General features: G+C 41.3%; 2 protein-coding genes, 1 long non-coding RNA gene and 2 pseudogenes across 8 annotated transcripts; 4 read left to right on the top strand and 1 right to left on the bottom strand.

Annotated features, from left to right (window-relative positions):
- Positions 1-6,208: 6,208 nt before the first annotated feature.
- Positions 6,209-7,415, bottom strand: LOC118661663 (annotated as a pseudogene).
- A 2,243-nt stretch (positions 7,416-9,658) lies between these two features.
- LOC118662162 lies at positions 9,659-10,556 on the top strand. The gene is made up of 2 exons (XM_036320774.1): positions 9,659-10,294; positions 10,407-10,556. Exons 1-2 carry the CDS (start codon positions 9,733-9,735, stop codon positions 10,532-10,534), a joined length of 690 nt encoding a protein of 229 aa, XP_036176667.1. The 5' UTR covers positions 9,659-9,732; the 3' UTR covers positions 10,535-10,556.
- On the top strand, positions 10,415-60,961 carry SP3 (Sp3 transcription factor). 3 transcript variants are annotated; one of them, XM_036320771.1, is made up of 7 exons: positions 10,415-10,558; positions 11,158-11,312; positions 11,782-11,907; positions 20,870-22,229; positions 50,396-50,588; positions 56,091-56,287; positions 59,232-60,961. In XM_036320771.1, exons 1-7 carry the CDS (start codon positions 10,552-10,554, stop codon positions 59,546-59,548), a joined length of 2,355 nt encoding a protein of 784 aa, XP_036176664.1. In that variant the 5' UTR covers positions 10,415-10,551; the 3' UTR covers positions 59,549-60,961. The 3 variants fall into 3 exon arrangements, with proteins under 3 accessions (XP_036176664.1, XP_036176666.1, XP_036176665.1); XM_036320773.1 differs by lacking the exons at positions 56,091-56,287; positions 59,232-60,961 and adding an exon at positions 54,148-54,781; XM_036320772.1 differs by lacking the exons at positions 10,415-10,558; positions 11,158-11,312; positions 11,782-11,907 and adding an exon at positions 18,261-18,314.
- A 19,232-nt stretch (positions 60,962-80,193) lies between these two features.
- On the top strand, positions 80,194-130,912 carry LOC118661715. Of its 4 annotated transcripts, none has more exons than XR_004969443.1 (7): positions 80,194-84,071; positions 84,332-84,437; positions 88,470-88,590; positions 88,685-88,748; positions 89,338-89,457; positions 103,935-106,941; positions 130,638-130,912. It is a non-coding gene; the product is annotated as an uncharacterized LOC118661715 (long non-coding RNA). The 4 variants fall into 4 exon arrangements; XR_004969442.1 differs by lacking the exon at positions 130,638-130,912 and adding an exon at positions 118,680-119,753; XR_004969445.1 differs by lacking the exon at positions 130,638-130,912 and having other exon boundaries at positions 82,364-84,071; positions 106,664-112,082.
- On the top strand, positions 89,467-92,197 carry LOC118661714 (annotated as a pseudogene).
- Positions 130,913-144,179: the final 13,267 nt, after the last annotated feature.

A 144,179-nucleotide genomic window follows, 5' to 3' on the forward strand; every position in this document is an offset into this window, starting at 1 on the left:
ACATATTACACATACTTTATATATCAAATGGCTTATAATAAAAATATTTAAATATTTCTTTATAAGGTTTTGATAATTTGTTCAGCTGATGAATACTAGATTTCTGGCCCTTTTATAATTAACAGGTCACATTATCAGTAGTTTCTCCATTAAAATAAGAAGTCTGAAACTTCAATCCTAACAGAATCCAAATTCGTTGCTTAATGAAATCAATGAGTTAATTCAATAGATATTTGTTGATTATATTCTATTTGCTCAAATAGAACTCTTGTTAAATAATATGTCTCCCTTGATAAAGCATAGGAATCTAACATTCTCCTTTAATACTTGAAAGTCAACTAAGTTAATGTGATGGCTTAAAAAAAAAAAAAAAAAAGTCCTAGTGGGACAAATGAAGAGCTGTTTTGTTTGCAAACCATACTGCTCTCCTTCCTTGAGAATCGCTGTCTATGAACGCCAGAAGGGTGAGGGGCGCTTGTGCTCAAAATGCTAATGGTTAAAACAGTGGTGACAATGCTGTCATGAATTATAAGGGTAACTGAAAGCTAAAGGCAAGGGAGTTATTAATTGCTGGAAGCAATGGCTTTATAGAAAGAGGTTAAGACTTGAATTGAAGCTTAAAGGCTTGTTAGAATTTGCATGAGCACTGGGGTGGGGGTGGGGGGGTGAGGGGTAGGGAAGGACAGTGCTGGCGGCAGGGTGAGTTAACTGCTCAGAGGTAAGAATGATTAAATATAGGGCAGCGAGGAGTTGACAGAGAGAGAGAGAGAGAGAGAGAGAGAGAGAGAGAGAGAGAGAGAGAGAGAGACTCTTGCGTATAGTAAATCATGGGCATCACTAACGTTTTTTGGACAATAGGGGAAGATTCATTTGGTGGCAGATGCAGAATGGAAAGGAGCAGGGAAGTCTGGAGTACCCTAGTGCCGCAGAAGTCCAGCCAGGGCTCGCGTGCTTTGATCTCTTTCTGGAGCTGACTGATCCTCAGTGGTTTCTGAATTCCGGGAGCACCTTTTAACGCATCTAGAGTACTTTAGACTTTATCTTCTATAATATCTGATTTTGTTTATGTTTCTAGTTTGCTTCTTAATTGGCTTATCTGCTTCTAGTGGGTAGGGGCCATGCAGTATCTTGCTGAATGGGGTTCAATACATTTCGTGGTTTCAATGAAACGGGTAGCTGAGAGAGATTCTGCAGGAAAACTTGTTAGCACCTGGTAACTGGCTGCCAATGGGAGAAGAAGGAGAGAAATGTGTGAAAGGTAACTTCACCTCTGGGCCTCTGAGAAAACAATGAGGACATTGTTGTCAGAGACAAGAATGTCCTAAGGGAGCGGGGAGCTGGTCTGTAGGAGAAGTTATGTGTTTAACTTTGAACATTCTGGGTTTGAAGTAAAAGTGAGACATTCAAGAGGAATTCACAGTGCTTGAGGATATGGAACTGGAACTGGGGTGACAACTAAAGATAAGATTTGGGACTGATTGTAGAGGCAGGGCTGGAGTTGCGGGAATGGTTGAGCTTCCAGGGGATGAACTTGTAAAGAAAAGCTCAGGGAATCAAAAACTGAATCTGGAGTAATGTTCATATTTAGGGGCTGGAAGGAGCAAAAGAAACCTTAAAGCTGCACTGTCCACTGGCTACTTGTGGCCATTTATATTTAAACTAGAGGCCGAGTGCATGAGATTCGTGTGGGGCGGGGGGAGGGTCCCTCAGCCAGGCCTGCACCCTCTCGCAATTTAAGACATCCCTCTTGCAATCCGGACCACTGGTGCCTAACCGCTGGCCTGCCTGCCTGATCGCCCCTAACCACCTCTGCCTCGGTCCCTGCCGCCCTGGCTTCGTTTGGAAGGACGTCCGGAATGATGTCTGGAAGGTCGTTAGGCTGTCCAGTCTAATTAGCACATTACGCTTTTATTATTATAGATTATTTAAAATTAAATAATTGAAAATTCAGTTCCTTGGCCACACTAGCCACATTCCAAGTGCTCAAGAGTCACACTGGGTTAGTGGCTACTGTAATGACAGTGCAAATAAAGCATTTCTATCATTACAGATTGTTTCATTGGACAGCATTGCTAAGATACAGAGAAATACTCATTTTAGAAAAAACCCAGAGAGCAGATGACCTTTCAAGGGAAGGCAGAGTTTTAAAGAGGAAATGTATACAGTGTCAAATGCTGAGAAAAGCTGAAAGGGAATAAAAATCAGGGTGAGGGATCCATGGATTTGGCAATAAGGAAATCATTGGAGACCATCAAGATAACAATTTTGAGTAGCTTGGTAAGACAGAAACTGGGTGTAGCCTTAAATTAGGAAGGCAGTAGGCAGCAAGTTATTGAGACCTTGGACAAGGAAAGGAAAGAAATAAAGAAGACTATAAAGAAAAATTTGGAGGGTTTTTGAAGATGGAGAGACTTGCTCCTGTTTGAAGAGAAATGGACAGAGGCCTGTGAAGATGGTAAGGGCTCTCTCTGCCCAGGAAAGACTCGGTTTCTCTCTGTACTTGCACACTCAAATAATCAAATCACTTATCTTCTGGTCAACAACTGTGTGTATTTATTACATTAAACAATCCTCTGACGCCAACTGGGTGTCCTACCATTCAGTTCAGTTCTGACACGGTCTACCTGGAATGAGTGTCAGCTCTCACTGGTTAAGGGCTCAGTCCTAGAAGTCTGTCTCCACTTCAGACACCAATCGCAAGTCCTAGGTTGTCACCAGTACTTTTGACCGACCAGCTATAAGTTGGGGTTCCCACATTCCCTCCTTGGGTTGGATAATTTGCTAGAATGGCTCACAGAACTCAGGGAAACACACTTAGCAATATACCATAAAGGATATAGATCAGGGATGGGGAACGTCAGGCCGGTGGACTGTGTAAGGCCTGGGAAATCATTTGGTCTGGCTTGGCCAAGCCATTAGGGGTGAGTTAATTAAATGTTTGACCAAATATAGCAGGCTAATTTTTAAACTGATAATTTTGTATGGCCCTCGAATTATGTTATTAACAGCCAAATGGCCCTTGGCACAAAAAGGTTCCCCATCCCTGAGATAAATGAACAGCCAGATGAAGAGGTACATGGGGTGAGGTATGGGGAAGGAGTGCAGAGCACCCTCTCCAGCAAGCCACCTTCCTAGCACTTTCATGTGTTCAGTAAACTGGAAGCTTTCCAAACTATGTACTTTGGGGAATTTTATGGAGACACTATCATGTAAGCATGACTGATTAACTCTCTCTGGCGGATGGGAGTGGTGGTGGTGGGGGGGGGGGGGTGGCGCGGAGGGGAGGACAGGGACTGAAAGTTCCAAGTTTCTAATCATGTCTTGGTCTTCTAATGACCAGCCCCAACCAGGAGCCCACCCAAAGTTGCCTCATTAGGAAAAAAGATGCTCCTATCATCCAGGAAATTCCAAGGGATTTAGGAGCTCTGTGTCAAGATTCTGGGTCAAAGACTAAGCATTTGAACAAAAACTCACTTGGTGCTCCTATCACTTAGGCAGCTTTGTGCTAGGAACCAGGAGTCTAGTCCTGACACATCAAGGTTTCTGGTTTGATTCCAGGTTAGGGCACATATAGGAATCAACCAATGAATGCATAAGTAAGTGGAATAAAACATCAATGTTTCCCCTCTCTCTCACTCCCCCTTCTTCTCGCTCTAAAATCAATCAATAAATATAATTTTTAAAAAATAAATAATGCAATTATATACACATAATAGATATATATGTATAATATATAGTATAATAATATCTAGTGTTATGGTGTAATCCACAATGATTTATAAATTGTTATATTCATTAAATAACTTTTAAAGTAAGTAAAAAGAGAGATGATTCATCATAGATAAATCTCAAAAATAATGAGTGAAAAAAGCTATTATAGCAGGATAAACAGTATAATACCATTTATATAAAGTTTTAAAACACACAAATTTATATTCTATACTATATGTGGATATGTGCATGTGAAATAAAACTATAAAATATTGCATGGGAATGATAAATGCTAAATTTTAAATGGTAATTGCCCTTGGTACGGAGAGGAGACTGCGATTTGAATGGGTATCCATTTGTATTTGCAAGGTTTCCTTAAACTAGGTCAAGTATATTATTATGATATTGTTCTCTATTACTACTCTGTTTGCCTGAAATAGTGCATAATCATTATTTTAAACAAACAAAAAGAATAAATTAATAAATGAGTCCATGGCAGAGGTAGTCAGATAAACATGCTCAGGCAACTGATTGACTGAAGGAGTGGAGGGGAGCAAGAGAAGGATGCTCTAACCAACCGAGCTACCCGGCCAGGGGCATTTATTTTTTACTCCACTTCTTGGGTTGAAATGGAGTGATGAGATGGTGCAGCATTTCAGCCATTGTAGAGGTAAATGGAAAAATTCTGTTCCTTCAAGGCAGGTAAAAATAGTTTTCAATTCAACTTTCTCCCTGCCGCCTCATTCCTTATCTCCCCCACCCCCACTTCCTCTTACATTCCGTAAGCCTTGGTTCTTTTTGGGACTAGTTAATGGATATGTCTAATTTATAGGATTAAAGGATAGAAAACAAATTTATTAAAAGAGAGATTGAATCATGAAGTATGAATACACTTCATAGTGAAGGTTGCTGCTCATCATTTAAAATATATATTTTTATTGATTTCAGAGAGGAAGGGAGTGGGAGAGAGAGATAGAAATGTCAGAGGTTGGAGCCCACAGCTGGGCATGAACTGTGGGAATCGAACTGTGACCTCCTGGTTCATAAGTCAATGCTGAACCAGTTGGCCATGCCAGCCAGGCTCTTGCTCATCATTTAAGGACAAGACACCTCAGTGGCATCTAAGGTTGTTTATTAATAACCTTAGATCATTTATTAGTATTATTAAGTAAAGTTCCTTGATACATTTGCTAATTTACAAGATAATTTCTAGAATTCTATATTATTCTAAGAAAGGTAATCAGTAAGACACTTTCTAGCATTCTATATCCTCCTAAGATAGGTTATTAACATAGAAATATGTAAACCATCTTTTCTTAGAAAGTTGCACCAACTCAGAAATCTGTCAGTGGACTAAACTTCCTGGACTGACATGAAGATGACTTCGGAAGTGTTATGGATGACTAGGAAATTTAGAATACCCAGGGATGTCAATAGCCTGGATGAAGAGAAGAGGATTTCTTGAATTATAAAAACATCAGTCGCCAAAACCGGTTTGGCTCAGTGGATAGAGCGTCGGCCTGCGGACTGAAAGGTCCCAGGTTCGATTCCGGTCAAGGGCATGTACCTGGGTTGCGGGCATATCCCCAGTAGGAGATGTGCAGGAGGCAGCTGATCGATGTTTCTCTCTCATCGATGTTTCTAACTCTCTATCTCTCTCCCTTCCTCTCTGTAAAAAATCAATAAAATATATATATATATAAAAAATAAAAACATCAGTCCTTTTTGTACCATGATGATATTGTTGGTGTGGAGCTTGAGTGAAAATGAGGGTCTAACTCATTTGGGAAATAACATCTTGAAAGAGGTAACTATTATAATGTCAAATGAATTTTATCATACAGTATTTATTGGTTAATTGTAATTTTCTACTCACCCTTTACTTTCCCACAAGATAAATGTGTTGACAATCTTTCTGCTTGATATTAAACATCCTCAATGTGTTTGGTATTGGTTAGAGCATTCAAAATATCCCTAACACAAGAAGCCCACATTCTAAAGACTTGCTTTAAAAATGACCTTTCTTATAAATATATACCTATTTTATCTACTATATTTTTTATATTTTTAATTTTTTTACATGGTGGATAGGTGAATTTTTTAAGCGGATCATTTTAGACTTGATATGTTGACTGGTAAGACTGATCCATTTGGGTTTGAATCTGCCACTTATTTGAAAATGAAACTCAGCAAGTCCCATAATCTTACTGAGCCTCAGGCTCCTCACCTATAAAGTGATAAACCTATGATACTTAACTCCTAGGGCTGAACAGAGTAAATACGTGAAAGAGGTGGCATGCAGTAAAAGCTCAAAATTTTACCTCTTCCTTTTGGTAGATTAAAAAAAAATAAGACAAGCCCGGCTGGTGTGGCTCAGTGGTTGAACATCGACCTAAGAACCAGAAAGTCAGGGCTCAGTCCCCCGTGAAGGGGCATGCAAGGAGGCAGCCAATCAATGACTCTCTCTCTCTCTCATTATTGATGTTTCTATCTCTCTCCCTCTCCCTTGCTCTCTGAAATCAATAAAAATGTATTTAAAAGAAAAAAAATAAGACAAGAGATATGGTTTTTAAGGTATATTTTTGAGAAAGTAGGAAAGATACAAAATATAAAGGGGGTTAAGTACACCTAATCATATCAGCTAGAATGCTTCTGAAATATGGTAGTGATTATGTAATCAGAACAAACTTGAAGATTCCTGAAATCCAGTGTTAACAGCTTAGAGACCCGGGGGGGCAGGTCAAAAAGAAGGGTCACAATCACAGAAACAAAAGTTAAAAAAAAAAACACATTGATTTAGGTAAAACTATACAAAACAGCTACCTTTTTTAGATAAAAAATGGTTGAATATTGGCAATTTCATGTGGTCCACGTAATAGACGCTCAGGAGGCAAAAAAAAGTAGTCCTTTAGGGGTGGTGCAGTTAACCAGGGCTTTGGCTGTATGTATGTATGTATGTATGTATTTGACGAAATGTCAGATGGCAGAATTTATGATTTTAGTAACACAAATACAACATTTACACCTTCTGTCTAATCATTTCTTTGCTGCGCAGCCTGGCATTGGAATAGGTGACTCTGATGGCCAGCTGGGCTGCAATTTCCACAATGGCTTTGGGGTTGAGGAGACGTTGTGAGCAATCTCAGCACAGTAAGACTTGTTGCACATCAGCAGCACTTCAAGCACTTTGACATTATGAACCAGAAACTTCCGGAAGCCACTGGCAGCAAGTGCTTTGTTTTCTTGTTGCTCCCATAACCAATGTTGGGCATCAAGATCTGGCCCTTCAATCTTCTACGCACCCTATTGTCAATGCCTCTGGGTTTCCGCCAGTTCCGCTTAATTTTGACATATGGGTTTGACTGGTGCCGGATGAACTTCTTGGTCCTCTTTTTGAAAGTCTTGGGTTTCATGAGGGGTCTGAGGGCAGCCATGGTGCTGAGTAGGAGATGGCTGACACCTCTGTCGCTTTGGCTGTTTTTAATACAGAATGGCTAGTCTCTTGTAGATGTGAACCAAGCATTACTTAGTGGTCTCTTCTCTGTGTAGAGAAAAAGGAGGTTGAAAATGGGTGAAAGAGTTCATGCAGGTCTATAGAAGTCTTCAAGGCCCTTCGATATTCATTCGTTTCCAAAGGATTTAAGAAAATATACAAAAACACATACAGGATTTTAAAAAATTGTCTTTATTGTCGAAAGTATTACATATGTTCCCTTCCCCTCCCCCCACGCACCCCTCCTAGCCCACCCTGCCCCAGGCCCCAGACCTTCACCGTGGCCTACACCATGGCCTACATGGGTTATGCATATGGTTGATCTCTCCCCACCCACCCTCCCCTGCCTTTCCTCTGAGATTCCGCAGTCTTTTCTATGCTTCTATGTCTCTGGACCTATTAAAAAAATATTTTCATTGATTTCAGAGAGGAAGGGAGAGGGAGAGAGATAGAAACATCAATGATGAGAGAGAATCGATTTGTGGCCGGCAACCCGGGAATCCAATCGTGACCTCCAGGTTCAGAGGTCTACGCTCAATTACTGAGCCACACCGGCCAGGCTCTCTGGATCTATTTTGTTCATCAGTTCATTTTGTTCATTCGATTCCACACATGAGTGAGAGCATATGATACTTGTCTTTCTCTTACTGGTTTATTTCACTTAACATAATACTCTCCAAGTGAGGAAATTGAGGATGAGGGAAAAGAAAGTGACACCCAGATCTCCTACTGTGATTTAACAGTGGCCAGCACAGAGCTTCCTAAAATCATCTTTGGAAAGGAAAAAGTATAGTTTCCAGCACAGTACTTTTCTGCTAAGGAACTGCAATTCTGGATTCCTATGTAATGTAGCAGTAGGTATTATTGAGAGGGTAACCTCTGCTGAGAAAACAGGTAGCTTTTAATTAACATAAACTGTATTTCAAGGTTTGACTGAGTACTGGAATAGTTAAGAAAAGCTGTTTTGTTTTGTTTTTTTCAGAGACCATTTCCAACCTTCTTAATATTCCACGGCATTCACCCTTTTAAGTGTGATCTGAGAGGGTCCTCTGAATTTGATTGTGATGCTTTCGGCACATGTATCTTTTAAAACCATTGCATTAACAGCAGAATTGTTCTCTCTGGTAAGTTATTTTTTCTTTTCAGAAAGATTGGATGAAAAGTTTTTGCATTTTGTCAGAATGGTCTACGGACCAAAAAGTTTCAAAATGATTTCATTTATCAAGTGGTATCAATGAAGAAATAAATTGAATTTTTGTGGCCAAATACTTTACTCTCTGTAGGTGGCTGGACTAAGACTTTGTGAAAGGGGTATGGGGGTGGTATGCTTAGACCCATATGTCCCCATTCCTGGAAAAATAGCTGAAAAAAAAAAACCTCTTCTAGGGAGAGCTCTCTTCTATCCAACAACTCTATGGGCTGAGACAATGCTGTGACTTCCCTCCTCTCCGACTCTACTTGTCCTCCTCTTCAGCCCCCGTTTCTTTTTTTATTCCCTCCCCCCCAAATCAGCTTATTTCCTTTAAAACTGAAGTGTAAAATAGTACAGTGTTTATACTACTTAGCTTTTAAAGTGATTCTTGTACTTAAATATGAGACTAAAATGTGTTTTGGAAGAGATCAACCCCATTGGATTCATATCAAGTCTTGTTGTGCCTGCTTGTGATTTTTAGGTCACTTCCCTGGAAGTCTATCTTTTGTACAAGTTAAGCGCCAAGTTACCATACAACTTCTCTTATCCTATGAGAATAGGTCAGAAGTATCAGTGCTTTAGAGCTGGGACTCAAACTCGTAAACGGACTACGAATTCTTTTTAGTTGTCACACACAAATGTAGTTTCAGTGCTGGACTTACAACCCCATCCCTGGCACAATGTTGTCACACAAAATATAATAATCGCAGTAACTGGATTCTTGTGTGAGTCAGATTTCTAGAAAAAGGCTGTCGTGGACAGCATTTCCATCTCTTTAACTTAACCTTTCTTGGCGATTAGATCTAAAGGTAACAGGCAGAGATGGATGTCTCTTAGTTGGCAAAACACACACAAAAAACAGCATTTTCCTCCCCATGATGACAGCAAGGTATCAAGGATGCCAAAGAGAAAAGGAGTGTTAACTTAATCTAATAAGTGAGACGAGATCTTAAAGTATAACTAAAATGTTCCAGGGGAAAAAAAAATACTCGCTGAGATTCACTACTTAAAAAACGCTGGCAAGTGTTAATGGTTTTCTTTCTACGTTTGACTTGTTACCAAGACGATTAAGAAACAAGGGAATATGACTATGTGACTGGATTTTTTAAATAAAGTATTCTGCACCTCTGAATATATATATATATATATGTATTTACATATATATATTTACATATACACACATGCCACGTTTTAAATGAAATATACTTAAAAGTGGCTGTTTTGGTGCCACTGCAAGGAGGGCTCTGCTCTGCGAATTATTTCTTTGTTTTTAAGTGCCTGCCTCCAGGGTACACAAGTGGGAGATGAACTGGAAGGAAACCTGGGACTCAGGGGGATGGGGCCGAGATGGCTGGGACCGAATCTACGAGCTGAATGTCAGAGACAATCCTCCTCCAGCCTCGGAAGGGGTGTCTCCCCCAATACCAGCTCCCTCCCCCCGGGCTCGCGGGGCGGGTCTGCTTCGCTCAGTGCAGCGGCGGCCGCAGCAGCAGCCCCGGGGCTGAGCGGCGGCGGCCTCCCGGCTGTGCAGGGAAGCGGCGACTCCGAGCGCGCGAGGCCCAGGGGAGATCCGGCCGAGGCTGCCGCCGGGATGGAGGAAGCGTCGAGTGGAGCTGAGCCACCGGGGAACGATTTCCTCCCCAGCTCAGCTCCGCTCCAGCTTGGCCAGGCCTGTGGCGAGCGCCTGCGAGGCGGAAGAGGCCTGCGCCTCGGGCCTGGCAGCGGCAGCCGGCAAGCAAGTCGGGCACAGCGGGGTAATAGGCGAGCTGTAGCCGCTCTCGGGAACCTACGCCGCCTAGGCCGCTCATTGTCTCTCCCCTCCACCCGGGGGGCAAACAGGAAGCGCGCAGCCGGGCCGAGCGACGGACAGGCGTCCAGACCAATGAGCACCGCCGACAGTGAGCGTGGCGGCGAATGAACGCGGAGAAGAGGGGCGGGACTTCCGGGCGGGCTGTCACCCTCTTCCCCCCTTTTGGGCTGGAGGCTCCACCTTTTGTGTTTCCCGCACAGTCAATCAAAATAGGAAAAAAAATTCCCCGGACCGCTCCGGCCGTGTCCGCCGCCGCTTCCCGCATCCTCTCCCGCCGCCGCCGCCTTCGCTCCTCACCATGTGTAAGGCGGCGGGGAGCCCCGCCTGAGGTGCCCTAAACACACTATGACCGGTACGTAGAGCCGAGAGAGCAACCCTTGCTGCTGCCGCCGCCGCCGCTGCCGCCGACCACAGCCCGCTCCGGGCCGCCGCTGCCGGCTCCCGGCCCCGTGTGTGCGACCGAGTGTCTGTGAGAGGCAGAAAGCCGCAGTCCCCTCCCCGCCAGCCACGGTCCACCCCTCCAGCCCCAGCAGCGCCGTGTCCCCTCCGGGCCCCGGGCGGGCGGCCCGGTCCGCCGGGAGCGCATCCCCTTGCGTGCGGGCGCGGGCGGCGGGCGGGCGGGCGTGTGAGTGACTGACGGTGCGAGAGGAGCGAGCGCGAGTGCGAGCGAGCGGCGCGGAGGGAAAGGGGAGGAGAGGAGAGGAGAGGGGGCAGGGGCAGCGCGGGGAGGAGGAGGAGGGATAGAGGAGGAGGAGGAGGGTTACAGCGCGGCGGGCGGGGGCAGCCGCGGGAGGGGAGGAGGGAGCCGCCGCCGCCGCCGCCGCCGCGGGGCGGGTGGGGGAGGGGAAGGGGAGTCGGCCCGGGCTTTCGGAATAATTTCGACTCGGCCCGCGGGCCCCCTCCCTCTCCTCCACCCGCCTTCCTCCCCACCCCCCCGCGCTGTGCCTGCAGCTCCTGAAAAGCCCGTGAAACAAGAGGAAATGGCTGCCTTAGACGTGGACAGCGGCGGCGGCGGCAGCGGCGGCGGCCACGGCGAGTATCTGCAGCAGCAGCAGCAGCAGCAGCACGGAAACGGCGCGGTGGCGGCGGCGGCGGCGGCGGCCCAGGTGAGGCGCGGCTGAGCCCCGGTCGGCTCCCCCCTCGCGCCGCTTTCTCCTCCCCTCGCTCTCCCCTCCCTCCGCGCCTCTCTCCTCCCCTCCCCCCGCCCCGGGAGCTGCCGCCCGAGGCGCCAACGCTCCGACCCCGCCCGCTCTCCCCCGCCCGCCGCCTTTTTGTGTGTGTTTGTGTGTGTGAGTGTGTGCGCGCCCTCCCGGCGGTGGCTTCGGGCGGAAGGTGCAGGCCCGGCGCGCTGCCCGCCGCCCGCCTTCCCGCGGACGCTCGAGCGGCTGTGCGTGCGAGCGGGAGGACACGAGTCGGCGTGCGGGAGGAGGAGGAGGAGGGGAGCCGAGCGCGGGCTGGCGCTCGCCCGGGCGCAGCCTGCGAGGACCGAGTCGCACTTCCTGTGCGAGCGGCGGCCCGGCCCTAACCGCCACCCCTCCCCCTGTCTCCCTCTCTGAACCCGCCCATCGGGGGTAGGACACTCAGCCGTCACCGCTCGCTCTGCTGGCCGCTACCTGCAGCAAGATTGGGCCGCCATCGCCGGGCGACGACGAGGAGGAGGCGGCCGCCGCAGCCGGGGCCCCCGCCGCCGTTGCCGGAGCGGTAAGTCTCGCGCGCGCGCGGCCCGCCCCCGCCGAGGCCCAGCGCCCGCCATCCCGGGCCTGCGGCGCTCCCGCCGCCCCGAGGCCTCCCGGGCGCCCGCGCCGTCCCCGAGGCGATGCGGACCGATGGCGCGGCCGGGGCGCCCCTTCCTGCTCCTCCACAGACTTGTGTGGGCCTGAAGCCAGCCCCGGCTTTCCTTAAATTGTCACTGCGGAACCCCGATTCAGATTCACGACAAAATGAAGTCTGCGAGGGCGGGGGTGGAAGGCTCCAAAATGGATGTTTGAGTAATTCATATCACTGCTGGAAACTCCTTCCCAGCACCTCGGCGTTTTCAAGCACAGCCTATCGGCCATGGATAGTATCAGCCAGAGCCACAGTGTCTCCAGTTCTGAGTACGTTGAACCTGGAGCTTTGTCGGTTGGAAGTTACGAGATCTTACTGATTTAAACCGTAAATCGTTAAAAAAAAAGGGAAGGAAGGAAGGTTTAACTTTTTGAATTATGTTTTTGTATGCAGGAATGGATACTTTGAAGTGCTTTTTTCAGTGACCATTCTAAATTGTCGGATTTTAGTTTTTGCAGGCTCTTATTTGGCAGTAATTTTTCGTAAGTGGAATAAGTGAAACATTTAATTAGCGGCTGGTGAAGTCGCTGAAGTTACTTAGATAATACTTTGGCTTTTGAAATTGAGAACCTGAATACCAGTGTTAGAAACAGAAGTACATGTAAGAAGTTGTACTTGCATGCATGCTAATGCACACCACACTTAAACAGTTGTATTTGGCTCGTGAGGCCGTCTTATTGTCATTGCTGGTCTGATGGGACGGGGTAGATGCTTTTTTGTGGTGTGTTGTGTCTGGAGCAGGGGGAGGAGCTGACCTGTTATCTGAGGGTTTAATTCTTATGATCTAGGAAAACAGCTTTTAGCACTGTTGCTTGTGACTTATATTTGCTGGAATCATTGCTGTTGCATTAGTGTAACACGTAGATGTATTTACTTAATAAAATAATTGAAATATTTCCCTTTGAGGTGGATTATAGGACTTGATTTGTGTGTAGTGATATTTGGAAGTAGTCACAGTAGACAAAAAAGTTTGGTATTTGATATAGTCTGCTGGAAATTCTTAATATTTCTAGGTAGTAAAAGTGAAGCTAAAGTTAAGCTATGTTAAAGGTTGTATTTGTAATTTTAGTACTTCAAGTTATATTGTAGAGAGAGATGAATGGTTTTAGTGTCTTAAAAGTATGATTTTTAAGTTTTGTGCTTTTGTAAGCAGATTAAAATGTAAAGGCATAAAATTATGTTTGTGTGAGCCATTGTTACTTTTAAACAACTTATGGATTGATAAACCTTTTTAAAGAACTACATCCCTCTAGCTCTACAATGACAAGACAAATTGGAACCACTGCATAAGTAAAATTGCAAGCCAGATTGCTTCTCCTTACCTTTTTAATATTTTCAATTAGAACAAAAAACTTTTTGTAGCTGTAACTTACCAAGTTTAGGTATCAGCTCACCAGTGGGGGAGGGGAGAAATAAAGGAGGAAGTGAAGGTGAAAATATGTATATGTGAATCTTACATGAATCTCAGTCCCAGGAATGGAATATTATCTCCAACTTTAGCCTACTCTGGCCATATATCACTTGTAGAAAAGTTGTTTCCATGCCTCTTCAACTCATACTCTGAACTACTAAATCTCTACGGATATTTCCCTATAGATGAATATGAACTAGAATCAGTTGCAGCATTTTTTTTCTTTGTACGTTTGGTACCTGTGCAGAAAATTTTTCACTGAGTAAAATTGGTAAGACTGGCTTGAATATGTTTGCCTTAGGAAATGGGAAAATTATTTTTCTTGTTCAAATGAATTTCATACATGTACATCTTGGAAAATGAGAATTTAAGTGATTTTATGGGCAATTTTTTTCCACCTAAAAATGTGCTTAGATCATCTGCTTTAATTACTCAAACTACTGGGAATCTTGAGATGTCTATAGAGAGCTTTATTTTGTAGCTGTGTTTCTTTAAAATTCTTGTTTTGGAAGAATTTTAAATTTACAGAAAAGTTGCAAAGATAGAACTTGAGGGTTTACCGTATTCCCTTCACCCAGCTTCCCCTAATGTTAATATAGCCATGGTATGTTTGCCAAAACTAGGACATTAACAATGATACAGTATTATTAACGACAAATTTTATTCTGATTTTACCAGTTTTTTCAGTAATGCCCATTTTCTGTTCCAGGATCCAGTCCAGGGCACCACATTGCATATAGTATTGTTATATTTAAAATCAAATGAAATACATGCATTTCAATTTTATGCCAGTTTAATTTGGTATTTTAGGATTAAAAGGTTATTAGAAAGCCAGTCACCTGAACTAGAGATTTGCTTTAACTATTTCAAATTTAGAATTTGTTTTAATATGATATGGGTTCCTCCTGGATCCTGGCCAAGAATGGATACCTTCAGTACTGTACTGAATAGATCTAATCACAAAGCAATCTCACCTGTATTGCCCTACACCAGGGACTCCCAAGTTGGTTTGATGGCAAGGCTCTTTTCTACTTTATTATTAAAAGTTGTGTAGTTAATTAAAAAAAAATCTTTATTGTTGAAAGTATTACATAGGTCCTCCTTTTTTGTGTAGTTAATTTTTGAAATAAATCAGGGAACGGAGTAAAGTAGACCTTTGTGAAATATTAACTTACCTGTTTTGCGTTTGTGTGTACTTACGGATTATTAATTTATTTCAAATTCTTGTTTTGTACTGTAGTGTAATAAGCTGAACAAGTACATACTGTAAAAGTTGTTGCCTGATCTTCACTTTAGGTTGTAAATTTAGTGTTCATTAATTTAGTATATACATGTTGGTGAGCTAAAAAATGAACAATAGCTTATTTTTTAAAAAGGTTATTTTTACCATTACTTGAAAAGATCTACATTGTCATTGTAATGAATTCATTGGGTATTTGTTTTTATTTGAAGTCTGTTTGAGTTCTTTAGTGTTCCTTGAAGATTTCAAGAAACTTGAGTATGTACTTACCTAAGACTGGTTTTTCGTTTGTTTCTACCTTAGCTTCATACTTTCTTGTTTCTGGTTACACTCTTTGCTTGCCAGTTTGGCTTTCATATAAAGCCATTTGTGGGAACTGAGAAGTTAATAATCCTTTTCAAATGGTATGCAGTAAGTGGTATGAATTTTTTCTTTTTCCCTATCTACAGGTATTTGAGAAGATAAACCTTTTTTTCTTTTCTCTCACCCCCAAGTCCCCACCTCCATCCCATTTTTATGCTTGGTTGTACTGAAGAATGCCCTTGTAATGAACTGCTGTAGTAGCGTTTCAGGGCTACTCTGGGTTGTGGTCCTTTCACTGTGTAATTATGTGTTTATATGCAGAAGGAACCTTAGAGTACCTTCAGTTACAATTTTTTACAGTAATGCCAACTTCCACCTAAATATGGGAAGTATTTAGATAGCATTTTGTTTGTTGTCAAGTGAGAATGTTAAAGTTACTGAGAGAAACACTGGTGGATTTTTCTTTTAGTGTGAAGTTTATGTAAAGGGTTGTCTTGATCCTAAACCAAATACTAGTTCTTGCCTGGGTTATGTGATTTTATGCTCTCTCTTCCTTTGTTTTATATAGTATTTCCAGGTAGCCTAACAGCAGAGTTTTTACAGCTCTTTTTGCTCTTAGATGATTTTCTAATTTAGCCCTTTCCCTTTTGGTATCTAGAGTACTGTCTTTTCGTGGTATGCTGCTGATGAAATTTCTTACAAATGAATGGTCTTAGTAGGCTTTGTAGTTTGAAATATCTGGGACTTATTCATTATGGAGTTATGGAAATAAATAGGTTTCAAATTGATGTAGTTTTTCACAGAAGACTCTAATATCTCAGGGTCAGTTTTATCCATTTTTTCTATCACTTTCTTTGCAATGGTTTTAAAGTAAGATACCTTTAACTATTCATTCAACAAATACCTACTGATCTTTGATCCAGGAATTGTGCTAGTCATCTAATGGGTGTTTTTCAAATCTGTCCTTAAAATTTTAGTAATCATAATGATGCCTTAGGATTGTATAAGGCCTTATAGTTTGTAAAGGTTAGCAGTTTTGATTCTTACAACCCTCTAGGACAGTGGTTCTCAACCTTCTGGCCCTTAAATACAGTTCCTCATGTTATGACCCAACCATAAAATTATTTTCGTTGCTATTTCATAACTGTCATGTTGCTACTGTTATGAATCGTAATGTGAATATCTGATATGCAGGATGGTCTTAGGCAACCTCTGTGAAAGGGTCGTTCGACCGCCAAAGGGGTCGCGACCCACAGGTTGAGAACCGCTGCTCTAGGGTAATACTTTCCCCATTTTTAACAGAAGTTCTGCTCTAAATCACACACAATTCTACAGTTCTAGCTAGGACCAGAACTCAGACCAGAACTTTTCGCTAGCGCAATATATTCCTCTTTCCCCAGCACAATCTTAGCTTAAATCATGGAAGTCTAGTAGTTTTCTGATTAAGTATTTTTCCTCATTCCGTTAAAAAAAAAAAAAAGAACACAGCCCTGACTGAGTGGCTTACTTGTTTGGAGCATGAGCATCGTCCCGTGTATCAAAAGGTTACAGGTCCGATTCCCTGTCAGAGGACACACCTAGGTTGCAGGTGTGATCCCAGGTTGGGGCCCGGATTTGGGCTTGTAGGGGGCAAACTGATCGTTTCTTTCTCACATTGATGTTTCTCCCTTCCTCTCTCTAAAAATCAGTTTAAAAAAGATTCTGTAGTGAGGGTTTAAAAAATTAGCATTTAGTAAATCTTTTAAAACTGTAAGTTATTTCATTAAAGAAAAACATCTTTTATTGCTTTCTTCTTCTTTTTGTTAATCCTCACCCAAGAATATTTAGAGAGTGGAAGGGAGGAGGAAAGACACAAAGAGAAACATAAATGTGAGTGAAACACATTGATTGGCTGCCTCCCGCATGCCCCGACCAGGGTCAGGATTGAGCCTGCAACCGAAGTACAGGCCCTTGCTCAGAATTGAACCCGGGACTCTTCAGTCCAGGGCTGACGCTCTATCCACTGAGCCAAACCAGCTAGGGCTTATTGCTGTATTTTTTTTTTCTTTATTATCTCTTGCTGTTCCTAGCTACCCCCCCCCCCGCGTGGGGTAAATAAACAAATAAATAAACAACATTAATAAATGCATAAATACATAAATAAATAAATTTTAATCCTCGCTTGAGGACATTTTTTTCCATTGATTTCAGAGAGAGAGGAAGGGAGGAGGAGAGTGAGGGAAGGCAGGAGAGGGAGGAAGGGGGAGAGAGAGAGAGAGAGAGAGAGAGACAGACAGACATTGATGTGATAGAGAAACATCAGTTGACTGCCTCATGCATGCCCCCCAACTGGGATCAAAACCTCAACCTGCTTATGTGCCCTCTCCTGGAATCCTCTACCCTTCAGTGTAAGGGAGGATGCTCTAAACACTGAGACACATGCCAGGGCATAAATATTTTTATATGTTTTTCACTTTATTAAAAAACGTTCAAATCATTTTGTCCTAGATTTGGGGATTTCCCTTTTTTTGGTAGTTTCTTTTTTGGAGGAGGGGATTTCCCTTCAATTAATGACCTGCGTTGTTGGAAAAAAGTGGTACTACAGTTTATTTAGCTTCTGGAGAGGGAGGGGTGTGCTTGGATAGTATTTACTCAGAATTGTCATTTGAGTAGTTGTATTTATTTTCAAAGAATTTCTTGTCTAGAAAGCTGTTCACTGATGGTTGAATATCTGCCCTATTATTTTTCTGTGAAAAGAATACATTATATGTCATAAGTTAACTTTTAAAAAGATGATAAAGGGTCTAAATGCTAGCATTATAAAGTTAATTTGTATCTGAGACACTAGATTCTTTTATATAAGTTAAATAATTGTAAATTTAATGCTAGTCAGAAAAAAATTCAACAGTTGATTCTTTAAAGGTGATCAATAACCTTAAGATAAGAATTGGTTTTTAGACATACTGTACTGCAGGTTTCAGTATAAAGTACAGATTAACATATCTCTAGTTTATTTAAAATGCCAAGAGAGACTGAAATGAAATGTGAATTGTTACTTTAACATAAGGAAAGATGACTTAACCTTCTAATTTCTGTACCAGATAGAAGTTGAATGATGTGTGACATTAATGTTTGGTGCTTCATTTTAATAAGTTTAATAGATTTAAAAGATTGTATTATTCATTCATTCATTCATTCATTCATTTATTTTTTATTTTTTGTTTGTTAATCCTCATCCGAGGATATTTTTCCATTGATTTTTAGGGAGAGTGAAAGGGAGAGGGAAAGACAGAAACATTGATGTGTCTTACATCGATTGGTTGCCTCCTGCACGAGCCCACAACCAAGGTACGTGCTCTTCACCAGAATTGAACCCGGGACCCCTTGGTCCTCAGGCCAACACTCTATCCACTGAGCCAAACTGACTAGGGCAAAAGATTGTACTTAAGTGATCATTGTTTTAGTTCAGGCTTAGATGTTTGTACTGGTCCCACAGTTTCTCTGCTTGTACTCTCTTCCGCCTTTCAGTCTCCTTCACTTAGTTTATCTTTATAAAACAGATCTGATTGTACCTTTTATAGCTTTCATTCACTGTGCGCAGGATAAAGTCCAAACTTCTTAGCAGAATCTACAAAGCCATTTACTACAGGCCCTGATAAAAATGTCTAGTTCTGTTCTCCTTTTCTCTGAATCTGAGCCTTTTCTGGATCCTCTCTTGAACACCAACCTACATGTTTCTTTTTGTCTGTGACTTTATTGTTTTTATACCTTTATTAATTCCTCTGTCTCTATTTTCTAACTACCCAAAATGAATTATTAAATTTTATTCTAAGGTTACTTTAAATATAACTTATATGGGATATTTGTTTTTTAGTCTTTTATGTTCCCAAATAGTGTTTTGATCATATGGCTAGTATATTCTTTTCACATATAGTAGCATGTTATGTGTATGGCTGCTTGGATAGATTGTGAACCATTTGATGGAAAAGATGTGTATTTCATGGGATTACTCATATGTTTATTTCATTTTAACAGATATGCGCAAATATCTTGAATTGTGTCATTAATACTGTGGTTTTATTCATTGAAATATATACTTTTAACTGTGCTTCTATATGAAAATTAGGTAATGAGTTTCTTTAATAAACTTAAGATCTTCTGGTTCTGTGATATTTGTATTAAAAATGTGGAATGGGTTATGTTGAGAGAACAGTATTTGTCTAACCTTTTTTTATGGTCACAGACCTTTTTTGAAAATATGTTTAAACCCTAGACACAGTATCCTCCCCTCCCTCATTATACTTTTCACTTTCTCAAAAGTTGGTAGCTATTAGAGGATTCAAAGATGCTTTGAAACTCAGGCATGGATCCTAGGTTTAGAATGCTGGGCTAGATATGCGTATGCTCTCATTGTCTACTGATATGTGGTGTTTTAGGAAATCACATAGATCTAGAAGGAAGTGGGATAGGAATTGTTTTATTTTGATGGTAATTAATATAGGGTTTTATTCCTCATGTCTTTATCCCTGGTCTTAGTGGGAGACAGTGTGGTATAGTATTTAAGGGCCTAGGTTCTGGAGTTTGACTTGGCCTAGTTTTATATCTTGTCTTGGCATTTGATAGCTCTGTGATTTGTCCCTCAATTTTCTCCTCTGTGAAATGTGAATAATGGTAACACCTACCTCAGGATTGTTGAAAGGAATAAATAATAAAATCTCATAAACCCCAATTAGAGTACTTGGCATTTAAAAAAAAAAACACAGCTCAAATGCTAGACATTACTGTTACTATGCCCTAAAAAATCTGTCCTTTGACATTGACATGTAGGATTTTATTGCGTTTTGCTTTTCTACACTGGTGTTTTTCAAATCTTATTTTTAAAGTATTGGGATGATACCTGAGTTTCCAACAGGTCACAGATTGCAAAATGTAAACGCTGGGCACTTTACTGTAAACTTAAAAAGAATACTAGGTAAAGCCACAGTTTATATCCTCTGGCTCTTGGATCTTAGAAAAACTTTTCAGATGGGGTGACTTTGCCATGTAGTCATGGGGCAATAACCTTTCCTCGTTAAATTTTTAAAGGTGTCATTTTTTTAAAAGTAATTCATGGGAAAAATAAAGAATTGCTAATAGAATATCCCTAGCCATGAGTTTGCTCTGGAGTGCATTAATACATGCCATAAAAGCGTTGCTTTAATTATTTCATTAAAGGTTTAGATCAATAATATACAAATCTAATTCACATGGTTTGATAACACTGCACTAATGTTTCTTTTTTTCTCATATATAATGCACCTGATATTTTAGTGCATTGTATATTTTTTGAATTTTTTTTCAGTGTTTGAGGTATGTTTGGTTCGAGCTGTTTATACTTTTTTTCTAGCCACTTCTATTATTTTTAATTGTATAGCATTAGAGATCATAGATGAGGGAATAAAAGATCAGTTAATGGTCATAAAGCAAAGACTGCTTACTGAAATTTTTTCCTGCTCAAATAGCATGGGTTATTTTTACAATAAAAAAATTGGAAATGATAATTATTGTAGTTTATTTTCTGAAATTTTTAAGAGAGAGAGAAGGGCGGGGGGGAGAGGAAGAGAGAGAGCCTGAACTCAGACTATCAAGATCGATTTGTTGTTCCACTTAATTTGTGCATTCATTGGTTGATTCTTGTACGTGCTTTGATGGGGGATCGAACCTGCAACTGTGGTGTATCAGATGATGCTCTAACCAGGGCTGTAGGTTATATAGTACTGCTTCTATATTTGAACTCCACTGTGTTATTAAGATAACTTTTATTTTTAGGTAGGAGGATTTATATCAGTTTTTAGAGTTTTGAGGACTGGTTTAACTCTACTACAAATATATATCTCAAAACAGTTTTTGTTTTCTTCATCCAGACAGGTGATTTGGCTGCTGTACAGTTAGGAGGAGCACCAAACCGATGGGAGGTTTTGTCAGCCACACCTACAACTATAAAAGATGAAGCGGGTAATCTAGTACAGATTCCCAGTGCTGCTACTTCGAGTGGGCAGTATGTTCTTCCCCTTCAGAATTTGCAGAATCAACAAATATTTTCAGTTGCACCAGGATCAGAGTCATCGAATGGTACAGTGTCCAATGTTCAATATCAAGTAATACCACAGATTCAGTCAACAGATGGTCAACAGGTTCAGATTGGCTTCACAGGAACTTCAGATAATGGAGGTATAAATCAAGAAAGTGGTCAAATTCAGATCATTCCTGGCTCTAATCAAACCTTGCTTGCCTCTGGAACACCTCCTGCTAATATTCAGAATCTCATACCACAGACTGGTCAAGTCCAGGTTCAGGGAGTTACAATTGGTGGTTCATCTTTTCCTGGCCAAACCCAAGTAGTTGCTAATGTGCCTCTTGGTCTGCCAGGAAATATTACCTTTGTACCAATCAACAGTGTTGATCTAGATTCTTTGGGACTCTCGGGCAGTTCTCAGACAATGACTGCAGGCATTAATGCCGATGGACATTTGATAAATACAGGACAAGCTATGGATAGTTCAGACAATTCAGAAAGGACTGGTGAGCGGGTTTCTCCTGATATTAATGAAACTAATACTGATACAGATTTATTTGTGCCAACGTCCTCTTCATCACAGTTGCCTGTTACTATAGATAGTACAGGTATATTGCAACAAAACACAAATAGCTTGACTACGTCTAGTGGGCAAGTCCATTCTTCAGATCTTCAGGGAAATTACATCCAGTCGCCTGTTTCTGAAGAGACACAGGCTCAGAATATTCAGGTTTCTACAGCACAGCCTGTTGTACAACATCTACAACTTCAAGAGTCTCAGCATCCAACCAGTCAAGCCCAAATTGTGCAAGGTATTACACCACAGACAATCCATGGTGTGCAAGCAAGTGGTCAAAATATATCACAACAGGCTTTGCAAAATCTTCAGTTGCAGCTGAATCCTGGAACCTTTTTAATTCAGGCACAGACAGTGTCCCCTTCTGGACAAATAACTTGGCAAACCTTTCAAGTACAAGGGGTCCAGAACTTGCAGAATTTGCAAATACAGAATACTGCTGCCCAACAAATAACTTTGACACCTGTTCAGACACTTACGCTTGGTCAAGTTGCAGCAGGTGGAGCCCTGACTTCAACTCCAGTTAGTCTAAGCACTGGTCAGTTGCCAAATCTACAGACAGTTACAGTAAACTCTATAGATTCTACTGGTATACAGCTACACCCAGGAGAGAATGCTGACAGTCCTGCAGGTAAGTCTTAAGTCATATTGTAACCATAGATAGGTTCAGTGATTTGTTAATATGTAGGGAAATATTTTGCTTTAGATGTTTATCAGTATCTATCTTTAGAGGTGTTACCCTAAATTTGTATGAAAAGTAGACATCAAAGTGTCTTCCAAATTGTTCATTGAAATTTTGTAGTTTTTGAAGTCAAGGATTTATTTCTCCATTATGCCAGTATATTTGTAGTTTTTCTTTACTCAATTCTGTATTTGTTTTCACATCTGATTGGTGGTGTCAGACATTACAAAATTTTTATTTGGCAGGTAAAGTGTCTTGGTCATCCTTGGTGTGATGTAAGTTCAGTGTTTTCTGCACTATATCTAATTGGGGAATCTGGCATAGTAAAAACATGGTACTGTTGTCTCAGCCAGTAGCTAGCTAGCTGTGTGATTTTGGGCAAGTTACTTTTTCTCTTGCAAAACTCAGTTTCCTCATCATGTAAAATTGGGTTGTTGGACTAAGTAACTATATCTAAGTTAGCTTCCCAGACCTAAAATTCTTTGATTCTTTGACAGTTTATTCTTATAAGTGTGTAGTGGGCTTTGAACTTAGTTGTGCTAGACATGTTGTTATTTTATAGTATGGGGTAGAAATTTCAGAAGTCTACTCTTTTTTTGTGCAAGAATTAAATAGAATAGTTTTAAAAGAAATGCTATGAACATTATGTGTTATAATGTTGTTTATTTAGATGACATCTTACTCTGTTGTACTAAATCCTTTTATTCTTCTACTTTAATTTGTTCTTTTTAGGAGATTTTAAATTTTTTTTAATACTTAAATTCTTACCTAAGGATATGTTTTTCATTGACCTAGAGAGACAGGAAAGAAAAGAGGGGGCAGGGAAATGGGGAGAGAAAGAGAAAAACATCAATGTGAGAGAGAAACTTTGATATTTTACTTTTCATATTTGAGAACCTGCAACCTGAGTATGTGCCTTGACTGGGAATTTAACCATCAATCTTTTGGTGCACAGGAGGAGCTCACTCAATTGAGTCACTCTGGCAGGGTGGGATTTTGTGGAGATTTTAACCCTCCATTAAGTCAGTGATTCTAAATTCTTAAATTGGGATGCTTAAATTTAATTTTTATCTATTTATTTATTTATTTATTTATTTATTTAAATTTAATTTATTGAAATAATTTCCATCACAATAAAGACTACCTTTTTTTCTTTTGAAAAATTTGCAGTATATGCTTAGAAAATTGGAATTGTCTTAAAGCCTCAGGTCTGTTCTTGGACAGCCTTTAATTGCACTTGAGTCTTCTGAAGCTGTGGTTTAGAGCAATAGTTCTCAAAGTGTAGTCTGTGGACCCCTGGGGGATCTCTATGATTCTCTTAGAGGTCCTTGAGGTCAAACTACTTTTCATAATAATACTGAAGTTATTTGCGTTTTTCATTGTGTTGACATTTTCGCTGATGGTGGCTAAAACTGCTTGTGTCTTAGCACAAATCAAAGCAGTGGCACAAAACTATACTAGTTATATTCTTTATGACATTGCACTTGCAGTTAAACATGCATTTCACTGAAGAATTATCTTGTTAAGCTAGTCTAAATAGTTATTTTTACTAAATCTTGAACCTTGAGTGTGAATGTTTTTAAAAAATAGTAGCTTTATTGAAATGTAAGTCACAACCCATAAAATTCACCCTTTAAAGTATACAATTCAGTGATTTTTAATATAGTCACAGACTTGTGCAACCATCACCACTATCTAATTTTAGAGCATTTTCATCACCCCCCCCCCACCCCACTCCCATATCTGTTAGCAGTCACTCCTCATCCCCCCCCCCCCCCCCACCGTGTCCCCTCAACACACACCACACCTTAGCCCTTGGCAATCACTAATCTACTTTCTGTCTTTCTGGATTTGCCTTTCATATCAGTAGAATTCCATTTCATATTAATGAAATCATATAATAAATGGCTTTTTGCATCTGGCTTCTTTCATTTAGCATAATATTTTCAAGATTCTTTTTGTGGTTGAATAATATTCCATTGTACGAATATCCCATATTTTATTCATTTATCTGTTGATGGACAAGGTTTCTATGTTTTGGCTATCTCTCTATATAAAAGCCTAAGCCACTGATCGACTGATCGCTATGACTTGCACTGACCACCAGGGGGAAGACTCTCAATGCAGGAGCTGCCTCCTAGTGATCAGTGCGCTCCCACAGTGGGAGTGCTGCTCAGCTGACTGATGGGCGCCAGATGCCGGGCTCACGGCTGGCAAATGCAGCTGTGGCGGCACAAGCCCCTCCTGCCTTCGAGGCAGTGCTACCAAATGGCTGCAGGCGCAGTGGGGCCCGAGATGAGTGGGAGCGGTGTGGCTCCCGGCCAGGGCTCAGGCTCCTGCTCGGCCACCTGCGGCTTTGTGCACTACTACATCCCTTGGGATGTTGGACTGCTGGTTTCGGCCTAGGCCTGTGGGGATCAGGCTGAAACCAGCAGTCCAACATCCCCCGAGGGGTCCCAGATTGCGAGAGGGTGCAGGCCAGGCTGAGGGACCCCACTGGTGCACAAATCTGTGCACTGGGCCTCTAGTTATGAATAATGCTGCTATGAATATTATGTGTACATATTTTGTGTGTGGACATGCATTCATTTTTTGGATACATATTTAGCAGTGGAATTGCTAGATTGTATGGTAATTCTATATTTAACATTTTGAGGATCTTCCAAAATGGTTTCCTAAAGTGATTGCACCTTGTACACTCTCACCAGCAATGTATGAGGGTTCCAGTTTCTCTGCATCCTTACCAACATTTATCGTTGTCCATTTTTTTAAAAATTATTAATTGAAGCTTTATTGTTCAGATTATTACATTTGTTCCTCTTTTCCCCCCCATAACTCCCCTCCACCCAGTTCCCACCCCACCCTCCTCCCTCACTCCCCACCCACTGTCCTCATCCATAGGTGCACGATTTTTGTCCAGTCTCTTCCCGCATCCCCCTCACCCCTTGCCCCCCCAAGAATAGCCAGTCCACTCCCTTTCTATGCCACTGATTCTATTATAATCACCAGTTCATTCTGTTCATCAGATTATTCACTTGATTTTCAGGTTCACTTGTTGATAGATGTGTATTTGTTGTTCATAATCTGTATCTTTACCTTTTTCTTCCTCTTCCTCTTTCTTAAAGGATACCTTGCAGCATTTCATATAATACTGGTTTGGTGGTGATGAACTCCTTTAGCTTTTCCTTATCTGTGAAGCTCTTTATCTGACCTTCAATTCTGAATGATAGCTTTGCTGGATAAAGTAATCTTGGTTGTAGGTTCTTGGCATTCATCACTTTGAATATTTCTTGCCACTCCCTTCTGGCATGCATAGTTTCTGTTGAGAAATCAGCTGACAGTCCTATGGATACTCCCTTGTAGGTAACTGAGTTTCTTTCTCTTGCTGCTTTTAAGATTCTCTCCTTGTCTTTTGCTCTTGGCATTTTAATTATGGTGTGTCTTGGTGTGGTCCTCTTTGGATTCCTTTTGTTTGGGGTTCTCTGCGCTTCCTGGACTTGTAAGTCTATTTCTTTCACCAGGTAGGGGAAGTTTTCTGTCATTATTTCTTCAAATAGATTTTCAGTATCTTGCCCTCTCTCTTCTTCTGGCACCCCTATAATTCTGATGTTGGTACGCTTGAAGCTGTCCCAGAGGCTCCTTACACTATCTTAGTATTTTCGGATTCTTTTTTCATTTTGCTTTTCCGGTTGGGTGTTTTTTGCTTCTTCGTATTTCAAATCGTTGACTTGATTCTTGCAATCCTCTAGTCTGCTGTTGGGAGTCTGTATAATATTCTTTATTTCAGTCAGTGTATGCTTAATTTCTAGTTGGTCCTTTATCACAACCTCGAGGGTCTCATTAGATTTCTTGTAGATCTCATTAAGTTTATCAGCAGTTTCTAGAAAATTCTTGAAAAACCTTAAAAGTTTGGTTTTGAACTGTATATCCAGTAGTTTGCTTTCCTCCATTTCTGTCATTTGTGTCCTTTTTCTTTGTCTCTTCATTTTTTATGCTTCCCTGTGTTGATAAAGTGGTTTTCTGTGCTAAGTGTCCTCTAGGGCCCAGTGGTTCAGCCTCCCCAGTTACCTGAGGAGGACACTCTTGATGCACCCCGTTGTGGTCTTTGTGCACAGTCTTGTTGTAGTTAAGCCTTGATTGTTGTAGGTATCACTGAGAGTAATTGACCTCCAGGCCAATTGGGTGTGAGAGTCAGCTGTGTCTGCAGTGGGAGAACTTCTGTGCTGGAGACACCCCTCTGGGGCAAGACTTGCTTCAATGGGGCTTTGGTGCTCCCTGAGTCTGCCCCCTGAGTGTGTCTTTTATGGTTCCACGGAGCTGCAAACTGGATGGTCCCACTCTGACCTCTGGGTTTCCTGGCTCCTGGATCTCTAGGGAGGTGCTAATCTAGCCTTTGCCTGAGGCTACCCAGCAAAAGCCTCCCTGCAGGGCTTGGGTGGGGCGGGTCCCACAGGATCAACAGGGCGGGGCTAGCAGTTATGGCGTCTCCGCTTCTCAGTGTCCTGGAAATCCCTGTCAGCCCCTCCGAGAGAAAGCTGCCCTCGAGTTCCGACCTATGCCAGACAGTCCCGCTTCTCCTGTTTGAGTCTGGGTCCCCAGAGACACGCCTGGAATTGGAGCCCAGAGCCTGAGACTCCCTCCCGATTGAAAACAACCACCCCTCAGCCAGCCGCCCACTCCGCACGCACCTCCGCACCTTTGTATTTTGCTTCCGCACTGTGCCTCCTCTGAGTCTCGGTATGCTTTTCTCCTTCCTTCTAGTTGTGGAATTTCCACTCAGCCAGCCTTCCTGTGGTTCTGGATGATGTCCGTTCCGTCTTTTAGTTATATTTTTGAAGTGGTTGTTCAAGGCAGCAAACTCCGGTGTTTACTTATGCCGCCATCTTGGTTTCTCCTTTTTTTATTATAGTTATCTTAATTAGTATGAAGTGGTACCTTGGGTTTTTGATTTGCAGTTCCTGCTACATGTCTTTGTATTTTTTTTTGTGTTAAAGAATATGCTTTTAATAAAGCACTTTAAAATGATTGTATTAGAAAAATGTTTTTTTTTTTTATTTGTGTAGTTCTGTGAGTTGCAAGCTGAACTATATACTAATTTCATGAAACACTTTTCACTTGAAAGGATGACTGACAAGCTGGTTATGTATTTAAGTGAGATCTTGTCTTAAAAAATGAATGAAGTGAGCATTACTTAAAGGAAAAAATCCTAACAGTATTTGTTGTCAATGGTAAAATTTGGGTTTTATGGTGACAATTAGAATTTGGGAAAACTTGAATCTACTTCTATGATCTTGATAGCTTGTGAATAATTACTTTTCTGATGAGATATGGATGGTGATATTTTTAATAAATAGGATTTTTTTAATACTATACTATAATAAAACTAGAGGCCTGGTGCACAGATTCGTGCATTGGTGGGGGACGTGGCCTGCGGGTATCGGTCAGCTGTGGGAGCACTGCTTATACTGGTTAGCTGAGCGGCTGTGACCCACCCTCTGAGCGACTGCTGAATGAAATAAGTCTGAGCTGATATTTTGGGGTAATGTCTTGGGTAAAGGCATGTTCTGTGTTTTGGAGGAACCTGACAGAGAGCTTTGCACCCCAAAGCCACTAGGTGAACATCCTTGATGTGTGATGCCAGGTCGGTGACACCATTGGGGATGTTCAAGGCAGCTGTGCTCTAGGATCCTCAGTCATCAGGACAGCCTCCTGGAGGGTCCACAGTCACATCCCCTCTTACCATCTGCCTATGTCAGCTCCCTGCGCTCTTTCTAGAACACACCTTAGAGAGCTGGTGGGGTCAGGCCAGAGTCTGGATTGTCTCAGGTATTTGATCGGTGCAGAGATTCAGCCTCACCTTGGGCCTGCTAGCAACTGCTCCCAATGCGGGAGCAGCCGCTAATCCTGGTCAGCCAAGTGGTGCTCCTACTGTGCGAGCGCACCGACCACCAGGGGGTAGCTCCTGCATTGAGCATCTGCCCCCTGGTGGTCAGTGTGCATCATAGCGACTGGTTGGTTGGTCGTTCTGGTTGTTCCAGTGTTCAGTTGCTGAGCCTATATATATATATATATTACAGTATATATAATACATATATATACTAGAGACCCGGTGCACAAAAATTTGTGCACTCGGGGGGGAGGGGGGTCCCTCAGCCCGGCCTGTGCCCTCTCGCAGTCTGGGACCCCTCGGGTGATAACGACCTGCTGGCTTAGGCCTGCTCCCGGGTGGCAGAGGGCAGGCCCAATCCCTAGGTGCAGCCCTTGGTCGTGCTTGGAGCAGCGCCGATTGGGGACTTGGGGAGCCGCACCCTGTCATACACAGAGCAGGGCGATCGGGAGGTTGTGATGCCACCCTCAGTCACGCTCAGGGTAGGGCCGATTGGGGGTTTGGAGCACCATCCCGTCACACTCAAGGCAGGGTCGATGGGGAGGTTGCGGCGCCACCCCCTGTCACGCACAGAGTAGGGCCAATCGGGGTTGGGGCACTGCCCCCTGTCACTCACAGAGCAGGGCCCATCAGGGGGATTGGGGCTCTGTACCCTGTCACGCACAGAGCAGGGCCAATCGGGGTTGGGGCACTGCCCCCTGTCACGCACAGAGCAGGGCCCATCAGGGGGTTGGGGCGCCACCCTCTATCACCCACAGAGCAGGGCCCATCAGGGGGTTGGGGCGCCGCCACTCTCACACTCAGGGCAGGGCCAATGGGGAGGTTATGGCTCTACCCCAGCCTTGGGCAAACTACGGCCCGCGGGCCGGATTCGGCCCGTTTGAAACGAATAAAACTAAAAAAAAAAAAGACCGTACCCTTTTATGTAATGATGTTTACTTTGAATTTATATTAGTTCACACAAACACTCCATCCATGCTTTTGTTCCGGCCCTCTGGTCCAGTTTAAGAACCTATTGTGGCCCTCGAGTCAAAAAGTTTGCCCACCCCTGCTCTACCCTGTCACACACAGAGCAGGGCCTGTGGGGGGGGGGGGGGGGTTGGGGCGCCGCACCCTGTCACACATAGAGCCGCAGGGCGATCAGGGGGTTGGGGAGCTCCCCCCTATCAGGCACAGAGCAGGGCTGATCAGGGGGTTGGGGCGCCTTCCCCTGTCACGAACAGAGCAGGGCGGATAGGGAGGTTGTGGTCCCGCCCCCTGTCCCACACAGAGCCGCAGGGCGATCAGGGGGTTTGGGCGCTGCCCCCGTCACGCTGATCCCGGTGCCGGGAGGCCTCGCAGCTCTGCTGATCCCGGTGCTGGGAGGCATATTACCCTTTTACTATATAGGGTAGAGGCCTGGTGCATGGGTGGTGCCGGCTGGTTTGCCCTGAAGGGTGTCGTGGATCAGGGTGGGGTCTCCAGTGGGGTGCCTGGCCAGCCTGGGTGAGGGGATGATGGCTGTTTGCAGCTGGTCACACACCCTTCAGGGTGGGGTTCCCCACTGGGGTGCCTGGCCAGTCTGGGTGAGGGGCTGAGGGCTGTTTTCAGGCTGGGGGTGACTGAAGCTCCCAACCGCTCCTTTTTTTCTTTTATTCTGGGCCAGCTTTAGCTTTGAGGCTTGCCTCCAGCTCTTAGGCCTCCGCGGCTGAAAGTAGGTTTCTGGCCTTTGCTTACAATGTTGCGATCCTGCTGGCTGAAGCTCGGCGGACTAAAGCAGGTTTCTGGGGTTTTGTTTTGCTTCTATATTTGTTACATAGTTGCTTAGAGTTGCAGCTCAGAGGCCTGCAGTGGCAGGCGGGGAACGTTGGAGTCCTCCGTCACTGAAGCAAGCAAGCCTCATGTTAGTTTCAAGCTGCCTGGCTGCCGGCCGCCATCTTGGCTGGCAGTTAATTTGCATATTGCCCTGATTAGCCAATGGGAAGGGTAGTGGTCGTATGCTAATTACCATGTTTCTCTTTTATTAGATAGGATATGCACTAATGTTTGGAAGATGTTTATGATTACTCAGTGAACCAGTAGTTTTCAAATGACCAGCTCATTTTTCAAAATCATGCATGGGTAAGAGATCCATTTAAAATTAGGGGTAGAACAGTAACAAAGCATATGGAAAGTTTACCAACATGGTTTCAGATTCTACATTGCAACAGACCTTTAAGAAATTGCTAGTTGTCAAGTTTGGTGTAGTATCAAAGGATACACATAATTGGCCAAAGGCTATCAAATTACCCCTTCCTTTTCCAGCCACATGTTTTTGTGAGACTAGATATTCTTCATGTGCTTCAGCACAAACCACATATTGCAACAGATTGATTGTAGAAGCATACATGAGACTCAAGTTATCTTTTAACCTCGACATTAAAGAAATTTGCAACCCTAGCTGATTTGGCTCAGTGGATAGAGCATTGGCCTGCAGACCACAGGATCCCAGGTTCGATTCCAGTGAAGGGCATGTACCTTGGTTGCAGGCTCCTCCCAGGCCCAGGCAACCAATTGATGTGTTTCTTTCACATAGATGTTTCTTTGTCTTTCCCTCTCTCTTCCACGCTCCCTAAAAATCAATGGAAAAATGCCCTCTGGTGAAGATTAACCAAAAAATAAAAGTAAATAAAAAAAGATTTGCAAAAATATCAAACATGACCTCTCTTCTCATCAAACTTTTTATTTTTTGGGAAACAGTTGTTTTTCATAAAATGTTAATTTGTGTTAATATCTAATAGATTTATTTTTAATTTAAATTTCTCATAATTTCTAATATAGCCAACAAATATTAAAATATGCAACTAGCCCTAGCTGGTTTGGCTTTTGGACTGAAGGGTCCCGGGTTTGATTTCAGTCAAGAGCACATGCCTGGGTTCCTGGCTCGATCCCCAGTAGGGGGTGTGCAGGAGGCAGCCTATAAATGATTCTCTCTCATCATTGATGTTTTTCTCTCTCCCTCTCCCTCTTTCTTCCTCTCTGAAATCAATAAAAATATATTTTAATATATACACAACTTACATGAACAAAAGCTTTTCAGGACCTCAGTAATATTTAAGAGTTTAGAAGAGGTCTTGAGACTAAAAAGTTGGAGAACTGGTAGAATGATAGACTTCTGAAGACATAGCAGATGGTTTTTAGAAATAAATTTTTAAAGCTTCTACAAAGTTAAGGTTATAGAATTCTATATATGTTAGAAAAACATCTGTAGAGAATTTGTGATTTTGTGGATTTATGTGGTCATGAATTTAAGAGTGGTATAAAGCACTGAGTGTTTCAGTACAGCAATTTATTTTAAATACTGTCAAAATAGCAATTCTTTATGAATTAGATAAAAAGAAAGGAATTTAAAAAGTAGTAACTTAGATTATTGAATGTGGCAAGGAAGTTTGTCTGGAAGGCCATTAAATTTGAATTTTGTCCCAATTTTAAGGGATCAGGAAAGAATTGAGAAAAGTTAAAATGCTGCCATGTACACAGCAGCATATTCCTATATAATAAACAGGCAGTATGCAAATTGACCATCACTCCAACACACAAATGGCCGCCCCCATGTGGTCAAAGATGGCTGCCCCATGTGGACACAAGATGGCCACCACAAGCTGGCCAGCAGGGGAGGGCAGTTAGGGGCAATCAGGCCGGAAAGGGAGGGCAGTTAGGGGCAATCAGGCCAGCAGGGGAGCAGTTAGGCAGCGATCAGGTTGGCAGGGGAGTGTTTAGGGGGTGATCAGGCTGGCAGGCAGAAGTGGTTAGGGGCAATCAGGCAGGCAGGCAGGCGAGCGGTTGGGAGCCAGCAGTTCTGGATTGTGAGAGGGATCCCAGATTGGAGAGGGTGCAGGCTGGGCTGAGGGACCACCCCCCCCCCCCCCCCCCCGCACAAATTTCGTGCTCCGGGCCTCTAGTCTATAATAAAAGCGTAATATGTAAATCAACTGAATGACTGAACAGCAGAACGGCTTTCTGGATGACCATGCTATGACACACACAGGTGCCAGGCCAGCCAAGGCGGGTGCAATGCAATTGGTCAGGGGTCCCCACGATTGCCCCGCAGGGGGAGGCCCAGGCCACCTCTGCAGGGGGCTCAGTGGGAGCGGGCTCCACGATCGATCGCCCCAAAGAGGGAGGCCCAGGCCACCAGCCAGCGACGCTGTGGCGGGTGTGCAGGAGCGGCCAGAGATTGCACCCCAGAGGAAGGCCCAGGCCAGCCAAGTGATCACACCCCATGCCTGTCACCCTCAGAGGGAGGCAACCAGTGGCGGGGGGAGGAGGGCAGCGCCGTACAGATGGCAAGCAGTGGCAGTGGCAGGGCCACGGCCAGCTGCCGGCAGCTTGTGGAAGGAAAGCCCCGATAGGCCCTGATCTCTGGCCAGGCCTAGGGATGCTACCCGAGGGGTTCCGGATTGCGAGAGGGCTCAGGCAGGGTTGAGGGACACCCCTCCTACCCTCTCACCCCCTGGTGCAGGAATTTTGTGCACAGGGCCTCTAGTTTAGGCATAAAAAACAGGAAATTTTAATTTTGGGACTATTTGGTAATAGGAAAACCAGCCCTTGGATTGTACTGTCTTTTTTATTGGTACGAAGGAAGATAAATTATTTTAGGATGTGTGTTTTTTTCCCAACCTGAAAATCAGGGTAAAATTTTAATCTGTTAAGACATAGTATTGCCCAGATGAAATGCTGAAAACATTGACATGATTGCTTTGCATTTTTATTTTTGTTAAATATGGAGTTAATGTAACAATTTTCCACATACACAAGAATGCACATTTTTGGGCTTTGGGATTTCTTTGACTTCTAAGCTCCCTTTTAACAAAAATGACTCTCTATTCTAGTCTGTTTTAAGCAGTGAATCTGACTCTGGGCCCCTTCTCATCAAAAGGAGTTATATTGAGAGCCTCTTATGGCTTAGAAATCAAATGCTCATCTTTCTTGGAACATAGAGCTCATCAGACCCAAAACTACAATCTCATTCACTGCTTTTATTTCTGTTCATTTCTTGCCCATTGAGAATGCATGTTGTTTTAGAGAACTTCTGTTTTTAAAGTTTTATTTTTACTTTGTCTGCTATTATATATTTGAAACTGTGTAGGAGGAGACAAAGTGAATTTACATATCTTCCAACGTCTTTTCTAGTTAGAAAATTTCCCCTTAATTCAAGCCAAGACTTTGTGTCACATTTTAGACCTCTACCAGATTTTGTTTTATCTAAATACAGTTATCCTTTAACAATGGCCATATTTAAAATGCAGTTAGGTGATTGAGGTAGGAAGAGAGGTTTATAGAAATCAATACTTCTTTAAAGCAAAAACCTAATATTTACAATTTCCATTATCCGTGGAAAACTGCATAGTTGTAGACTAATTGGTAGCTGGGTTTTTTTAAAATTAGTAGTGAGAGAATGGAATTACCACAAAAATGGATTTTTAAAACTTTATACTTAATTAAGAGTTGAAGGGCACTTCAGTCATTCTCCCTCTTGCCCATTCTCTGGTGAATAGGTATAACTCACATAAACAAAAACTCCTTTAAGTCCTCTCTAATTCTTAACATATAAAGCGATTCTGGTATCAAATTAAGTTTTAGAACTAAAGCATATGGACAGTACCATTATTTACAATACCCTAAATTTATAGTAATCCCTTAATAGTAATCCTTAATATCCTTGCAATGTTTTATTTCCCACAATTGATTTAAAAACATCTTTAGAATTGATTTGTTGAAATTAAGATTCAGACAAGGACTGTGTATTTAAATTGGTTGATGTGCCTCCCAGTCTCAGATTTTCAGCAACTGGTTTTAGTAACTTTTCATTGTTATTGGGGTTCATTTACTTCATTAAGGTTGGCAAAATGAGGATTTTTCTAATTTTTCTCAATCCTTTTGTATTAATAGCTGTGATTCCTCAATAAAGAACTTTTTCTTATTAACTATTTGTATTTAGTATTCTAAAATACAGTTTGTACAAGAAAGGCAGGATAAACTATTAAATTCGTCCTCTTATTTATTTTCGGAATGAGTTGGTATCTAAGCCAGTGATGGCGAACCTATGACACGCGTGTCAGAGGTGACACGTGAACTCATTTTTTTGGTTGATTTTTCTTTGTTTAATGGCATTTAAATATATAAAATAAATATCAAAAATATAAATCTTTGTTTTACTATGGTTGCAAATATCAAAAAATTTCTATATGTGACACGGCACCATAGTTAAGTTAGGGTTTTTCAAAATGCTGACACTCCGAGCTCAAAAGGTTCACCATCACTCGTCTAAGGCTGTCATTAGAGATTCTCTTTTCTTTATGGAGTATCATCGTGAACTCAATTTTTTCTATTGTGTTTTAATTCATGGCAATCATTCTTGGTAGTTAATGTTTATATTGTTAAAGAAGAAATGAAACGCTAAGCATGCAAACAAAGAAAAAGAGGTGTGGGATGGGGCTAGAACAGCCGTGGGCAAACTACAGCCCGGGCGGATCCGGCCCGTTTGAAATGAATAAAACTAAAAAAAAAAAGATGGTACCCTTTTAGGTAATGATGTTTACTTTGAATTTATATTAGTTCACACAAACACTCCATCCATGCTTTTGTTCCGGCCCTCCGGTCCAGTTTAAGAACCCATTGTGGCCCTCGAGTCAAAAAGTTTGCCCACCCCTGGGCTAGAAGGATCTATGGGTAAAGGGTGTTGTAATTTTTAGGAAGATAATTTTATAGAGGATAGTTTTAGCCTTTTTACAGAAATTTATAATGTGAGCATAAGTAACTATTCTATATAATAAAAGGCTAACATGCAAAGTGACCGAATGGCAAAATGACCAGTCGCTATGATGCGCACTGACCACCAGGGGGCAGACGCTCAATGCAGGAGCTGCCCCCTGGTGGTCAGTGCTCTCCCACAGGGAGCCTGTCATATTGAGATCTGGAGGAAAGAGTATTCCAAGAAGAGAGAATGAGGCAAGGTGCTGGAGCTTAGTGGTGTTAGAAAATGAGATTGGAAGTAGGCGGGGGCCATAATATAAGCCATGGTAAGGAATTTGGATTTTTGTTTGTTAATCCTCACTGATGATATTTTACCATTAAAATTTTTTTTTTTTTTTTTTTTTTTTTTTTTTTTTTGAGAGAATGGAAGGTTGGGAAAGACAGAGAGAAACATTGATGTGAGAGAGACACATCGATTGGTTGCCTTCCATATGCGCACTGACGGGCCAGGGATTGAGCCTGCAACTGAGGTACGTGCCCTTGACCAGAATCGAACCTGGGACTCTTGAGTGTGCGGGCCGATGTTCTATCCACTCAGCCAAACTGGCTAGGGTGGGTTTTATTTTTTAATAGGAAAATATTGGAGGATTTTGATTGGGGAAATGACATCATTTTATTACTTTTTGATCAATGAAACAAGTATGTAGTATTTTTTTATTTTTATTTATAATAGTACTGATGTTCTCCATTTCCCCCCTCTTTTGCTCAGTTCCATCCAGTCCCTGCCTGCCCCTGGCCTTCACCACACTGTTATTTTGTGTCCATGAGCTATGCATGTATGTTCTTTGGCTAATCTCTTCTCCTTTTATCCAGTTCCCCATCCCCCTTACCCCCCATCTGTCAATCTATTCCATGTATTCATGCTTTTGGTTCTGTTTTGTTCACCAGTTTATTTTGTTCATTCATTAGATTTCACATATGAATGAGATCATATGGTATTTGTCTTTCTCTGACTGGTTTATTTCACTTTGCATAATAATCTCCAGGTCCATCTATGCTGTCGCTAAGGGGAAGAGTACCACACACTATTTTTTTCTCCACTCCTCTGCTGATGGGCACTTGGACTATTTGCAGATATTGGCTATTGTAAATAACACTGCTATGAACATAAAGGTGCATATATTCTTTCTGTTTGGTGTTTCAGGATTCTTAGGATATATTCCCAGAAGTGAGATTGCTGGGTCAAATAGCAGTTTCATTTTTAATTTTTTGAGAAAACTCCATATTGTTTTTTTCCATGGTGGCTGCACCATTCTGCATTCCTACCAACAGTACACTAGAGTTTCCCTTTTCTCCACATCCCCACCAGCACTTTTTGTTTGTTGATTATATTTTTAAAAGATCCCTGTGGCAGATAGGGATGAAGGGGGTGGGGTTTTAATGACCATGAATTGGAAAGGCTAATGCAGTAATACTCGCAAAAGAAGATAGTGAGATTGGCTAGGCTAGTGATATGGAAAGTCTGGGGAAGGATAGGGTAAATAAAGGGAGAATTAAGACTTCTGTTTTGGCTTTGTTAAATTTGAGATGCCTGTTAGTTATCCAAGTGGATGGTTCAAGAACACAGTTGGATATCAGAATGTGGAGGTCAAGATAAAATTGGGATAGAGATAAAATTTTTGGAGTTATTATTGTAGATAGATGTGACCAGATGAAATAATCTGGGTAATAGTTTTGCAACATTTGGCTGCATGGTAGAATCTCACAAGGATCTTTTAAAAAATGCCAACAGTTCATCTTCCTCCCAATTCTAATTTAATGGCTCTGCATGAGGCTTGGGAAAGATGTATTTTAAAAGTCTCCAAGTGATTTTGAAGTGAAACTGGTTTGAAAATTAATAACTTAGTAGGGGAAGAATATAGATAGAAATTAGAAAGTATCATAGATAGTATCATTCTGAGCTTCAAGTTATTTTTCTAGGTTTTCCAAATGCAGTGTCCAGCACAGAATCAAAAGTGATTAGGTATTTGAGGCAATGAGATACCAGGAGCGAGAACCAGGTGAGACACCAGGAATAAGAACCAGAGAAACAACAGACGACAGAAATAATAAGACATTGTAACTCCAGACACTAGAATGTTTACTATGGTCTAGGTCAGCAATTTGCAGTTGATGGCTGCACACTGGTATGCTGTAAGAATTTTTAAAACATGCAATACCTGACTATTTTGTCAGGGGTGCTGACCTCTTTCCCCTTAGAATGTAAAATTAAAAATATGACAGCAGCCAACACAATAATAGTCCAATGTGAAGGAATCAACATTATACCTAATTTTTTGGTCACATTGGCAAAAAATACATTTTTTGGTGTGCCACAGAATTTTAGTAATAGTTTATGTGTGCCATGAGATGAAAAAGGTTAAAAATTGCTGGGTTAGGTGATAAGCCAAGCTTGAACAAATTTTAACAGAATTGGAAACAAATTTTTTGTTTCCACTGAAACTAAAATTGCATAGCAGATTTGTTAAAGAAGCGAATAGAAATTCAGGACCAGAAACTTAACTAACTTGAGAGAAATCCTTAGGGCTAAATACTAAAACAACTTCAACATTTAGAGGGCGAGAGATGGAGAAAGCTGGCAAAGGAAACAAAGAGTTCCCAGGAGAGAGAGATATCTGGAAGCCAAGTGAATAAACTACTTAAGAAAGTAGGAGAGCATTCTTAACTTTTCAGATATTGTGGGGGGTACATAAGATGATAGAGAATGAGATTCTGGTTGTTGATAACAAGTGGCTTCAGTGGATTGCTGGGGAGTAAAGCCTGAGTAGAAAAAGAGGTTAAGGGAAGAAAGGAAGTATCGACAGTAATTATAGACAAACTAGAGGCCCGGTGCACAAAAATTTGTGTACTGGGGGGGAGAGGGGGGTCCCTCAGCCCCACTTGTGTCCTCTCACAGTCTGGGACCCCTTGGGAGATAATGACCTGCTGGCTTAGGCCCACTCCCGGGTGGCAGAGGGCAGGCCCAATCCCTAGGTGCCTGCCCCGCAGCTCCTGGTCGGGCTCAAGAGCAGGGCCAACTGGGGAGTTGGGGCACCGCCCCCTGTCATGCACAGAGCAGGGCGGATCAGGAGGTTGCGATGCCACCCTCAGTCACGCTCAGGGTAGGGCCGATTGGGGGGTTGGGGTGCCGCCCCCTGTCACCCACAGAGCAGGGCCCATCAGGGGGGTTGAGGCTCCGTACCCTGTCACACACAGAGCAGGGCCCATCAGGGGGTTGGGGAGCTCCCCCCTGTATGCACAGAGCAGGGCCGATCAGGAGGTTGTGATGCCACCCTCAGTCACACTCAGGGTAGGGCCGATCAGGGGGTTGGGGCACTCCCCCCTGTCACACTCAGGGCAGGGCCGATGGGGAGGTTGCGGCTCCACCCCGTCACACACAGAGCAGGGCCCATGGGGGGGTTGGGGTGCCGTACCCTGTCACACACAGAGCAGGGCCAGTCGGGGTTGGGGAGCTCCCCCCTATCAGGCACAGAGCAGGGCCGATCAGGGGGTTGGGGCGCCTTCCCCTGTCATGAACAGAGCAGGGCAGATAGGGAGGTTGTGGCCCCGCCCCCTGTCACACACAGATCTGCAGGGCCATCAGGGGTTTTGAGCGCTGAGGCCTCGCTGCTCCACTGATCCCAGTGCTGGGAGGCATATTACCCTTTTACTATATAGGATAGAGGCCTGGTGCATGGATGGGGGCCGGCTGGTTTGCCCTGAAGGGTGTCCTGGATCAGGGTGGGGGTCCCCAGTGGGGTGCCTGGCCAGTCTGGGTGAGGGGCTGAGGGCCGTTTTCAGGCTAGCGGGTGACTAAAGCTCCCAGCCTCTCCTTTTTTCCTTTTTTTTTTTTATTCTTGGATATATTTACCTTCTATAGCTGTCACTGGAGCTGAGAGCTGGCTTTAGCTGCGAGACCTCGGCTGCTGAAAGCAGGTTTCTGGGCTTTGTTTACTTTCTGTATTTGAAACTTTGTTGCGACTCCAGCTCTGAGATCCCAGCTGGCTGAAAGCAGGTTTCTGGGGTTTTGTTTAGCTTCTATATTTGTAACAGTGTTTCTTAGAGAGCAGCTCAGAGCCCAGCAGCAGCAGGCGGGGAAGGTTGGCTTCCTCCATCACTGGAGCAAGCAAGCCTCCTGTTCGTGTCAGTAGCCTGGCTGCCGGCCGCCATCTTGGTTGGCAGTTAATTTGCATATCGCCCTGATTAGCCAATGGGAAGGGTAGCGAAGTTATGGCTAATTACCATGTTTCTCTTTTATTATATAGGATATTTTAAGTTTTTTTTCCTCCTGTTAAGAGGAACATTGAAATAGAAGATGGTAGCTGGAGGTGGACTTGAGGTCACAGGAGGGCTTTTCTGGAAATGTCAGTAAAGAGTGAGAAATTGATGAGGCAGGAAGAGGAAGTTTTTAAGAAGGCAAGCAAGATGAAATATAGGACACAGGTATAGTGGTTGACCACATAATATTGCAGATAAACATGTTTTAATGGGAAAGGCATAGATAGGATAGAACTTTGTAGATGCAGATATGATGGTAGGAGGATAAGGTAATTATTGTCAGATTTCTTTTACTTTCCTTTTGTAATAAGAAACAAGCTGAGATGAATGAGGAGGACAGGTGTTAGAAATTTAAGAAGAAAGAAGTTCTGAACTGGTTATCTTGAGAGAACTGGAAAGTGAAATTACTGGTGAGATGTAGAGTTGCAGGGGTTACTGGGTGTCACCGTGAGTAATTAGCACAATTGTGTTATTTCTCCAGTTACTTTTAGCTGCTCAGATGCAGGTGTAGGGTTAACTTCTCTGTTTCCTGTTAGAAAGGTACAGGCCTTTTTTATTTTTGTTGTTGTTAATCCTCACCTGAGGATATTTTTCCATTGATTCTTAGAGATAGTGAAAGGGAGAGGGAGAGACCAAGAGAAACATCGATGTCAGAGAGACACGTGGATTGGTTGCCTCCTGCACGTTCCCCCACCAGGGTTGGGATCAAGCTTGCTATCCAGGTATGTGCTCTTGACCAGAATTGAACCAGGGACTCTTCAGTCCGCTGAGCCAAACCAGCTAGGGCTCTGCCATATTTTTGAGATCTGTTCTCCTCTTCTTTCTCCTTTTGTTAATCTGGCTTTTACTGTTTTCCTAGGCCATTGCAATAACATTTAATCTGTTTTTCATGCCTCCTCTTTCTGGTGCATTTAAAGTTCTTTAAAAAATTTATAGTAGTCCCCCTTTTATCTGGGGGATATGTTTCAAGATCCCCAAGGGATGCCTGAAACCACAGATAACACCAAACCCTCCATATACTATGTTTTTTCCTGTACATATATACCTATGATAAAGTTTAATTTATTAACTAGATACATTAAGAGATTAACAACAAAATAGAACAATGACAACAATATACTGTAATAAGTTATACGAATGTGGTCTCAAAATATCTTATTGTACTGTATTCACCTTCTTGCGATTGAAAAAAATATCAATGTGATGAGATGAAGTGAGGTGAATGATGTGGGCAGCATCTCTCACTTATACCCAATTAGATGAAAGCAGCATCCCTTAACCTCCAGTCATGATAAAAAATGGCTTCAGATATAGCCAAATGTCCCATGGGTGGCAAAATTCCCTTTTCCCTTTGAGAACCATTTGGTTAGACAGACTTGTAGAAGATTCTGATATAATGTGGTAAATGGTATGTATGTCTATGAATGTTGAATTTTAGTAACAGAGAGGAGTAGAGGATTAATTTTCCCACTGATGTCTTTGAAGACTTAGCTCAGATACTGTCTTGTCCCATAGCCTTTCCTGACCTCCTGCTTGTTTTAAATTGCTGCTTCTTTAATAGCATCCATATTCTTTTGTGTTTTACATAACATGCTTGTCTCCTTTTGGAATTCAGCAATTTCTTATTCATCTTTCTGTGTTTTTTTTGTTTGTTTGTTTTTTAGAAATGAAGAAATATCAGTAATAGATACAGAATAGGCATAGATTTTTGGGTAACATGTAATGTGAATTTTGCCTATTTGCTTTTGAAATAATTAACATTGTTCAGATTCATGGTACCTGTTTATTTCATATGACTACCAATTGTGTAATTGTATTAAATTTGTACCTTTTAAAGCCTACTGGCATTTAGAATTGTTTCAGAAACCATCCTATATGGCGGGTGCAGGGCGGGGTGGGGGTGCGGGGAGGAAACCAAGAGAAGTAAAAGGAATTTTAAATTTGGTCTTGCCTACATGTAAGGGAATTTAGAAAACTTAAATGACCCCCCCCCCCCCAAAGTCTTTTAACACTGTAACTTTCATGTATTTACTCTAGAATAACATGATGATGTTAAGTTCTTTATCTTGGAGTAGTACATACTGAAATATTTGTGGATGAAATGTTATGTCTGGTATTTGTTTCAGAATAACAGAGGTAGTGTGGGATGTAGCTGAACAATTGTCACAACTGGGTAATGGATACCCTGGGCTTTGTTATAATCTACTTTTGTATATATTTAAGGTTTTGTTATAATAAGGTTTTATCCTCTCCTGTTTTTGATTAGTGGACATTTTGGATTATAATTTTTAAAAAGGAAACAATCTGCAAGAAAGATTAGACTTTAATTTTGATATCAAAATCCCCTGCGATGTTTGGGTTAGTGAGCCCCTAGCTCATAGTTTTCATTCTTTCTTTGGCTTCTGTCTATTGACATTTCAGTGAACAGACTTAAAGGAATTTGAAATCTTAAGAACTGTTAGTGAAATTTTGCCCATTTAAAATATACTGGAACTTAAAATGTTTTATGGACCAATTCAGCCAGAATCTTTCCTTAGGTCAGTGATGCTAACAGTGTTGAAAACGGAAGATTTAATCAGATTCTCATTGCTCTCAGGAGCAGGAAAGTAAATTCTACTTTATTCTCCAGCACTTTCTACACCCAAGTGCCTCAAAAATTTCATTTAAAGTGGTTATTATTTCCATAAGCCAAATGCTATATTTTCTAACAATCAAATGTTAACATTTATGCTTTGGTGTTTGACTTAATTAAAAATATTTATTATAAAAAAAAAAGTGTCGAGCATTTTATGGTTCTATGAAAACCTTGAAGATGGGTTTTGATTGTTTAGACTATTTTCCTGCTTTATCACCTATAATATGAAGAAGGTAGTCAATCAATTTCAGAGAATATCCAGTAGCATTAAATTAAGTATTTTTGTTTTTTACTGAATATTAAGGGGAAAGCCAGAAAATTTTTTTAGAAATGCCCTTGGTGCTTAAATTTTGGCAGCCTACTTGGGAGAAAGGGTTAGTAAAAGCTGAAGAACTTGAGAGAACGGAGTAGTTGAACAAGTTTCTTGGGATGGAACTGTATTTAGTGAAATAGATAATTAGCCTTTAAAAAATATTGTGTGGTCTATAAGAGATGTACATGTTCATATTCCCTTGAGACTTGCATGTTGGGGGTATTTAAAGCAGACACATGGAGCAGTAATCAACAATATAAACCATTGTGAAATTGACAATATAAGTCAATGTAATGTTACTAATTGCATGATACAAATAATTGTGTGGAAGTTCAGAGAAGTGGAAAATCAAAGAGGGCTCCCGTTATCAAGGAAAACTATACATAGAGAAGGGAGAACTTCATTAGATGAATTTAGATTTGGATAGGTAGAGAGATGAGGGGAAGATGTTTACTAATAAGGCAAAAAGCAATATAAGTGAGAATAGAGCCAGCCTATCCAGGAGACAGCTTCATAGCCTAACATTCCACTCAAAAATGGTTAAGATATTTATAGGCATTATTAAATAAGTTATAAAAATTATTTGAGAGATTGCTAAGGCAAGGAAGCAGCATCCTTTTTCAATTTTAGATTATACATCTCCAGAGATTAGTATTTCATTGGGTTAATTGTGAGGACCACTTTGGGAAATGATGTAATAGTATCAGTACATGGCTAATAGGACACATTTTGTAGGAGAGTGGAGAGCACTGAATACTACTACTAGTGAGGATTTTAATATTTTTAACTTAAGGAGCCCTTAAAAGTTTTTGAGTAGATGAATTACATGAATAAATCAGTGTAAAGAGTAGTAGATAACTTGTTGTTTTAGTAAATAGGTTTCTGTGAAGAGGGACCACATCTGGACCTGATCAGTTATTTCCACATCATCCATAGACCCTTGTCTTTGGGCTTGCTGCTGTAACTAGATGGGATTTTCTGGTTATCTTCTGCAGGGAGGGGGCAGGTGTATCCTTCTGGGACAGGTATATTCTTCTAAGACAGCGGTTCTCAACCTGTGGGCCGCCTAAGACCATCAGAAAACACGTATATAATTACATATTGTTTTTGTGATTAATCACTATGCTTTAATTATGTCTAATTTGTAACAATGAAAATACATCCTGCATATCAGATATTTACATTCATAACAGTATCAAAATTACAGTTATGAAGTAGCAATGAAAATAATTTTATGGTTGGTCACCACAACATGAGGAACTGTATTAAAGGGTCGCGGCATTAGGAAGGTTGAGAACCACTGTTCTAGGAAGAAGAGTAAACTAAGTATTTCTTTCTTTGCTTGTTTATACTCATTATTTAAAAAAAAGGTTTTTTTGAATTTATTAGGGTCACATTGGTTGATAAAATTACAGGTTTCATGTATACAGTTCTATAATACTTCATCTATATATTGTATGTTTACCACCCCAAGTCAAGTCTCCTTCCATCATCACTTAATCTCTCCCTTTACCCTCTCTTACCTCCCCTTATCTCCCCTTCCCTCTGGCATTCATCATCCTGTTGTCTGTGTCCATGAGTCTTTCTTTTTCTTTTTTTTTTTTTTAAACAAAATGTTTATATTGATTTAGAGAGAGAGAGAGAGAGAGAGAGAGAGAGAGAGAGAGAGAGAGAGAGAGAGGGAGGTTGCCTCTTCCTGCCCTGACTGGGGCACGGGAACTAACTGCACCCCAGGTAAGGTATGTGCCCTCGACCAGGAATTGAACCTGAGGCCCTTTAGTGTTCAGGCGGACACTAACCACTGGGCCAGGATTTCCTTTTTAAAGGTCACACAGTATTTCATTGTATTATATACAGCATTTTCTTTGTCCTCCCCAGATTTTCAAAGTTATATTAATTTGACCAAACTTTAATTAAATTCACATATTCATAGGGGAGGCTAATTTAAGCCTGCTATTCCTGGAAACTATCCCTAGTAGGGAACTGATGATCTATAGCAACACTTGTAATATGGTTTCACATAATTCTTTGTCTTGTGTCCTGGCTCTATCCATTTTCAACTATGTGACTTAAGGCAAAGTACTTAACCTCTTTGTTTTCTCATTTAGAAAGTGGGGAAAAATATTACTATAATAACCTCAGGGTGGTTGGGAGCATGAAGTTAATATATATTAAGTGCTTACAATGGTGTCTGACAAGTGGTAAATCTTATATGTATGTGATCACCATCATCTGACAGAGTAGAACACTGTTGACTTAAAAAGGACTTATCTATTACTTCAGATTAAGTAAAGCTAATATTTCACTATTTACAGTGTATTAATTGAAACTCACATTGACTTTTTCTCATATATTTGTGGTTTGACTATAAAATGAGGCCTTCTATAAGTCATGTTAGAAAATCAGTTATTTCCAGTTATGTTTATTGTATGAATCCTATAAACATTTTTATTTCTAGATTTAATAGGAAGAATAATCCTATTACTGTATAATCCCCAATTGGGTAGAACAGCTTTGGAAAGCTGCTGTAAAAAAATAGAAGGGGGAGCCCTTGCTGGTTGGCTCGGTTGACTGAGTATCATCCCATGCACCAAGAGGTTGCTGGTTTGATTTCTTGGTCAGAGCACATGCTCGGGTTGCTGGCTCAAACCCCAGTAGGGGGCATGCAGGGTGCAGTCGAATAACGTTTCTCTCATATTGATGTTTCTCTCTCTCCCGCTCCCTAAAATCAATAAAAATATATACTTAAAAAAAATAGAAGCGGGGGTTGGGGGGGGGGTTGGAAAAGATTAGTAGAAATAAATATTAATTTTAAATGGGGGTAGGGAGCAGTCACGGAAGAGTAATGATCCAAATCTAAGGAGATAGGTTTGTGGGGAAGAGATTGTTTAATGTTAAAGCAGAGATAGTGATAGATAGATAGATTGATTATTTTGAAAAAGGAATAAAATTTGGTTTTAAAAATCTTCCCTTAAAGCAGTGGTTCTCAACCTTCCTAATGCCGCGACCCTTTAATACAGTTCCTTATGTTGTGGTGACCCCCAACCATAAAATTATTTTCGTTGCTACTTCATAACTGTAATTTTGCTACTGTTATGAATCGTAATGTAAATATCTGATATGCAGGATGTATTTTCATTGTTACAAATTGGACATAATTAAAGCATAGTGATTAATCACAAAAACAATATGTAATTATATATGTGTTTTCCGATGGTCTTAGGCGACCCCTGTGAAAGGGTCGTCCGACCCCCCCCCCCCAAAGGGCTCGCGACCCACAGGTTGAGAACCACTGCCCTAAAGTGTTAGCTTTTTTTTTTTTTTTTTTAATATAGTTTATTGATTTTTTTTTACAGAGAGGAAGGGAGAGGGAGAGAGAGCTAGAAAACATCGATGAGAGAGAAACATTAATCAGCTGCCTCCCGCACAACCCCCACTGGGGATGTGCCTGCAACCAAGGTACGTGCCCTTGACCGGAATCGAACCTGGGACCCTTCAGCCCACAGGCCGACGCTCTATCCACTGAGCCAAACCGGTCAGGGCAAGTGTTAGCTTATTTTGATTAGACTAGAGAAGCTATATTTTTAGGAATCCATGTCTATAATTTAAAACTATCCCCTTGAAAGAAAAGTTGGAAATAAAAACTTTTGGGAGCTGTGAAATGTTCATAGGAATCTGAATAGTTATGAATGTGAAAACCTAATTAAAATAATATCTGAGATCTTATAGGATTACCCTGCAATTTTGTTTAGGTGATTTTTATGGCAGCAAAACATTAAAAGAGACAAAAAATAAACTTTTAGAATCAAATGAAAGTATATTTTATCAGTGCTTAAAATTGGAGGCAGGCAGAGACTATGAAAGCCTTTGGTAAGAACAAAATCCTAGTGAAAGCTATTTTTAAAAAAATAATTTTTTATTGTTGAAAGTATTACATATGTCCCTTTTCTAATGAAAGCTGTTGATAACGGAAATGTCTCATTTTATCAACTGCTGTAATTCATATTTATCTAGTGTTATTTAAATTATATGCTCTAGGCTTAATAAACCAGTTAAGAATTTTATCTTAAATATTCTATTAGCTTTATTGGTAAATAATTAGGAAGTAATTTTAGTAGAAAGCATTTAATATTTTCTTATAATATTTTTAATAGAAATCTAGGCATGCCCAGAATTATCAATGCTTATTATAAATGATGACTATACAGATTACCATTGGTGCCTTCACTAAGTCCATGCCAGCTGTCTTTATGTTACATATATATATATATATACCCATTAATTCCTACACTTTTTGTGTGCTTTTAGTATGCTGCTGCATATTGCTGTTTATATATGCTTGGATTAAATGGATTTTCTATTTTTGGGTTTTAACCTTCAGGGTGGATTTGTTTCTCTTTTCTTCAATTCTTGCCCAGGTGTGCAGGAATTTTTTTATTTAATTTGTATATCCCTTTTGCAAACTTGTTTTCTTGGGGCAGGGGAGTAATGCCTTGAAAAAACAACTATAATCATAGGATAAAGATATTGTCAGTCATATACCAGGCCAGCTGAAAAGGAAATTTAAACATTTTGAGGTAGAGTTCACAGAATAAAAAAACAGTGCTGTTGGTTTTTTAAATTCTTAAATGTGTATACAAATCTCTTTGAGAATTACTATTTCCATTGCTTACATTTTTTGCATTTATGTGGCTTTTTCTTATGTACCAAAAGTCAAGTTTAAATAAGCATAACAATTTTTTATATTGCTAGTCTGTATTACACAGCTATAGCTACTGAATATAAAGATTAATTTACACTATTTCAGGTATTCTTTTGTGCCAAATCTACATTTGTGGTCTAGTTTAGGAACTTCAATGCCATTTTTATAACACTTGTTTTCCTAACAAAACTCTTGGAAAGAGTTGTATGTACTTGTTTCCAATTCATCTCCTTCCAGTCTCTTGAATCTATTCTAGACAGGGTTGTGTCCTCACTTCTCTACTGTTAAACAGCTCTTGTCAAGATCACCAGTGATTACCACATTGTAACATCCAAAGTCATGTCTCAGCCCTTATTTTACTTAACTTAATCTTCTCTACTTGTTAACTTTGAAGTGCCCCAGCAGTTCTTCCTGTCTATATTCCATTCCAGGTGACTCTCAGTAACCCAACTATGTATGCTGATGATGCCCAAATTTATATCTGCAGGCCATGCTTCTATCTGAGCTGCAGACTCACTCATCAACTGCCTGATCATCATTTGGATATTTCATAGGCACCTCAAAACTTTCATATCCAAAAACGGGCCCCTGCTTGGGACTCTTTTCCCACAATCTTTCCTTCAGCCTATCCTATTTCTGTTAATGACAACTTCATCTGTCTTGTTGCTTAGGACAAAAACCTTAGAATTGTTGTAACTTCTTGTTCTGTCACCTCACATAAAATCCTATTATGAAATCTGTTAGCAAATATCTTTGACTCTACCTACAGAATATTTCCTGACTGACCATTCCTTATCACTTCTGCATCAACCCTAGTTTTTAGGCCACTGTCATCTTTTGCTTTGATTATATAGTAGCCACCTAATTTATTTAGTCACTGTACCTCTGCCCTTGCCTCCTAGCAGTAGTCTCTGTAATACAGCACCTGGAGTGATCCTGGATTTATTTGTGTCATGATTTATTGTGTCATGATTTATTTTCTTTAAAAAAAATATATATATTTTTTTATTGATTTCAGGGAGGAAGGGAGAGAGAGAGAGAGAAACATCAGTGATAAGAGAGAATCATTGATTGGCTGCCTCCTGCACACCCCCATACTGGGGATGGAGCCTGCAACCCAGGCATGTGCCCTTGACTGGGATCAAACCTTTGACCATTCAGTCTGCAGGCTGACGCTCTATCTACTGAGCCAAACCTGCTAGGGCTCATGATTTATTTTCCCTTCATTACTAGTGGATATGAGTTGTTTACAGTTTAGGGTAAATTTTTTTACTTTAATGTCATGTTTATACATTTCTCTTGGAATGAAATTGCTTGGGTTATAAGGTGTACATAAGTTCAGCTTTAGAAGATATGGTCACAAGATTTTCCAAAGTTGATACATCAGTTTACACACCCACTCACCATGTGGGAGAGTTTCAATTGTTCCATTACTTTGCCAACAATTGGCCTGGTCTGTTTTAAAGTTTCTAGCTGTTATGGTGGAAGTATCAGACATCTCATTGTGTTTTTAATTTTTCTGATATCTAATAATATTGAGTATCTTTTAATACTTTTAGGAGTCATTTTGATGGATTATTGTTTCCTGTTCTCCCGAGTCTTATAAATAGTAGATTTCTAAGAATAACTAGGGGCTATTAATACAGCACAGAAAAAATTTTTCCCTGTCATTTATATTAAGATATTGAGGAAGAAGTAAACTTGATTGCCTAGTACTGAAGGCTTATGTTTAAGGTGTCTGTATTAAATTGTCATGCAGTTGGCAAAGGGAAGTTATTTAAAACTTACTAGATTAATTAATTATATGATTAAGATTCTAAAATATCCAGATGTGTATGAACAAATGAAATGGTTAAAAATTGGGTGTAACACTGTGTCTTTAGTGAGCACTTTGTGGACCTGTGCATATGAATTGACTCTTTAAGTTATAAAATTTTTCTCTTTATATATTACTTGCAGATAGCATGGAAAAGCAGAGGGCAAAGTCTTTCCAGGAACTTCTATATTGGGAGTTCCTCCTTAGGGGAGGTTTGTTCATTCAGTCAGATTGTATTTTCTGAGCACTTTTGAATGAAGCATTCATTATCTAAAGGGATATATGAGCCAGTAAATATAATTAATTCTACCAGAAGCATGCATGTATAAAGGAGATAACATTTGAACTAGTCTTAAAGGGTAAGTAGAGGTTAGTTAGATGAAAAAGGAAAGAGCTAGAAAACAGTCCAGGCAAAAGGCATGACATTGAGAAAGAACATGTGTTATGAAAAGGATGAGAATTTCAGTGTTTCAGTACTCAAGTTGGAAGAGTGGTTGGGGCCAGATTGAATACCAAGTTAATGAGTTTGGATTTTACACTGTAGGAAATAGGGAATTAGTGTAAGTATTGAATCAGGAAAGTGATGCCATTGAGTTTATATTAGGAAGAAAATTTGAGAGGCTGTTAGAACAAGGAATGGCAAAAGAGAGATGAGAGGCTGGGAATGGACTGACAGGACTCACCTGAAGGTCCCCTCTTTTTCCATATTTCCCCCTGATTCTTGATTGTGGTTATTCTGATAAAATATACTAGTTTTAAACTGTTTGAGCCATTTTTATTGATTGTTGGTTATACATTTTAGTTTTCATTAGTATAAATTTAGGAGTTTTGGGGTATATTTGATATTTTAAGTTATTTTTGCCCAATTATTAGTGACACAGATCTAAAATGATAAATTTTCATTAAGATTTTTAGCTTGCATAAATCAAGATAAAAATTTGTAGATTTGTTTTACTGGAAATGGTTATATTCAGTGTTGTAAATTATGTGTTATTTCTTTAAAAAAGAATCAGTTTTCTAAGATTAAAAACAACAACTCTTAGTTTCTAGTAGAAAATGATGCATCATTATCGACATAAATAAAGATGTTTAGCTCTTCTGAGAAAATGATAAAACTTCCTGCCATATTCACTCTTCTTCACCATTGCTCCTTTTGTTTACCAGTCTGGTTTAAAATAGAACTCCTTTAAAACAGAAACTGTCTTTCATACTTCTATACCTCCTTCCACAGTGATGTGGCCATTTTAGATATTTTAGTAATGATTGGCTCTAAAGCTTAAGTGTGTAACAGTTTCAAGTGAATGCCATCCTTTTTTTTCTTTGTTTGCATTCACATAGTACCTATAGACTACACATATTTGATACAGGTTGTGAAAGAGAGGTTTAAGGTTTAGAATTTGTTCCAATCTGAATTGACCATTGGATTTTTTTGCCTAATTGAACAATTATAATGAAGTTTCAGATTGTTTATGACTGAGCTTGCTCAAAAAAAAAAAAAAATCACTTGCTTTTCTTAATGACTCTTTTAAAAAAGTGAGCTCATTTCTGGCTTTATTCCCCTGTTGGCTTCATCTTTGATATTTGGAATGAAGAGATTGTTTTGAAAGGATAAGCCACAAGGAACGATTTTACATAGTACAGTACTCACTTTACCTTAGTGTGGCTTAGATCTGATGCTTTCATTTTTGGGCCATTGGGCTGCTTCTCATCTGTATTTGTTTTCTTCTTTAGATATTAGGATCAAGGAAGAAGAACCTGATCCTGAAGAGTGGCAGCTCAGTGGTGATTCTACATTGAATACCAATGATCTAACACATTTAAGAGTACAGGTGGTAGATGAAGAAGGGGACCAACAACATCAAGAAGGAAAAAGACTTCGGAGGGTAGCTTGCACCTGTCCCAACTGTAAAGAAGGTGGTGGGAGGTATGCACACATTAAACATTTTTTTTGAAAGACTGCTTATATCATCACCCTAATTTTTGAAATAGTGCATGCCATATCATTAATTATGGGATATTACTCATTACACGATTATTTTGTGTGTATGTACGTATGAGTGTTGCAGAAAAAGTTGAGAACAAAATGTATAAAATTAAAACTTTCAGATGTAAGCTTTGTTTTTAAAACTTAAATTACTTGGTTGGCTATGTAGGGTTTTTTTTGGTATTTAAAACAGCAGTGTAATAGATGCCATTTGACAGCCTCATGTCAGAAATCAGCCTATTTGCAAAATGGCAGTGAGATTTGCCCAAATACAGATAAAAAGTTGATTCTGAGCTTGAGAATAGTTGTATAAACATACATTCAGAAATAGTTGTAACCATAAGCATTTTCATTTTCAACAGATAAATAATAAGCCTTAATGATGGAAGTGTTTAAAAAGTAGAACTGTAATATTTCAATTTAGTGTTTTTAAAAACAAACATTAAGACAGAGTAACATGACAGGAATAAACTCAAAACAGACCAGTAATTATATTAAATATGGATGGATTAAGCGTAGTAATTAAGGGATGGAGACTCCGATCATATTTAAAGAACATAAAATCCAGCTAAGAGAATGGAAAAAGATTGATTAGGCAAATGTTAACAAAGAGAACTTGGATAGCAGTGTTAATGTCAGGCAAGGTAGGATTAAGGTAAAAATCATCAAATGGATAGATAGAGGTATATTTCTTAATAACAAAGTTTCCACCAAGATTTAGTAGTCATGGTATCTTTCCCTTACATCTTTGAAATATATAGCAAAAGCTGAGAACTAAAGATATACAAACCAAATTCCCAGTCATAGTGAAAGGCCTTAACATACCTCACTCAAAAATGTACTGCTTAAACCAGTCGTGGGCAAACTACGGCCCGCGGGCCGGATCCGGCCCGTTTGAAATGAATAAAACTAAAAAAAAAAAAGACCGTACCCTTTTATGTAATGATGTTTACTTTGAATTTATATTAGTTCACACAAACACTCCATCCATGCTTTTGTTCCGGCCCTCCGGTCCAGTTTAAGAACCTATTGTGGCCCTCGAGTCAGAAAGTTTGCCCACCCCTGGTTTAAACAGACAAAAATGCTATTGATATAGTTAATGAGTTTGATATAATAGAGACTTTATCTGCCTTTGAGTTGATCTTATTAGTTGATTTGCACATTGGTCAGCCAGTTAGCAATAGTAGTAATGATAATAACATCTAACATTGAGAGATTAGATAGTTTTATAAGTGAGGCATAGAGAGGTGAGTGACTTGTATGAAGCACATATAACAGATATCTGGTTCCAGATTCTTGGTCCAGAACTTTACCACTATACTGCCTCCTAAGTGGATTTACTTCTGCATCTGATGCTTAGATATTTGTATTTACTGGTAATTATTCAATTGTTTGAAATTGTATTTATTTTTAGTTTGGTCAGTTTAAGTAAATGGAACTCCTTAGTTAGGCAATAACTTCTGAAATTGACTCATTTTTAGAGGAACTTTCAAGATAATTGTTTATGAAAGTCAAATTGAGGATCAAGGTCTGGCCTATTTTACTTATTCTTTAAAATGAAAATCTTTAAAAAATGTTTATTAAACTAATGCATGCTCATAAAAATTCAGAAGTATAGAAGAGTATTAAAAGAATACCCAAATCCTACCTCACCTCAAGATAACTGTTGTGACATTTTTATATATATCCTTCCAGACTTTACAAATATTTTAAAGTATAGTTATTTTATTCTCACTACTTTACATGTCTGTTCTTACTTTGAAAATTTTTGTGACCACATTTACAAGTCTATATAGTTTGCATCAGTTTTTTTTATGGCTGTATAGTAGTCTATTGTATGGAAGCATAAAAATTTACCTTCTTTTTTGGGGGGAGTTTATTGTCATTTTAATTCTCATGCATACATCTTTGCACATTTGTCTAATTGTTTCATCAGTGTAAATTGGTAGAAGTGGAATTCTTGGATCAAAGGGAATTGTGTGCTAGAAAGGCTTTATCAATTTATTATTTCCACCAGTGGTGTATGAGAGTTATCTGCTTTTCCACACCCTTGCCAATAATGGATTTTATAATATTTTTTTCAAACCTTTTAAAGTCTGACAGAGGAAAAGTAATACCTCAGTATTGTTTTATTTAGTATATTTGTTCTTTGTGAGATTGAACATTTTTTGGTATGCTTATTTTACCTTTTTAAAATTTATTTTGTGCATTGTTCTTTATGTCTTCTGTGAACCTGTTAATTTGTGTGTTTAACTGTCATACACAGACATTTTTTCTGGTTTTACATTGCCTTTCAACCTTATGTCTGTGGTTTGCAAAATGCATTGTTATACAAGTGAAAAATGAGTTTCATTACTTAGTTTGCAAACATTTTTTAAGCCCAAATTTTTTTAGTTAACAATTTTTATGTGATGTCTTGTTATCCTGCTTTTTAAAAACTTTTCAATCCGAGGATTATAAAAGTACTTATATTTTTTCTAGAAGTTTTGTAAGTTCATTTTAAAATAACTTATTCTAAGCAATCAAAATTGATGTTCGTAAGACATTTTTTATATTGTTTCTTAGAACTCATTTGAACAGAATTCAGCATATATATATATATATATATATATATATATATGGCACAATTGTATCATTGACAATTGCTGTCTCTAGTGAAAGCATAACATATATATATAGTAAGTCCCAAATATTGCAAAATGTTTTGCATAGGTGAGACAGGCGGTACTTCAAAAAATTTAGGTTATTAGCCATTTTTCTCTGTCATATTCTTTAAATAAAATATGTGTAATTTAGAGAACTAAATTTCATTTGTTTACCCTTTTGAGCAAGATGTAAAATATAATTAAATATAAAAAACAGTATTTATTTGGCCATTTAGCCAATATTTTTTAAGCAGAACCAGTCTTCAGAAATTTTTTACTCTAGTGGAAGAGACAAATAAATTTAATAAAGGGAAATACATTCTAAAGGCATTGTTATGTCAATTTTGTGTAGATTAAACATCAATCCATATTTCAGAAAATTAAGTTATTTTGCAGAAATCTGTTTTCTATGTCAGCTCAGTTTGTGTCCCATTTCTTCCATCCCAAGCAAAAGAAAGACTTGATTATTTAGCTTTTCTTAATCCCTCTACCTTTAGTTTATTTATTCTGTCACTCTTGGCATGATTAAATTATTTGGAGCATGCTTAGGCACTCAGAAATAGTAGAAATTTAAAATTCTTTGGTTTTTCAGATGATATAATAAGTATTAGAGGAATGATTATGAAGAAAACGTGTGGCTAAATCTTTTGTTACCTGAAGTTTGTTGAGAAATTTACTTCAATTCTTTTCCTTCTTTTACATCATCACATGCCATTTAAATTCATACCTAGCATATTTAGTTCTTATCTGGAATAGAATTTCCTTTTTAAATGGAAACTTGGACTGCATTTTGAGCCTTTCCCTTAAATTACATATTTATGTGTGCCCATCTCTATTTTTATTTTCTTTCTTAGATGCTTGTCCTTTCTCCAAATAATGAATATTTCTTATTTTCTTATAATGAGGAATACCTTTAATATCTTTAATAATGAGGAATATCTTTATCTTTCCCTGGCTTCTTGGTTCTTTGAGAACCCAAATTTGTTGCTGTATTTTGTTACAATCTTGTGCTTTGTTAGTGTTCTCAAGCTAAATTTTTGCTAAGTTAGTAAAAATAGCACTTTGGAGTTTATAAAAGCACATGATTCACCTGAGTTGGTAGTCTTAGGAGAGTACAACAGTGAACCCAATTGGGTTCTCTGTGAAATTGCTATGGTGAACACGATATGTAAAATTGGTTTGCACACCAGGAGCCACAAACATTGCTCTTTTTCTTAGGGCTATTTAAGAATAAGCTAAATTTAAAAAGCTAAATTGAAGGAAACATATTGGCTTTGGTTAAGACTTTGGCATTACAGGTGAGCCAGTAAAACCTGTTTCACTCAACTCAGCTCTTTAAAGAGAGTTGTAGAAATTGGGGGTGGACTGGAGCAGGAACTAGAATTGTGTTAGATTATGACATCCTTGCCCTTGAGACAACAGCATGATTCCTCCTTGTCTTTACTTATGCTATTCCTCTGCCTGGAATGCCTTCCCTCCTTTCTATCTAAATCCTACCCACCTCCTCCACGAAGCCTTCTCTAACTACTGGAGCCCACATTGATGTCTCCCTGTTCAGAACACCTATGGCATCTAACAGCCAGCACTGCACCGTTTAGCACTGTTTGTCCTATGGCAATTTCACATGCTACTGAGTGTGAGTACATTAAAATATAAATGTGGGGAAATACGCATTTTTCTAGTAAAATTTGAAAAATGATAGGTGTATTATATACAGGAGGATTTTCAGGCTTATGGAAGTTTTGCAGGCTATAACTTAGACTGAGATTGGGGGAGGAGGGGAAGTTGGGGGGTTCTTAAATGTACCTTTGTTAATCTCAGAGAAACATTGCAAATTTTATATAATATGGTTTTGACAATTGTGAGTCTGAAATGTTACATGTTTTTTATAAACTCATGTTTATTCAGTAACTAGTCTAATTTTTTTAAAAGCTGTAGTATCATTTTATAGTGTTTAAGATTATTTGAATATCAGTTATGGAATCCAAAAATTTTTCTTCTTGCTTAGTCTGTTACCTCTGTTCACCCATCTAAGCATATATCTCCCAAACCCTGTTCTTGGTACCAATACTGAAATATAACAAATGTAAAATTTTGCGATGTGGAGAAATTGTATTTTATTATATCTTTGATGTATAATTTGGGGTATCTTTGCATGGTTAATATGAAGGAAATTTTAACTGTAAAGATAATTTTTATTTATATTTATTTCATGTAGTGCTAAAGGAACTAAGACAAAAAGCTTCGTCCAAATTTTTTTTAAAACTTTGTCCAGTGTATATTCAGGGTGTGGCCATATAAATATATGAGTAAATATGCTTAACGTGCCTATCTACCTTTTAATTGTACCTGTGATTAGTTATGTATTCATGCTTGGTTTATTTCCTTTTTAAATTAGCCAATAGCATGACTTTGAGTAGACGACTTAGTTTCCCATACACCTAAATTGGGATTGGGCCTATGCATAGAATTTGTGAATGGTTCTGACAGAATAATAAATAGCTTTGTTACACTTTTTTAAATACGTAAAATGTCCTTTTAAATTATATAATACTTTAACGTATTTACATTTGGACAGCAATTAAATTAATTCTTGAGTAAAATCAACATGTAAAACTTAACATATTTGAAACAAAAGTTTTTATTTAAATTGATTTTAATTGGTCTTGGTTTCTGATTGACCTCTTGGTGATAATGTCTTCTATTTGAAATGTAACATGGTGATATATAATATAAGTGGTAATATTCATTTGAATATTTACATGTAAGTATATATTATTCTGTGTGTGTTTTTTAGAGGTACCAATCTTGGGAAAAAGAAGCAACACATTTGTCATATACCAGGATGTGGTAAAGTCTATGGGAAGACCTCACATCTGAGAGCTCATCTGCGTTGGCATTCTGGGGAGCGCCCTTTTGTTTGTAACTGGATGTTCTGTGGTAAAAGATTTACTCGAAGTGATGAATTACAGAGGCACAGAAGAACACATACAGGTTACTAATATTTACTTTTAACAGACAAAATGAATTATAGGGCTACATACTATCTTGAAAGTTTTTTGTTTTGTTTATTAGCACACCTGAGCTGAATTTAAAAAATATGACCAATCACATCAAATTTTTATCTTCATCAACACCAGTTTAAAAACACTAATTCCAAACAAGCCAATATGACTTCTAACATTTTGTTTTATGCAGACATTAGTTAGCTTTTTCTTTTTTAGTTAGTGTCTTTTTTTTTACATTATTGAATATCTTAAGCCACATTTATGCTATTATTGTTTATGTTAAACCTTTTAAATTAGTTGTCTGCTTTTGCTGTTGATCTTATTCTTTCATCTTCCTCAACACTTTAATAAAAAAATAACTCCTTTTCCCCTGATGAAGTTAGACATTTCACCTTTTCTCTTGTTTTAATGTCTGATGTAAGCAAAAGACATTTATTTCATTGAGAAATAATCAAGGCATTGTTGATGTTAAGATTCTTTCATTTAATTGTTTTTATATAGTGTGTGGTTGTTACATAAAATGGGCCTACGAATGACCCAAACTTAATCCTAATTTATAACTTAGAGAGAGATAGTTTTCTCCTGCTACCATGTAATGATCAAGGTGTTCATCAGTCTATGTTCAACACTGAAGAATTGAGAAATAAGTACTTTCAGTCCTAGAGAGCTTAGAAGGAAGAAGCATGGTGAAATGGAGGACATTTTGGATTCTGAAGTCTCCTAGATCTGGATTCAAATCCATGAACTCTGTTAGATTAAGCAAATAAGCTGTCTCTGACCTGCTTTCACACCTCTTGTATTGCTTTAAATATTACATAACATAACCTGTGAAGTATTTAGTAGTATCCATATTAAGATGCTCTACTTGTTTTATAGTTTCTGTCTCACTGCTCAGGTAGGTAGGTAGACAGATGAGTTGTTTATAACTACAACAAACAATGTAAGAAAGTAGATAAAGTATGCTTAGAGGCAGAGATCATGATTGCTTGGGATAGTAAGGGATTGTTGGGCAATGGGCTTGCCTTACTGTGACCCTATAACAGACTTTTCCTCAGTGGAATTTGGCCAGTAGGATATAAGAAACAATGAAATAGGGAGTGGGGGAGAAGGTCTATGACCAAATGTGTGGAAAACATTGGGGGGGGCATGTAGTGTGTGTAGCATTTCCCAAATATCTGATCTTTGTGCCATTTGCCATGGAGCATCTCTCAGAACTAATGTTCCAAGAGAAACTTTGGGAAATATCTTCTCAGAAGAATAGTATGTGAATAAAAGAGGTGAGGGATCATTTGACATGAGTGAAGATGAGATTGTAGATTTTAGAATTGAGCCATAATCTTAGTTATCTCAAGTTAGCCTTGCATTCCCATACCACTTACTACAGTGGTGAAGTTTTGTATTGTAATAAAATTTAGTATTTAAGGAAGATTTGTCTGGCATTGATTTGTCAGGTTAGAGAGGTAAAGACAAGGGTGTCATTGCAATATAATTCAGACAGCAGGTCTGTTGAGAACCTACCTCGAGTAGAGGTGCTGGAACAGGAGATAGATAAGGCATGTTAAAATAAATTAAGAAAATGCTAGATTTGTTGATGAATTTTTCTGGATTCCTTTCAGGCTGGCCTTTTGCCTTCTAGTCAGTCCTCTTACATAGTTAAGTCTTCATCATAGAATTTAGTCTTTTGTATTAAAAATATTTTATTCATCAGGGTCTTATTAACTTTAACATGATATATTGGGCTTGCTCTTAATTATTCCAGCTGAAGTCAACTCAGCCATTTCTTGGGATTTCAATCTTAGTGGACCTCAAGCTTGCATTTTTACTTTTATCTTGAAGTACTCTGTACTTGAATTCAGGTTTAAGAGTTGGAGGTTTAATATCATTGGTACAACATGTTACTACCTTAAATATAGCTTAAAGCTGTAAACTTTTTTTTAAAGGGATATAATGAGTTCTCAATGGCATCAGTAGAAACTGAGACTTTTAAGTGAAATGATGTCTATCAAAAACAATTTTACCATAGGCCGGCTGACATAAGCAAGAGCTAAGTTCCTATGGCATATTTCTGATCACAAAAACATCACTACATCGGGGACAGGCTAAAAGGGATCAGTGGGGGAAAAGGGGACATCTAATACTTTCAACAATAAAGATTTTTTAAAAACCATGCAAAACACACACCAAAAAACATCACTACACTTCTAATATTAAACATTGAAATACATATAAGATATGTGTGTGTGTGTATATATATATATATAAACAGAGGACTTTCCAACCTGCTTATGCCAGGTTCAGGGTTGCAGGTGGCTGGAGCTTCTCTCAGCAGCTCTGTGCAAAAGGCAGGAACCAGCCATGGGCAAGACCCCCTTCCATTGCAGGGTGCACTCACACCTACATCCCCACTCACTCAGACTGGGACAGTGCAGACAGACACACCAATTCACCTCACGTGCATATCTTTGAGATGTGGGAGGAAACCAGAGTACCTAGAGGAAATCCACGCAGACATGGTGAGAACAGTGGCTCTATTAGAAGTCGTTTTTTCTTCTCGTTATTAAAAAACAATTTGAACAAAATTTTATGTAAGGACCTCCTGTATGTTACAGATTATCATTTTTTAGCTGATACCTTGTAACATGTTTTAAAACAAACTATTAGCACAGTTGAGGTATTAAAATATTGTCTGAATGACAGTGTGTAATAAGTTTGGAAGATTGCTTTTCATCAAAAAGTAAAGATGACATTTATTTTGAGGGGAAATATTCTATCAGAGAAAATTGCAGAGGCAGTTCATGAAACTAATACAATGTTAATTGAACTCTGCTCCCTGTCCTTAGCTGTCAGTGTTGGGTTATTTTCTTTCTCAGGGAATTATCAGTCCATTGTTGAATTTTGAAAATTAAGTTACTTAATTTTATTTCTAACAGGTGAGAAGAAATTTGTTTGTCCAGAATGTTCAAAACGCTTTATGAGAAGTGATCACCTTGCCAAACATATTAAAACACATCAGAATAAAAAAGGTATTCACTCTAGCAGTACAGTGCTGGCATCTGTGGAAACTGCACGAGATGATACTTTGATTACTGCAGGAGGAACAACACTTATCCTTGCAAATATTCAACAAGGTTCTGTTTCAGGGATAGGAACTGTTAATACTTCCACCACCAGCAATCAAGATATCCTTACCAACACTGAAATACCTTTACAGCTTGTCACAGTTTCTGGAAATGAGACAATGGAGTAAATATTACACAAATACTTATTCATTGTGGTTATTTTTATACAGTAGTGAGAAGAATATTGTTCCTAAGTTCTTAGATATCTTTTTATTGATGTGCAAAAATTTTTGGATTGACAGTAACTTGGTTATACATGACACTGAAATGCCTTACTTTGTATGATATTCCATAGTATATTAAAAATGGTAAAATTGCATGGGTTTTGTAGGTACTTTTGGAATCTAGAAGAAATGAAATTTTACCAAGTTATATAAAGAAAATTGAATTTAACAATGCGAATGGTAGTCTAACCAAATGCATCAATCCTGTGTGGTTTAGTGTAAAAATGAGAACATGTTGGTATTTATCTATTGTAAGATAAAAAAGTTGGTGGGTGAAAGAAATCATGTTATGATAAAAAAAAATTTTGTAATTTTCTTGATGACTGGAATTTTTATTATGCATAACTGACAAATCAAGTTTCCAAGCAAATGTTACATAGTGTAGGCTTTACTTAGCTTATCAATTTGTCATTTTGAAGCTAATTATTTTAATTAGGTTAACTATGTACAATATTTTAAGCATTACTCTTGTAAGATTTTGAAAACTACATTTTAACATGGAACTCTAGGGATAGTCACCTTTTAAATCCTGTTGAAAAGCCATGTTTAAGATTTAATTTGCCAAAATAATGTCTTGTTAATATTCTTTCAATAACGAAGTTGGGCAATATAACCAATGTTTAAAAAAGTTAAAAATGTATAGGTTGAGGCATTTGGGTGGTAAGAAAATGTTCTAGTGAGATATCCCTTTTCTTGCATATTGGAGGACCAAAAAAATAAGGTGTATTGCGTCTTAGCAGTGACTTTTTTATCCAATCTTGTTTCCAAAAACCATGTCTGCCAGGGCCTTAAAAGCCATCATGTAAATTACCAGTAAAGTATAACATATGCAAACATAACAAAATCACTTCCATAGTGACGATACTCCAACCATATGGATATTAGTCATAGAAAACTAGTGGTTTTATGATATTTTTTTAAGTATTTTTTTTTTGTCTAGGTAGTCAGTCTGCACTTAAATATCAACCATTTTCTTTTTTTGCTTTTTCCCTTAAAATTTATATGTATTCAGTACATTTAATTGAGAAACGTATGTTTTTTATTACGCTGTATTTTCTTTTTATTTTTTAATTATTGTTTATATTTTCAATTATTAAAAATGTACAAAATAAAGTTTCATTGCTGGTCTTGTAAGAGCTATACAATTTTCCTAAATGTATACCTGTAACTGCAGCAGTTCACCTATTTCAAAAATTTGGAATTCTATTCATTTGTTATTCTTAAGACCACCTCAAATTTAAAGGCTACCTTATTGTACGTTTAAAGTGTATTATAACAGTGTGGTAGTTAATAAAACACTATTTTTTTTTCTTTTGAGTTTGTTGTATTCCTATGCATTTAAAATATTGCAGTGGTATGGGGCAAGAAAATCTGTTTGGTTTTTCTTCAACTTAGCCTTTTATTTGCCTTAGTGTTGATTTCAGACTCTGAAATGATTTTAAATAGGTATATTTGCTTAAAAAGAAGAATAGAGGTACTAGCTGACTACGAATTTTTTACTGAAGAGTGAGCTTATTATTAAAACTTTGGAAAAAAATATTTTATCTTTGCCCAAATTGAGTAATATCAATGCCATTTTGCAAGCCTTGTTTTTTATTTGTTTATTCTTCCTGTTAAAGCAATGTGCAGAATATTTTGATTTATCAGAAACTTGAATTTATGTGAAGATTCTTGAAAAAGATAACATAACACAAGTTTTGGTAATGATAGCAAGAGTTATTGAAAAGGTTATATTTTGAATTTGTGTATGTAATTATGATAAAGGCAGGGTAGGAGGAAAAGAAAATTTAATATTAACATGACTATATTTTAGATATTTTTAAATTAAAAATCCAATTCTCCACATGTCTACAGTGGGGTAAAGATTTCCATGGTCTGTTTTCCAGGCTTAATGTGACACTGTCAATAATATCTTTGAATGCATAGGACAACTCTAGATATACATATAAACATAAATAAAGTTTTTCTGAATGAAACTTAAGCTTGTTATGTGAAATAAGGTCTTGGAATTATAGAAATTAATGGAATGTATAATTATTTCGAAGTTATAAGGATTAGAATTTGAATCTTCAAACTCCTTTAGGTAATTAATTTTTTTATTTAGGAAGTATGAAAAGGATTATGTTAGGAGATTGTTCACTAAGCAAAATTCTCATTAAGTCAGGAGATTAAAAAACTTTAGGGATGGTATAGATGTTTTTAAGTATTGAAATTTTATAGTATATATGTAAAATTTCAATACTTTTTGATCCATGAGTTTTCAAGCATATTTTATCAGTTCTTAGAGCATGAATGCAATGAAGAAAGTAAGTAGTCTTGAAAATTATTTAAATAAGGGTTTGGAGTGCTCACTAGAAATATAACAATGAACTTTGGATTTTTACCTAACAAAGAAGTCAAAGTATTCATCCTCAGAATATGTTGTTTTTAAATATTTCTATATTCATGTTTAAAAAATGTTGAATATACTCTGGAAACAATATTTGAAGAATTATCCTGAAGTTGGTTTTTTTCTAGTTATAAAATTTATTGTGTAGATACAGAAGTCGGCAAAAATAGGCTTATAGTTCATATGGTAAATAATAGAAGAATAAACTCGTGGACTCAGAACTGTGAGCCTACTTTTGCTCATCCCTGTATATTCTTTAATAGTTTTTTATAATTGCTTTATTTTTGTAAATGCTAGAGTTAAGATACATTCAGTATATTTACATAGAAATAATTCCTATTTATCAGAATCTAATGGAGTAGGTGTCTGTACTCTATGCCTTAATTTAAAGAAAATATCACTTAAGAAAACTTTATTTTTTGTGGATTGAGAGTCAAGGACTTTAAAAAGCAATCCAGTTAACCAAAAAGCATGTAAAGTTTAATGGAGTAAACCTGTTGCAAAAAATCAGGTTCTCTGTAAGTAACTTTGGGCAGAATAGCGAAAATGCTTAAGATTTTTCAAATAGTGAAATTGCTTAAAGATTAAACATCTACATATAAAACTGAAGGCATGTCATACATTTCATGGAAAATAGTTCTTAGGCAGTATTCTTCAGAAAATGCTGGGAGTATTTTAAAATGTCCACATAGCTTCATCCTTGACCTACTAGATCTACATCTCTGGGTATGGGGAATATATATGTATTATGTAACAGCTTCTCTAGTGAATGATAAACAGTCCTGGATTAGAATCATCTAAATGGAGCAAGTATCCCCTTAGTGTCTTAATTGTAATTTAGATCCTCATATTGACTGCTCATGATCCCAAAATGTTTTATTAAAATTTATATTGTATTTAATATTGTTTGAAATTTGGGGTTATTAAGTAGTAACATTTGGTTTTAAAATACATAAGTTGACATGTTCATGCTACCTATGAGTAGATAATTTGGTTTTTGGTTTTAATGCTATTGGTAAAAATTGTTTTCAATGTAAAAGAATTGTTTCACTAAGTAGTATGTTTAAAACTTTTTGCCATCAATGAGTAGTAATTCTTTTTTTTTTAATCCTCCAAGGATATATTTGCTTGTTTTTAATAGATGTTTTTAGAGAGAGGAAGGCGGGGAGAGAGAGAAACATTGATTGGTTGCCTCTCATACGTGCTCTGGTGCCCCAATTGGAAATGGAACCCAAAATCTGGGTATGTGCCCTGACTGAGAATCGAACGCATGGCTCTTAAGTGCACACCATGACACTCCAACCAACTGAGCCACACCAGCCAGGGCCAGTAATTCTTTTGTTGTCTGATAATGAGCATGGAACAAATTGGTTGATACCTTGGGAACAAGATTTGATATTCTAGTAAAATCACCTCCTTTATTTCGTGTTGGAGACAAAGGTATATTGATTTGGCCCAGTTCCTTGTTCAGGTAGACTTGCATATCAAATGTATTGTGGTAAATTTATACTAGTGGCAGATAGAAAATGCTCTAGAAACCTGGTGGATTCTGCATGGAGGAGTTTTGGAAACTCAGGCAGAGACATTAGCAAAGGTACAGTGTGGTACTTAAAAAGGGAAGAATAGAGGTACCCGGGAATTTGTGAGAGATGGAGTGTCAGTGTTTTGGAGGAGGGGCTATCGAATTGATAAAGGGGTTCAGAATTTAAACTTTACCAGTGATTCCCAATCTTTTGGGGATCACAGTAATTGAGGGCACAAGACAAGAGGTGCTGGAGACAGCAAGCATACAATATTAAGTTTGGTCACAAAGAGAAGAAAGATGGACGATGCGTGGCTGAGTCAGGATTGAGAAAATTGTTGAAAATGTCTTTGTAAAAGGGACATTTATATTGATGAATGTTAAAAGAGAATAGAAGAACTTAAATGACCACTAAGCTACCCAGATACAAATGCATAACAAAATTGGAGTTGAAGTTTAAGAAAATGCGTGGATATGCTGTCATGTAACATGATTCATGCCATGTCATTATATATTTAAAACAGGTTTTTAGTGTTAAAAATGATGTGCTGAAATGGACGGGGGTGGGTGGGTGTCTCTATTTCCTTCAGCCTTTCCTCCCCACCTCCCAGCCTTTAACTTCCTTGCTTCTCTTCTAAGTCCATATTAAACTACATAGTAGACATGTGATATGTGGTAGTTTCTTGCCTTGAAGTTTTCATCATTATAAAAGGGATAACTAACAATAGTTCCCATCAAGATGGTTTTGAGGATTAAAATGTAAGCATTTAGCAGTGTCTGGCTTATAGTAAAGGCTCAATAAGTGGTTTGTATTTTTTTCCCACACCTGTTAATTCTTGAGATTTCATTTTTCTGTAGTAAAAAGACCATTATTTTGGATTTTCCATTGTTTGACTATGGTTCATGCATTGATTTTCTTTTTCAGAATAAGGGGTAATTTTTGTTGTTTATTCTAGTATTTTTATTGATTTCAGAGAGGGAGAGAGAAACATCATGATGAGAGAGAATCATTGATTGGCTGCCTCCTGCACGCCCCCTACTGGGTATCTAGCCCGCAATCCGGGCATGTGCCCTTGACTCGGGACCCTTTAGTCTGCAGTTCGATGCTCTATCCACTGAGCAAAACCAGTTAAGGTGGTAATTTTGTTTTTAATGCAAAAATGTGGAAGGTGAACTTTAGAATCTAAATTGATAGTGGACAATGTGTCTAAAGTGACTGCTTCTTACAAAGGATGGAATACGAAGAAAAAAATGAAGCAGAAAAGTAGCGTCTTGAAGAAATCACACCCTGATGTAGAATTCTTTCCTATTTTAACATTTCTAGGAGTCAACCAAAGAATCTTTAGGTTCATTTCAATTGAAAGAAAATTTAGCATGTAAGGGTTCCAACCTTAAATTGGAAAAGGCCATCAAAGAAATGCATCTTATTTCTACAAAAGAAAGAAAAAAGTCTAATCCTCCAATTACTAGACGACAGGGAAATACTAACTTCTGGCCCGTTTTTTGAATATTACTTCCTCCCATCTTCAGGGATGAGCTGTTTAGATGATCCGACAGGAGTGGACATCTGGTCAAATCTGAGCCAAGTAAATGATTTCTGGGAATTTGGAATCGGAAAGCTAATGTCTTGGGAGGTTGCATTTGGAACATGTATGTGAAGCAGAAAGACAATAAGGCAAAGATGAGAGAGATAAAGCCCCAGAAGAAAAAGATGAAGAAAACAGTGCCAGAATTCCTGAGAACTAGTTTTTGTTCCAGTGTTTTGTGCCTTTTTGCATTTCCTCTTCCGGATTTCCTGAAGATACCCGTAAAACCTTACAGAGACTGCTTCACTTCCACCTTCAGTTTTTTTTCTTAAGTTTGGGAAGCTGTTATTTGCTACTAAATAATGCCAACTAAAACATCTGAGATACAGTTCTTTCTCTACAGTGGTTTGAAATCATTGATGACTTGGTCCTGTAGAAAATACCAACAAAACTGTGGTTGGTGCCTGATGAGTCAGGCTTAGATGAGTCAGGAATTTAGTTTTGCTATGTGAGTGAGTCAGGATGGACCTTGAAGAACCAGTGAAATGTTTCCAAGAGAACTGATTAAAAGGCTTAGAAGTCCATCTACAGTCTGAGCACACTCTTATCAAAGGGCAGTGTCTGTGTTTGGTCTTAAGGAATGACTCTCTGCCAACATTAGCTTTATAGTTAATATCTAACACCACATAATCTTCCCTTTATATTTTCACTAGGTATTTGGGCTCAGGTTTGGTTTGGGCCTTACTTTTAATTGTGTAAAACCACTTAGTTTTCCTCACACCCTGATCCTTTACAAATTCTTAGCTAATTGGATCTTTCTCATTTTTACTCTTGGTAACTTTCTGTGGCTTTTTCATCTTGAGTCATTTAATAACTTTCACTGTAATATAATGTAGTGCATACATTTTAGACTTAGCACACCTGAGTTTATGCCCTGGCTCTGCTGCTTCAGGCTCTGTAACTGTGACTACCTTTCCACTCAGCCTCAGTTTTCTAGTCTACAACGGGGATAACAGTTGCATCTTCTTAGGGTGATAGAGGAGATTAAATAAGTTCATGCCTGTAAAACACATCCCACAATACCTGGCACATAGTTAAGTATTAGTAAATAAGCCTTGGAGAAATCAATATTCCTCCTACACTTGGAAATAATAACCCCCATTCCGTATTAATGTGTTCATTCACTTTGATCCACCTAGTTGTCAGCAAACATTTATTTACAAAATTGCTGGCATTCATATTGTGCCTTTTTTTATTATGAAGCTTTTCAAACATACAGAAAAAATATACAAAATAGAATACCTGTGCAACTACATCCAACATTTGCATCCAACGTCTTACCACTTTATAAGCATTCGCTTGTTTTCTTTTAAAAAGAAATGATTATAGCTATCGTTGAAATCTATATAGCCCTCTCTCATTCCATTTTTCCCCCTTCACTCACAGAGGTTATTGCTGCTCTGAATTTGATGTTTATCCAAATGATACCATGAATGGATTTATATGCTTGTATGTGTGCATAATAGAATTGTTTTCATGTTTTTGAAACTGTAAATGGTACCATACTGTACACAACCTTTTAGGACTTGTTTTTTCCCCCTCATTTTTGAGATGTATCCATGTTAACACATGTTTCTCTAAATTATTCATTTTAAATGCTGTAGCTCACTGAATTAGTATATCACAATTTATTTTCTTTGCATATTTAAGTTATTTTCAATTTTTGACTACCATAAACAGTGACATGTTTCCTTGTGCATGGTGTGTTTCTCTGAGGTATGTATCTAGAACTTCAGTCACTGGCCAATAGAATAGTTTTCAGATTTACCAGATATTTATTGCCAAATGGATCTCCACAATGTACATACCGAGTTACACTCCTACAAGCAGTGTATAGGAGTCACATTTTCCTACACCTTCCCCAGTCCTTGGCCTTGGCAGATAATTTTTTTCCAATGAAAAACAATATAATTTTATTTTGGAATTTGACAAAATGATTTAAAATTCATCTGGGAGGAAAAACAAGCCAGTGTAACTAAGAAGTTAAAGAGGAATCAGAAAAACTAAGCCATGTACATATAAAGAGATTGATACCAGTAGGCTTAACGAAACTTTCACTAACTAGCAGAAACATGTTTTTCCTACTGGTTCTACTTGTTTAACTCATTTAGCTCCTTGCCCTAGTATGGTGCTCCCCTGGACTCTCACTGCAAGGATCTCTTCACACAGTACACAGCCCTCTGGGATCAGATGTAAAGAAGGTTCAAGCCAGCTCGCTGCCTTCCACAGTGCTCTCTTCATCCAAGGGCTGGGAGTATAGGCTACTGCACTGTCTCTACCCTCTTGTCTCTACTCTTTTCTCTCTCCATCCCCACCCACCCAACACAAGTAGTCATTAAGCAACCAGTCAGCTGCATAAACTTGACTTCAAACAGGAAACTTTCTTGCAGAGACCCCCAATATTGCCATTGCCATGTATATAAATATTGTGTGTGTGTGTGTGTGTGTGTGTGTGTGTGTGTGTGTGTGTGTGTGTTTCCACATGATGGATGTGAAATGCTAACTCCTGATTTCGATTCTCATTTCCCTGCATGCTAGTCAGGTTGAGCATATTTTCATTAAGTGTGTAATCCATTTATGTTTCCTCTGAAGGGAATTGCTTATTTGAATTCTTTGTCCTCTTGCTTCTTGGGGGTTATTTGCACTTTAGCATTGATTTTAAAACACTTTTAATAAATTCCAGGTACATGATTTAGATATATATGGATCAATGATATCTTTTCCCAATCTGATGCTTACCCTTTAACTTTGCTTATATGTGTGTTATTGTTTTACAGATGTTTTATTTCTTTGAGCTGGAACTTTGTGTCTCTCTGAAGAAATTCTTTGCCTAGTATCATAAAAATACTTTTCTCTACAAGTTTATATTTTTTGCCTTTCAATTTATCTTGTTAATCCACTTTGAAATAATTTTTTCTTGTGGTGTTAAGTATATGCTTTCCATAGGGATAGCCATTTGTCTTAGCAAAGTTTATTGGATGGCCCAACTTTCCCCACTTGTAGTGCTATCTCTGCCATTTATTGAGTTTCCATTTTTGTGTCAATCTATCCCTTTATTCCTTTCTGCCTTCCCTGTGCTGACACCATAAGATCAATACTGTGTCTTTCATGTTTTGACATTTGGTAGGGCAAATCTCCACCCACCCCTTAACCTGCCCTTCAAAATAGTTTTGACTGTTCTTGAGCTCTGGCTCTTTCTGTCAGTTTTAGGATTCAATTGTCAAGTGCCATTGAAAAGTCAAGTGCCATTGAAATAAAAGTTAGGACTTTTATTTGAATTACATTGAGTTTGTAGATTAATTTGGAGGAAGAATGTTATCTTCCTATCCATGAACATTCTTTATCTCCATTTATTCAAATATACTTTAATATCCTTTTATAACATTATTATTTTCTCTTTGAAAGGTCTTACATATGATTTGTAAGTTCTATAAACTTTTCTATGGAGACAGTCAGATTGTTTGAAAATAGGAAAAGGTCTGTCTCTTCATTTTCAGTTCTGATAAACTCTTTTAAAAAAATATTGCATTGGCAGCTTACTGTTAAATAGGAGTGGTAGTAACAGACCTCTGTCCTCTTTCTGACTACCATTTACTTTTCTTTCCCACAAAAACCTTGTTTGATCCTTCTGATGTTATGGGTAGCAGAATAAGCATTATCTTCATTTATAGTTCAGGCTTAGGCAAATTATCACACAAAGTCATAACAAATGCTAGAGAATGCGGACTCAATTCCAGATCTCTGACTTCATATCCTGGGTGATTATCCCACGTACCACATCTGTCTCCATAGAATTAATAGGATTGATGGCATTTTTTTCTTCCTTTAACAAACATTTGGGATAAAATGGTCAATTTATGGTTTCTATCCTGAAGGACATAATCAGAGAGGCAGGACATTCTCACTACTACTTACCTTCTTGACATTTAGAAAAAAAAGTATCTGTACTCTTTGTAAAAATATATTTTTTTTTGTTGATTTCAGAGAGGAAGGGAGAAAGAGATAGAAACATCAATGATGAGAGAGAATAATTGATCGGCTGCCTCCTGCACAGCCCCTACTGGGGATCAAGCCCACAACCGGGCAGGTACCCTGACTGGCTGAGCCACGCCAACTGCGCTCCTGTACTCTTTCTATTAGAAGAACATATTCCCTTTCAATGCAAAGTTTGGAGAAGAGTATTTCCCCCCGCCCCTTAAACATGATCATCTAAGAGCTACATGATACCTCTGCTAAGTGTCCAGAGATGCAATATCTGGAGCATCGTACTCCAAGCATGCCAGAGCCTGGGCAAAGGCCTTCTCCTTGGCACAAGATTATGCACATGAGGGCACCTCATGACATTCAAAGGAACATAGGGGCTTACTTGCTCAGGCTCTAGTGTTAGGCTCAAGGATAACTTGATAGGCCAAATTCAGGGCATAAAAAAACCGAACTAAGAAAAGTTGCTCATAGAGTGTCTTTCTGGCCAAAGTCTCAAATCTACTCTAATACTGGAGACAGTGAGTCAACCCTGAAATGGAAACCAGAGACTACAAGGCAGTAACATAGGCATTCAATCAACTTTCTAGTCGTAGTTGGTGAAGAAGGGAAACGTACTACTTTGCCCTGTAAAGTCATATTTGCCTGATGGTGCACAGCAGGAGGGGGAACCACCCAGTCAGGGGCTTTGTATCATCTGGTCTCCTATCTGCGGGCTGGTTCCCTTTTCAATTGGCAAAGGATAAAAGGTCAGCTTTTTGAGATATTCTGTGTCCCAGACTTTAAACTTAGGACACAGGCAGGAGAGGTTTGGAGGAAGGCAGTGAGCAGTAAGAGCAGCTGGTTTGGAGGAATGTGCTGGAGAATCGGACTGGCTCAGCGTTTAGCATTGAGTGCTGGGCATCCTCCTAATCTGTACATAGAGAACCACTGAAGTTCACAGGATGCAACTTCTTGCTTCTTGAGCCAACATTATTTGAAGGTGGCTTTTTGGACTCCGACCCAGTGTGATCATACCCTCTCTGTTCTCGAGGCTTTGCCCTAAAACTCGAGAGCTGCTGGGAGCACCCTGCAAACTTAAAATTCCTGTTCGGCTTTGCTGTGCAAGGTCAGAGAAGTGGTCCCTTTGCAAACCGTCATAAAATGAACAGGATCACAGTGTGGCTTCTATCAAGTTGCTAGACAGACAGGCCTCCAGCTGCAGAGGGCCGAGGCCACGCTTGTCACTGCGGTCTAAGAATTAGCAGCACTAGGTTGCTAACTCCTTTGTTTTTGGCAAAGTTTCTTGTGCTGTACTGTCCCTCTTGTGAGGTGGGCAGGCAGTGAGGCTGGGTGAAGCCAGGATTTGGCTTGTCTCACTGTCACCTCCTCCTCTCCTTCACAAGGAGCTTCTTGAAAGAGTTGGCCGTTCTCTTTCCACTTCCTCTCCTTCTTCCTTCAGTTTACTCTCATCTGGTGTCTGCCCCATCGCTGCACTGAAAGTGCGCTTGGAAAGGTAAGCGATGCCCTCCATGTCGCTAAACCTTGTAGCATTAAATGTCTGCGTCCTGCTTGACCTTACGGCACGTTCGGGTCAGCTGGCTGCTCTCCGCGCTTGAAGCCGTCTTCGTGGCAGCCACGACCCTCCTGACTTTCCTTCTGCCTCTTTCCACACCTCCCCTCTCTCCTTTGCTGGCTTTTCTTCTCATACCTGACACTTAAATGTCAAATTTTCTTAAGACTTGATCCTGAGCGGATTTCTCACTTTTTTTCTTTTTCTTTTCTTTTTCTTTTTTTTTTACTGGATGATCTCATTCATTCTGGGAATTTCCTTTTATTCCAGATATGAAAAGCTTTCCAATTTTTTTTTTTTTTTTTTTAATCTCCACTCCTCACTTGAGTTGCAGCCAACATATTGAACTACCCATTTGGCCCCTCTATTGGAGGTTTCACAGGTGCCTCAGATTGTATGTGGTGAAAGCCCAGTTTCTGAATGTCTGCCCCTCTCCCAGTATTTACCTTAATGAATAGCATCATTATATGATCTAAATGTTCATGCCACAAAAGTGAAAATTAACCTTGACAGCCCTGTCCCTCTCACCCCCTATTGGTCCTGTTGATATTCCAAGTGTCTCCAAGGCCATGGATCTCTCTACACTCTGTGGGCAGCCTGGTCAGCAATACCCTCTAATTTGGGCTGCTCACAACCGCTCGTCCTGACCCTTCACTAGTCCAGTCTCTGCATAGCGGCGCAGAGTGATCTTTTAGAAATATTAATCTTAAAACATGACTAGCACTTCAGATGGCATCCTGAGTCTTGTCAGTGGTCTGTTGTCCTCGGCTGACTTTATCAGCCCCTCGGATAAGTGGTCCTTCCCGTTCCGTGGCAGCCATGCTGCCTTCTCTCACGCCTTGCCTCTGGGTTTCGTGTATCTGTCAGGGCTGCATTATGACTTCTGTGTGCTCTGGCACTTTTGCCTTGGGTCCCTTCCTAAATTTTTTAAAAATTATATTTTATGCCCAGCCAGAGTGGCTCAGTGATTGAGCATCGACCTATGAACCAGGAGGTCACAGTTCAATTCCCAGTCAGGGCATATGCCTGGGTTGTGGGCTCACTCCCCAGTGGGGGGCATGCAGGAGGCAGCCAATCAATGATTCTCATCGTTGATGTTTCTATCTGTCTTTCCCTCTCCCTCTTGAAGTCAATAAAAAAATATTTTTTAAAAATTATATTTTATGACTATTGTACAGAGATTAATATAATCCAGGTTGGGTTCATTGTTTTTTTTCTATCAAGATAAAATTTACATAACATAAAGTTGACCACTTTAACATGTGTAATGCAGTGGCATTAATACAGTCATAATGTTGTGCAACCACCTCTATCTAGTTACAAAACATTACCCAAAAAGGAAACCCTGTACCAATGAAGCAATTATTCTCCATTACCCTCTCCTCCCAGCCTCTGAGAACCACCAATATACTTTCTGTCTCTCTAAGTTTACTTATTCTGGACATTTCATCTAAGTGGTTTCTTTCACTTAGCATACAGTCTTGGAGGTTTATCTACACTGTAGCATGTATCAGTGCTTCATTCCCTTTAAAAAAACACAAACACAACTTTTTTTTTTAATCCTCACCTGAGGATATGTTTATTGATTGGTTTTTTTATTTTTAGTTAATCCTCACCTGAGGATATTTTTTCCATTGATTTTTAGAAAGAGTGGAAGGGAGGGGAAGAGACAGAGAGAGAGACATATTCATGTGAGAGACACACATTGATTGATTGCCTCCTGTACTTGCCTGCCCTGGCCAGTGATCTAGCCTCCAATTGAGGTACATGCCCTTGACTGGAATTGAACCCATGACCCTTCAGTCCATGGGCCAGTGCTCTATTCACTGAGCCAAACTAGCCAGGGCTGTTTATTGATTTTTTTTAATTTTTATTTTAAAAAGAGAGTGAGGAAGGGGGCAGGAAGAGAGAGAGAGCGAGAGAGAGAGAGACATCGATTGGTTGACTTCCATGCACACCCTGATCAGGAACAAACCTTCAACCCAGGTATGTACCTGGATTGGGAATCAAACCCACACCTTTTGGTGTATGGGACGATGCTCCAGCCAAGTGAGCCACCCGGCCAGGGCAGTACTTCATTCCTTTTTAAGGCTGAATAATATTGCATTATATGGATATACCACGTTTTGTTTATACATTTATCAGTTAATGGGCATATTGTCAAGAGTGCTGCTATAAATGTTTGTGTACAAGTATTTATTTGAATGCCTGTTTCAAGTATCTTGGGTATATATCTAGGAGTGTAATTGCTGGATTAATTATTCTGCTGATTTTAAGAGAAATTAAAAACATTTTCATGGACCCCTAATCCTGTTGTGAACCTAGGCACTGTAGGCACACAGTGATGATTAAGTGGACCCTGCATTCTAGTCCTTCTGTCTGGGGTGCTTCTGTTTCATTTTCACTGCTCCAGGAGGGGAGCAGCCCACCCAACAAAACCTACTATTGGGAAGACCTACTGTGCCTTGTAGAGCAGGTGGGGCCCACTGAGTAGGATTTATTCTCAATTCCCACACAAGAGAGATATGTGAATTGATGGCAATAGTGAGTCTGAGGTCAAAGAGAAGGACTGCTTTACGCATCTGCATAATCAGCTCGCTGTGTGGCTCCCCCAGCTCATGTCCCAGCCCTTGGCACCAGGGACCTCTTGGTTCTCATGCTTTCACCCCCACCTCAGCTACCGCCTATTGGAGAATCTGACCTTAACAAAAGAAAAATAATGTATCCCTCTCATCTTGACTATTGCGTTGGTGATCTGCGATAGTAAGATATGACCTAGTTATGCTGACATAATTATTTCTTCAAGACCCTGGGGTTGTCTTCCTATATTAACTGGAAAGTCTTGAGTAAAATGTAATCTGCCATCGTTTCATGTTCTTTGCATCAGTGTAGTTCTTTATGCTGACATTTGTAACAAGAGAAGACTATATAGTCAGTAAGAAAAGTCCCTACCCAACCTTCTTAGTCAAACCCACAATATTTTCCATTCCCCCTTTTAATTACACTTGCTCTGTGGTTTGGGTAAGTAGACCACATTGCTTGCTGTCTAAATTATTTTCCAACTACCAAATTGCTACATCCCTGAACACATCCCCAAATCATATCCTACATGCTTTCAGACAAGCTGCCTTTTAGGACATTGAATTGTATCCTGTATTATGATATATAATTACAGCATCAATGTCTATACACCTTTTTTACAAATACATGCTATTTTTCCTGTTTCAAGATGATTGAAACAGTTCTTGGGCATTAAAGGGTGCTGTCAACAGAGTAAATATTGAGCAGACGATTGGGTGGGGAAACCCAGAGGAAGCCAAGTTTCCATAGATGAACACTCTAACTTCTCACTAGCCGTGATGCTTCTTAATATGTCTTTGACAGTTAGTAATTGGTGGATTTCCTGACCTCCCTTTGAATTATTTTGTGAAATCAAATGGGTCATTATGAAGCCTAGATACTCAGTAATCTTATTTTATTTTATCATCTCAAAATTAGCCCCATTTGGAGATGTGCAAATGGTATTTGTCTGTACTTAACAAATGTTTCTCCATGCTGGAAAACTGCCTCTACTTTTGTCAAGAACTCAAGCTGATACTAAATACCATGGTAATCCAAATGGCTAATGGATCTGCGAAACCTGAGAATATAGCATTTAAAAAAAAATGCAAGGGGGAGAAAGAATAAAAAGGGCTTTCTGAATCCTAGATACTATGAATTTCCCCAAGACTCCATATTTTATGAGATAAAGTAGTCATAAAAGGGTTTTCTTAACCAGTTGGATAATCTTTCTCTCCTCTTTAGTTTCATTTTACATCTTTCACTATGATTTATAGGTCTGGTTTTAATTTCAAATTTTGAACATGGAACTTGGGAACCTTGATTCTCAATTATAAGCTCTATTTATCAAAATTATTCTAATGGGTAACCCCAAAATGTGCAGGAAGACATAAGAAGGTGCATAGTGAAACTCAAAAATAAAATCTGGGCAAAGTCAGGTGGCAGCAGGCCTAGTCCTCTGCTCATCAATATTGGAAACTCGGGTGAAGAAGGCGCAAGTGGAGGGGTACCATGCCTAATTAAGATATTAAAGAGGAGCCTGTCCCGCCTTGGCCAGAGTTAATTAGCTAACCCCATTATCTGATGTTTCATTACCTTCTAAAGTTTCTTATGCAAAGTCTCGCAAGAGGTGTTTTATGAACAAGTTGTAACTATTTTTATGGATTTCAGTGATTTAGATCAGGTTCATGACCCACAGCCACATTTGCTATTATGAGCAATATAGACTTGATTTTTTTGAGATTTTGTGCAATGAATGTCAATTTTTTCCTCCTTTGAGTAGTTCTGAAAACATGGTTTTTTTTAGTTATTTTTATGTAATCCTTTACAACAAAAATGAAAATGAAAGGAGGTCTTGAGACGTAAACTGACCTTTGCCCCTATTTGAGATTCTGGGAATGGGGAGTTCCTTTTCAGTGTTGAATGGAGAGGGGTACCCACAGAACATCATCCTATGTAATAAAGAGATAATATGCAAATTGACCACCACACCCTCACACAAGATGGCCACCCCCATGTGGGCATAAGATGGCCACCCCCATGTTGTCACAAGATGGCTGGCAGGGGAGGGCAGTTGTGGGCAATCAGGCCAACAGGGGAGGGCAGTTGTGGATGACTGGGCCAGCAGGGGAGGGCAGTTGGGGGTGACTGGGCCAGCAGGGGAGGGCAGTTGAGGGCGATCAAGCCGGCAGGGGAGGGCAGTTAGGCATCGATCAGGCTGGCAGGGGAGTGGTCAGGGGGTGATCAGGCTGGCAGGCAGAAGCGGTTAGGGGCAATCAGGCAGGCAGGCAGGCAAGCGGTTGGGAGCCAGCAGTTCTGGATTGTGAGAGGGTAAACTGGCAGTTGGACATCCCCCGAGGTGTCCCAGATTGGAGAGGGTACAGGCTGAGCTGAGGGACACCCTCCCCCCCCCCAGTGCACGAATTTCATGCACTGGGCCTCTAGTGGGAGAATAGAAGAGGGTCATTTCAGGCATAGATGGGGCTCATGGAAGGCTTCCTGCAGGAGTGACAAAAGCTGAAGATGAGAAAGAATTGATAGATAAGAAAGGCCTGAGACAGGAGGCTCCACACATCTATTCCTGTTACCCCTGTTTGGCACAGCAGAGGCCTGATTAGGTATAGCAGGCAGTCACTAAATATTTGTTGCATGACTGAGGAAGGGCTACTAAGGTGCTCTCCTTCCCAACTATGCTGCTTGCATTTAGCAGGCCATTTGGAGACACGATAGCTTAACCCTATGCAAATATTTTGGGCGGGAGCAGACTACTGGGAGGGAAAGCTGGGTGGCAGATGGTGCCTCAAATTAAAAGCTCCTAGGTGGCTGCCCCCTCTATATTCGGCACCTGTGTTATGTCACTGGCTGGGAATAGTGCAAGAACAACCCAAGGAAATAAATGCTGCTGACAATCTCCTTCGCTCCTGTTACGAGTGGAATTTGCACTCTCATCTGGGCTCACTGAGGGTGTGTGGTGCTCTGTGGAGGGGGAAGCACTCTTGGCAGCTCATGGGTCCAAAGTGAGCCTCAGCTTCAACCGGTGGCCAGAGAGGAAGCTGCAGAAGAGAGTTTGGGCGAAACCCAAGTGAGCATTAGCTCACTATCTTCGTCAGGTAAGACACTCTAAAACAGTGGTTCTCAACCTTCCTGATGCCGCGACCCTTTAATACAGTTCCTCATGTTGTGGTGACCCCCAATTTCATTGTTACAAATTGAACATAATTGAAGCATAGTGATTAGTCACAAAAACAATATGTAATTATATATGTGTTTTCCGATGGTCTTAGGCAACCCCTGTGAAAGGGTCGTTCGACCTCCAAAGGGTTCGCGACCCACAGGTTGAGAACCACTGCTCTAAGGCCAGATGGGATTTTCTTTGAGCCTCTCTCTACTGCTCTAATGAGAGAATGTACTGATTTGTCACTTTCTCTTGTCAAAATATGTTAGATGCCGTCCTGCAAAGTGACACCGTTCGGAAAGCAGTGGGGAGAAATAACTCACAGAGCACAGCGACGTCCCTAACGTTGACTCTAGTATCTTATTTTTTTTTTTTTTGCAGTAAATAATGTAGCCAGAAATAGGATAAAGATGTTTTATTTTGGATTTTTGTTGACTAGGATTCTGGTAGAATGGAAGCTTTCTCCATTGCCCTCGCCTCTAACCCCCCGAATAACAGATCAGTCCACACAATTTCCAGTAGAGACTTTGCTCCAGTAGCTCCGTCATTAAAAATAGTTGACAACCGCTGCTAATTTCTTTTCTGAGCCACAGCCTCCTGCCCTCTGCCTCCCGCCTCCTCCAAAACAGCCTGAGCGGCGGGACGGTGACTGGGTGCCAGTGGCCTGGGCGCGCAGTTGGGGTGGAAGGCGGGGTCCCTTGTCGCGCTCCCCAAAGTGGAAGTGTCCACATGCTCTCGCCCTCCGTAGGTGAAACGGGTTTGAAAATCATTTTGACGCAGGGCTGGTACTGCCACACCTTTGCAATAATTAGAGAAAAGCATCATCCTGGGCAGAGGCAGCCCCCTCCAGGATGCAGGGCTTGGCAAGGGGAGCTTACGCCCTTGTGCGGGAACAGTCCGCAGAGGCGTGCACGGTGCCCTGCTCTGATGTGCGCCTTAAACCATGCTGATACTGTTACTGCAGATGGTGGCTGCAGACAGGAATGCTGGGTAGATTTGTTCTTGGTGCAGTGGCTTTCTTCTTTGCTTTCCGCTCCTCTTACTTCTCTCTACCCGGTACCTTTGAGCTGGACCGCCAAAGTCAGCACAGTATCCGGGTCTCTCTTCTTAGACTGCAGCTTCTTCCTCCTGTCTTTCATTCGAAATGACTTGTTCCATTTCTCCAAAACCCTCCCAGGGAGCAGGAATTAATCTGGTTAATAAGTTGGTGCTAAGTTGCTAACGGTTGATAATATACCACTCTTTCAATAGAACCTCGGTGAATATTTATAGTTTGGGCAACAGCATGTACTTTTTAGTGGAGACTTTCAAGACCTTAACCCAAAGAGATGGATGCTGTGAGCTTCATGTCCTGTGGCATGGCCAATAGAAAGATGTTTTAGGCTGAGTTTTCTTGCATGTCTCAGGAACACTATTTAGGTAGGTAATATCCTTATACAAGGCGTGAATTCAGTTGATAACCCAAAGTGGTCTTCAGAAGTGTTGAGCAAATTTGAGAAGCATACTTACAAACATTTCAAGGTTTTTTTTTTAAATACTAATGATACCATTCTAACATTTTGTAGAATGCAAACTGTATTTGCTTTACTTGCTACACCTTTTTCCTTTTTACTCAATGGCTTGTGAATTTGCTCTACTTATTAAAATTTAGGGTTAGGTATAGTAAAATTATTTGCACTCTTGTCCCTAAAACCCCAAAGTCCTGGAGTTTCTTCTCAGTCATAGCTTGATCCAGAAGCTCTTATGATGTAATCAGGCCCTGGTCTCCTCCCCTTTGCTCCTCTCTTGCCCTTTGATCTTCAGTGATCCTCTATTTTTACCCTCTACAGTTTTAAAAAAATTGTTTTGAAATAACTTTAAACTTATAGAGAAGTTGCAAAAAATAGTAATAGTTGAGCAAGTCCCTTACCCAGCCTCCACTAACATTAATATCTTGCATGACAATAGCACAATGATCAAAACTAAGAAATTACATTGGGATAATACAAATAAACTAATGACTTTATTTGAATTTCACCAATTTTTCCACTAAAGTCTGTCCTAGCATCCAATCAAGGACCTCAAATCTCATTTAGATGTCACTGCTGCTTGATTCTGTGACATTTCCTTAATCTTTTTTTGTCTCTCATGACCTTGACCCTTTTAAAGAGTACTGGTCAATTAGTTTGTAAAACGTCCTTCAATTTGGGTTTGTCTGATGTTTTCTCATGATGAGACTGAGGTCATGCATTTATGATAAGAATACCTCAAAAATGACATACTCTTCTCAGTTCACCATATGATGTCAGATGTCATGTTCTGGTAATGTTGATCTGAAGTGGTGTCTACTGACTTTCTTCAATGAAAAGGTATCATATCTCCCTTTATAATTAATAATTATATGGGGGGAGATACTTTGAGACTATGCAAATATCTCACTCATTTCTCCTCAAACTTTTGCCCACTAATTTTAGAAACCATTGGTGAATATTGCCTGCAATAATAATAATTATATTATTCTTTTAAAAAATTTACCTTTATTATTGAAAGTTATACAGATATACCCCTTTTACCCTCATTGACCTCTTTTAGCTCATTCTCTTCCCACTCCCTAGGCCTTCACCATACTATTTGTGACAATGGGTTATGCATATATGTATATAAGTTCTTGGGTTAATCATTTCTCACCCACTCACTTAACCTCCACCTTCCCTCTGAGATTCCTCAGTCTGTTCCATGTTTCTATGTCTCTGGATCTGTTTTGTTCATCAGCTTATTTTGTTCTTTAGATTCCACATGTGAGTGAGATCAATTATTCTAATAGTAATTTTCAATTTCCCTTATTCCATCTACATTATTGATTGAAATTTTTCTGTAAGAAGAGCTGTCCCTTCTCCACTTATTAATTCAATTATTTATTGGTATAGTTATGGACTTATGAATGTTTTAATTCTAGGATTATAATCCAGTACTCTCATTATTTATCTTCTTGCTCATATTGTCCCAGTGTTAGCCAGTGAGAGTTCTTTCATGCCTTTTGATTTGCCTCCATCCTTTATGGACCTTCACCTACTTTTTAGCACTATGAGATAATACAGACTCATGTTTTCTCTACCTCAGCTATGAAATCAATTGCTTCTCCAAGGAGCCCTGGTTCCTTTTATTGGAGAATGATGATTAGAACCTAAGATCTGGGTGGTAGGTATGCTCATTACTACTGGGGTGTTGCTGCATCCAGGCCTCCTCAGAAGACAAGGCTAGGAAATATACTAACCCATGCACGCACACACACATCTGTATTTATTTCTGTCTGTCTGTCTATATATTAAAACAAAACATGAATTCATACTAGTACCTCCAATTCCAAACCAAAATCTCAGGACTGTTCAATTAACTCCCCCTTTTCCCTTATTTTTAACTGCTTTTTCTGACAGCAAGAAACTTGCCTTTCTTATCTACAATATATTTGCCTATTTGCTCAATTCTAATAAAAAACATACAGTCACCAAGTTGTTAACTGATGCCCCCTGTAGGACCACACCTTCTATTTTGACTCTACATTGCTTTTTGCAAGCCTCTCTCAATCAGGTTCTCTCCATGTGGTGGCCCCAGCATCTTTGAGTTTACATTCTCCTAATAACCCTTTTTAAAAAATATATATATTTTATTGATTTTTTACAGAGAGGAAGGGAGAGGGATAGAGAGTTAGAAACATCGATAAGAAACACTGATTAGCTGCCTCCTGCACACCCCCTACTGGGGATGTGCCTGCAACCAACGTACATGCCCTTGAGCGGAATCGAACCTGGGACCCTTGAGTCCGCAGGCCGACGCTCTATCCACTGAGACAAACCAGTTAGGGCTCTCGTAATAACTCTTAAAGAAGATGCTTCTTTTTCTTTCCTGGGAGTTCCAGGAAAAGTTCCAAGACGGGTTCTTACTGGACTGATGGGGTTCAATGGTCACCCTTGATCCATTTACTGTGGCCAGAGGAATGGAACAACTTGGCTGGTCATGCCCAAGAAACGTGCCCACCCCTGAGACTGGGAGGCGGTGACTGTCCTACTCAATCCACGGGGAATAGTGTATACAAGGGATGGTTTTCCAAAGGAAAATAATTCTGGGCATGTTAAACCTACTCAAGCCCACCCGTGCCAGCCAGTGGAGCAGTATGCCCATAATTGAGAGGCATCAATCGGGATGACCACAAAAAGGTGAATTTTTAAAAGTGTACGTAGAGTTGATAGGGAAAGGAACATTGCTCCCATTTAACAAGAGTTATTCCCAGGCTTGACCTAATTTAAGAGGAAATAAAGAGAAGCTTGGTAACTTGAATGCTTTTTGTCCAAATTCATGCAGAAACGACGATATGGCTTCTAAGCTCTGTTTGGTTTCAGCAGGTCAGTCCACCCGGGATTTGGGCAGCTGCTACCTTGTAGCCAGGACTCCCCCTTGAGATTGGAGGGGCCCGTTGGGCCTTGAGCTGCTGCCCGCAGATTTGAGATCACTTTTTATGATACTAATCAAATGGCTACAGCTTAAAGCTTCTCTACAGTAGAAAAACTTCGAAATTCAATCTGCTCTTGCAAGATTGGAAAGCCACAGAAAACCTAAGTAAGAGGGAGAGGTTATTTTTAGATGTAGCGTTAACAATTAACTATTTAGTCTTGGGCTGTTAATGTATTCGAAATTTTTCAGGACAGACTTCTTTGGGGTTGTACTTGGTCTGATCTCACACCCTAAAAAGAAACCAGCTGAGAGAGAGAGAGAGAGAGAGAGAGAGAGAGAGAGAGAGAGAGAGAGAGAGAGAGAGAGTGTCCCAGGGACAAATGTGGGCTCTGTTAGCCTCGTTCTAGGCAGGGCTACTATTTCCCTTGGTTTGCTTAGTAACCATTCTGCCAACTATCTCTCCCTCTTTTACAGCCTTCTATCTAATTAATACTTCGCTTACACAGAAAGAAACTTCTTTAGTTAAACATGGCATTTCATTCATCTAGCATTCTGCTAAAAATCACATTTTAACAAGACTTTGCATCTCCTAGCCTCTTTTAAAAGTCATTTATCTTTAAAGGGGCTTGTCCCTTCTCGCCTCTGAGTAGTTAGAACGCACCAACCATAGACCACAATAGTTTTTATGCAGCTACTCGGTGGTTTAATCACAATGCAAAAGCAACATTGCTAATCTGGACAATCTACATGGATGACAACTCATGGAAATAGCTATTAATTAACACCATAATTGTCACTTACACGTTGCCAACATTAAAATAGGCAATTGTTACTTCTATGAGGCTTTGTACTTTTCCCCTTCTTCTCTTCACAGGGCTTAAATATAGGGCAGGGGCCAAGATTGAAACGTTTAAACTGATGACCAAGTTCATTGTTGGTTTAATCATTAGATCATCTTTCCTTTGGGTTGTACAGAAATGAAAACAGTGGTGTTCGTCATAAAATTTCACTGCAGGCGTGGTGGGTCAACTGTGCTTTGGCTCTGAAATCTACAGCATCAAATGTGTTGCCAGGTCTATATTCTCTTTAATAGGGGCCATTGTAGACAGAGTGTGACATGTGAGTTCTCTCCTATTTTGTTCCATCAAGATCGTGTCAAAGAAAAGCCAGCCTCTACATGAAGGTAAAGTCCATTTTTGCTAAAGCAGCTGAAAAGAATTTAGTCCAGCATCATCAAGATAATAGCCTCAGTGTCCTCCTCTCTACGCTGTTTCAACATAGCACACCCCACCTCCCGCTTTTGTGAGTGTGTGGCCAAAAGTACAGAAGGAAAAGAATCCGATTCCGTGGAGGAAGGGCATTGTGAAGATCAAAAGTGCCACGACCACCGTCCGTGTTGCATAGCTCTCACCTGGCAGAAGACAGGCATCAGGTGGAAAGCATTTCCTGGTCATGCAGCAACTACATGAACTGCCTAAAGCCTGGCCAGCATGGCTCAGTGGTTGACCTAAGAACCAAGAGGTCACAGTTCGAGTCCCAATCAGGGCACATGCCTGGGAATCAATGATTTTCTCTCATTATTGATGTTTCTATCTCTTTCTTCCTCTCCCTTCCTCTCTGAAATCAATATATATATATATTGATCATATTATATGTATTTGTATTATATAAAGAACTGCAAAAAAGCCACAATTCCAACTCACAATAGGGCACAAGTCACTACATGGTGCACAATCACACTCCATGAATCAAGCCCTGGAACTAGCTAAAATAGGAACTAGGACATAAATCCACGGGCTCTTTGGCATTGGGACAATTCATCTGTGTGTCATCAGGTGGTACTTCTCCATTTGAAGACAAAGTTTGACTTGGAACTTGCAAGGAGCCCACTCCCTCTTGGGGGATCAGTGGAATGGAGTGGAGAGAAAACAGGCTTTCCAGCCAGACCCCAGGATTGGAACATCAGTGCTGTGAGTTACTACTAGAATTGGCCAGGTTCCTTTCTTGGATCTTTTTTAAAATTTTTTATCTTCACTTGAGGACATGTTGTTTTTTAAATTGATTTTTAGAGAGAGAACGCGATAGAGAAACATCGATCTGTTGCCTCTTGCACATGCCATGACCAGGGATAGAACCCGCAAACTTTTGGTGTATGGGATGATGCACCAACCAGCTGAGCCACTCTGCTAGGGCCTTTCTTGGATCTTTAATTTTTTACCTCTAAAGTGATGAGAGCAATTCCATCTTTCAGGGGTATGGAGGATTAAGTATGCTGGTACATGTAAAGTATGAGGTACATTGTTGGTGCTTACACCAGGTGTCTGGCTACTATTAACTTAAAGAAACAACAACAAAGACACTTTTACCTAAAAGTATTTGTTAATGGAATAGATTTGCTCTTATGATCTTAATGAAAGGGCATTTAAATTCTTTAAAAAATTTTTAAAAAGTCATCAATTAGTGTTTACCTTTTCTTTATTATTTTTAAACTTTATATCTATTGTTTACACTATTACAGATGTCCCCATTCCCCACCCCCTTTGCCCACCTCAGTGTTTACGCTTTAAAAGCCGCTTTTAAAATCCAGTGGGCTGTGATTATTTCTGTACATGATAACTTCATTAATTACCAACTTCTGGATCAGGCTTTTCTGTGCAGCTCGGTAGGTGCTGTTTGTAAGTGAGCCAGCTTTGCAAATAAACCGACATGTACAGGTGGCATTTAATAATAGTATAGCACACATCCTTTGTCTTCCCGCGTGGTTACATCATTTGCTGTTGATAGTATAGCCAGCATTCCTGTGATACTCATTAGCAATCATGTCTTGCTCGGAGGAGATATGGTTCCTCTCTTCATGCCCATTGGCTTAGGTCATGGGGGGCACTTTTTAGGTGCCAAGGAACAGGGTTTCCAATTATTTAATGTTTTGCATATTTTCCTTCTCTAAATGCCTCCCTTACGCCAGCCCACCCTTGTGCTTGTCACTGGCTGCTTCGGTGATCCTAGACGTGTGCCTGCTTCTCCAGCCGTGCGGGAGACACGCTTCACCTTGGGGCCCCGCCCTTCAAAGGTTGCGTTTGCTGCACGAAGAACAGTTGACTCTGCCCATAGGGAACGTCTCATTGCACCCCTTTTCCACGCCATCTGTCTGACCTGGACCCATTCCAAACGCTCCGGCTTTGCTGGCAGAATGATCTTCCTGCTACAGAAGTTTTGTAATCTACTAATTGACAGGGTAAGGAAAATTTATATTTGGGTTACAGCTGAAAAGTTGGATGTTTCTTTGATGGGGATTTAAATACTGACATATGCTGCATTGGTTTTTGATTTTAGGCATTCCCATTTGTGCATGATCACGCACGCTCCCCTGTGTTCTCTGCCTCATTGAGAATATGGCATCCTTTGGAGAAGAACATCAATATGATCTACCAGGGAATTATCCTCTACTTAGTTTACTCATTAAGCAATGATTTTATTATTATTATCTCTTTGTAGTATGAGACAGATGGCAAAGAAGGAGTTTGCTTTATTGAACAAGATGCAGTCTCGGGCATGGCCGATCTCCCTGAATGGTTAATACCTTCAGTAATCATTCTGTCTAGTAAGTATCTTTACTTTTGTGCAAGGCCTGGTCCTACACTCAGCTCTCAATTTAAGTGCGAAGTTGTTATCAATCCTCTTTTTGTACACGTGAGCTGAGGGCAGAAGGATGCCAGAGAAGGAAATACCATGAAAATCGTGCTATTCAAGTTGACATTTGTGGTTGTCCTCATCTTGGAATTGTGTTTTAAAACCCAGTGTGGATTAGCTCCCCATCAGTGAGTGTGGTCATGCTCACTGATCCAGACCCGCACCCCTGGAACACAGTCCTCTCTGCACGGAAGCTACATGCATGTGCCGGGGGTAGTGCATACGTGTGGTATGATGCTGTGCCTTGGTCTCCATGGGCCCCTCTCCCATGCAGCCCCCTCAGCTTGCCCTGAACAATGCTCTGCATGAGGAAAGATGAGAATAAAAGAGGATTTCTTCCCTACCTTTGAAAACTTCAAAGAAAATGTTCCCAATCTGGTTCTGATGATCCCAGTCTCAGTGCAAAGCATACATAAAGATCTGAAACCCGCACACGGATCGGAAATGGTTTTTGGAAAGTCAGATTTAATCCTACGAGCCAAGTGATCACTACCAACAGAGATCAGGAAAACCCAAAGTCCACAGCAAATTTTAATTTGGCGAATGCATAAAATGTTCAAAAGAGCAGAGGTCTCATTTACATTCCTCCCTCTTATATGGGATTTTCTTCCATATTAGTAATTAAAGGATGCAGGCTCTAGAGCGCAACTATATCACATAATAGCCATCGGGGACACACTAACAACTTCCTTGAAGTAACGCACACTAGGGTGTTTATGGTTCAGTGTCACATAGACTCTCTTTGATCTAAATTAGGATTCATTGGCAAACTCACAATAGGCTCCACATGTACCCCTCTCAACCTCTTTCTTTTAATCATGGAAATTAGAGATGGAAAATACCCATTAAGTCACTTAGTCCACTTCCCTGCCAGGGTGAAATTGTTGCCTGTGATACATGGGTAATGCGTGGTCCAGCTTAAATGTAAATGTCTCAGGGGATAGGTAGGCTCCTGATTTTATAATGTTCCCCTTTCTCTAACAACTCAGAGGGAGAAAAATAGAAAACAGAGGAAGAAATTTCCTTTGCTCCTTCTGGGTTGGAGGTAAATGTCAGTGGGTGAGTGTCAGCTTTCTGGATACCACAGCCCTTGCTCTTAGGACAGTTTCCTCACTCATAAGGTACACAGATTCCACCCCTGTCCCCATCATGTTGTACCGTGTAGCTCCGTGGGACTCTCCAGATTCAGGGACTGCCCCTATAAACTTGGGCAAGCAAGCAGTGCAGATTTGGTGAGGGAGGTGAGGCTCAGCAGAGGAGAAGCTGTCTCTTCAGCTTCCTGGTTGATTGGCTATGAACTGCACAGGCCCTCCTGGCTGGCGTGTGATGTCACTGCTGTGGTGTGAGCTCATGGATGGAACGCTGCCAAGCCTACCCTGGGGAGTGACCAGCTGAGGTCTTTTATGCTTTGAACATTTGGCATCTGAAAGATGAGAAATGTGTGTGTTGCACAATGAATGCTCGCCCTGACTCATGTTCAGCAGCAGAAGACTGTCGCTCAGCATCTGCCCACATCTCCAGCTGTTGAAGTCAGTTAATGGGAAAGAAGCGAAAACCCCATGATGATCTCCCAAGTGGGATCTCCATGAGACGCAGGGCAGTGACTGAGATGAGGCTTCAAAAGGGAAATGCTGGCCCATTACGACATTTGTATTTTGGGTTTGTTTCAGAGGCTTTCTTTTAGTCATTGGTGAGATCGCACCAACTTAGAAAGTCTGATCAGTGGACATTTCAGAGTCGGATACAGATGTGTTAGAGTGTGATTATTCACATATAAGATGGGTTTCATTAAATGGCTAACTTCACTGCAGGTTTCATGAAATAGCTAACTTAATGTATTTGAAGGAGGATCAGGTTTGCAAACTCTGATGTATTTTCAAAGGTCTTCTGAAGATACCTAGTCTGGTTTCTATGAGACAGAAAAGGTCTTTGGGAGTGTCTGCATTAACTGCATTTCCAGAGACATTTTCAGGGCTTCTACAATGTATTTCTGGAATGATTCTTATTTTAAACTAGAGGCTCAGTGCACAAAAACTTGTGCACTCAGGGGGGTCCCTCAGCCTGGCCTGTGCCCTCTCGCAGTCTGGGACCCCTTGGGGGATGTCCACTTGCCAGCGGGGAGTAGGCCTAAGCTGCAGTCGGACATCCTTAGCGCTGCTGAGGAGGCAGGAGAGGCTCCTGCCACCACTGTTGTGCTGGCATCCTTCAGCCTGGCTTGTGGCTGAGCAGAGTTCCCCCTGTGGGAGCACAGTGACCACCAGGGGGCAGCTCCTGCATTGAGCATCTGCCCCCTGAAGTTGTGTCATAGTGACCAGTCATCCCCAGTCGTTCTGCTGTTAGCGTCAATTTGCATATTACCCTTTTATTATATAGGATAGGGGCCTGGTGCATTGGTGGGGGCCGGCTGGTTTGCCCTGAAGGGTGTCCCCGATCAGGGTGGGTGTCACTGGGGTGCCTGGCCAGCCTGGGTGAGGGGCTGATGGCCGTTTTCAGGCTGGCCACGCCCCCCAGGGACCCAAGCTCCCAGCCTCTCCTTTTTTCTTTTCTTTTTTTTTGGCGGGCTGGAAGCAGGTATCTGGGATTTATTTATCTTCTATAATTGAAACTTTGTAGCTTTGAGCGGAGCCCAGGGTCAGCCAGGGCAGGTGGGAAGCTTGGCTTCCTCCAACACCGGGGGCAACCCAAGCCTCCTGCTTGCTCCAGCTCTGTGGCCACTGCCATCTTAGTTGGGTTAATTTGCATACTCACTCCTGATTGGCTGGTGGGCATGGTTTGTGGGTGTAGTGAGTGGCGGAGTGACAGAGTGATGGTTAATTTGCATCTTTCTCTTTTATTAGTGTAGATACTCTGGGATGGTAACAGATAATGGGTCTGGAATAAGGAGGGGAGAAGGGTGGGAGGGAAGAGGTCAGAATCAGTTCTAAGTTGATGGTCTAGAATTTGAATTCTACTGGATGCAGTTCTAATACTGGGGCCTGTACTTTGCTGATGGAAAAGCAGATGCGGCAGAGACTGCTTGTTGTTATCCCCACATCCATTCTCCCGATGTGTAATGCCTGTTTCCCACCCACCCTCAGGCTGTCTCCCAGTAGCCTGGCATGGCGATGTAAGGGAAGTGATGTGGCGCCTCCTGCTGTGTGTAGTTATGAGGCACGCCTGCCCCCTCCTTTCTCTCGCTGCCAGCCTGGGAAGTGGACATGATGGCTGGAGCTCCAGCTGCCATCTTATACCCAGGGATGCAGACCATGTCCTAGAAGTGCCTGAAGGTGGCTGAGTCCCAGATAATTTCCTGGAGATGCCAGCCTAACCCTGAGGAACCTGCCTCTACACTTCTTTGAAAACAACAGAATAAAATTCTGTGTGTTAAAGTCACTGTTTTCTGCACCAAAGCTATCCTGATTCGGTAGATACTTAACATCTTCTTAAAGTCTAAATATCGCAGTCTCAGTCCATAATCATTGCCAGCTCACGTTTATTCCTCTAAACATGATCTTGAAATGTTTGGAGAGATGGGCCCATGGAATAACCCCAAACTTATAGATTCCTAAACATACGATTAGCTCAAATAACCAAATGCACATTGAGAAGGAGTTGTTCAGGTTTGTGTATGTTCTGTTCACAGATGTAGGCAGGTATTCCCTAAAGGATTTAATGAGAACACGGCCCCCAGATAATGTAGTGTGATTGACAACAGAGGGAGGCCAAGGAATAGAGTGAGGGGGAAGTCAGGGCCAGGACAAGGTAGAAATGGACAGGGGTATAGAAAGGCAGGTCCAAACGGGTGAATAGACATGAGACCAGTGTGGTGTGAGGACAAAACACATTAGGATGTGAAGTTAGAAACGGTTTTCATCCTAAAATGAGAGGCATTAGGATTTAGAGCCATTTGTCATGCACTTGTCACTTTTTCTTCCCTTTGCTGTCCCTCCTCCCCCACGTCCAGCAGGAGTCCTGAGGCCACAGCACCTCCTCGGTGGCTTGGTGGCTTGATTGCTCTCCCAGGCTGTGACATCTTGCTTTCCACATGTGTCCAGTTGCATGGATTCCTGCTTTATATCATCCAGGTAAGTACGACCTCACAGAAGGAGGACAGGAGTGTCAAAATATTCCTGTAAAGAAACTGCTGCTTCTGCTCATCATTCTGGTCTTATCTCCAAGGGAAGAAGAACATGGCAAAGCTGGCGCTTCTTGTGCTCCTTGGATGAGCTCCTCGTCCACCCAGGTACTTCATTAAATGTAAATGTAATGACAGTTCAGGCTAGTCGGGGCTGAGAGAAGCTAAAACAGTTTTTAATTGATTAAGAAGGCTCTTTGAAATATGGATTTATATCCTCAGTCATTAGCAATGAACTTGGCCTCTGTGTATACTATGCTCTGAAATATCAGGTAATAATATCTAATCAGGTACATGCATATAATTTATAAATAAATAGATAGATAAATAAACATTTATTAGAGGGTTGTTCTTAAATTGTTCCCTATGGAGATGATGAGATAAACCAAGTTTTAGGACCCTGGTACAGGCTACAAACGCTCAGACTGTATTTGAGCTTCCTAGCAGCTTTAACAAATGAGAATGTGTGTGTGTGTGTGTGTGTGTGTGTGTGTGTGTGTGTGAGAGAGAGAGAGAGAGAGAGAGAGAGAGAGAGAGAGAGAGAGATGGACCATTAGGACATAATTTTTATCCTCAAAAACGACAAGGCATAGTAGTTCCTCAAGGTAAATAAAGCTTTTCTCAGCTTAAAAAAAGTTTTTTATATGGTCTTTCCTATGGGGACTGGACCATATCCCCTCAATGTTTCCCATTGCAGATGCTGCAAGAGTTTCATTTGACTGCGTCACCAAGGATTTTTGATAAATGTTCACAGCACAGTATCTAAATGCAACTCGAGGAAATAAGTTCTGCCAGCGACCAGGACAACACCACCCAGGTACTTCCCTCTCCAGCAGGGCATCTAAATGCCAGGATTGGTCGTAGAACAAGCACGTCCTCTATCATCGTGCTTCCTCCAGAGGGGCTTGGGGTGGAGCTGCTGGCAGCCGGCCTGGTCTATGGCTCTCTGGTGAGGGCTGGAGTGTTCATCACCTGAGGTGCTAGTCAGGGCAGATCCACCTGCTGGGTAAACTAAACAGAGATGCTGTCTTGTTGAGACAACAAAGGAAATGGCCTGACCTGGGTGGAGCACCATCCAACCTGGGCCAAGAGGGTGGTACCCAGGGCAAAGCCACATCTGATACATTGGGCCCAGCTCATATGGGATCCCCAAAGCCAAGTGGAAGTTTGCTCCACTCATGGTCTTGATCGGATTTCAGGCAGCAGAATTCTCGAACGCTTTCAGATCTCAATGACTGCCTTCCCTAACCCTGAGGTGTGTGTTTCTTAGGCCGTCACTGGCTGGTCAGGAACATGAATCCCGGAACCAGGCTATGAGTTTTGAACTCTGGCTCCACCGGGTACTAAATGTGAGATCGTGGGAATTTACCTCTCTTCTCTTTGCCTTCGTTTTCCCATTTGTCAGAACAAATAAATAAAGGATGAGAATAGTATCTCATAACGCTGAGAATTAAATGAGTAAACCACCTGTAACCCACTCAGGACAGTGTCTGGAACCTAGTAAGTGCCCAGTAAATGTTGGCGATTCGACATTATGAGCAGAAGGGCACATAAATGGAAGGACATGCTGGGCTCTGGAACCCGGCTGTCTGAGTCAAACCTTGACTGGCCGTGTCCCACTGTGTGGTCTCCTTGGTTCCTTCTTTGTAACATGGGACTAGGGGGCGTGCAGTGGGGCCCTGGGTCAGTCAGGGTGGACGGCCGGCAGGATGGAGGCGACTTTGGAAGACAGACACAATGAAGAATCCATCCATTGTTGGAATCTGAGCAGATTCCCAAGGACTTAGCCTGGCTGCGTGGGACCCGTCAGAGGGGCATGTTGGGTGATATCTGTTCTGGCCCAGCAAGCGCCTAAGCTAACCTCAGACCCCACTGCTACTGCTGTGGTGTGTCTAGAATCAGATAATGGGAACGTTATGACCCAGAAACATGACGGTATCACAGTGACAGCTCACAGAATGGACCCCTTGACGTCTCCCAGCAGTTCTCCAGCAGCCTGTCACAGGGACTCAGGCCTGTTGGTGAATTATCTTACGCACTGTTCAAGTTTCAGTGTGACGATATTCACTGGATGTGCTTTGGGCACATTTGTATTAATTTTAGGATAAGCTGCTTTTGGACACTCTATGGCCTGACATCAAAATATTAGTAAGGATCTTGTTTTGCAGCAGCAGGTCCACGTGACTGTATATAGAATTCTATTATGTTCAATAACTCTGGTTGGAGGAAAAACAAACAAACAAACAAACAAACAAACAAACAAACAAACAAAGACACCCGGTCCTAGGGCTGGCACCGTGCACGCGATGGCATCCAGAATACTGTCAGGGCAGGAGCTGTGCATGGTGAGCAGTGAGTGTTGCCTGTTACTCCTGTAAATGCTGTGTCCATAACTGGGGTCTTTGCAGTGCAAACCTTCAGCTTTCAGGTGGGTTTACATCTGAAGAGCTCAGTTTTTACTGTTACCCTATAACTATTGACGGATGGGTTGATGTTTGGCTTAAATTCAAACCAGGCCCTTCACCCGTTTGCCTGACTTAGCACTGGCATTGGCCCCCTTTCCTTGTGCTGAGTCCCTTCCGTCTGTGCACAGTGATTGCCAGGGCATTGCCTAAACAAGCTATAGCAGCCCACACTTTCCTTTGCGAATTTTTCTTCCGGAGTTTGGTTAACATCTCTGAAGCAGCAAACTCGTGATTTGTTTCACCGTATCCTCCTGAGGGACCCAGCTCTGTCGAAATCCTCTGACCTTCCTTTGGGCTTCCTCCCTCCTCCTGCCTCCCTGCTCCCTCCTCCCTCTCCCCTCTCTCCCTCCTTCCTTTTCCTTGTCTCTCTCCCTCTTCGCTCCCCTCCGTGCTCGTGCTCGATGACATTTTCTCAGAAGTTGCCCAAACTGTGACACTGCTTAGCAGACTGAAAACTTGCAACACAAGCAACGAGAGCTGCTCTTCTTGGTTACACGCTGGGTGTGTTTGTCCCAGCTCCAAGGTGAAGTTTGAAATACATTTGGATGATGTTTTAGGCATCTCCTCGCCCCCTACATTCTACTTGCCAGGTTCTTCATATGCAACAATTATTGGCCTCAACTTGCAAACAGAGCCCCAGGATGGCTTTCCGGCGGGGGCGGGGGGGGGGGGGGCACGTCCTCCGGATCAGTTAGATGTGCTTGTGCTGGTGGCCCAGCTGAGACACCTGGGACCTCATTAAAGATGGGTTGAAGAGGATGCCAAAGGGCTTTTTAAAAATTTAAATCTCCTAAACCACAAAACCCTCATGCTCTGTATCTGCACTATAGTTTGCTGGTATACAATAATATGCATACTGGTTGCTTGAAGGTGGAAATCTGTCTGTGCCCACTGGTAGATTGCCCCTGCCCCAAGCCCTATGCCATGCCCCCCCTCCCCCTGGCTGCTCTGGAACCCACAGGAACCCCCTCATCATGTTCCCATGATCCAGAATATCACACCTGGATTAGGCCAGATGTGAGGTTGAGTTTTGAAGGGCCTCACCATGCTACAGATCTGGCCCTAGCAAGCCTCTGGACTCCGCCATCTGCCCTCTCAGAGTCTCTTTCTTTTTTTTTTTTTTTTTAATATATTTTTTATTGATTAAGATATTACATATGTGTCCTTGTCCCCACGTTACCCTCTACCCCCCCCCCCCCGCTCATGCCCTCACCCCCCCGTTGTCCATGTCCATTGATTAGGCCTATATGCTTGCATATAAGTCCTTTGGTTGATCTTTCCCCCTTACCCCCACCCTCCCCTACCTTCCCTCCAAGTCCCGACAGTCCAATCAATGCCTCTCCGTCTCTGGATCAGTCCTTGTTCATCAGCTTATGTTGTTCATTATATTCCACAAATGAGTGAGATCATGTGGTATTTATCCGCTCTCCAGTTCCATCCATGCTGTGGCAAATGGTAAGAGTTCCTTTTTCTTCTTCCTCTTCTTAAAGAATACCTTTCAGCATTTCAGATAATGCTGGTTTGGTGGTGATAAACTCCTTTAGCTTTTTCTTATCCGTGAAGCTCTTTATCTGACCTTCTATTCTGAATGATAGCTTTGCTGGATAAAGTAATCTTGGTTGCAGGTTCTTGCTATTCATCACTTTGAATATTTCTTGCCAGTCTCTTCTGGCCTGCATGGCTTCTGTTGAGAAATCAGCTGACAGTCGTATGGGTACTCCCTTGTAGGTAACTGACTGTCTTTCTCTTGCTGCTTTTAAGATTCTCTCTTTATCTTTTGCTCTTGGCATTTTAATTATGATGTGTCTTGGTGTGGTCCTCCTTGGATTCCTTTTGTTTGGGGTTCTCTGCGCTTCCTGGACTTGTAAGTCCATTTCTTTCACCAGGTAGGGGAAGTTTTCTGTCATTATTTCTTCAAAAAGGTTTTCAATATCTTGCCCTCTCTCTCCTTCTGGTACCCCTATAATTCTGATGTTGGTACGCTTGAAGTTGTCCCAGTGGTTCCTTACACTATCTTCATATTTTTGGAATCTCTTTTCTTTTTTCTTTTTCGGTTGGGTATTTTTTGTTTCTTTGTATTTCAAATCTTTGACTTGATTCTTGGGATCCTCTTGTCTACTGCTGGATCTCTGTAAATTATTCTTTATTTCAGTCAGTGTATGCTTAATTTCTAGTTGGTCCTTTTTCATGTCCTCCATGGTCTCACTATACTTATTGAGGGATTCATTAAATTTATCGGCGGTTTCCATAAAATTCTTGAAAAACCTTATAAACGTGGCCTTGAACTCTATATCCAATCGTTTGCTTTCCTCCATTTCTGCCATTTGTGACCTGTTTCTTTGTCTCCGCATTTTGGCAGCTTCCCTGTGTTGATAGAGTGGCCCTGTGCGCCAGGTGTCCTGTAGGGCCCAGTAGCTCAGCCTCCCCAGTTACCTGGGGTGGACACTCTTGGTGCACTCTTGGTGCCTTGGTTGTTGTAGAATCACTGGGAGGAATTGACCTCCAGGCCAATTGGCTGTGAGAATCAGCTGTGTCTAAAGTGGGAGAAGTTCTGTGCTGAAGACACCCTTCTGGGGCAAGACTTGCTTCAGTGGGGCTTTGGTGCTCACTGAGTCTGCTCCCTGAGTGTGTCCCTTATGGATCTGAGGAGTTGCAGTCTGGATGGTCCCCCTCTGACCACTGGGTACAGTGGCTCCTGGATCTAAGGAGGTGCTAATTCAGCCTCTGCCTGAAGCCACACAGCAGGAGCCACGAAGAGGCTCAGCTGTGAAGCAATGCAAGCCGCTGCGGGGCCTTGGGCCTTCTCTTGGAAGTTCTGGGTCTGCCTGGCTAGGCTGCAGTTAGGTACATTCACATGCAAAAGCCTCTGCCGCAGCCTGGGTGGGGCGGGGTCTCAGGAATCAAAGGGCGGAGAAAGCAGCTATGGCCGATTCTCCGCCCGGAGTCACGCGTCTCAGTGTCCCGGTAACGGCTGCAAGCACCTCTGAGGGAAAGCCGCCCTCAAGTTCGCCCGCTGCCGGACAGACCAGCCTCTCCCCGTATGAGTCCTGGGTCCCCAGAGACTTCCTGGAACCGGAGTTCAGAGCCGTGGGGAGCTTGTGATTCCAAAAAGACAGCCGCGTCCTCAGGCGCCACCCCCTTCCCTCGTGCGCTTGAGCCGCCGTACCTCTGCACTTCACCTCCGCAGCGCCTCTGGCTCTCAGCGTGCTTTTCTTTCCTTCTAGTTGTAGAATTTACACTCAGCCAGCCTTCCTGTTGTTCTGGATGATGTTTGCTCAGTCCTTTGCGGTAATTTTCAATTGTTGTGTGAGGCGACAATTTCCCGGTGTTTACCTATGCCGCCATCTTAGTTTTCTCCAGAGTCTCTTTCTTGCCCCCTAGCACCCTTGCCCCCTTTACACCTGGATTGGTGAGTGCTCCTGCCACTCACAGAGGCGAGCAGAGGCAAGTTCCTCACCTGCCCTGGCCTCAGACTGTCCACTGCCCACTGCCCACTGCCCACTGCGACATGGAGTTGCTGTGTGAGGTGAGATAAGAAAGTGACTGAGGTTAGCTCTCCTCCTTTCCCCCTGGTCTTTCCTCCCCTTCTCTTCCTCACCATCATCATCATCACCATTCTGCACCCAGGGACTCAGCCTGCCCAGTAGCTATTTACAAAACCCCATTAGGGAGTCAGATGGTAATTACAATGCTAATAGTGCTCCAGTGTGTTCAGAAAGGGCCTGGGGTGGGGGTGGGGGCTGGGGGGGAGAGACCTTCACCCTTCCTGTTTTGACCTACCCACTTCTTGCTGACTCTTGAGGATCATTCAAGGGGGCAAGTGTGTGTTTCCAATTCTCCAGTGACTTCTGGGAAGCAGCTTCTAGTCATTTCATTCCAGAAAGGATGGCTCCCCTAACCTCTTGCCTGTATTTTGTAGTTCCTATCTTTTCTGGGAAGTCTGACCTCAGGGGCATTATTGGGTGATATGGCAGTGGTTCCCAAACTTCTCTACACACTGGAATTGTGTAGATGTTGGCGGCAAAACAACACCAGTTGTTATCAGCGAGTTGGATGTCGGTGAAAGAATTCAGAGCCAAGAACTCAAATTATAAGAGAAAGTTTATTTAGAAACTTACAGAGGTAGTAAAAGTGAGCCGTAGAAGAAATGGGTTCAGGAAACAAATTACAGACACAAAAGAAGGGCGCTTGAAGCTTAGGAGAGGGAAAGGCAAAGATAATGCCTGGCAAGAAGAGCGGGGGTGCGGGAAAGTCTCAGGGTTGCCCCAGAGAAGGAGAGATGTACTGGACCCTTCATCTCAAGGGTTTTAAAGGCTGGGAGTTTAGGGGAAGATCTCAATAGAATATTCATCAGCTTTATGCTGATGTGCCAAGATGAGATTTATTTCCCTGACTTTATCCATCCTTGGGTGTGGTTGGCACAAATGGCACTGATTGGATTTTTGTTACCTGACTCCCTGAGCCAGGTAATTTAAGCTATTTACCCTCTGCTTGGGGAGGAGACGTGTAAACCATTTACTCTTAAGGGTCCTTGGTTTAGGGCAGATAGGATTTTGTGATTTGCTAGATAGCTGCAAACTGCTTGGCCATTTAACTATCTGTCTCAGTTTCCCTGTTCCACTTGTCCTGGCTCACTAGCCTGTCTCAGAATCCCTTGAGCACCTTTAATCCTGGACGTGTTGGGATGTTCCGATTTGATCCGAATAGGGTGCCACCTGAGCAGCTGAAGCTTTAGAATCTCCCCAGGTCTTGTGCTCTCCCTCTCGGGGATGCTGTACAGCAAGCATGTCAATCTCAAAGGCCAAGACGGGCCAAATAAACAAGGTTTAAGTTTATGTGGGCCACAAAAAACCACAAGTTTCAATTTTCATAGAAACATAGATTTATTTCAATAGAGACATGCTGAATACAAAGGGCTAAAATAAATGAGTAATCGTTAACATAAAATAATAGAACATTTTAACAAAAATTAATATTTTTTCTTGAATATTAACTTACCAGACACTGAATAACTGCACATATTAATAAGCATAATGCAAATAAACCTATTTTTCTTGTTCTCCAAAAGCGAAATATTTCCTGTTGCGTACGCCAAACAAGTCAGTACAAAACTAATGACGTGGCAATCGGCTGCTAAAGTATTCACTGCTAGTATTAGTGGAGAGAAATGGTGCGCCTGCACATAAGCCATGTAAGGGAAATGAATGTAACACAATTATAGTAATCAGTCATTAACAAACCTTGTAGTTCATTATTAATAACTAGAGGCCCGATGCACGAAATTTGTGCAAGGGGCTTGCCCCCACCACTGCGGCAGCTGACTCTGCCTCAGTTCCTGCAGCCGCAGCTTTGTCCAGAAGGTCGTCTGGAAGGACGTTCGGTCTAATTAGCATATTACAATATTACACTTTTATTATTATAGATTATGTATGACAGGATATTGTAAAAATTAAGTTATAAAATTTTTATTAAAACATTTCTTACATACTGTTATATTGGTTGGGCCACAAAAATATTTGTTATAGGCCACATGTGGCCCATGGGCGCCAGTTTGACATGCTTGCTGTACCAGATGCCACACACCTCAGAAAAGGAGGATTGTGACCACTGCCATGAGTAGCTCACATGGATCTAGGGAAATGGGGACCTGGGGCCGGTGAGTTCTGGTGAGTTGTCAGACATCATGGCCATTTACCAACCAGAGGGGCAGACAATATGGGGAAAATTGAAAAAAGGAACGAGGAGCAAGGAGAGGGGTGGAGTTTGATTCCCCACCGTGAAGATATTACATTTTATATTATTTTATCAAGAACAGATGTTGGTGTGAGCCAAATTGATTCAAATACCAGAAAATGCCGAATCTTAGATGTACTGAACTCTCTAAGGTTTGGGAAAACTGGAAACTTTACGATCTCTTGATTTCAGCGCTCCATAGGCATAGCAATCTTACCTAAGAAATGTATTATATGAAGCCTATTTTTCCTCTCATAAAACTTAAGGATGAGATGTATGAGGGAAGACAACACAGGGAATATTTTAGGAGAACTAGTAGTAAATTCAAGTTATCCTTGCACAGCTGGGTATGTTCATTGGCCTGACTCCAATAAGTTATAAAGGGAATATGAGCAAATGCAGCTTTTGCTCCTCAAAGTTCATCAAAGTCCAAATCTTTTACAATTCTTTTTATGCGGGCCCTAAAATGTTACTGGACTGAAATAATCTTCCCCTCGACAGCGAAGAATGTCTCACAAGCTGCAGATTAATTGGTCAACTTGACATCCTAGGTTCCCAATAGCTAATTCTGGCCCCCCTTTTTCTAGGATATAGATCTCCTGGGTGATTTATGAGTGGGGGTGATTTAAGGCTCAATTACCCTCCTTTTAACAACTCCTGTAGTGCCTCTTATTCTGAATTGTATATCATTTCCCATTCAGTTCCCTGTGATCCAAATAATTTTCCTCTCTATTTGAACATGCTGACTTCTTCCTTGACTTTAAGGCTCACCTTGAAAGAAAAACGAACACTTATTGATGTTTCATACAAATCAGACATTGCATCAGCTTTTGACATTGGCTCTTTGAAGAAGGTATTATTTTTGCTCCATCCAACTTTTTCATTTTATGGGGCTCAGAGAAGTTAAGGAACTTTGACAATCGAGAGTCCTTATTTTCCTAGTGAGTGGGACAGGGATTCCAGAACACCCGCTTTTTCTGAGCCATATGACGCACATGAGGTTGTCTTCATCAGGCCATTCCTGGCTTCGTCTCGTGGATGACCTGTACATGATTTCATCTGGTCACACCCATCCCATGGCCTTCTTCTTACATTTGGAGAAACAGGAAGAAAGGCAAGAGTTTGATAATACAAAACCAAATTCCATGGGATAGAACCCAGCCACAATGAATGTTGGGTTCTATCCCATGTGAGTTACCTGAGCACAGAGAGCAGGACTTTAGAATTATTATATACTAGGGACACAGTGCATGAATTCGTGCACCTTGAAAGGAACTGTGGGCCTCGAGGTTGCGGTGGGCACAGGGGCAAGTCTCGGCCCATCCTCTGCGCCCCTGCCTGGCCCCTTCTGCCATGGCCCCCGGTCTCCTGTCTGCCGACAGCCCTGCTCCTGCCATTGCCGCTCCCATGCACTGACTGGCGCCGGCCCCACTTGCACCCACTGACGGTGCGGAGCGGTTGGGCCTGGTGCTGTCAGCAGGTGTGAGTGGTGGCTGCTGCCCTGAGGGAAGATCTAGGCCAGCAGCCACTGCTCGCACCCGCTGATGGTGTCAAATAATTGGGACCAGTGCCGGGTGCTGGCAGCGGGTGCGAGCGGTGGCTCCAGTGCTGGCTATGGGTGTGAGGAGGGCCATCACCAGCAGCAGGAGCGAGAGGCGGCTGCTGGCCCCAATCAACCCTCAGAAGCAGGGGGAGGTGGAGAAGCCCTGAGGGGCAATTGGGGCCAGCAGCTGTTGCTCGCTCCCACTGACGGCGTTGATGTATCAGGGCCGGCACCGGCAGCAGGTGTGAGCACTGGGCGGGACGGTGTGTGCGGGGGGGGGGGGGGGGGGGGGTGTTCAGTTACCACCAGAGGCTCACCCTGATGACAGCGACCGGCGCCCCGCCTTGGTCTGGCGCCCCTGCTCACCTGCTCCACCATCCCACTGCGGCTGACGCCCACCATGTTCTGCGCGCACCCCCTGGTGGTCAGCGCATGTCATAGCGACCTGTTGTTCGGTTGTTCTGCCATTGGGTCTATTTGCATATTAGCCTTTTATTACATAGGATGGTAATAGAACATCTTCACTGTAAAATACATTGAATACTGCAACTTCGAAGACTGAATTTAAATAAAGTTTAGGAAGTAAATCTGGAGTTAACAAACAGGGGAGCATATAACCAACCAAGCTCGCTGGATGTGCACAAGGCTAAATCTGTCCGAGAGAGAGACAGTGCCACTGGAAAGGAGGTAAACTAAAACAGGAGTGTGTGGGAGACCAACTGAAAGCCCAGTTCTTCAACCAGGGATATCTTCCTGGTCTGCTAGTTCATGAGAACTTGGGGAGCAGAACATATAAGGCAGGGGCCTCACTTGCAGGAGCTCTAGGTCTAGTTTGACTGTTAGGGCAGCTCAGAAATGTGGATGCAACAGACAGGCTCAGTGATGAGAAGGTGGGAATGGAGAGACCTCAACAGGCTGGACCTTCTCCGTCACCTCCCTTGGCCTTGGGCTTCTCCCTGTAGTCACAGAACATATAGTCAAGTTTCCTTCCAGCTCTAAAGTACAATCATTCTGTGAACAGGACTGGAAAGGGAAGAACAGCATATGCAGTTTCCCAATGGAATCCCAGTAGACATCTGCTTAGACAATGTGTATCTTCTAGGGAAGGCAGAGGAGCCTTAATTAGCATTGTTGCTTCTCTGCTCATTCGGGGCTGATGGAGGAAATACATGAATGGGAGCCAGCAAGACAGAGTGACTCCTATTATTTTCCATGACTGAGTTGTCTTTGTCATCTGTTTTTAATGAAAAAGAAACAAAATTCTCCCCATCCCCACCCCTGGCCCTTTATATTCTTAAAGTGAAATCAAATCTAAAAATAACAGGAGAGGGCAGGCTCCAACTGACAAGGAAACCCTGGAAAATCAGAAGTGGAGCCTGGAAGAGGCTCAGTTGGAAGCATCTGCATGGGAATTGCCTGCACTGGAGCAGATGATACAACCTATGAGATCACCCTGGTGACCTCAGGACAGCATTTCAGATTTCAGCGTTGGCTCTCAGTGGAGGGTGGCTGATTCCTTTACAATAGAAGAGAGAGAAATGCAGAAATACCAGCATGTACTTATGGACAGAGGGAGAAAATAGCACCTCTAACAGGTACTGAGGTGAGTCTTAGACTGCTTTTTAGAAAACTGTGCATTGAACTCATTGAGTGGGCAGGAGAGAAGCCAGGAGGCCAGCCAAGGACGGGATCCTTTCCTAAGGGAGCTGGAGTCTGGGCACGAGCTTCCTGAGGGGAGGGTCCTGGCAGTGAGTCCTGGCTGCACCGGGATTGCCAGCAATTGTCTTCCCTGAATGCCCATGAGTGTGTTTGGGAAGAGCAGGAGAGGTGTGTGGCGGGGGCCAGAGGAAGGTGGCATTTCTTGAGGTAGGAGGCACCTCCTGGAGGAGTCCCGGGTTTGTGCAACTGGGTTTGTGTGTCCTTCCCCAGGGCTGGAACGTGCGGCTTGCTGGAAAGTGTGCAGGACATTTATAGGGGGAATACCTGGTCCACGCGGCTTCGAAACAATACCAGCTGCCGTCATTGGGTTCCTTAGAATGCTGTAGAAACAAGCAGCCCAACGCTCAGTGGTTTACACAGTAACCTTCATTTCTAGCTCCAGTTATATGTCCCAGTCAAATTGGCAGTGACTCCACACAGTCACTCAAACCACGGCGCCAGAGGCTCCACCATCTCGTAGCCGTATCGTCTGCAGTTTGTGGCCTCCTCATCACCCTGGAGGATCCCACCTGCGCTTCTCGGTGCTGGGTCCAGAAATGACACTCCCTTCTTTTCACATGGTCACATAGCCATGTGCAACTGCAAGGGCCCGAGACTCGAGAAGTCTTCTGTGTGCTCCAATCAAGGAATGGTGAGGCGCTCCGTGGCATGCGGCACTCGTCGCTGGGCAGTACTGCAGGGTGACCTATTTAAGGACCATTTAGCATAGTCTCTGACAATAGGAAAGAAAATGGATGGATGGGTAATCAGTACAATGTGTACTTATCAGTACAGCACAGTATCCCCAGAAGTTCACGGATAGGCAAAAAACTGCCGTGTTTGTGTGTTAAATTGGTTGTGTGTTAAAGGAGCAGGAATCCAGGCTAGAGTGATTCCCATGGTATTGTTTCGGTGACTATTCCTGGAAACTCATATAGTTAATTTGTAGGGGATTAGAGTGTTTGTGTGTGTGTGTTTCTGAATGAAGAGTAACAAAGGCTTGATTTTATGAAAAACATATTGTGTAAGTTATTTGGGGTTGACTAAGTAATATTGATTGCCTAGCCATATGATATGACACTCTATAGACCTTTCATTCTCCCTTACCCCAAAAGAAAGAACTAGAAGAGCTTAAATATAAGAGCAGAGATGAAACTTTTAACCAAATAACTTTTTAAAGAAATCAAGTTTGCTGTGTACAATGGAAATCCCATGAGAGTGCATAGAGGGTCAAAGTGTGTAAGCTTATCTAATTGGCAGCTGCATATTTCTAGCTAGAAGGCTTTGCCAGTGTTTCAAATGTCACAGCAATTTCAATAGTTTAAGAAACAGGGTCAAAGTTTTCTCTCTGCAAGAATTGGTGGGCACTGCCATTTATTGGCCTACCTGCAGCACACCTGTAGCTTGCGGTGAGCTGCAGGGCGGGGCCCCGAAGATCACTGTGACAGGGTCAGCAGGGTGGGGACTTTGTTTCAGCTCTGCCCCTAACCAACTGTGCAACTCTGGCTAATCTATATACTCTTTTTCACCATCTGTAAACTCATAAAATTGACGATCTTTAAAAAGGATTCCAGTGCTGAAATTGTGTAATATAAGCCAAATGTTCTTCAGAGGGTGGTGTATAAAATTAAGTGATTTTTTTTTTTTAAAAGAGGACAACCAGATTTGAATGTCAGGGGCTCTTGGCATATTTCTTGTTGATTTTCAAAAAGGTTCAATAAAGAGGTCTCCAGCTGCCAAGAATACTCAGTGGGGAAGGGACAGTCTCTTCAATTTCCCCACTGGTGCTGGGAAAACTGGATATCCACATGCACAAGAATGAAAGTGGACCCCTATATTATGCCACTCACAAAAATTAAATCAAAATGGACAAAGGACTTAACATAAAACTAAAACAGGAAAATTAGGAGAAAACATAGGAAAAAAGCTTGACATCAGTCTTAGCGATCATTTTTTTCTTTTTTGGATCTGACACCAAAAGCATAAGCAACAAAAGCAAAACTCAGTGTGACTACATCAAGTCAAAAGCTTCTGCCCAGCAAAAGAAACAATAAAAAAGATGAAAAAGCAACCTATGGAATGGGAGGAAATATTTGCAAACCATCTATTGATAAGTTTAATATCCAAAATATATAAGGCACTCATGCAACTCAATAGCAAAAACAACAACAAAAAAAACACCCCAACAACAAATAATCCAATTAAAAATGGGCAGAGTACTTGACATTTTTCCAAAGGAGACATACAAATGGCTAACATACATGAAAAGGTACGCAACATCACTAGTCATTAGGGAAAAACACATCAAAGCCACAGTTAGATTTCATGTCATACCTGTTAGGATGGCTATTACCAAAAAGACAAGAAATTACAAATGAGAATGTGGAGAAAAGGGAACCTTTGTGCACTGTTGGTGGATGTAAATTTCCACTATGGAAAACAGTATGGAGGTTCCTCAAAAAATTAAAAATAGAGCCTGGCCGGTATGGGTCAGTGGTTGAGCATTTGCCCAGATTGCAGGTTCCATCCCCAATAGGGGGCGTGCAGGAGGCAGCCAATCAATGATGTTCCTCTCTCTCATCATTGATGTTTCTCTCTCCCTCTCCCTCTCCCTCTCTGAGATCAATATAAATATATATTTTTAAAAATTAAAAATTGAACTATCACATGATCCAGTAACTCCACTTCTGGGTACATATCCAAAGGAGAGAAAATCACTCTCTTGAAGAGGTATCTGCTCTCCCTCATTCATGGCAGCATTATTCACAACAGCCAGGACATGGAAACAACCGGAGTGCCCACTGAGAGATGAATGGATAAAGAAAGGGTGGCATACACATACAATGGGCTATTACTCAGCCATAGAAAAGAGGAAACCCTGCCATTTGCAACAGTATGGTTGGACCTTGAGGGCATTATATTATGTGTAATAAGTCAGACAGAGAAAGACAAATATCCCATGATCTCACTTATCTGTTGAATCTAAAAACATTGAGCTCATACAAACAGGGTAGAATGGTGGTTGCCAGGGGCCAAGGGATGGGGAGATGTTAACGGGAGGGTGCAATCGTCCAGTTATCAGGTGAGTTAGTTTTAGGAATGTACTGTGCTGCCGGTGACTGTAGGAACAATACTGTGCTGTGTACTTGAAAGTTGCTGTGAGAGCAGCGCTTTACTGTCCTCACCATAGCAACAACGACAACAAAATGGTAATTGTGTGAGGTGTTAACTAACCTTACTGCGGGAAACATTTCACAATACACACAGTTATCAAATCATCACACTGTACACCTGAAACTTACACAATGTTATCTGTCAATTCTATCTCAGGAAAGCTGGGGGTCAGGGGCGGGGGCGGGGAGAGAAGAGTTCTCCAACTGCCAATCAGCCTGGCCGCGTTGTCCCCTGGACAGGTCTTCTCCTGGCCCCGCTGGGGGCCCTGTAGGCAGAGAAAGGCTTTTCTCAGTTGTGACTGAAGATGCCAGGCACCAAGTGGCATTAACTAAAGGTTTGTTCTGAGAGAATGGCGATGTTGCAGGAGTGCAGGGAGCGTGACTGATGGTGCTCATCCGGTTCCGGTTAGATCCAGCCTACGGTTTCCCTCAAGGGAGCTGGTCTTCACTGTTTGTGCCCAGGGCGCTGTACTAGCTCAGAAGCTTTTGGTGCCAGCTCACAATTGACATTTGGCAAGGACTTGGTAATCCGAAACTCTCGTCCATCCTTTTAAGGAGGGGAGAGGAAACACCTAACTTACCTTTCCCAACTAAAGCAAAAAACGACTTGCTCCCGGAACAGGTGAAACAAAAACATGACATGTTTTTTCTAAGTGCTTTGCACCATGTTCTGTTGTTGCAGATTCTTTTGTTTGGCTTGATCCGCCTGAGGTCTTCCCCGTTTCAGATGATGGCAACTCCAACTTTCCAGTGACTCAGGCAAAACACCCTGGAGTCATTCCACATTCAACTTGGCTCTACCTTCACTCCATATCCAGCAGCCAGCCTCTCCTCCCCACAGCCCTGCATCGCCCATCTCCAGGTCCCTGGGCTGGACTCTCTCAGCAGCTCCGAGGGGCTCTCCCTGCTTCTGCCTCTCCTTGACCCAGCAGCCAGAGTGACCCTGTTACAACATAAGTCAGACCACATCACGCCTCTGCTGTAAACCCTCTTTGCTTTGCCAACTCGCTCATGGTAAAAGCAGAAATTCTAACTGAGTCCTGTAAGGCCCACTAGCATCTGGCCTTGTGTGACTCTGACCAACTCTCCTACTCCTCTTGTTCATTCCTCTCGGGTCGTACAGGAATCCTTGTTCTTTAAGCAAGCCGGCCTCACTCCTGACCCAGGGCCCGGCCCTGGCTGTTATTCTGTCTGCAACGCTCTTCCATGCAGAGACCTGTCTAGCTTGCTCTGTCATCTCCTTTGGGTCTTGACTTAATGTCACTTCTCAGAGAGGCCTACAGGGCTCCACGATCTAAAAGTGCAAACTACAGCCCCAGCTGCAAGGAGCATTCACCACGGCCTGCAGGCTGGGCACAGCCTTGGTGCCAGCCACGCCCTGCCCACTCTTGGCCCCCAGGGCTGGAGGGTAGGAGCTGTCCAGAAGCTGTGTACCTGCCCCAATCTGTTCTTGGTGCATAAATTCATAGAGAAACATGGATAACAACAGAAAGTGGTATTGAGCAGTGGGAGTCAGCAATTTGCACAGGAAGCTTTGGGAGATGTTGCTTTTGTAGGCTGCCTGAAATTGAGGCAAAATTCAATAAGTGCCTTTGGTGCTTTGGAAAGTATGAAAGCTGCTAGTGAGCTCCATTCTCCTGGATCAGAAGAAGTGTCTGGAATTAGTGAAGCTCTTGCAGAAAATCCAGGACTTGTCAACAAATCTTGTTATGAAGATGGTTGGCTGATCAAGATGACACTGAGTAACCTTTCAGAACTAGATGAATCAATGAGTGAAGAAGCATAAGAAATACATAAAACCTATTGAGAAGTGAAAATGGAACCCTCTAAATAAAGTAGCATGAAACAACTGGACCTAGCATGGTTTTCTTAAATATTAGTGGTGAATAGAAGATTAAAGATAGCAACTTTTAGTGATATCAATTGAAAAAGATACAAGAATGCTATTGGAAGAAAATACCCCTTAACTTTCTAAAAATTGCAGATAAACACAATATACTTTTTTTCACAACACCCGATGGTTTTTAGGCAAGGCTACAGTTATAATAATATCAGAATTCCTGAAATTATCTGTGGTAAAATCTAGTTATAAAAGTAATATAATTCAAGGATAACATTGTTATCTTAAGCCTTATATAATGTTGTAACTTACTTATATCCATATCTGATTTGGGTCAAAATAATGATCTTTCCACTGGAAATAACTGGCAGTGGAGAAGTTTTTGTTAGTTATACAGTGTCAGATGCCAAACAATACTATCTTAATTTTGCCATAGACTGAGTTTGCTGGTGCTATTTTTATACAGCGACATAGCAGTCTCGTGGGAAAACAAGAAAGTTTAACAATAAACATTCAACTTCTTCATTAAGTACATAAATAAAAGTGAAAGTGCAAATTACCACTGTTATTGTCTATACCCCTTCCTGCTCTATATTCCTCCATAGTACTACACCATCTAGCAAACTGCCTATTTTGACTGATTTGCTTTATTTTCTTTCCCCTTTTGAACGTAAGCATCACGGAGGCAAGAATTTTTGCATGTTTCTTTTGCTGTGGTTTCCCCAGCAGCTAGGAGAGAGCCTGACACATAGTAGGTGTTCAGCAATGACTGGATGATGGGAGAGACACTGCTCCGAGGCTACAGAATACCCGGTGGGAATGTTCTCCTGCACGAGGCCACACACCTGCTGCTCCTTTCAGAGGACATTAGGGAGTCATCCCTTCCATCTTTCATCCGCACTTGGCTATCCAGGTTGTGTTAGAATTGCTCACTCAGGCACTTCTTCTCCAGAGGTTTATGTCTTGAGAATCAGGGCAATGAAATCGTAGACCCTGAGTGAGTTTGAGGCCTGAACAGCCGCTTCAGGGTTGGCAGCTCTGCCTTCTGGAACAGGCCTTCTCGCCCGCTGCACACAGCAGTCGCCTGAGGCCTGGTTAAAGTGCAGACTCGGACTCAGTGGATCCAGTGGGGGCCAGAGTCCGCCTTTCTCACAAGCTTCCGAGCGATGCTGCTGCTGAATTGGGGTCGCATCGTAAATACCAAAAGGTTCTAGCGCAAACCTCTCCACAGGCGAACATTAGAACGCTCCCTCCCCTCCCCAATATTGTATTGGTTCCCAAACTCATTTCAAAAGACCAGAGCTCTGGGGCTGGGTCTTGTTAAAGGCCCCGGGGCTTCCTGACTCTATAAGCAGCATCTGCCCCTGGAAGGCCCAGTCTTCATTAGGGCTGCACCCCTCACGAGCCCTTCTCTCAGCCTTTCAGGGTCCCGGGCCCCTTCCAGGAAATCTCTGGCCTCATGCTTTCCCACCACTACCCACTTCCAGCTCTTTCACGTAAAACAAGCTTGGCTTTTCAGAGAATACAGAGGCCGTCTAGTCTCAACAACCTCAACTTCCTTCTTCCCCCAGCAACTCCAAATTACTTAACCTTCTCCACGTGCCCCCGGTCTCAGAGGAAGAGGTCGGGAATTTCGTCTCTGCTCCGGCCTCCCCGGCGTCCTGCCCCAGCACTGGGTGGCTCTGACATCTGACATCGGGATCTGACTGGCTGGATGACCTCACCCAAGTTCCTCACCAGCACTAAGCCTCACCTTACTCATCTCTAAAATGGGGGTGATGACAGTGTCTACGTCGAGGGTTGTGAGGATGAAAGGATGAATAGGCGGGAACCGTTCAGATAAGGCGTGGTAAGTCAGTTAAAAGTTCTTTTAACTTACAATGATCTCTTCCGTCAGATTTTCAGTCTTGGGTGGGAAGGACAGTGAGAATGAATGAATGCTGTCCCTACCACCGTGAGGGTTCGGGGAAGGCTTCATGTCCTTGAAAGTGGAGAGATTCTTCACCACAGGTTTCTCCAGTCTTTTGTTGGGAAGTGTTTTCAAGGTCAATAGAGGGTGATAGTCAACAGCGTCTGCTCTGGTCCTGATTTTTAAACCAAGTTGACCAACGGGGCCACCTACACCCTTGCTTTTCAGCAGCAATTGCTCTGAGACCTTCTTTCCTCTCTTAAACCCTTGTTCTTGGTTCCCACTTCGTCCCTGATTCTTCATGACCTTCTTGTCTTCATTTTTTATTTCAGCCCTCACACTAGTTCCTTAACCTTGATGACAGATTCTGGCTTTATAGCTTTTACCCTGGACACCCAAAGGACATTTATAGCCTCATTTTCCGGCTCTTTCTGCTCCTGGTCACTCTGGGTTCACTTGCCCGCTGAGCCCCCGTCTGCACTGGCCTCATGCTAATGTCACGCTGCTGGTCAGCTCCATTGGGCCCTGCTCCCTCGGGGAGGACTGGAGGTGGTGCATGATAACAAAATTGATGATGAATTATATTTGTTGAACACTTACTGTTGTTTTGAGTAGTTTAAATGGATTGTGTGATTATAATTTAATTGCAAATCTGCCAAGTTTAATCTCATTTTGGAGATAAGAAAAGTGAGGCTTGGTGAGGTTAAACTCAAAACCACACATGTGGTTGAAGGGGATCAGAATATGCCACCCACAACATGCCAGTTTAGCACAAGGATTATTTTATCTGAAGGCAATTAAGAATCAACAGATGTCTGTCCTCCCTTTATCTGCTTAAAGGAGGACGTAAGTTTCCCTTTGGGGAGGTACCAGGAAGGGAGGAGCAAGACAGAGTGGACACTGAGGTCAGCTTGCATAACAGAATTTACTAAACCAACTTATCTTCCATTAGTTCCCCGCTCTATTTCCTGGCACTTCCCATGATTTATCCTCCCTTGAAGCCCAACCCCCCTTTCCTTTGTTAAAATGGTATGTAAGTCTCCGAGTCTGACTTCTTTTCTGAGTTTCACTTTTTTTCTGTGAATGCCAGTGCATATTAATATTAATAAAAGTTGTGTGCCTTTTTTCTCTTGTTAATCTGGCTTTTGTTAGTTTAATTAACACACCCCCTAGGAACTGAACCTAAGAGGGCACAAGAAAAGTTTTTCCTTCCCAACATGGCAAACGTAATTCAGTTCATGGGCCCTGGGAACACCTTCTCCTCCTTCAGTAACACCTGTCTTCTCTCTCCCTTGCCCCTGCCCCTGCCCCTGCCCCTGCCTCAATCCAGACTCCCATCAGCTCATTCAACCATGATTGTAAGAGCCTCCCAATGGCTCAGTGGCCCTGCCCTCAGGCCCCTTTCCCTTGATCCACCCTCTGCACTGCCACCAGGGAGCTTCTAGAAGGCAGGCCTGTGCCTGCTAACTCCGTGTGAAGCCCTTCGGTGGCTTCTCCTGCCAAAAGGATAACGTCCCCATACCTGTCCCATCCCCACAGACTCCTTTCTCAGAGCGCCAGGGGCTCCTTTGTCACGTGCTTCTCCCCTGCCCAGATTTTCTTTTCTCAGGCTTGGCCATCTGCACAGATGATCTACTGACCTCACCTTTCCAGGCTCGTCTTGAATAGCACCTCCTCTGTCAGGCACCCCCCAGGGGTGTTAGTCACTTCCTCCCTGTGCTCCTTGTCTGCTAATCTCCCTTGTGACAGAGCCCTTGCGACATTGCGTTTCAATGATCTTTCCCCATACCCGCTCCCCTCTGCACACCCAGTCTGCATGCTCCTTGAGGATAAGGACTGCCATGTACTCATCCCATGCCCCTGCTGCCCGGTCCAGAGGGCGGGAAAGGGCTGTGTAAAGGTTTAATAAATGAGAGGCTGACAACTGGCTTTACTCTAAGTGATAAAAACAAATGGCACTTTTATGTCCCAATTATGCCAATGAAATTTTTGTTAGAATTATATCATTTTGGAACTGGAAAACACCTGTAAGTTTCCCTACCCAATCCTGTGATTTTTATAGCCAAGGAAAGGATGGTCCAGAGTGGAAGTCACCTGCACGTGGGCTGGTCAGCCGCCAGCTCCAGTTCAGAGTCCTCTGTGTCACTGGCTGTGGTGCCCAACACTGCATGGAAAAGACACATTCCTATTGGCTCCTAGAATTGCCCAGACATGTCTGTGTGATGAAGGAAATAGCCATTTATTTCCACTAATAACACATGTTTATGGTACTTTCATTCAATGACGTGGGCACTGCTGACTTTGCTGAATTAGAATAATTCTAGAGCATTTATTTTTATGTGGAAAGATCATTAATGGTACTCTAAAATTATTAATATAGCCGATTATAAGTGATGAGAAAAAGAATCTTCCATGTTTTGTTTTACTTCTAGGAACACCTACTTGAATATCAGAGAATATTTGAAGGGGGGGGGGAAGTTCACCTAATGCATAACTGGCAAATAAAAGCTGTATATATTTAAGGTGTAGATCATGATGTTTTGATACATGTGTACATTGTGAAATGATTACCACAATCAAGCTAGTGGAAGGGAAAAAGAGGTTCTTTACTTTCTTGCTTTGACATTGAGAAGGTACCAATATCTGAATTGCAAGTGGCTCTGGTTCCAGCAGGGTAGGTAAAGGATACCTGTGAGAATGAAGCGGGCCAGCGGAGAGAAGGGGGGAGGAGGGGATCTCTGACAGCGTTAGAGACCCCGGCTCAGCTGCTCCTGAGGCTCCTCCCTTCCTGTGGTCTGGGATCAGACATTGATGCCTATTTTTTCTTTTTTTGCTGGTTTGTGCTTTGAAGCTTTGCAAATGACTGTTCAAAATAACCCAACACATGCAAGTTATGTTTTGCTTTGTTAGGTAAACAAGTTGAACAAATGTGCCCTCTCTACCCTAGAATGGAGATCACGTTGTGTGAGGCAGGTATTTGCAAGCACACTATATTATTTCTAAGTTCTTTCTTACTTCAACATGGACTCTATATCTTTTATGTAATAGGTAATCTGAAAAATAGAGTGTGAGAAATGTGTCTAGCCACCTGGGCAAGCTCATCCAATTGCCAGGTAGTTTAGTCAGCCAGACAGATTTTAACCTGAAAAAATTAAGAAAAAAAAAAACCTGACTAGTTTGATGCAAAAAGTTTTTGTTGAAGTGCTTTATAATATGAAGAACCGCCTATTTATAGCAGAACCTGCCTATTTTTGCCTTTGAAAAAAATTTTTTGTCTTGTGCACATGATCAAAAGTAATAATAGGTACATTAATCAAATGAAATATATACATTTTGTATTAAACTCTGGAAACTAGAAGCAGGACAACTGAAATGGATTTCACTGAGCATAGTGCACATTATAGAGTTCTTGATGCGGGGAAACAAAACAAAATTTCCATGGCTTTGATTTCCTTACGATTTTTCTCCAAGAGGAGTTGAAGCCTGGTGAGTAGATGAAAGAAAATGAAAAGAAGAAAGTCATTGCAATGGTCTTAATGTTGGCACAATGTTCATGGACACCTGAGAAAGGCAAGGACAGAGAAAACTACTTCTCAAACACTGCCTACCAGCTTTTGAATTTATTCTTGCCTGAAGTGTGCTTTCTACAGGCAAAAGGAAAAACAGCAGAAAATGAGAACATTTCTATCAAGTTCTGCAGAGCCAAGGACAAACCAGTACTTACATACCCTGACACTCTTATTGATTTATTTACTTATTTAAAAATTTGTATTCCCATACTCTCCCTCCCCTCCCCTTTGGCAACCTTCAGCTTGTTCTGCATATCTATGAGTCTGTTTCTGTTTTGTTTTGTTCTTCATTTGCTTTGTTTTTTTAGATTCCACATTTAAGTGAAATCATACGGTTTTTGTCTCTCTCTATCTGACTTATTTCACTTAGCATAATACTCTCATATTGAAAACTTTATTTGGAATGCATTATTGTTAAGAAGGTTGATCAATTTTGAAGGTAAACAGAAATGGAAATATTCACTGGATTTAAACCCATGTTTGCAGCCCTACCCTGGCCAAATGCCAGATGGGAGAGCTGGCAGGAGGCTTGGATGAAGTCACTAAAGGAACTCTGGGTAGTGACTCATGCTTCAAGTTTGTGTAATTATTTTGGCAAAGTCAATATGTTGCTCATGTGTAGCAATATAAATAATGAGGATATTTGGGTTAATGTAATCCTGATTTTTTGAGGAGATGCAGTAGAATTTTTTGGTCTTAAATGAATAGAAAAAAAAAAAGAGTAGGATAGAACTGGGACCCAGAGAAGACACTGAATGATGACATCCATCGCTTAACTAAAGGTTTAAATGAAAACTAGAATCTTTCAGGAATAGAAGTTCAATCCTCTGGAAAATAATCCTATAATATAGAGGAAATGGCAGGCTTGTTGATAACTGTTTCATTTGTGAATTTTAAAAATATTTTATAATGGGGAATTTTTGTGTGAATAGAAGCTTGTAATTTTCATGATAACAATCCCTATCCTATATAATAAAAGACTGGTGACTGAACGGCAGAGCAACCAGAATGACCAACCAGTCACTATGACACACACTGACCACCAGGGGCAAACGCTCAACGCAGGAGCTGCCCCCTGGTGGTCAGTGTGCTGCCACAGTCAGAGTGCTGCTCAGCTGACCGGGATGAGTGGCTGCTCCTGCTGCGAACTCTGGGCCGAAGGGCAGGAACCTAGGCAGTGATTGTCACCTCCTCACCCCAGGCTCCTCCTCCTCACTCCCTGCCTCCTCCTCTGGATGCCTGCAGGCTGTGCAGTGCTGCTGGCACCAGGCTCGCAGAGCTGACCCTGGAGGCTGGGAGGCAGGTTCATGGCCGCAGTGGGACTGAGGCCTACTCTGCTGCCTCCCAGTGCTATTATCCCTGGGCCTGGCCCCGACCGGGTGCCCTAGAGATGCAAGTGCTCTGGCTCCACGGAAGATACTGGGCCAGGAAGCAGCTGCTCAGATGGCAGGTCCACAGCTGCTCGGCAGACTGGGATGAGCAGCGCTCCCACAGTGAGCGATCCCCACAGGCCATGCCCCCCACCCCCCCGCCCCCAGCAGTGCACAAATTCCGTGCACCGGGCCTCTAGTTTATATATATATATATATGTGTGTGTGTGTGTGTGTGTGTGTGTGTGTGTGTCTGTTTATGGTGACACTGAGCTTAATAATATTTCTCAATTATCTGCAACTTAGCTGAGACCCAAAAAGTGAGAAAAAATGGCTGAACTGAATGGCCCCAAGTCTGTTAACTAAAGCTCTTGCACTTTATCCATGAATGTTCTTGTGACCTTCTTCTAGTGTTTTCTGTCTTGAGTAAAACACCAGAGCTCCACAGTCCATCCATTTGCATAAACCATGCCCCCAGGAATTATCACAGACACCTGCCTCCCCAACCTAGCACACCACCCAGGTCAGGCCACACTCACCTTCTAAATAGCTCTCCAACTTCCCACTCCCCTTGACCCACAGGGGTTCTTTACTTGTGAAACATATGGGCCCCTTTTCAGAATAAGGCTTAACTCATTAAATATATAGGGCTACAAAGGAAACCAATTACATTAAAATGCAGATATCAAAATATTTTTAAAATCGAGTTATAATAATATGTGCTTCTTTATGAATGCATTGTGCAACATTATGTGGTAACAAGCCTAACACCTACAGTAATTTTCCAGTAGTGATGAGCGTAAATGACATCTTCACATATGCACAGCAATGCTAATGTGATCTGAAAACACCTGCCATTTCTCTAGGTTGCAAAGGCACAGGTGCTGCTGATACTCCAGGAATTTGGTGTTACATTCTTCATGGAAGGAAATACCGAATTTCAACCAGAAGTTGGTGAGAGTAAAGATGGGCTTTTTTTCCTACCCGGGTTCACAGGTTCCTGTGAAGTCTAGACAGAGAGCTCCTGCCTTCATCCAAGCCACCATCATTTCTCACTAGATTTACTGCCACACTCTTTTATTGGATGGACACACTTGCCCATGTCCAAAATGTCCTCTACTCTGCAGCCAAGGTGATATTTTCAAAATGCAAAATGTGTTGTCACCTGTCCTCTCACGCTTATACCTCATCCACATTCCACTGCCCTTAGAATAGAGACCAAAAGATCTGGGTCCCAGCCCCAAGGACCCCTTGTTGTGGATTCTTTTTGTCTCTTTCACTACAATGCATTTGCACATGTGTTTTCCTCTGCTAGGAAAGCTCTCATGTCCTTGTGCACCAAGCTTACTCTTCAGGAAATCAGCTCAACCATCACTTGCTCACGGAGGCCTTCTCTGGCTCTCTGACAAGTCCTGGGTTCTCTTATGGGGCCATTGCCCTCTCATACCTTGGAGGTGATGCTGTATTTATTCATGCGATTCTTTGCCTCGTCTGTCTGCACCACCAGCTGTGTGTTCCATGAGAATGGGTTTATGCTATCCTCAGGACAGTGTCTGGCACATAGTACAGGCTCATTAAATACTTGTAGAATGAAGAGCTGAGTGACTGAACAGTTCCAACAAGCATTTTAGAAGCGGAAAATCCAGTGATGTGGTGGGGTTGGGGTGAGGAGGAAAGAAGAGTGTTAGAGGCAGACACATGGCCGGCAGAGAGAGGTGATAATCTCTTGTTCACTTGTTATTTATTTTCTTAAAGAAATTTTTTTTCTTGTTCTCTTGTTTGAGGAGACAAATCCTCAAAAAGCAAAGAAGTAACTCAAAACAGATACTCCCTCCCCCCAAATTGAAACCTTTCAGTATAACTAAAAAGGGAGTTCTATGTACTAGTACATTAATAGGCTCTGAGAGCACCCCTGTGTTGAGAACAGTAACTTGTGTTTCTAAGGTTAGCCCTAAATATTAAGCAAAGATTAAATTACATCATTGTATTCATATATTAAAAATATGTCATAAAAATAATGAAAATCCAGATTTGCTCTTGGAAAAAAAGTCATTTGGAAAATAAACTAATATATGAGGTCAGACGATTATCAATGTGTGTGTGTGTGTGTGTGTATTCTGGAAATATATTCTTTGGTGCTGACATTTATATATTTAATTTCCTTATGGATTAAAACATATTCTTTTAGCAATATAACCAAGAAGTAGAATATTTAATGGGTTGATGACACAAGTAGAGATGATAGTAATAATGTCAAATTATGGATAATTTTCTCATAAACTGAGTGATGATATTGTGTTCTGTGACACAGATTTCATTCCCATCTCCATCTGGACATGGTGTAGCTGCAGGCCTAGGGATTGGATACAAGTGGATGGATGGATAGTATAAATCCATCCTCAATAATTAATAAGTAACCCAAGGTTGTCTTGTATAACACAATTTTGAGGAGCTACCTACCATGTTCAAGGCTTGTTAGTAGATTCTGGGATGTGTGGGGATCCCATAATAGCCTTGGACCTAGTTTCCTATATTGATGGATGCATTATTACTGAAGTTGGACTACTGTATGGGGACTCCTTTTATGGAGAAAGATGTGCAAATGTTAATCCTTGCTTGGCAAAAGGCAGAACATTTTTATTCTAAACCCTCATAGAGAAGATGATCATTAGACATTCACTCTGTACACCTTTAACATGTGAGGCAAAGCTAGGCTCTGCAACCCAGTGCTGTTTCAGGGAGCACTTGGAATCGTTTTGGGGAGCATCTCCAGAACATTGTCCAGGATTTGGATTCAAACAAAAAGCCAACCTATTGGCTTATTTCCATATCTGTGCTCATTATTTACTTAAAGGGGGACCACATATAATCCTCCCTCCTGTGGACCGAGTTGGTGAGCCCAATCTGGAAAAGTGATCAACTGTGACTTCTAGGGTGAGGGTCCCAGGCTACAGCCCTCAGTGACCCTTGTATTATTTTCTTTCCTTCTTTCCCACTGAGTTTGGACTCAGCTGCCCGAAACGATGCCTATGAAGCTGTCACACTCTGTTGTGTCAAAGCGACTCAAGCACCTTTGGGCTGGGACCATTGAAATGATGGACTGTTATGGTCTTCCCTCTTAATGCTCATTTAATGCCTATTCTGGGAGCACTTCATTTACACCTCATTTACATGCTAGGTAATTTTGGGTGAAAATTCAGTATTACTCTTGCATGTGAGCCATGTTTTATTTAAATAAGATGAGCCCCTTTTACCCTAAGTACAAGCCTGTACATGTATTTCTAAACTATTTGCAGGAAGACTTATCATGGAACTATATTACAATTTTTACCAAAATAATGCTCAGGTTTCAAAGGAGGAAAATAGGTTAAAACAAGAAAAGTTTTCTTTTCAAGTTTTGTTTATGGTAATTCTTAAAAAGAATGCATAAGAATTACAGTCTCATGTAATAAAATTTAGCCTCGAGGTTTGTTACCTTACCCATGTCTTAAATTTATAGACAGTAGGAATACAAATGCTAATATAACACAAACCTTGGAGCAGTCAAATCATTATGTATCACATTAACTGGGCAGCTTCAGAGATTGTTTATAAATACTGTTTCTGATTTCTGTGTCACAGAATTAAAAAGTATAGAAAGTGGCTTTATGTATTTATAGAAATAAATTAAAATTTAAGATTAAAAGACAGAAAAGACTATAGTTGTCCATAGAAGTTTCATCATACCTAGATATCGAAACAGAAGAAAAATTTTTTTCAAGTCAGAGTTTTATTATGTTGAAGAAATTACTGGGGAGCAAATGAGATCTCCTTCCTTAGTAGCTAAATAAATAGAGACATGTATTTCACTTATTTATGGTGATTATAAATGACCAGGGTGAGAATTTTAATGGTGTTACCACAAGGATAATGCCAATCACTTTTAGTCCAGTTTTGTTTTTTAATGGGTGTGGGAAGCAACAGAACATACAATTCTTAGAGAGTTCTTTTAATTAAAATTGGAACTAAAAGAGTTATTTGGGGAATGTTTCTCTAAATGGAGAATATTGATAATTTTAGTTGAATTCTGATTTGAGTATGTAGTAAACTGAAATGCAGGGATTTCTCTCCAACTACATGGACGATCTTAGCGGATTAATGACTGATCATTTCAAGGGTCAAAAGGACTGGAACCAGCTTTGGATGTGAGAAAATGAGCCCCTGCATTTCCATTTTAAGAGTTTACTCAGCTGTGGCTAGAGATACATTAACAACAAGTTGATTTCAAAGTTAGAGTGTTAATATTGCTAATTTATAATGACTGATGCAGTTGGCAATTATTTAACCTGTGTAATCACGCCTCTGTCCTCTGCCAACCTCAGTTCCACACCGATGGCTTTGAAATGCCATTTCCCATCCGTCATTATGAAGCTGGAAATGACTCTTTGCACCTGGTTCACAGTTCTTTGTACCCTCCACAGTCTCGCACGGATAGAAAACCCCGGGGTTTGGGTGACTTGGGGAGTGTTTTATTTCTGGTCTACACATCTTGAGATGGCCCTGGTAAATGGGCCTCCATTCTAGGAAGATGACACAAGACCGCGAGGGGATTTGCACTCCCTATAGTCAAGGAATGATAAAGCAGCAGAAGAAAAGCGGGAAATACAAAAACCAAAAGAAAATTCCCAAAACAACACAACAGAAAGATTTCCAGTAGCCACGGAGAACCCTCCAGCGCCCAGATCCCGCAGCAACGGTGGTGTTCACAGCCTCATGGTAGAGCGTGCAGGGCTGGCTCTGGGTCCCTCATTGTCCTTTGCTTGTTTAGCCTCCCAGGTCGGCACTGGTTTTTCTTCCAGGCGCTTCACTAGCACTCCTTCCACTTCAGGTGCTCAGCACCCCTGTGCTCTGCTAGACAGGGAAGCCTGTTCTCCCAGCACCCTGGGGCCCTCACGCACCCAAGAGCACAGAGCCCAGAGGTTGTTGCTTAACCAGGAGATGCAGCCGAGTCTGTAGAATTTCCTCAGACTCTATAAGGCCACCTAATCAGTTGGATACTTGGCTCATTTAGGATGGAATTTCCAACACACCCTTTCAGCTCTCCTAGAGCAAAAGAACTGACAGCTGGAGGTTGATGATGTGGGGACTGAGGCCATGAAGAAAGGAGCAGATATGAAACATGTATTTGTGTATTCGTGCTTACTCATCTTTTAAAAGAATTGATTTGATAAAAGTCCATTTTAATCTCATCACAGAACCAGCCCTTGGCTTTGTTGGTTGTCTCTATTTTATTTTTGTTTTCTATTTCATTCATTTCTGCATTTACATTTTTATCACCCTTTCTGTTTTTACCTAATGTCCTACATTTGATGCTTAGCTCTTTAATTTTTAGTTTTTGTATGATCTACCAGAGGTTTTTAAGGATATACATTTCGTCCTAGGTTCTGTTTTTGCTACATCCACAAGGTTTAATATGTAGTATTTTTATGATAATTTATTTCTGAGTATATCTAAATTTCTCTGATTTTTTCTTTGTGTTATTAGAAAGTTTGTTCTTAAAATTTCCAAATATGTGGGTCCTCCGCCACTTTTGTTATTAACTTCCAATCCTTCGCAATTGCATTGTTTTGTGGTCAGAGGACAGGTTCTAGTTGACCTGGATTTTTTTGAAATTTGCTGAGACTTGCTATGTTGGCCTAGAATTGTGGTCAGTTTTTGTACATGTTCTGTGTATGCTTGGAAAGAATGCATATTCTTTAATTGTGGGAACCAGGGTTCTATTTTCATGCAGGAAACCATACCTATAAATGATGCCAGTCAGTTATATCGGTGATCTACTTCCTAAGTTTCCTCACCCTGCTTTGTGCTTCAGGAGGCTGACCCGTATAAACTTCATCAAGCACTCTCTACCCTGGCTTTCTTGGGGTCATCCAGTGGGAGCGATGGGCAGAGATTGGAAAGGTTGGCATATTAACACGTCCAGCTCCCTCCTGCCGGACCATTTTGGCAAAGACTGCAATCCTCTGTCAAAGGCCACAGATTGTCTGGCACCCTCTCCGTTAGCTACAGCTCTCACTGGTGTTGGTAACCAACCCCTCTCTCGGGGCCCTTTAGGCCTAGGGGCCTGCTAGCCCTGGGTGTACTTCGCCATCCATTCTTGGTTGGGGGTCCCTTAACCTTACCCATAACTTGTGAATGTGTAATTAAGCTCTCTCTCTTCACCTCATCTGAGTGTGGCATCACTTTCTGCTAGGATCCAACTGATAAACTCTCCACACTCGTTTTTGCCTACTTGCCTTAATAATAATGGATGGGAATCTCCCATTATGACAGTGGATTTGCCAATTTCTATGCTTTATATAATTTTTTCTTTATATATTTTGAGGCTATTTTTTAAGAACATGTAAGTTTAGAATTGTTGTCTTCCTGGTGAAATGAATCTTTTGTTATTACATAGTGGCATCTCTATATTATTTGGTCTCAGGTCCCATTATGTTCTTAAAAATTATTGAGAACCCAAAGAGAGTTTATCTGTGTAGATTATATCTACCCATATTTACCAGGTTATAAATTAAAATGAATAAAGATTAAATATTTATCTATTACTTCATTAATAAGAACAGTAATACACTTATTACATGTTAACATAACTAACATTTTAAAAATTAAAAAAATCATATTTTCTTTGAAACAAAAAAACGAGTGAGAAGAGTGGCATTGTTTACATTCTTGTAAATCTCTTTAACGTCTGGTTTATTAGAAGACAGCTGGATTCTCACATCTGTTTCTGCATCTAATCTGCTGGGATATGTTGTTTTGGTTGAGGTTGAGGAGTATGAAGAAAATCCAGCTCCACACAGATACAGAGTTGGAAAGAAAGCAGCACTGTCATAGCCTTTTCAGATGATTGGGCGTCTCCATCTTCGATGCGACTCTAAAACTCATGAGCAGTGGTTCCTTAAAAGTCAGTTAGACGATGAAATCTGAAAACAGATCAATGAACTTTTCTTATTCTGTTACATTAAAACCTATTGCTCCACCTTGTACCTTGAATGGATCTCTTACCCATGCATGATTTTATGTTATTCATTGGTCATTTGGAAAATGTTAGCTCATGGAGCTATGCAAACCTTCTAAATGCTGACACATTTCGTTATGCAATATTAAAAAAGTCACATTTGTGCTATGCATTGTATGTAATGAACTCTAGCTTCAACTCTGCTTTCAATTCACTGTCTTTAAAAAGTGATCTAAGCTTTTCTAGTCTCTAGTTTTTCCATGTGTGAAATGGGGGTGGTCATTATGCTTTCCTTTCAGGGTGTCTTGAGGAAGAAAAGAAGTAATGGTGATGAATGCATTTTGTGAATATTCAGGTGCGATTTAAACAGGTGTAAGGGTTGAAAGATTAGAAGATTGTATCCTTATTGTCTCTTCTAAAAAAGCCCAGATATTAACATTTGAATAGAGTAAAAGCAATGCTTATATCATCATTACTATTCCTCTATTTATAAAATAATTGATATAATATTCACTTTTTGCCATGGGGATCAATAAAATAATTTGCATTTTGAGTGAACAAAGGAACACATTTGGCCCATTGACATGTTTCTTTTTCTTGAACTGGCCCTTCTAGAAAAGCTGCTTTCACTGATCAGTTCAGCATGTTCATTGTATGGATAAGGCAGCTGAGAACCAGAGTTCCAAGGACATATATCAGGTGAAAGCCAGACTTCAGTCAAAGCCTTTATCTTCTGGAGCCAATGCTTGCTTCATTATTTTGTCTCTCAAAGTTCCATTGGTAACATTTTGAGTATTTTCAGATGGAGGAAGAGAATGTCCAATTATTTCTATTTGTTAACTTATTTTTTTTAAAAAAAATGATTTTATTGATTCTTAGAGAGAGAGGAAGGGAGCAGGATAGAAAGATAGAAACATCGATGAGAGAGGAACATCATTGACCGTCTTCCTCCTGCACACCCCGTCACTGGGGATCGAGCCTGCAACCCCAGGCATATGCCCTGGCCAGGAATTGAACCAGCAACCTCTTGGATCATGGGTTGATGCTCAACTGCTGACCCACACTGGCTGGACTTAACTTCTGAGTTTCAAAAAATCATATCACCTGTTCCACTGATTCTTTCTGAATTCTTGGCAACATTTTGAATACTTGAATTTTTTGGCAGCACACATTCAGAGAAAAAAAATTAAAAATTGAAAAAAGTTTTTGATAGTCATCACACTATGTGCCGACTCTTTCAGCACCAAATGCTGTTTGCGTGGAGCTGTTAACTGCCATGGCTACACTATCTTGTAAATTCATAAGGGCAAAGGTCTAGTGAGCTATGCTGAATGTGGGCTCTCTCTTCCAGGCTGACTTGATGTACCCTGTACTGGCAGGAAATTGTACCAATCTGTAGGCTGCATACTGCAACCCATGCAGCTCAAGAGTTTATCTGCAAACATTGCCAGTATGTGCTCTCAATTAGTAAAAATGCAGTTTTCACATTGATTGGACTCCGATGGCACCCCTGGCAGGGTTTAAGGTTCATCAGGGTACCATGCATGCCAAGGAGAAGGAGTGGGATGCAAGCCGTTGCCATAGGGCACCAGGCCCCACCACACTGCCTCTGCCTCCCCCAGCTCATTTCTGAGGGATCATCATGAACTCCTTGTAGAATCTGTCCTGCCCTATCTCTTGAACCCAACAGGAAATATAGCTACGGTTCAATGGTACTCCTCCCTTACTCCTTGTTTATTCAGCGGAATTTAGAATTAATTTGCTCCCTCCTGTCCCAGGATCCAGTGGCTCAGATACAATCAACCAGTCTCATTTGTTCTTAAGGCACATTTACTATCAGTCAACCCCGTGGCCCAAAGAAAGGACTCTCAGGTATCTGAGTTGCTTTTGGACTATCTTCTCCCTCACTCCTTGCCCACCTCATCTCCAATCCCTTTCCATGACTCCATTGGCCTCCTCTGAACCCCAGTGTGGTATGCAAGGGCCAGATTTCTACTTTAATTTTGTTCGTGCTACTCTGTAGGGCTAGAATCTTAACAATAGAGGTAGGTCAGGGCAAGGGGATGAAGTTGGGTGGGGGAGGGGGTGAGGAATTGAGAATTTATCCTCAAGTGTTGATTTATTTATAGAGAAGATGTTAAAACCCATATTTCAGCCCCAGTGAAAGATTCTCTGGAATCATTCCCAGAACACACACACACACACACACACACACACACACACACACACACACGGAATGTTGCCTAAGGGACAAGCTCTTTAATGGTCTAAAGAATATAAATTGGAGCAAAAGAACACATTTTAAACTTTAGCCCTAAGACAGGACCCAAAATTAACATCCCTTCTCCTCAAAAGGGAAACAAACAAACCAACAGTTCCCCGCAAACAACAAATCAGCAAAACAAACTCATAGAGACAATCAACATGTTCCCAGACTCATTCTGCAGCTCATGATAGAAATACCAACCAAATCTGCCCGAACCCTGAGCCACCCATTTGGATGCAGGAGATCGTCTACAGTGTGAGAGAAACTGAAGATAAAATAGCCACCAAATGATTTGGAGAGAAAATGAGCCAAATGCCCAACCAAACAAAGATATGGATTGAAAAGACATGGCTGAATACACCGAGTTATGTAAGAGTCTGAGAAAGAATTCATAGGGTTTCTGGAAACACAATTTCATCAGAGCTGAAGGAAAATGAAAAGGAAGACAGCAGGCATAATTGCCGTGAACAATCGTTTCCTGCTGGGACAGAAGAGTTTTACCATCAGCTCCGTTAGAATACACCCAGGCAAATACAGAAAACATGGAAATAAATACTTCTCATAAAATCAGGATGGGAGGACAAAAGGGCACCCAGAGACATGCCATGTGTTGCAGAAAAGAGAGTGGGCAAAGGCCAGAGCAGGTGATAATAGAAAAAGAGAAGTGAGAAAATGACATCCCTGTGGGCATTATTAGGGTGAAGGAAAGCAGGCAAATGGAAGTCGCTTGAGATGTAACGGAGCAAAACATCCAGAGCACCCCAGGTCAAATCCTGTTAGCGCAAATAGTGTCACAAAGAAGCCTCTTTATGACAAAAAAAGCAAGGAGTGTAAGCACAGGAGAAGAAGTGGCAGCTAGAAGTCAGGAGAACTGGTCCTAATTCTGTTTGTTTGTTTGTTTGTTTGTTTTCCCCCCACCTGGCTCTATTTCCTTGGGAACATTTGCTGACCTTTCTCAGCCAGAGCTTTCTGTAACTCCAAGGACTTAGCCCAGAGCAGTGATCTGGAACTTTTTTTGCAGCCTGACCCCTTTAAGAATCTGATGAAATTTGTCAATCTTCTTCCCAGAAAAAGTTTACATGGGCTGATACGAGATTTTACATACCATCTCCAGGGGGTCATAGAGACTTTGAGAGGAGACATTAGACTTTAGGTTGCGACTGTCCCTTGGACTGATCTCTCTTATCATTTCCGGCTTGGAAAGCCTATGCTTCTATGATTTCCAGGTGGTCACGTGTCTACTTAATTCAAATAATGTTTAATTCAACACAACTCCAGTACAAGGCAGGTTGTGGGAGCTTGTGTAGAGGGGGTTCCACTATTTAGCAGTAAAATGTACATGCAAAAGGCAGTCTGGGGGATTGTTAAATTGGCTCACAATAGTTCGCCCTTTCTCTTTTAGCAGCACCGGGTTTTTTGTACACTCAACCTTGCAGTGAAATTTAACCTAACCTATTATCAGGGCTTGTCTTGGCTCAATTCTTTTTATTTTGATTATCTCGTGTTCCTTGCTTTGCCCCATCCCCTCTCTCTCTCTTTTCTGACCTTATTGCCTCATCCTCCTTTATCTGACTTTCTTCTTTTATGAAGTGATGAAGTGATTAAGGCTAGTGCTTTGAAGGTGGATGACTTTAGAAAGAACTTTTCATGTGCCAGAGGTAGTATCAGGACAGAGAGAACTATAAAGAAATATGAGACACAACCTCTGCTCAAGGAATTTATAATGTAGTTGGGAAGATAAGATATGAACACATGAAAAGTGAAATAATCATAAAGAATTAGATTACAAGAGAGAAGATTACAGTGCAAGAGGTATCTTCAAAGGGTTTGTCTGTCATGTCGATGAACCTCCTGGGTCATTAATGCTGTAGGTTTAAAGGAAGATGAAATCAGCGGGCCTGGGAAGGCTTCATGGAAGAGATACATCTTGGTGTAGGGCAGGGGCCAGGCCTGGAAGGCTATGGGTGGTTTGAATGATTGGGAAAATTCAATGGAGAAAAAGATGAGAGGACATTTGTCTTAGTCAGTTTTGGCTGCTATAACATAATGCTATAGACTGGGTATCCACAGAAATTTATTTCTCACAGTACTGAAGGCTGGGAAGTCCAAGGTCAAGGTGCTGGCAGGTTTGGTGCCTGGTGAGAGCCAGTTTCCTGTCTTCTCACTCTGTCCTCACAAGATGGAAGGGGTGAGGGAGCTCTCTGGGGTCTCTTTTATGAGGGCACTAATCCCATTCATGAAGGCGTCATCCTCAAAGGCCCCACCTTGGGGATTAGAAATCAACATAGGAATTTTGAGGGGACACAAATATTCAGTCTATAGCAACATTTTAATTCAAATTCATCTCCTCTCTTTTCTCTTCCATGGCCTGAACAGGAAGCACTGCCTCCCGTTCTCTAACTCAAATGATCACTTAGCCCATAATTGGCGGGCCACAGAAGATGGGCCAATCTTTGGACTAAGGCAAAAGCACCTAGCCGGCATCTACCAAAAAAGGAAAGAAAAAGTTGACCTGCCTACTTTTTGGGACAGCCCATTCATTCATTTATTTAATAAATGCTTAGTGGGTACCTACTGTGTGTCAGGCATTGGGCTACCCCTGGGAATACAGCAGGCACAGGTGGTCCTGAGCCCTTGGCGCTTAGTGAAGGGAAGCCAGACACCAACTTACATTGTGTGCGGGAGGCTTCATACTCAGAGGACCCGCTGGGCATAGCACGGTCACCCTTCGTGATTTCAGGTTGATTTAAGAGTCAGATACTACCCACCCTCGTTCTATCAAGAGCTATTCTATTATTCAGTTGGTGGGTGGTTGGTGGGGGCCACCACGAGCAGCCACTTGTTCAGAAACAGAATTTCTGATCCTGGGAAATGGCAAACATACTAACAGAACAACAACCACAAAAATTAAAGCGGTAAGTGGATTTCAGCATTCAGTTCCAGGTTAATGAAGCCAGCCATGTGGCCAGCATGCAACGTAGAAGTCTTCCCAAAGGTTGGGAGAGGTACAGCATAGCGATCGGTGGTTTTTACCAAGAATGCAAATAGCAGGGAGGAATGAGTAGGGCTTTTGAAAAAATGCCAAAAATGAGGCAGCGCAAAAGAGATAAATAAAATACACAGTAAAGAGGCAAAATAATAAAATACTGCAATTTGGCCTCCCAGCATGAAGGAGGGGAGCTGAGACGACAAGAATGGATTAGAATTCATGAGTCATTTGTTTGGAACCCGGATGGTTGGAGAGGCTGGAATGTGCTCCCTTCCAACCCCGAGATCCCTGCAGAATGGACCCACTCTCTCATTCTTTCTCCTAGGAGGCTCACCACTCCTTTTTTTTTTTTTTTTTTTTTTTTTTTTTTAAGCAGCAGGTATGGGCCTGGCACTGTGCTAGATGTTCACCTGTATCACCTTTCATCTCCACAAAGCCCTGCAAGGAATGAATGAGGAAAGCAGAGATGGGGAATGACCTGCTCTAAAGGCGACTCCGCTAGTGTGGAGGACACGGCTACTTCCAGTCTCTCTGACTATGTTTTGGTGCCTCCCCCTGCCCACCCCCCCGACCCCTACCAGGTCTCGTGCCCTGTGGCTTCCTGTGCACTTTGACACTTGACAAATGACCTCTGTTTGAGAGGCAAAGCGAATACCTCGTAAAAGTGAGCACCAGGAGCCAAAGGGCCTACGCAAACCCCTGTCCTTGCATAAAGGGCAGGGACATCCTTTTAATTACCTACTTCTGGGGCTGCCTTAACTCAGGGTCTGCTAAGGGTATTACTTAAGAAACAGGTTCACCTTGTCATACCAGAAAGTAAGAATGTCCGTGAAACAAAACAAAACAAAAGAAAACAAAACTAAACCACACATTGACTGAGGGCATGTCAAAGGGAGACAGGAGCCAACTGAAATAACTCTCAACGGTAAAAGCTGAAATAATTTGAGCCACAAAATAAAGTGCAATTGGATTATAACCCAAAGTATAAAATAAATATCCAAGAGGTAAACTGATGTAAATAAATGATTGAGTAAATAAACAAATGGGGGAGAAGAGACTAATGTGTGGCTCAGTGGTTGAGTGTTGATCTATGAACCAGGAGGTCGCAGTTCAATTTCTGGTCAGAGAACATGCCCGGGTTTCGGGCTCAATCCCCAGTGTGGAGTGTGTAGGAGGCAGCCGATCAAGGATTCTCTCTCACCATTAATGTTCCTATCTCTCTCTCCCTCTCCCTTCCTCTCTGAAATCAATAAAAATATATATTAAAAAAGAAAAGGAAAAGGACATCAGAGTAAAACTAAGGGAATCTGAGTAACATAGGACTTTTGTTAAAAATAATATCAATACCTGTTCATTATTTGTAGCAAATGTACAATATTAATGTGAGATGTTAATAACAGGGAAAACCAGCTGTGGGGCATATGGAAACTCACTGTGCTCACTTGTCAATTCTCTCGAAATCTGAAACTGTTATAAATAGTAAAGTTTATTAAAAAAACAGGTTAAGTTCTATTAGCAAGGTATTTTGAGCATGACTTTAAAATGTGGGCGGGAGTGGCACCCACTGTCATGTTGCTTATTGTAACTCCAGTCCTGTTCCTTACCCTGAGCCATAGCAAGGGCTGCCTGGGCTGCCTCAGGAGAGGCTGTGGAGGAGGCAGCCCCCAGGGGAGCCGGCACAGGACAGGAAGTCCCAGGCTTTGGAAGCGTAGCCAGCAGGTATTCAATCATTTTCTCATCCCTACCTCCAGCCAATCAAACTCCAAACTGAAAACCTCCCTCAAATAACAATCAAAAGGTGTTTTAGGCCCAACTTTCCTCAAAATACCAAAGTACCTTGTAATCTAGATCACAGTGGACAGTCCTTGTCCCTCCAAATTCAAATGAAATGGAATTGAATGGCAAAGCCACCCCAAGTTCAGGAGTCACCTCTGCCCCTGAAGACCCCCCTGGGCACCCTAGAGCGAGGTTTCTTTACTTTTTCTTCTTTATTGTTGAAAGTATCACAGATGTTCCTCTTTATTTCCCCATTTCCCCCTTCCACACAGTTTCCCCCATCCCAGGCCTTCACCACCCTATTGTCTGTGTCCATAGGTACTGCACATATGCATGCAAATTCTTTGGTTAATCTCTCCCCTCCTCCCACCTCCCTCTGAGATTCCTCAGTCTGTTCCATGTTTCCATGCCTCTGGTTCTGTTTTATTAATCATTTTATTTTGTTCATTAGATTCCTTATTTTCCTTGTCACTTTGGCCTGAGCTCCTATACCTGCAGGGTCTGAGTCACCTCCCCGTCCTAGGCACGTGCCCTTTTGGTTTCCACCTCAACCCTAAAGTGCCATTTCAGCCCCTTTCCTTAGATTTCTATTACAACTCACTCCCACAAACATTTTTGGGTATGTAGCAGACATTTCGAAAGGTTTAAGAATTTGGAGGCTTACATTGAAGGAGTGCAAAAATCTTTTAAAAATTTAATTCCAGACAGCCCCATTTCTAAAGAATCGTTTATCTACTTGCTCCTATTGCTCAGCTGTGCACTCTCTTCTCTCGCCTCTTCCCCAAACTCCTATTTGTCCTTTATGAGGTATAGTTTTATTTTCTTCTTTTCCTTGCCTTCTTCCAGTGGCCCACAGCCAGCAGGTTTCTCAAGACTATTTTCCTCATTACTCCTGGAAGAGTAACAGTGCCAGCTTTAGGCAGGACATTCAACCTTCCTGACTTGATAGTCTCATTTGTAAAACAGAAGTGGAGACAATGCCAACTTAGTGAGGATCAGATGTGACAATATATGTGAAAGCATTTTGTATCGTAAGAAGTATTTGTACAAACAACCCAAGTGTCTATCAGTGTATGAGTGGATCAAGAAAAAATAAAATAAAAGCCTAATATGCAAATTGACTGAATGGTGGAACGACCGGTTGCTATGACATACACTGATCACCAGGGGGAAGACACTCAATGTAGGAGCTGCCCCCAGCCCCCAGACCCTGACTGGTGGGGGGTGGGGGGGTGGGGCTGGTGAGCAGGCAGCGCCAGGCCAGCCAAGGTGGGTGCTAGCGGGGGCCCCAATTGCCCCACCAGTTGCCCCATAGATTGGCCCTGATTGCCGGCCAGGCCTAGGGACCCTACTTGTGCATGAATTTCGTGCACCGGGCCTCTAGTATGATATATTCACGTAATGTAATAGTATTCAACCATAAATCAGTGGCAGAGCTAGAAGTTGAACCAAGCCTGGGGTCTAAAACCCTGTGTTAACCATTTAGGGTGACATGAGCCCATCTGTGTTCAAGTCTTAAAGCCCCTCTCCCCTCTCAGGCTCCTGGTGCTGTATACCACTGACTTGGGGGGATGATGCCCTGACTCATATCCTTTAGCCTCATTGCTGCACACTCTCAGTTTATAGCTGTCGGTGGCCATCCCGAACTGATGTTTAACGTTAAGCCTGTTTATCCTATTGAGCAGGGTAGTGAGAGTCAGATGAGTAGCTAACAGTGGGATCTTCAGCTGAAAAGTCATGAGGTGGAGTCAGGACCCAAGAGGCCATGTGAAAACTGGAGTTATGAGGGAAAGCAATTGTGTGTAATCTGAGAGGCTGGGTGTTAACAGAGCAGAGCCTGCCAAAGCGGGGGGGGGGGGGGGGGGGGGGGGGAAGGCTGTCTTGGGTGTCTTGGGTGCTGTCCTGGCCAGCTCAGGTCCCATAGTAGATGTCTGGGTGCCTGTGCCTCTCAGTCAGAAGATTGTAGCTAAAAGAAAGGAGAGACACAGAGGAGGGTCTTGTAGCAAGTGCTCAGGAATGCTAGTTATATGCTCTTATCTCCTTCCAGGTTTTTCTTTGATCCCTACCTGTCAGGATATGGCTGGGGGCCCCAGAAGTACAAAGGGATGAAGCAACTAAAAATAGATGAGTGTTGCTGAGGAAGGACTGAGGTTGAACTACAATTGGTGCCCCCCTTTCCTTTCTCCCACTCTCCTTCCCTCTTCCTGCAAATTGAATGCCTCCAGTGTGCCCAGCACAGATGCTGCAGATATAGTGTGGGATAAGACAGACAAGATGTATGGGCCCTACATTCTAATGGGGAAGACAGATGGTAAACAAGCAAACAAAGGGATAACCATGAAGAATAAAAGCAGAGGATGTGACAGAGATGGACTGAAACGGGCCTGCAAGTGTCACTCCCACTATTCCTTCTAGAAACATAAATCCTAGTTGCTTTTGCAGATTGCATTTCAAGCAAGCAATTCCAGGAGTAAAGGGTGTGGGTTATTAAATGTTAACTTGATCCAGTGGTGGGTCGGGTCAGTGTTTCAGTATTTCGCCTTTGGTATCATTTTAGAAACTTCCCTCTCCCTGTTGACAAGGGTGGGGGATGCAGCAGAGTGAAGAGACTTTGTAAGTGTGTGCTTATTTTATTTATTTTTTTATCAGCATCGTTCCCTTTTATTTTATTTTATTTTATTTTTTAATTAAATCTTTATTGTTCAGATTATTACATTTGTTCCTCTTTTTTCCCCCCATAACTCCCCTCCTCCCAGTTCCTGCCCCACCCTCCGCCCTCACTCCCCACCCACTGTCCTCATCCATAGGTGCATGATTTTTGTCAGTCTCTTCCCGCATCTCCCACACCCCTTTCCCCCCCAAGAATAGTCAGTCCATTCCCTTTCTATGTCCCTGATTCTATTATGATCACCAGATTATTTATTCACTTGATTCTTAGATTCACTTGTTGATAGATGCATATTTGTTGTTCATAATTTGTATCTTTACCTTTTTCTTCTTCTTCCTCTTCTTAAAGGATACCTTTCAGCATTTCATATAATCCTGGTTTGGTGGTGATGAACTCCTTTAGCTTTTCCTTATCTGTGAAGCTCTTTATCTGACCTTCAGTTCTGAATGATAGCTTTGCTGGATAAAGTTTTTTTTTTTTTAATTGCTTAAAGTATTACAAAGTGTATTACATATGTGTCCTTTTTCCCTCCCCCGCCCTTGACAGTCCCCTAGCCTCCCCTATCCCCAAGTGTCTTATGTCCATTGGTTATGCTTATATGCATGCATACAAGTCCTTAGGTTGATCTCTTACCCCCCTCCCTCCTGCCCCCCAACCCTCCCCGGCCTTCCCGCTGCAGTTTGACAATCTGTTTGAGGCAGCTCTGCCTCTGTATCTATTATTGTTCAAAAGTTTATAATGGTCTCTATTATCCATGAATGAGTGAGATCATGTGGTATTTTTCCTTCATTGACTGGCTTATTTCACTTAGCATAATGCTCTCCAGTTCCATCCATGCTGTTGCAAATGGTACTAGGCTACGTGTCTTAGTGGCCAATGAAACAAGTGTTTACTGAATTTCTTACCTGTAGAGATATTTTCTTCCACATATCACATTGTTTTGTGTGCATTATGTGTGCAGGGACTTCTTATTTTTCCATTAGCTTTTTTTTTGGGGGGGGGGGGGAGGGCATTTGATGTTTTTATTTCTCATCATCTAGATAGATTTGAAGTCCATCCCGTGATGGGAGAAAAATGAGCAGACAGAGGTTGAAGGGAAGCAGCTCCAAACAATTATAGAAATCACGTTAGGGAAAAAATTACGTCTTCAAGAAACTCCACCTCTTATCTGGGTGGAGAAACAATTAGAGAACAATACGAGACAGTATATAATCAAGTGCTAAATTGTGTGGTGCGGATAATGAGTGCTATAGGGATTCAGAGAAAGGGAGCATAAGACTATGGAACAATTCACAGCGTTTTGTGCCGCCAGACAATCCCACTGCCAGGGAGAGATGTCTGCCTTTTCTTTGAGAGTTGATTGTGAGGCTCATCTGGCCCACTTTGTGAATCTACCACTAATGGGCAAGATCAGGTCTTTTGTATGTTCGATTGCATATTGGTTATGATGGAGCCTGGACAAATGGGATGTGGAAACCAATAGCTTAGAGTGAGTCCTCCCATCCGGACGAGCATGCCGCCAAGATGGTCTCTGCATGACAAGCACCCGCTTCAGTCTCCCTGACAACAATTTCTGCAGAGCTGAAAGCCATTAAGGGGTGGATCTCTACAGTGATAGCCTACATTTTCCAAGGCATAAATCTTTTCTGCTACAGAGGTTGGCAGCTGAATTTCAGTTTACCTTACTCCCCCGTACCCCCCTCCTCTGACTTTTCACAGAGCGGCTCAAAGGCTAGTAGCAGCTGATGAGGATGGGAAATATTTCTGGTAGAGTGTGAGATGGTGGGTGGAAATCTCTCCCAATTTATAACAAGACATCACCTTCTCAGTGTGAAGGGTTAAAATCAGTCAGGCTGTGAATGTTTGTAGCTTTCACTTGTTCCCCAGGAAGTGTAATACCTAGAGATTTTGAAAGATCCTGACATACCCGAAGTTTTGACACACTTACATCCTAAAAGAGAAATTCTCCACCAGGTAAATATGGACCATTTTCTCTGACAGATGGAGGTGAGAACAAAACGCTGCAGGAGAGTCGAACCAGCCTGAGCAATCAGTTTGAATCTATATTCAATTCCAGCTCCAATCGACGAATGTTGATGAATTAAGACCTGTTTAGCCGGTCTCTCAGCAGGATTGTTAAACGGTTCCTCATCGCCTGTCATTGACACCGACTGGTTGAACACATTTGTCAAACATGGTTTGTAATGGATGTGACCTCATAAGAGGCCCCCTCTTTTTTACTTTGGTTTTCTCCTTTTCTCTACAAAGTGTGCAAACAGGAGCAAGTGCATAGATGCCCAGCAGGCATGACTACAACCAGACTTTAACATGTGTTTCTTTTTAAAAGTTATTTTTGTAAGAAATTCTTTTTTTTTTTTTTAATTATTGCTTAAAGTAATACAAAGGGTATTACAAATGTGGCCATTCCCGCCCCCCCCCCCCCGCCCTAGACAGTCCCCTAGCCTCCCCTATCCCCAAGTGTCTTATGTCCATTGGTTATGCTTATATGCATGCATACAAGTCCTTAGGTTGATCTCTTACCCCCCTCCCTCCTGTCCCCCAACCCTCCCCGGCCTTCCCGCTGCAGTTTGACAATCTGTTTGAGGCAGCTCTGCCTCTGTATCTATTATTGTTCAAAAGTTTATAATGGTCTCTATTATCCATGAATGAGTGAGATCATGTGGTATTTTTCCTTCATTGACTGGCTTATTTCACTTAGCATAATGCTCTCCAGTTCCATCCATGACGTTGCAAATGGTAAGGGTTTCTTCCTTTTTAGAGCAGCATAGTATTCTATCGTGTAGCTGTACCACAGTTTTCTAATCCATTCATCTACTGATGGGCACTTAGGCTGTTTCCACATCTTAGCTATGGTGAATTGTGCTGCTATGAACATAGGGGTGCATATATCCTTTCTGATTGGTGTTTCTGGTTTCTTGGGATATATTCCTAGAAGTGGGATCACAGGGTCAAATGGGAGCTCCATTTTCAGTTTTTTGAGGAAACTCCATACTGTCTTCCATAGTGGCTGCACCAGTCTGCATTCCCACCAGCAGTGCACAAGTGTTCCTTTTTCTCCACATCCTCTCCAGCACTTGTCGTTTGTTGATTTGTTGATGATAGCCAGTCTGACAGGTGTGAGATGGTACCTCATTGTTGTTTTGATTTGCATCTCTCGGATGATTAGTGACTTTGAGCATGTTTTCATATGTCTCTTGGCTTTCTGAATGTCCTCTTTTGAAAGGTGTCTATTTAGGTCTTTTGCCCATTTTTTGATTAGATTGTTTATCTTCCCTTTGTTAAGTTGTATGAGTTCCCTATAAATTTTGGAGATTAGGCCCTTATCAGATATGACATTGGCAAATATGTTTTCCGACACAGTGGGTTTTCTCGTAGTTTTGTTGATGGTTTCTTATGCTGTGCAGAAGCTTTTTATTTTGATGTAGTCCCATTTGTTCATTTTCTCTTTAATTTCAAGTGCCCTAGGAGCTGTATCAGTGAAGAAATTGCTTCGGCATATGTCTGAGATTTTGTTGCCTTTGGATTCTTCTAGAATTTTTATGGTTTCCTGTCGTACATTTAAGTCCTTTATCAGAAATTCTTTTCTTCCTCAATGGTACAAATAGGTGATCAAAGAAAGAACATTTTATGTTCACTGTCCAAAACAACATTTCTGGGTGTTTTTGTTTTTTTTTTTTTTAAAAAAAAATCAGGATCTGAATTTCGTCATTGAGTGGAATTAGGCTTTGAAATAGCATCTTGTATTCAGGACCTCCCTGCCCCACCATTTTGGCCATGAACGTGAAGAACATTAACTGACAACTGATGATAATACTGATAGCTAATATTTCTTGAGCCCTTACTTTAATATACAGATACCCAGTTTCTCACAATCCTCACAACCATGATGCTCCTCACTTTATTGGTGCAGAAGTAAGGCATAAAGGATAGTAATTGCCCCAAGTTACAGTAGCTGAGCTCCATCCCATGCAATCTGAAGCCAAATTCATGCACGTGGCTTCCATGCTATTCTGTACAACCTAGGTTGGGTTGGCAGGTTTTGATGCGCTGTGTTAAAATCTCTTGCAAACCTGAATACAATTGAGAGCATCAACAGCCAGGTCCAAGGGCAATGGGAGCTGCTTCTAGGCGAGCAATGTGATTAAGCAACGCCCAGTTTTTCTTGAGATGAATGTATTAAGTGGTCTGCTTGTCCTTATAGTGAATGCATGGTCTAAGTTCTCGTTTCCCCAGGAACTTGAGCAGTTTGTAGCTGGTTAAGGTGATAGTCTCCTAAGTCTTGCACTTACCAGAGGACAGAACTTGGATCATGGAACCTCTCTATGAGCAAAAAGAGACAAAGTTGAAGGTTTTCTCAAAGGACTTGATCAAATATAAGTGTAGGCTGGGTAACTACTTCTAATCACTCATTCAGGACTAGTGAGGTCACTTGTTTGAGCCTATTTATAGACTGAAAGAAGGTTTCCACAGATCAGCCAATCAAAGCCTGCCACATGCTTGAACAACACAACCATATGGTAAATGTCAGATTTGCCCAGTTATTATCTGACTTGCTAAATTTGCACTGGTCCTCCCCACACATGCCCGTAACCCCTCATCTTCCCAGTAAACATATGCAGCAATTTTTCATACTCAATAAGCAAAAACCACTAAGTATTGATTTTCCATCAGTGAATGAACCCCAGATTTTCCCTTTTAGGATTAGGGTTAGGGTTAGGGTAAGAAATCAAGTTAACACAGTAGAAATATTATTTAACCTATCATATTTCTGGTAGGATTACTACTGATTTTTATTAGATACCTAAGTTAAATTCCTTTAAGCCCATTTTTATTGTTCTTACAGGATTGGATCTGCCAAGTGTTTACTTTCATGACTTTTAATGGACTTCCCTGGTATGGCAGGAATGGATGTGAAACTCATTTCTTAAGAACTTGTCTTATCACTCGTGTGGTCCAGCCGCACCCTAGAGAGATTTATGGTCTCTGGGCAGTCTTGTCATAGCTGAAGTAAAAAGCTAGCTAAAAAGAAAGCTGAAACTTCCTTACAAATGGAAGTGGCCAATTAGCTGGGGTGAAAAGGAAATGTCTAAGTGCTTATTTCACTAACTTATCATTTTCAAGCCGTTATCAGGACAAGCAGAACTTTCTCCAGCCTGATTTTGATGAATGGGAGTCGTCATTGTAATTACTTGGCTTTATGTGGGCTGAACGGACACTTGAGGGTTTGCATCAGCATCAGTTAGAACCAGCATCTGCTAGAACATATCAAGACCAACTCTAAATCCATTCCCTTATTTGGGGCCCCTCCTGTCCTGACTTTCCAAACTTGTTGGAACCGTGCTGTCAATAAAAATGTCACTAGCAGGAAAGAACATCTCACAAAGACTTCAGTGTTGCCTCATTTGTGAAGGAAGTTGCCAAACACCTTGGAAAAGACAGCTGCCAGGTACTGCATCTCTTACAACAAATGAAAGCTCTCCTTGGGGCATTTTCCACTAACTGCCTTTTGCCTCATCCAAGACCTGCCAAGGAAGCTCATATGCAGGCAATAACTCACTCTTGTCTGGCTTTGTGTTCTTGTCTCTAGGACTGAAGGGAGTAATCAGCTTGAATCTTAGTGAACTTCCCAGTTAATACCAAGAGCAATCAACCAATTCAAACTGTTGGTAAAGGAAAGGAAGAATGGTGGTTAGCTTTCTTCCCTCATGCCTTGCATTAAACTCCATTTTTATTTGCCTAATGTAAACTTAGATCCCGTGCCCCCAATCTGTGCATTCATTTTTGAAATCTCTTTCCTTCACTCAGTATCTCTTCCCATTATGTCATTTTTCAGGGTCTAGAACTGAACCAAATCTGTGAACCATTCAATAAACACTTATTGGATACTGATTAGGTGCAAGTCACTGAGCAGGATTAAAGATGGCTGCAAATGCTTCTACATACCTTCTATTGAGGAGTGGGATTTTTGCCCCTCCCTTGAGTCTGGGCAGACTTTGGGACTGCTTTGACTAGTAGAATATAGCAGAAATATTGCTGTGCCAGCTTCGGGGCCCAGGCCTCAAGAAAGTGGTAATTTTCACTTTCTGTCTCTTGGAGCACTCTTTCTGGGAGCTCTGAGCTGCTATGAGGGAAGTTCTACTGCTGTGAGGTTGCCATTCTGGAGAGACCACAAGTAGGCGCTCTGGTCCCCAGTCCCAGCTGAACCCGGGTTCCAGACCTGAGAGTGAAGTTGTTTTGAACATTGCAGACAAACCCACTTGACAGCTGCATACAGCACTACGTGAAGAGAAGGCTCACTTACCTGAGCCCAGCCCGAATGTCCAACTCACAAAAGCATAAGCTATAGTGATTGTTATTTTAAGCCACCCAACAACCCAATGTTGGAATGAATGTTTTGCTAAAAATTGAACTCTAAGTCTGCTTTGAAACACTGAAGTGACAAATAATGAGCTAATAATGTGGGTAGAGAGCTGGCACATAGTAAACACTCAGCGAGAGGGAGGTTTTGTAAGTATTACTGTAATATCCCAGCTATTCTCCTTGTTCTTAGCTTTCCCTCCTTGGCTTCCTGTTCCACATCACTGCCAGAATCAACTTCCCAAAGCACAGTCATATGTTTAACATGGCATGGCAGGTACTGCTAGTTGTTAATCCAATAACAAATCCTGTCTCCTTCCTCAGTAATAGAACCTTTGAATATTCCTTGGGTATATGGAGGCATGGACTAAAGACTACATTTCCAAGCCTCCCATGCAGCTGGGTGGGGCCATACAACTAAGTTTTGGCCACTGATAGATAAGCAGAAGTGGTTGTGTTACTTTCAGGAAGTATCCGTCCAGGGAGTGCCATGCTCTTATCCTTTGTGCTGCCTGGAGATGAATATGTTGCCTGGAGCCCATCCACCATCTTGGAGTAGGCTAGAAGGATCACATCCTTAGGGCGGCAGGAATAAAGCTGAAAGGACTGTGGGATCCTGACTCATCTGCGGAACTGCATCAGCAGCCTGGATTCTCATCTCTAGATTTTCACATGGAAGAAAAAAGCCTAGCAGACTTACACTCCTCTTTTTAAATTTTTGTCAAACGTAGCTTTACCTAATTTGAACCAAAACATCTACTACACATTTGGTGCAGATTATATAGGTGAATAGAATGAGGCTTCTGTTCTTCTGGAGTTCAGTCTTTAAGGGAAGATATGAATGAATAGAGTAATAAAGGGCTATAGAATAGATGGAACAAATATTTATTTCACACTTTCCATGTACCGGAGGCACCTTTTCATTCATCATCTCACCTTGTCTTCACAATGGTCCTGTAAAATAATGACTGATGATCCATTCTAAAGAAGAGGAAGGCTCAGAAAGTGTAGGTCTTCTGCTTAGGGTCATGCTAGTAAGAGGGGAGCTCCAAGTCTTCACCCCTCTCTCTGGCTCTAGTCCTTCACTATTTCTGCCACATCAAATTGAAATAAGGAGGATATCACTGAGGTTCAATCAGTGAGGTGACTTTTACACTGGACTTTGAGGAAAGTGTGTAGATATTTGAAAGACACAGGCTGGGAAGGGAATTCCAGAAGGAAAGGACAAACAAGCGCAAGTGTTGTAGCACAGACATGACGTGCTGGGAACATGGCAAATCCTATGGGGCTGCTGGGAAACTGGGTGAGGTCTGATGACGACATGCTCTGAACGTGAACTTTCTCTGCTTCTGTACCATGCCTTCCGCCTTTCTCATATTCTTGTGCGTGCTGCGATATTTTTTCTCCTGTATACAATGAAGATTGTACTAGCTCCCTTACCAATCAGGACACTTAAAGCTAGCTACTATAACACTCTCCAACTCCGGGTTGTTTAATACAATAAAGGTTTATTTCCTGCTCTTGCAAAGCCGCTAGCAGTCATTGGGGGTCAAAGGGGGCATGTCATAAGAGGGGGATTCTGGTATAAGCAGTGACTCAAGTTACCTTTGAGTGTGCTTCATTTGTGGCACCACAATATTCTGAGGCCTCCTTGGAGTCCTTGTTGGACTCTTTGCACTCAGCTGGCTGGCAAGTGATGAGAAGTGTGGAGGACTCTGTGGCATTTCATGACCAGGCCAGAAAGTGGCACCGTTCACTTCTGTTCACATCCCATTGACCAGACTGAGTAGCATGGTTCCAACCCAACTGTAAGGAAGAAGGAAATGGGATTAGCAATCTCCAGCTGGTCTCAGTCACACTGCTCGAACTCATTCATGGAGGTGAGGTAGGGGTTTAACGAGATAATATGTATGGAAGTACTCTATAAAACCCTGGGTGTATGCTGTACATCCGGTTAGAGTCCTTCATGCTCACATGTCCAAATCCTACCTATTTTCACATGCGCCTTCTCCATGAAGCCATTTTGCACTCCACTCTGTTTCTCTCTTTCCACACCTCACTAGGTGATTATCTGTCTTCTAACCCTTCATTGCATGATTTGAACCTTTTAATTTGCTTTATACGTCTTTATCTCTTAAAAGGTCTGGCACAGTGTCTTGCATATACAGGATGGGGCAAAATAGATTTATAGTTGTGAGTATGCAAAACACAGTTTATTCTTATATTCTTATCAATTAATTACTATATTATTTTCCATAAGAACAACTGTAAACATACTTTTGCCCCACACTGTACAGTGTGCGAGTTTTGATAAGTGATTGATACATTAGAATAAAAAGGGCAATAAAAAAGATTCAACCTCTAGGGTAACCGGTGGCATATTTTCCCCAAACATACTTGAGTCTCTCATTACTTTTTCCTCCCAATTTGCTTTATAAGGATGACTATAATGTTGAACCAAGCATGGAAATGGAAACCCAAAACTATACAAATTGATCATAAACACTGGTTGGTTTATTATGTACCCGGCCAAGAGAGAAAGTAGGGACTGTAATGCAGTGACACCCGCCCATGGTCAACACTGGACAGGCACCTCTCATTTGTCTTTCTCACAATATCAGTCTCCTGGCTGCTCGAGGGCCTGGGAAGGAGAGTCTGGGTTGCTTTTGGTAAAGACATCCTAAGGGGCTTTGGGAATACTGGTCACTGGGTTCTCTTGCCGACCTTGATGGAGCTTCTGGGTGGCAAGGAGATGATGCTGTCAGAGTGAGGCATTTCCTTTTCTACTTACCACTCTTTTGGGGTCAATTCTGGTGTTTATGAATGTTCATGGTGAAAAGTGATTTACTTCCCACTATACAGACTTAATTGCATATTTTGGTCTTAAGAAATCCAACATAGGTTCTGGTGTACTCATTTTATTCTATTTTTACATGAAAGATAAATTAAGTAAAACATTTTTCACTTTCAAAAAATCACTTTACTAGTTGATTTACATACAATCCTTTAAATAACAAAATCATCTATTGTGCTTGGAGTGTGATTCCCTTTGCAAATACTCAGTCCACAATACAGCATTTTGAAAGCTCTTGTATCACATACACTCGTGCACTTACTTGGGGTAAAGACTGGTTGGGCTTTGGAAGGTAGCCAGTCTGACTTCTAGCCCACCTCTAATTCTTCCTATTTCTAAATAAAATCATTGGCCCCACTTACTCTTTTCAATTTTATTTTCCCTTTAGGTAAGCGCATGGCTCAGATGAATGTGCTAAAAAAAAAAAAAAAAAAATGCACTAGGAAATCCTGACCAGGGTGCAATCAGTCACTGTTAATGCTCATAAGTATCAAAACTACTTGAAGAAATACAGCTACTTATAAACGGGCAATAAAGTTGAATTCATGAAGCAGCTCCTTCTCCATGGGCAATTTCTTGGTGCTGAAGAACCAGAATTGCATGCAGACTATGAGTGTCGGAGCTCCACAGCACAGTTAGCACACTTTAGAGAACAGGTATTGAATTTTAGCTGAGTCTAGCATCATCTTTTTCAATTCCAAGGACAGCTTGTTAAATCATAAAATATTTTGAAATATAAAGCTCTTGTCTTTGAGAGATCTTTTTTTTTTTCCTCTTTAAGAACAATATCTATGACATACTATGTGAAGGATTTGGCAACTTTAAAAACCAGAAGATATTTAGTGGCTAGCTTCAAGTTGATATTCAACCTTTTAAAAATCAATGATGAAAGTTATAAAACATACGATTTGATGTTTAGGGAACATTAGCTTAACCATGTAACCTGCAGATTGAGTAATTAGAATCTGGTTGATATGGAAATGAAAATAACACAAATCATTTGATGAAACCATCCTCACAGAATTCCAATTTAACTCAAATAATAAGTATTTGAATGGATCTCTTGTGTGCATATTTTTAGTTTCTTATTCTCTAAGTTATAAGAGAGTTGCTTTCATGCATGTGAAATGCAATTCTCTTCTTGTAAAAACTTGACACAATGCTTAGCCATTTGATTTGATTGCATTTGTGTGTTCATTAATATAATTGAAACATGTGGCTTCCCCCAAGATTTACAGACATATCCCTAATTAACTGTTGGCATTTTCTCACATTACATGTTAGTATAACTGAGTGAGGCCAATTTCTTCATGAAATAGGAAAAAATTGAGCAGAGGAGGGGAAGAAGGTTCTGCCCGTTCAGTACTGATTGGGGGCCTATTGGCAGCTGGATGGCACCAGGCAATGGCCCTTGAAATCTATTTTTCTCTTGTATTTAAGCTTCCGAAGAGATTTGTAAGACTCAAGAGATATGGACTCAAGAAAGAGGGATCCTCCAAGAGGTAGTAGATATCACTCTACTGGACCCAAAACTGCAAATCGAAGGAAACACTTGGTGTCCTAAGTATGTTCTGTGTATTTCCTGGGTGTTTTCTTTTAAAAATGTGTTTTTACTAGTATTGATTTTAGAGAGAGGAAAGGACACAGAGAGAGGGATAGAAACATCAATGCTGAGAGAGAATCATTGATTGGCTGCCTTCTGCATGCCCCTACTGGGGATCAAACCCAAAACTCGGCATGTGTCCTGACCGGGAATCCAACCATGATCTCCAGATTCATGAGTTGATGCTCAACCATTGAGCCACACCAGCAGGGCACCTGGGTGTTTTTATAGATTCATAGTAGTGATGTAGTAGAAAGGTCTAAGAACTTGGAAGGAGAAAACAGAGGTTCAAGTCCTTCTGTGGCCACTTTTAAGTGCTGTGATCTTACATGAGTCAGTGAATGTGAGTGTATTTCTTCATGGAGCCATGGTAGGGGTTTAAATGCAATAATTATTCACTTAATCAGTACAAGTTTGCTGAATCAGTACATGACTTTTTGGGGGGTGGGAGACATAAAAGGTAGAAAATGAAATGTATGAAGGAGGTGGTGAATAAAATAGATAAAGTAGATTTAAGTAGAGCTAACTTTTCAAATAAAATAAAATGTGTAAAGTCCTACTTTTTTGTCATTTACAGATTAATATGAGGATATCTGACTAAAATAAATTTAAGAACGCCCTACTTTTATTTTTGCTTCTTTCATATTATACTTGTTTTTTCATACCATAGAACTAGATTGGTTATATTAATGAAACGGATAAGACAAATTCATAGCAGTCAGAAAAATTTTCATTTTAAAAATGCCAGCTTTTATTTTAATGGCATCAAATGAAAAGAATGTGGTTGACAAATTAGGTAGGTACCCATTTCTCATAATGGCTCTAATCCAGGGTCTTCACTGTGACCCCAGAATTAGGAGAAGAGGGGATCTGATCTATAAACTCCTGAGAGTTCGGCCTCCCCCAAGTGCCTGCACCCAGGCATCTCCTATCAGTGATGGCGAACTTTTTGAGCTCGGCGTGTCAGCATTTTGAAAAACCCTAACTTAACTCTGGTGCCATGTCACATATAGAAATTTTTTGATATTTGCAACCATAGTAAAACAAAGACTTATATTTTTGATATTTATTTTATCTATTCAAATGCCATTTAACAAAGAAAAATCAACCAAAAAAATGAGTTCACGTGTCACCTCTGACACGCGTGTCATAGGTTCGCCATCACTGAACTAGGTGGTCTGACACTGGGCATGGGGATAGCCCTGCTCAGACTCTGCAGAGGGCCATACTGCTAAGAAGCCGGACTGACATGATAAACAGGATACTCAGCCTCCAGGTCTGAAACCTCGGAGTGGGGGTCACTTCATCACAGGGTTTTCTTGAGAAAAATGTGTTTGCTTTCACGTTATATTTACATGACTAAAGGGCCATTACAATGGTTCCTCCTGATTAAATGGAGAGGCTTCCCTAAAAACAAATTCCATTTTCTTCTCATGAATGCAAAAACTGCCTGTCGCCCACAAAATAGCAAATTACTACTTTAAAAGAAATGAAGGCACCCAGTTGCGATCCGATTAGGGCCACCTGATTAGTGACTGTGACCCATTCTCACATCATAATCAGGGCTGCTTTGACTCCCTGGAAAACTCGGAGTTCTCATCCTAGTCGGAAGTGATCCTGCCCTCCAAGTGCATCTATATCACAGGAGATCTCTCTCTTGTAAAGTTGCCTCACATTTTGAAACTATTTTTACTCTTTGATATTTAGAAGAAGAGGAAGTATGATACAAAAATGAAAACATTGAGAAAAGCCATTCCTATGAAAAATAAAGAGCCATATCTTAGTCAATGCAAGTTCGCTATGAAAACTAGTGGGCTAGCCTGCAACTTCCAATTGTTGCGTTTGCCTGGGAGTGCAATTTTGAAGGGCAGGGAGAATATTTGAAGGAATTGAAGAGAGCTTAGGTCGGTGCAATCAGCGGTGATAAGGAAACCTGATGGGATGGCTTGCGAGGTGGAAAAACTTTTGCTTGCATAAAACATGACTGGATGCAGCAAATTTGTGCGTTTAGAGAACGAAGTAGCAAATTTGACAAAAGCATTATTATGTTGTTTCCTATGCGGAAAGACAGACTCCCAGGGACACCAAAGGCTATGTTTCAGGGAGCACAAAGGATATCCCCGTTTCTCAGGAAAGGGACCTTGTATACCTTTAGCATTCTGCAGAGGGAAACGGGTAGTCTCTGTAGTGAGGCAATGAGGACCTATTGAAATAGCAGAGGGAAGAGATTCTTAAAGAATAGGAATTTGCCAAGGACACTGTTCTTCCAGCCTCTACCACCATTTACCAAAGACTTTTATAATCAGTCATGCATGCAGGGTAGGTTAACAGGGGTAGATGCAGAGGCAGAGCAGCATTGAACAGACTGTCAAATTACAGTGGGAAGCCTGAGGAGGGTTTGGGGCGGGGTGGGGGGGGAGGTTAAGAGATCAACCGAAGGACTTATATGCATGCATATAAGAATAACCAATGGACACAAGACATTAGGGGGTAGGGGCCGGGGGAATGTCAAGGGGGTGGGTGGGGGGGGGAAGGAGACATATGTAATACTCTTTGTATTACTTCAAGCAATAAAAATTATTAAAAAAAATTTTCAGACAATTGACCCTAATTTATGTGTGGTCTCAAAGTCTTCAGGGCCATCAAGAAAGCTCTAACAGCCACAGATGTGCCAGGAATGGAGGAAGGGGTCTACACTGTGCTGTAGAAGGTCCCCTTGGCTCAGCTCATCTGGAAAACTCTCTGAAAAGGAAGAGCCACAACAGACATTTTATATCTGAGTTTGTTTTTACGTTTAAAATACATGTTCGTAAAATCATTTGTTATGTAAACACGCATTGTAAAATGCTTGTGTTTTATTTTTCTTTCATGATCACTTTGATATTTTTATTATTCAAAGGGCAGTGGAGGAACACAGCTCCAATTTTTTTTTTTATTATTGATTTCAGAGAGGAAAGGAGAGAGAGAGAGAGAGATAGAAACGTCAGTGATGAGAGAGAATCACTGATCGGCTGCCTCCAGCATGCCCCAAACTGGGGATCGAGCCTGCAACCGGGGCTTATTCTCTGACCGGGAATTGAACCCGGGACCCTTGGGTCCGCAGGCCCATGCTCTATCCACTGAGCCACACCAGCTAGGGCCAGCTCCAGTTTTTAACAGTGTGTGCAGGACATAAGGTTTTAGGTTCTAAATTAGAGTGTGCTCAGTAGGAAGATTTTAAACAGGTGGGACCTCAGGGAACCCCAGGGCAGCCCTGGAGGCAGGTATTCTTCAGGTGAGAGGAAACTGGGCCCAGTAGCTTGCCTATGGTTGGTCACTGAGCTTTAGTATTATTTTTTTAATTTTAAAAAATATGCTTTAATTGATTTTTAGAAGAGAGGAAGGGAGAATAGTTAATACAAGTCTGTCTGACTCCCAAACCTGTGTTCTTTCCTATCTTAGAAGGCTGCCTTCTAGGAATTGTGTGGTTAAAAAGTACTTTACGACTTTCAGCCTGACTGACATTCCTAATAACAGCTGCACGCCCAGAGGTGCGCACACCTACCTCCTGCAGTCTAACGCGTGTCTTGGGGATGTTCCCTGATTTACACCTCAATTGTCTAATTTAAATTATTTGGAAATCACAAAGCACTTCGAGTTTATTCTAATGAATAAAGCTCCCGAGAAGCAAAGTAACATGGAAAACAAAAGAATGTACTTTGGAGGAAGAGCTGAGGCACATTAAAGCACAGATAGGAAATGGCAAAATCAAAGCCAGGTCATCATTAAATTAAATTAGTCATTCAATTCCACCAGTACTTGTTAAATACCTACTGTGTGCCAGGTCTAATGCTTGTCCCAAACCAGATTCCCAAAAATCCTTAGCTCCTTTTTAAAACCGGACAGAATGAAAACAAATAAGGAGAGAGGAAAGAGAGAGAGAGAGAGAGAGAGAGAGAATGTTTCTAGTTGCTTGTAAAAATTATTGCTTTCCTACACTGAAAACTTATATATTAAAAACTAAAGTTTAAGGTTTGGCTTAAGCAAAAGGTTTCTGAACTCTCCTTGATGTGGTTGGACCCAAAAATTTCCCCAAATTATTCAGTGTTTCCTCTCCTTTCCCCTTGTCTTATTTCTGTCTTTTAGAAAACTTAAGATCTGATACCTTATAAGAGTATTTATATGTCTTTCATTGAAAATGAGTAAAACTATAGTGAATGGGAAGAATGCAACCTAGACAGGTTCACTTCCTAATGGAATTATTATTCTCGTCCTATTAAAGTCTAATTTTTGTTCCAAATTTTGATAGTGTTTGTAAAAACCAACAAAAAAATCCTCCAAACATAGCATGCTATTTTGGTGCCTACACTTAATTTAACTCTCATTAATTTAGTAAATTTGCTTTTCATAATGAGTTCAGCTCCATTACTAATGAGAATGGTGGAAGGACTGGCAAAGCCAAGGTGGGGTGTGTGTGTGTGTGTGTGTGTGTGTGTGTGTGTGTGTGTGTGTATGTACGAGAGCGCGAGCTCCCCCTCCCCCACGTACACGCATGTGGGTGTGACTGGAGGGTGTGAGTGTGAGCAGGTGACTGTGGGATGTTTAATTAAAGATGGAGGCGGGGCTTGGCAGGGAGCCCTGTTAGTAAACAATGCCGCCTACTCAGGAATTACCTGGGAAGTAGCATGACCTGGAAAGGTGGTGCATGAAGTAGCCCCGCGGCTGTCCA

The sequence above is a fragment of the Myotis myotis genome, unplaced genomic scaffold (genome assembly GCF_014108235.1).
Source record: "Myotis myotis isolate mMyoMyo1 unplaced genomic scaffold, mMyoMyo1.p scaffold_m19_p_8, whole genome shotgun sequence".
Lineage (NCBI taxonomy): Eukaryota > Metazoa > Chordata > Mammalia > Chiroptera > Vespertilionidae > Myotis > Myotis myotis.

Excerpts from the sequence above, each read along its gene's own strand:
- LOC118662162 (XM_036320774.1), top strand. The coding sequence starts at position 9,733 with ATGGGGCCGAGATGGCTGGGACCGAATCTACGAGCTGAATGTCAGAGA. Across the intron at positions 10,295-10,406 it reads ACCAATGAGCACCGCCGACA|TCAATCAAAATAGGAAAAAA; the intron begins GTGAGCGTGGCG and ends TTTCCCGCACAG.
- SP3 (XM_036320771.1), top strand. Across the intron at positions 11,313-11,781 it reads CGGCGGCGGCGGCGGCCCAG|GACACTCAGCCGTCACCGCT; the intron begins GTGAGGCGCGGC and ends CATCGGGGGTAG. Across the intron at positions 50,589-56,090 it reads TGTAAAGAAGGTGGTGGGAG|AGGTACCAATCTTGGGAAAA; the intron begins GTATGCACACAT and ends TGTGTTTTTTAG.